General features: G+C 35.9%; 3 protein-coding genes across 4 annotated transcripts; all 3 read left to right on the top strand.

The window, feature by feature from the left end:
* Nucleotides 1–4,945: 4,945 nt before the first annotated feature.
* cd4-2.2 (CD4-2 molecule, tandem duplicate 2) lies at nt 4,946–24,394 on the top strand. Of its 2 annotated transcripts, XM_022674313.2 has the most exons (12): nt 4,946–5,063; nt 10,739–10,790; nt 12,266–12,424; nt 14,179–14,322; nt 15,522–15,767; nt 17,571–17,815; nt 18,526–18,619; nt 20,273–20,535; nt 22,134–22,248; nt 22,913–23,070; nt 23,159–23,224; nt 24,226–24,394. In XM_022674313.2, the coding sequence occupies exons 2-12, from the start codon at nt 10,754–10,756 to the stop codon at nt 24,319–24,321; spliced, it is 1,623 nt and encodes a 540-aa protein (XP_022530034.2). In that variant the 5' UTR covers nt 4,946–5,063; nt 10,739–10,753; the 3' UTR covers nt 24,322–24,394. The 2 variants fall into 2 exon arrangements, with proteins under 2 accessions (XP_022530034.2, XP_049336241.1); XM_049480284.1 differs by lacking the exons at nt 4,946–5,063; nt 10,739–10,790 and adding an exon at nt 11,601–12,109.
* Nucleotides 24,395–31,587: 7,193 nt separating this feature from the next.
* Nucleotides 31,588–48,264, top strand: LOC103042078 (junctional adhesion molecule-like). Its single transcript, XM_049480290.1, has 10 exons — nt 31,588–31,867; nt 35,106–35,160; nt 37,715–37,867; nt 38,779–38,928; nt 39,786–40,022; nt 42,272–42,510; nt 44,439–44,562; nt 46,412–46,506; nt 46,605–46,672; nt 47,553–48,264. Exons 2-10 carry the CDS (start codon nt 35,124–35,126, stop codon nt 47,629–47,631), a joined length of 1,182 nt encoding a protein of 393 aa, XP_049336247.1. The 5' UTR covers nt 31,588–31,867; nt 35,106–35,123; the 3' UTR covers nt 47,632–48,264.
* Nucleotides 48,265–52,426: 4,162 nt separating this feature from the next.
* Nucleotides 52,427–101,215, top strand: cd4-1 (CD4-1 molecule). Its single transcript, XM_007250880.3, has 11 exons — nt 52,427–52,565; nt 81,160–81,305; nt 87,029–87,091; nt 87,997–88,155; nt 91,626–91,775; nt 93,088–93,324; nt 94,632–95,006; nt 97,307–97,564; nt 98,458–98,558; nt 98,648–98,691; nt 100,531–101,215. Exons 3-11 carry the CDS (start codon nt 87,037–87,039, stop codon nt 100,559–100,561), a joined length of 1,410 nt encoding a protein of 469 aa, XP_007250942.3. The 5' UTR covers nt 52,427–52,565; nt 81,160–81,305; nt 87,029–87,036; the 3' UTR covers nt 100,562–101,215.
* The last annotated feature ends 18,943 nt before the right edge of the window (nt 101,216–120,158 follow it).

Genomic DNA, 120,158 nt, shown 5'->3' with positions numbered 1-120,158 from the left:
TTAATTTATTTTCAAATATTGCAATGAAAAATAATAAATAAAATAAATCAGTGTTTAAAGTGAACATTTTGAGCTTTCTTTTTGCTAAGAAAAGCATAAAATAATGTGATCTTAAGGTCAGCACAGTTGGCTGTACAAATCTTCATATTGAACGATAAGTTAGTGATATAATTATCATGACTATATCTTATATAAATAAAATCAAATGATTGATGTGCAAATAAAATAATAAATTAACTACATAGTTAATCTCGCAGTTTGATTGAATCGCTTCCCCCCTTATGAGAAAGTGAGTGACTTACTGAATCTCACTCACTCTCAGACAGTGAGTGAAAGAGACATTGGTTGAGTAAGAGTGAGAGTGGTTGAGAGTGAATGAGATAAACAGTGGGACAGAGTGAGACAGTGAATGAGAGACAGAGTAAGTGACACGGACAGTAAGACTGAATGAGTGAGACGTACAGTAAGACTAAGTGAGTTAGACAGTGTGAGACAGACAGTGAGTGACTGAGACAAACAATAAGACTGAGTGGGACGTTCAGTAAGACTTAGTGGATCAGACTGATTAAGACAGTGAGTAAGTGAGACTGAGTGAGACAGACAGACTCAGTAAGACAGTTGAGTAAGTGAGACTGAGTGAGACAGACAGTAAGATTTAGTGGGTGAGACAGACAGTAAGATTTAGTGGGTGAGAATGAGTGAGTGAGCGACAGTAAGAGTTAGTCGGTGAGACTGAGTGAGTGAGACAGACAGTAAGATTTAGTGGGTGAGACTGAGAGAGTGATACATACAGTAAGACTTAGTGGGTGAGACAGACAGTAAGATACATACAGTAAGACTTAGTGGGTGAGACAGACAGTAAGATTTAGTGGGTGAGAATGAGTGAGTGAGACACAATAAGATTTAGTGGGTGAGAATGAGTGAGACAGACAGTAAGATTTAGTGGGTGAGACTAAGTGAGACAGACAGACTGAGTACGACAACGAGTAAGTGAGACAGACAGTAAGATTTAGTGGGTGAGACTGAGTGAATGAGACAGACAGTACGACTTAGTGGGTGAGACTGAGTGAGACAGTGAGTAAGTGAGACAGACAGTAAGATTTAGTTGGTGAGAATGAGTGAGTGAGGGACAGTAAGAGTTAGTGGGTGAGACTGAGTGAGACAGACAGACTGAGTAAGACAGTGAGTAAGTGAGACAGACAGTAAGATTTAGTGGGTGAGACTGAGTGAATGAGACAGACAGTACGACTTAGTTGGTGAGACTGAGTGATTTTGACGGATAGTAACACTGAGTGAAAGTAAGACTGTGTGGGTGAGACTGACAATATGTGAGAGACTGAATGAGACAGTGAGTGCGTAAGACAATGAAAAAGGAAGACACTGAAGGAGACAGACAATGAGTGAGTCAGTAAGTGAGACAGACAGTAATTGCATGAGACAATGAGTGAGTGGGACTGAGTGAGAAAGTGAATGTGAGCGACTGTGAGACTGAGTAAGAATGTATAATGAACAGTTGAACAGTAAGTGCATGAGACAGTGGGTGAGTGAGACAGTGACATAGTAAGAAAGACAGTTTTTGTAATACTTTGAAGTAGTTTTAATACTTTAACTTCTACAGAAGTATTTTAAACCCTAGTATCTATACCTCTACCTACAGAGTAATAAATGTCAATACTTTCACAGCTATGATTATTACTGATAATCTGATGTGTATGTAATCTGTACGGATCTGGAGTAAAGTGTGGAAGTTCTGTGGTCGAGGCCTCGTGTGTAAAGCCTGCAGTTCTGTAAGAAGCTCAGACAGGAAGCAGAACGCCTCGTTCTGAAGCTGTAGCTTCTGTTCACACAGGTGGAATAAACAGATCATCCGAGCTGCCTCTGAAATGCAGGGCGGCGCTGGTCTGATATGTGGGATTTGGGCTTTGATGTGATTAAAAAGATGGTAAAGGTTATAAAGGGGAATTCTCATCTGTTTTATTATGTAAGATTTCTGCGTAATTCAGTGGTTGAGGTGTAAAGTCGCTCAGAGTGAGGGTTTGGTGTGAAACTGTGGTTCAGCTTTCTTTACACTGGCAGAGAATGAAACAAAGAGCCTTTACAACAACACATAAAAAAAGAGTATATATTTACTTCCAAACTCACCAGTGGAGCTACCACCACCATGTGTTTATTTGAGTTTTGCGTTGTATGGAATGTTGAGAGTAATAAACGTAATATTAAATATTAATTCTAAATATTAATTATTTTTTTTTATTTTGGTAACTATTTTGCTGCACAACGTTCTATATGTATTTCCCAACCGGGAATGTTGTTGAAAAACACATTTTATAATTTTTTTTTTAATCCCCGTCTGAAAAGCTGCCCCTTAGTTGCCTGGAGTTTTATTTGATTTTGGTTAATATTTTATATGATATTTTATATATGTTTTACCTCTAATTTGACTTCACTTTTTTATTAATTATCATATTATTTTAAGTTACTAGTTTAGTGTTCAATATTGAATTTAATTTCATGTTTCCTCTTTTTCATTTATTTATTGTTAATTGTCTTGCTTTTTGACTTTACATTTTTAATATTTATGGTTTGCTCACATTTCTACTCTTTGTTTTGACTATTGTGTTTATATTTATTTGAATTGTGTTTATACATTATACAACTATTTTTAATATCTTATTTTATTATATTACTATTATTTTCATATTACATGTATTAGCTCAGTTCAGTTTTATTGATTGATTGATTATGCAGAAATTTAATGTAATGGTTGTGGAGTATACTTACTATGTGCACCTTTTGCCAGTCCTTTGTTGCCTTGGTTGTATGTCTTGGGTAATTGTCATGCTGAGAGACCCATTCACAACTCACCTTCTAGAGAGAGCCAGTATTTTGAAGATTCTATGTTACATGGATTCGTTCATCATCCCCTCAATGCGGGATTAGTCTTCGGGCGCACTTAGCAGAGAAACAGCCCCAAAGCGTAATGTTTCCACCTCCATGTTTGACAGCAGGGATGGTGTTCTTGGGGTCATATGTGGCATTTATCTGCCTCCAAACACAGCAAGTCGATTTTATGCTAAAAAGCTCCACTTTGGTTTGGTTTTGATCCTTTTTTTAAACATTCAGGTAATCACTGGCAAACTTCAGACTGGCCTGGACATGAGCCCTCTTCAGAAGATAGACTGCAGGATCTCAGTCCATTACAGTGAATTTGGTTACCAATGTTGTTCTTAATGATTCTGCTCCCAGCTTCCTTGAGATCATTAAGAAGTTCCTCCCATGTCATTCTGGACTAATACCTCACCTTTCTTAGAATCATCTTTACCCCACAAGGTGAGATCTTACATGACGCTCCAGAGCATGGGCGATTGATTATCTCTCTTCCAGGTGCGTCTCTTTTTTTTTTTATTCCAGTGTTGTACAATTTAGAACTACAATAAAATACATTAAGGCAAGAATATTAAATATTGATACTTCACACCATGTGTCAATAAAGTTTTACAAATGAAAAAGGGGAACCACTTAAAAAAGGCTCCTTTATAAAAAGGTTTATAAATAGTTTATAAAGGTGTTTCTTGATGGTTATTAATTAGATTCTAAATACTTAAAAAAAACACATTAATAAGCAGTAACAACATGTAAATAGAAGGATCAAAAATGACCTTTTGTTTGTAAAATTGTGATTCTACATTCATCTGTTTTAATAACTTTATTCGTTTAACTTCCCAGATTAATGATTTATTCAGTAATCATTAAGTGGGAAAAACAAACATATTAATGACTAAACTGAATTTCTATATTATTTTATTAGATGTGTTAATAGATGCGACTGATGAAAAAAACAAAATAAGAAAGATTTAAGGTTGGCAGTATAAATGAATGTTTGTCAAATGAATCACTGTTTGACAAATGACAGGTCACTGTAGCTCTTCCTATTTTGTTAATTTTTTTTAAAAAGTATTTACAACCTAATTAATAGCCATTAATAAACCATGTATAAACCCCTTTATAAAGGTGCCTTAATTCATTTATAGCTATGGCCTTGGTTTGTATACTGCTGTCCCATGTCCCGTATTTCTCCTGTGCAAAAGTGGGAATGCACTTCTAAACTGTGTATTACGGTAATTGCTTGCACTGCAGAGCTGCGGGACAAGCTGCTCACACTTCTTTTACAAACACTGAAAATGGAAATTAAGCGAGTTTTACAGCTGAATAAACATAATTTAACCAGGTCAAATGAACAATTATATACAAGAAAGACCAGAACTATCTATCTGTAGAACACTGTAACATTCTAGAAATGCAGACCTTTCTTATATTAGAGATAAAATACATCTGTTTTCAGCTTAAATCCACTAAAGTTTAAACAATGTTATTTATAGACCACAATTTAGGCTTATTAATTCTAAGATCTTGAAAAAACACTTTCCACAGTATTAATCATGTAAGTTTAAAATCATATTACTATAGGACTTAATTAAGGAGTAAATTTAATGGCAAAATTAGAAAAACATTTCCAAAATAGTTTTTCGTTGTATATAGACCAGAATTTAGGCTTATAAAATAAGAAAATCAAAGAATTATCAAATGAATTTACTGAAGTATTGAAGAACACTTGTAATAATATTCAATATATATGTTTTAAGTAATACTAATGTAAGTGCTTTTGAATTCTTAGTTTGGCAAATGTAGATAAATTGTCTGATTATAAGTAGATCAGAGATTTAAAGCCCTATAGAACATAAAAATCAAATGGTTATCATATCATACAACAAAATACATAAAGATCTCATTCTCATTTACGGAAGGAATATGTTTTAAGTTATATAACTTTAGAATTTTGGAGGAATTGGAAATTAAAGATTAATTTCAGTTCAGATGTTCTTGTTCTTCATTGGATGTTTCATAAGTGGGTGTTCTTCACCAGCACTCCTACACTGGGGTTTGCTTGCACTCTTCCTTTCTCTCTCGGTCTCTCTCTCTCTCTCTCTCTGTCTCTCTCTCTCTTTTTCTGCACCAGATCAGCACAGCTGCGTTCACATCTGCAGAGTCCCGCTCTGAGCTCAGTAAGTACTGAAATTTCACACTATTATTACTAAAGCAGTAAAATTACTGGAGTTAAATTCAATTGAGTTTTTAGAACTGAAGTTTTAGTTCTTTACAATTGTATTATATATATATATATATATATATATATATATATATTGGTAATTATTGTTATGTGCAATGTGAGTTTGTCCACTACGTTTAAATTTGGTTTTCCAGGTGATAAAAAAAAAACCCCAATACATTAATGTTTAAAATATGGGATGATCTGCACATTTCAAACAAATTAGCAATTGTTTACTGAAGTTATCATATTAAAAAAAACACATTTCATGCTTTATCTGTTAAAATCAGTAAAAACACACAAATTACATGAAGTGGCATTTTTACCTTTATTAAAACTTCAGTTTAAAACACCATGTTACACCATTTTTAGTTGCGGTGCCCAAACCTTTTATGTTAAAAATCTTTAAATAATTAATAAATACTAAACATTAAATATTACATAATAATATATTTTAATATAGTTTCTACTAGTAAACTTAAGATACACTACGTTTGAATTACGAAAAAAATTAAACTTGTTGCTATTAATTAGGAAATTGGGGGAAAAAAAATCGTTGTTAGCATTGATTTTAATTCTGGCTTTTTTTTTTTTTTAATAAATCATTTATTAACATTTTAGTCCACTTATGAAAGCATCTTGTACAGTGAACAGTGAATTAAATAAAATCGGATTAAATGAGTAACATAAAATTAAAGAACAAAAATTTTAATAAAAATGTTTGTGGCTTAATAATAACGATCATATAAATGATAAAGACAGCAAAGAAATGCACTATGCAAATATTAGCAAAACAAAAAAAAGTTAAATCAGAGGAATCATTAAAATCATCAAGCAATTAACATGCATACATAATTAAGTACTAAAATAATTAAGTAAGTATTAAAATAAGTACTAAAATAATACAAACAAACTGATAAATCATATAAACATAGTAAATAATAATATAATGATAATATACTACACTCTAAAAAACAGAGGTATGATATGAGTACTTTTTGTACTCAAACGTACACTCCTCATAATTGTTCCCTCAAAGGTACAATACTGGTATTTACGGGGTCAGATTTGTTCCCTCTGAAGTACAAAGTAATTTCTAACAGCAATAAGTACAGATTTTTACCATTTAACCTGCAGCCAAAGGGTACATTCAGTATTCTGTATCACTGTACTAATAAACAATATATATTTTAATTGCACATTTTTTATTTGAAAGCCAGACAATTTTCGATCATCAAGTTTTTGAGCCATATTTAGTTGATGATAATGTTTATAATCTTTATAATCTTTTCCGGCACAAAAACCATGGGTGCAAAAAAGGACTTTCACTGAAAGGTACTTTTTTTTTTTACCTCAATATAAGGTACAGCCCCAGGGACAAACTTTGTACTCTTTTAAGTACAAATCTGTACTTACTTTTCTTAGTGTGTATTGTGTAATATTGATTAATGGTTATTAATGCTCATGAATTACAAATACAAAGAGTGACCGTGATCCTTTAGGTTATCAAACAGTGACTCACACTCACTAGTCTGTACTGTTCTCATTTCTCTAACCATCGTTCAGTTTCAGCGGATCTAGTTCAGTTTAACCTCAACCAGAATCAGGCTTTGATGTCAGCCGATGATCTTAATTATTATTTAAGTACAAATTCAGTATCTATGTTCCTGAAAGCAACACCTGTGACCGCCGACTCCTCAGATACACCACAGAAGGGAAACAGGGCCATTTAATCACAATATAATCTTCCCTGAAGAAATGCAATAGATGAAAGTTTGTCTACAATTAAACATGTAATCAAAAGTTCTGATTTCAAAACTACTTAAAGTATAAAAGGTAAAGTCCTATAGTGCACATAAAAAAACAACACTCTTTTTTTATAAAAGCCATAATGACTATAATGTTATATTATTAAAATGTTAATGTAAATTTGGGATGTACTAGGCTCACTATTATTTCAGCTGCATATATGTCTATTAAAAATGAATGTATTTTAGTACAGTGCAAATATATTAAAGATAAACCTTAGTGTGGACATTTTCGATACATACGTCTGCTATGTTTTTGCTGAAGGGGGGGGGGGGGATCACAGTATAAACCAATAGGGTGTCGGAATGGTATACAGTCATATGAAAAAGTTTGGTGTCACTGTGCATCGGTCAACAATACAGCGCACTTTGCACAAGGAGAAGCTGTATGGGAGAGTCATGCGAAAGAAGCCATTTCAAAAATGGCTTGCACATCTGCAAAAGCACACCTCATGTGACTCCTTGTGCAAAGTGCGCTGTATTGTTGAGCGATGCACAGTGACACCATCTGCAGCAAGATGATGCTGCAGCTCTTTGGAGGTGGTCTGTGGATTGTCCTTGACTGTTCTCACCATTCTTCTTCTCTGCCTTTCTGATATTTTTTTTCTTGGCCTGCCACTTCTGGGCTTAACAAGAACTGTCCCTGTGGTCTTCCATTTCCTTACTATGTTCCTCACAGTGGAAACTGACAGGTTCAATCTCTGAGACACATTTTTGTATCCTTCCCCTGAACAACTATGTTGAATAATCTTTGTTTTGAGATCATTTGAGAGTTGTTTTGATGAGCCCATGATGCCACTCTTCAGAGGAGATTCAAATAGGAGAACAACTTGCAATTGGCCACCTTAAATACCTTTTCTCATGATTGGATACACCTGGCTATGAAGTTCAAAGCTCAATGAGGTTACCAAACCAATCTTGTGCTTCAGTAAGTCAGTAAAAAGTAGTTAGGAGTATTCAAATTAATAAAATGATAAGGGTGCCCATACTTTTGCACCGGTCAAATTTTGGTGTAATGCATATTGCACATTTTCTGTTAGTACAATAAACCTCATTTCAATCCTGAAATATTACTGTGTTCATCAGTTATTAGATATATCAAACTGAAATGTCTGTTGCAAATATCCAAATATTAAGAACTAAAAATGATTAAGATTAATAGGGGTGCCCAAACTTTTTCATATGACTGTATGTTTATACTTCTCTACATCCAATCACAATCAGATTCACTCTATCTGGATGGAGAGATTTATCTGGATAGGGGTTTTATTGAATGATGAGAAGCCGGAATGAAAACGAGCTGAAATGAAATAGGAGTAATGAAGCTATTATTGTTTTAAAATGTAATGAGTAGAAGGTTTAGATAACTGTGTAAAAATGGAAGGAGTAGAAGTAAAAAGTCCTCCGATAATTAATTATTTGAGTAACCTTTCCACATTTTGTCACCTTACAACCACAACCTTAAATGTATTTTACTGAGATTTTAAGTGATAAACACAAAGTATTGTCTAATTGTAAAGTGGAATGCAAATAATACATGGATTTCAATTTGTTTTATCAAATAAAAATCTAAAAAATGTGAGATGTGCAAAAGTATTCTAAAACCCCTCAATAAAATCTAGTGCAATCAACTGCCTTCAGATGTCACTTAATTAGTTAGCCCTTGTGTGGTGTTCATATTTTTGTTACTCGTTTACTTTGTTACTTGTATTTAATTCAGCAACATTAAGCAATTTTACATTAAAATGCTTTACACATGCTTGCTTCACCTAAATTGCAAGCAATATAAACAGCTTACATGGTTAATATTTGCCCTTTACCTCTCTTATGTTGCATTTCTTTCAAAAAGTGCTACTCTTCTTTTATTAGTTTTTTAATAAAATGTAAAAGAAAATGAATTAAACTCTAGATATGAGTAGAAAATTTGTTTAGTTTCAAATTTACAAATGAAGCAATGTTTATTAGCCCTTGGCCAAACATACTGTATGTAATATAAATGTGTAGGCGGGGTGTGTTTATCGAAAATGTGTTTTGATATATGTTTCTCACAAAAAAAATGAGCCAATGCCAATGAGTTTGAGTTAGAAAAAATACTTTTTTTCAGTATCATTTGATGAAAAATGAAAACGGGTCCCACAGACCCGAACACCACACAAGGGTTAATAGAGTGCAGCTTTGTGTAATTTTGTCTCAGTATAAAAATAAACACCTGTTCTGTGAAAACCTCAGTGGTTTGTCAGAGATAAAGTTGTGGAGAAGACGTTTAAAGCAGGGTTAGGTTATAAAAACAGATCCCAAGCTTTAAGCGTACCAGGGAGCACTGTTTAATCCACCATTCAAAAATAGAAAAAGTATTCTACAACTGTTTATACAAACCTACTGAGACATGGCCGTGATCCACCCAAACTGACAGATCACGCAAGGAGAGGACTGGTCAGAGAAGCAGACAAGAGGCCCATGGTCACTCTGGAGGAGCTGCAGAAATCCACAGCTCAGGCTGGAGAATCTGTACACAGGACAACTATCATAAGTCATGCGCTCCACAAATCTGGCCCTTTATGGAAGAGGGTCAAGAAGAAATCCATTGCTAAAAAAAAAAAACATATGAATTGTTGTTTGCAGTTGCAGCAAACACATAAAAGAAGAAGGTTCTGTGGTCTGTGGTCAAGGTGCTATATGGGGAGGAAAAGTAAGACTGCTCATCACCCTGAACACACCATCCCCACTGTGAAACATGGTGGTGGCAGCATCATGCTGTAGAGATGCTTTTATTCAGAAGGGACAGAGTTGGGAAGCTGGTCAGAGTTGATGGCAAGATGGATGGAGATAAATAAAGGGCAATCCTGGAAGAGAACCTGTTGGAGTCTGCAAAAGACTTGAGACTGGGAAGGAGATTCACCTTCCAGCAAGACAATGACCTAAACCTAAACATACAGCCAGAGCTTCAGTGAAACGATTTAGATCAAAGAATAAGTCATGTGTTAGAATGACCTAGTCCTAAATCGCATTAAGCTTCCGTGGCAAGATGTGAAAAAAATTGCTGTTTACAGACGCTCTCCTTCCAACTTGGCTGAGCTTGAGCTGTTTTTGTAAAGAAGAATGAGCAAAAATCCCTCAAAAAAAGTCTCTAGATGCGCAAAGCTGGTAGAGACATATTCCAAAGCACCTACAGTTGTAATTGCAGCGAAGGGTGGCTCTACTTAGTGTTGATATGGGGGACTGAATACTTTTGCACATCACACTTTTTTTTTTTTTTAGATTTTTATTTGATAAACTTTTTGAAAACCATGTATCATTTTCGTTTCACTTCACACTTATGCAATACTTTTTGTTGGTCCGTTACTTAAAATCACAATAAAATACATTTAAGTTAACAAAAAAGTGGAAAAGTTTAAGGGGTATGAAGTAAGATAACGAAGTATTTGTATTTTTAAATTTATAATTTGTACACATTACTCACTTTTCAAAAAGACTACACACTGATGGTGAGATCGGAGTAGGGGACAAGCCCACTGTGCAAATAAATAATGTGAAGAACCAATAGGAAAGATGTAGTTTTTATGTAAATGTGTAAATGATATAAAATATGAGTATATAGATGTGAGTAAACTGTGTGAAAGCGTGTAGAGAAGGCGATGTCAGAGGAAATGAAGAAATGAAAGATAAAGCATGAGCGGAAACATTTCTGTGGTTAGGAGCTGCTGGGATTTTTGCACTTTAGATAAAGTAAATCTGACAGAAAGAAAAGCACTTTTAGTAAAAATGAATCCAGTGTGAGTTTATTATCAGCTCTAAAATAATAACACATTTTATTTTTGGGCAGCAATCAAAGGAAGAAATGTCTACATCAAACATCTGCCTTTGGACGACTTTAGGTAAGTAAAATAATGTAAAAAAAAAAAAAAATCTTTAAAAAGACTCTTTACTAGGCCTGTCATGATAATCATTTTTATGTGTATTATATATTGTCCCAGACATAATTGCGATAAACGATATTATTCTTATGTTAACACGTTTTTTTTTTGCCACTAACACAAAGATAATTTAATTTAATCATTGTCTTTAAACAATGCTATTCTTGTTTCTACTCAGGTTTTTGTTTTGAGTCTATTCAAGTCTATAATATATTATATTGAACAATAAGTGGATTATATAACAACTGTGACAGACCTATACAGTATCTTATACAAACAAAATAATCTAAAAAACAAAAAAACAAAACAAAAAAAAAACTGACTCACTGACATTAATAGGTCCTCCTGGATAAGTCATATTATCAGGGATGTGTGTATATATTGTGCGATAAATATTGTTCAATAATAATATAATTATTGTAACAGACCTACTTTCCTCTACTTTTCACCATCCATTTTTGGCTTAAGAATAGACATATATTAAACACATAAAAGCTGGAAGCTTCTAAAATCGAAATATGGAAGGTTTAGGGCATCTGCTCACACTGAGCAATGAAATCCCATCATTTATTTTCACCTTATTCTATATATAAAACATACTCAATATCCATGACTCACTGACTGACTGGTCACACACACACAAACACACACTCACACACATGCCTGTATTTTCATTCTTAAAATTCTGTTTTAAAACCTTTTTACTAAGATTTGATTTTTTAAAGCTCACCTTCCGTCGTTTTTTCTTTCATTTGAAAATGTCTAGTTGCGGTCTCTAGTATGAATGAATGACATGTGAGCCGTTTTTGTAAAAAAAAAAAAAGTGCTCAGGTGTCTCTGTATAGCTCTTTTTTAATGGACTGTTTTAGGGGTGTGTCCAAAATGACCGGATTCCAGCTTTGCTCATGAATATTCATACATGCAAACAGATGCAAATATCTCTCCTCTGATTGGCTAGGAGCACTGCGACGCCCCTCCGCCGCTCTGCCGCTCACTGCCTCCCACCTCCTAACTGATGAGCGGTGATGTTGCGTCGCTTCAGCTCCGCCTCTGGGAGTTTCTCGAGCCAAGGTGGGCTGGTATGTGAGTTTCTGCCTACGTAGGCAGAAAGATCATTCAAAATTCACCCGTTTTTCGGAGGGGGGGAGGGGGGATTTCTTGGCTTAACTCCTGCAGACAATGGGGGCTGCAGAACAGTTTAATGTGCAGGTGTACACATTCAACTCGGAGAGACCTACTGTATTCCACAAAAAACAAGAAAAATCGGATTTTCGCGGAAGGTGAGCTTTAAGTATCAGAGGAACTTCAGTTTAAAAAACAACAAAAAACAACTTTAGCCCTATTTCATTATTTATCTACTTGAAACTTTATAAACTTTATAAACGTCATGCTGAGTTTTATTATTTGTCAAAGCCCTGAATCTCTCCCTCTCTCAGCTCTTTGTGTAGCGCTGGGAGGATGTGACGTTTTCTACAAGCAAGAAGGAGAGGAGGTGATTATGCACTGTGGAGACGCAGACCTAGACCAAGGTTTCAAGTGGAAACACAATGAGGCCCTCCTCGTAGGAGTTTCCAAATCTGGAGTACCCTCCAAAGGTATTTACACCTTAAACCTACAATTTGTTTTAACTTATATTAATAAGATAAATGAAGTTAGTTTGATGTAAAATTTTATAATTCTAAGCATTTGTTCCCTACTTTGAGTTCATTTGGAGAGAATATGGAGGACTAAATCTGGCAAAATTAATAAATAAATAAGTAAAAACATATCTGACCTACTGATTGATCGATGTCTTGCCCCTTTGGCGGCAACTTTGGTAACGTGGAAGATTATTGAATAAAAATCACTGACTTAGATCGTAACACATACTCTGATACATTTGTTTGAGGCGAGCAGCTGAGTGCAGAAATAAATACATCGGGAAATAAATGAATGCTGAAATAAATAGTTATGCAAATAAATAAACAAATGAATTAAAGAAAAAAGGAAACAATGTTTATAAAGAAACCCATAAATAACTACATATTAAGATGTTAATTTTTATGTGTTTATATTTGTTTTTATATTAATTATAAATATTCTTTACCATTTTATTCACCATATTACTTTTTATTTATTTATTTATTTATTTTTTGGCAGTTTTGGTCCTGCATAGCAGAACAATGGCATTGTTAAAAAAAAAAACCCATTGTTTTCTGGCACATTCTATTTATCTGTTACTGTATACTGAGTGTGTCTTCCAGTCACAGACACTCACCTTCAGTATATAGTCATGCCCCCAGGCTGTAAAATCAACGTAAGCTGCTGTCTATGTGCTAAAATGTTCACTCTATAGCAGGGGTGTCCAAACTACGGCCCTACGGAGGTATTTTAGAAATAGAATGAAAGTTGGCCCGCTGTTAAGCAGGTTTTTATAATGTGAAATTCAAAGTTTGAACGCTAGGTGTCAGAAACAGGCCAAAGAGTCTAAAATCGGAGAGGGTGCGCATTTCTAGCACAGGAAAACGGGCCAAAGAGTCTAAAAGCGGAGAGAGTGTGCATTTCTAGCGCAGAAAAACGGGGCAAATAGTCTAAAAGCGGAGAGAGTGTGCATTTCTAGCACAGAAAAACGGGGTAAAAGAGTCTAAGTTGTCGTAATTAAGGAGTTTAATATTAAGACATCATTAAATGAAACATCAATTTGAAAAATCTTAGTTTACACAACACTGTCAAAGATAAAGATAGTTAGTCAAGTAAAATGGTGTGTAAATGAAATAATCAGTAAAAAAGTATTATTTAAAGTGGTATATTTCATTATTTGTTTTATTACAGAGTGTGGCCCGTGACTTCAAATATATTTCTCCTTTTGGCCCCCAACAAAAAAAGTTTGGACACCCCTGTTCTATAGCATTTTATTTCTCCATTAGGCTTAAGAACTTAAGATTTTTAAGTCTGATTAACTCAAGTTTTTTCTAAAGCCCTATTTGGGCGGGATTAGTTTCTTAGGGGGACGTCTGTGAAAAATATTTCACACTTCTACTCAGTGATAAAACTCTTGCATCAAATTACCGGAGGACCACAGAGTTCAGAGTAAAAAAAACTGTAGATAATTCAGCCTGTAATTTTCTCTAAGAACGTCTGAGAAAAACACATACGTGGTTGTTCCAGACAGGAATAAAATAGGAAGATGACCCCAGAACCCCCTGAGGAACTAATCCCATCCAGATAGGGCTTAAAGCAACTACTTTCCTCAAGTTATTCAAGTAAATTCAACTTATCCAAGCTTACAGTGTGATATTACCTTTACCTGGTAATGCTGCTGTTGTGTTATAATGTGGTTGTGAGATCTAAATTTTTTTTTAATTTAAAGGAACATCTGATCTAGCTCAGAGGGCAAAGCTTAACAAAGGCATGCTGAAGATTCCCTCAGTGAAGACCATAGACGCTGGTGTCTACAAATGTACTGGAAATGACAGGAAGACTATACAGGAGCACAGACTTCAAATCGTAACAGGTGATACAAAAATACCAGGATGGATCAGTGACTGTAGACCCTTGACTGTACTTTCAATCAATCAATCAATCAATCAATCAATCTGTCTGTCTGTCTGTCTGTCTGTCTATCTGTCTGTCCATCCTAATTTACCTTTTTTTGGGAAATTACTTAAAATAATTTGCTTTCCATTTCTACTCAACATGTACAAATCTGTCTATCTGTCAATCAATCAATCAATCAATCAATCAATCAATCAATCAATCAATCAATCAGTCAATCAGTCCGTCCGTCCGTCCGTCTGTCTGTCCGTCCATCCTAATTTACCTTTTTTTTTTGGGAAATTACTTAAAATAATTTGCAGTGGGCACTGAATCATTTCTACTCAACATGTACAAATCTGTCTATCTGTCTATCTATCAATCAATCAATCTATCTATCTATCTATCTATCTATCTATCTATCTATCTATCTATCTATCTATCTATCTATCTATCTATCTATCTATCTGTCTATCTATCTATCTGTCTATCTGTCTGTCTGTCTGTCTGTCTTTCTATCTCCAATTACATATGAGAAAAAGATAATGGGCACACAAGAATCCACCACTTACACATGACAAGACAGAAGATGAGCGCTTAAAACCCGAGGAAAATAGCAAAAAACAGTTTTGCAACAGGTTTTTTTTTTTTAAATCAGGCGTTTAAATGGCTATTTAAAAGGTAAATAAGAGCGCATTTCTGGGATTAAAAGCGTAAATTCAGCTTTAACTGGAAATATCTGCTGTGCAAGACTGTGCTGGACTGAGGTGCACAGCTTTCCACATGTGGCCATCGTGCTCCCCCTCCTCCTCGCGCTTCTTAGGCAGCAGCAGCCTGTCACTCACACAGACACAGAGACAGCGCTGTGTATCTACTTCTTCTCAACTTCTACTACTTCTTGTCAAGAATCAAAACATTGTCCATTTTTTCAGCTCCACTGATCAAGTAGAAGTATTTAGGCCGAATGTAGGAGCATATTGTTTTTAAGCTGTAGTCCTGTATCTGTTTCTCTGCATACTTTATTATTTTCCTTCTTTCACCCTGTTCTTCACAATTTGAAGAGAACATTTACAGAGAAAATTTAGGAGACAATTGGGTGAAAAATAAAAAAATATATGTTTATTTTTAAGCCGAACTGAAGTCTCTCCACAGGGAACTCACCAGCTCTCTCTCTCTCAGTCTCTGTAAGCCCTTCAGACACAGTGCTGTCCTCCACTGAAGTGACCCTGAGGTGTGACGTCTCTGATCCCTCATCAGTACAGTTTCAGTGGATGAAGCCTCCTGGTGCTGAATCTTACGGAAGTCCTGGTGAAAATGTCCTGACTCTGAAGTCCGTGACCTCGGCTGATGATGGCATGTGGACCTGCAATATCACAGAAAATGAGAAAGTGGTGAAGACGATAGTCGTGCGTCTCTCTGTTGCAGGTTTGATTTTTAACTGTTAATTTTTAGTCTGTTTTCTACATTTATGGGTTGGTTGAAGTATTTTTCCTGAGTATGTTTGCATGTTATTGTGAGTAATAATTTATATTATCACTCTCTGTCGTGTTCAAAAGTACGGTAAGATTCAAATGTTCACAGAGCAGAATCTGTTCGGCCTGTTGGTGTAGAATGTCGTTTCACTGCCTCTTAATCATTTGCATAAAGTTGAGAAAATGTAAATCCTGTTAGTAACTTGTCACTCTTGAGCTTGCAAAGGAGAGTCAGTGTGGGGAAGTCCCCCGCCCCCCGCTGTGAGTTCAGGCAGCTAGAACCATAACTAGAAAATGTGGAGAGGACCGAAATGGACTGAACTGATCAGGGGTGGAGTGATCAAAAGAAAGAAGTATTAATTAAAAATTATTAATTGTGTAGACCCCTTAGGACTATTTTTTCTGATGGAACATATCTGGTCCATGTCCTTTTAGTAAAAGCTCATGATACTATTTTTAGGTCACCTACAGTCATTTTGCAGAATTTGTGCACTCTTTGTTCAATTTTAAATCCATTAAATAAATAAAAAATATATCATATAAAAGAGCGCATTTATTTACAAAAAACACATGAAATCTTATTTTTTTTTATATATATAGAAAAGGTTTTTTAATTTGGCTGTATTAAAAGAATGACATATGTAGGAATGTCCACAACATTTCAGATTCTGATAATCTAATTGTAGTGTGTAAGTGGTTCACATGTGGTTATTTTAGATTAAACATTCGTTGGGCTGGTGGGACGACTTTAAGCGTACAGAGGAAAATATCCCTTATTTTTAAATCTAAAACTTGACAGGTATGCTCTGTCATTTCATTGCTCAGCGTCTTGTTACTTGTCGCTATGTCACTGGCTGCTACTTGCTAGTTGCTCTGTTGCTTGATGCTCTGTTGTTTTTACAATCTGTAGCTTGTTGGTTGACGCTCTGTCGTTTTTACAGTCTCTCGCTTGTTGGTTGACGCTCTGCTGCTTTTACGATCTGTCGCTTGTTGCTTGATGCTCTGTTGCTTTTACGATCTGTCGCTTGTTGCTTGATGCTCTGTTGCTTTTACGATCTGTCGCTGGTTGGTTGACGCTCTGTCGCTTTTACTATTTGTCACTTGTTGCTTGCCACTCTGTCGCTTTTACAATCTGTAGCTTGTTGGTTAACGCTCTGTCGCTTTTACAATCTGTCGCTTGTTGCTTGCCGTTCTGTCGCTTTTACGATCTGTCGCTTGTTGGTTACCGCTCTGTCGCTTTTACAATCTGTAGCTTGTTGCTTGATGCTCTGTCGCTTTTACGATCTGTCGCTTATTGCTTGCCACTCTGTCGCTTTTACAATCTGTAGCTTGTTGGTTGACGCTCTGTCGCTTGTTGCTTGCTGCTCTGTCGCTTTTACAATCTGTCGCTTGTTGCTTGATGCTCAGTCGCTTTTATGATTTGTCACTTGTTGCTTGCCGCTCTGTCACTTTTACAATCTGCCGCTTGTTGCTTGATGCTCTGTCGCTTTTATGATTTGTCACTTGTATTTTCCCGCTCTGTTGTTTTTACAATCTTGTTGGTTGACGCTCTGTTGCTTGCTTGTCACCCTGTGGCTTGTTGCACTGTCACTTGTCTCTCAGTTGCTTGTTGCTTTGTTGCTCTGTGTCTTGTTGCTTGGGTTAAACTGCTAGTATGACTATTAGTAATTTTGTTGTTATTTATTATTAGTATGACTAACAATAATATTGAACAATAATTTCTTTTTAATCTGACTCTCTCTGCTACTTTCATCAGGTCCTCTAAAATCTCAGGAGGAGGTTACGGCTCCTCCAGGGGGTGCTGTGGAGCTACCGTGTTTCCTCCCCAGTCCTATCCCACTGACTATTGTGGAAGGAGGGTGGAAGCGTGACCCTCACACTGACCTCAAGTTCCCAACCTTAAACCGAGACGACGGTGGTCTACGCTGGAATGGAACCCAGTCTAGGGTTGAATTCAGTAGCGAAACTCTGAGCACCGACTTCAGTGTGAAGCTGAATGATGTGAGAACCATGGATGCTAATCTGATGTCTGCTAGCAGAATATAGCCTGTTTGTGTCTTGTGTGTTATAATACAGAGAAAGTGCATTTAGACCACGCCCATGCCATGGGGGACAAAAACAAGTCCGCTTTTTTACAATTCTTTTTATATTAACTAATTATATTAACATGCCAGGAAGTTGTTGTGTGAAGGGATGCAGAAAAAAATAGGAGTTAAGACCCTGATTTAAAGTTTTCCAAGATTGAAAAACTCAAGGCAGAGCCAAAAAAAAAAAAAGCTAAAAATGACTGAATGCTTCCTCCCTATAACCATGTTATACATGAATGGCGAAACAACTAGCACTTAGCATTGTTTGCGGCTAATGCTAATGCTAATGCTGCTCCAGCAGTTCTAGCCGGGGGTAGCAGCAGGCTACAGTCCGATATACTCACCTCTGAATGGAGAAAGAGATAGTGCTTAGCACGGTTAGCAGCTAATGCTAGTACTGCTCCAGCCTTACTGCTGGAGAAAAATTTCACTGAAACTGCTGTATAACTCTTTGGCTTTACTGCTACTTACAACCTGGTAAAATTCATAAATAAGGCGCACTGACAATTTTTGGGGAAATTAAAGGATTTTAAGTGCACCTTATAGGGTAAAAATTTTAATTGTAATTGTAATGTTATTTTATATATTGTTTACCTGTTAATTTATCAACTGCTTGTTCTTCAGGTGCAGCCGTCCGATGCTGGTGTGTATGTCTGCACTCTGAAGTTTAAAGATGGACAGAGGCTGAATGCTACACTGAATTTGAAGGTTGTTACTGGTAAGCAGAACCTTCTCCCATCTTCAAACTCAAAACCCATAGCTTCAACTTCAGGCTTCATTTGGAGAGCTTCACTATATTGCTAAAGGTCCTCACTCACTCATCCAAATCATTGAATTCAGGTGTTCCAATCACTCCATGGCCACAGGTAAGTGCCCTCAGACTCCACCCACAGCCATTATTGCTGCGGAGCATAGTGTGAAGAGTTCTCTAACTTTCTGCAGCGCCAACTAATAAAGACCATCAGTACAGAACTTTATGTGGTTTTCAGATCAGCTCAAGACCAGCAGAGTGTAGAGAGCTTCATGGAATGGGTTTCCATAGCCAAGCAGCTCCATCTAAGATATACATTGAGCGTAATGTAAAGCGTCCGATGCAGTGGTGTAAAGCACGTGAAAAGCCATGTCCGTCCATCCATCCATCCATCCATCCATCCAATGCTTGAGGTGTAGTAATAAGATCTAAAATTTTTACGTCTGAAGACCAAGTTTTCAAGATGCAGGCAGCCTTGAGCACACAGCCCTTAAACTCCTCATAAAGCAATTGGGTGTGTTAAACTGCATCTCCTGATGGCTCTAACGTGAGGCCATCAGTTCAGTGGGTTTATGTCTTGAACCTTGAACCCCACAATATAGAATCTATACTGATGAGTGGGGTGGTCTGGAAGAGAGGTGTGTTTCTATCTTGGGTGGGAAATACAGGTGCGCCACTGACTGATTTAAATGCTGACAACAGTCAAAAGTCAGCAGCCCAATCCTATTTTAGCTCTTTACATTCACAAAAAAAGCACGCTGCAGCTCTTGCAATTTCAGCTTTTATATAAACAATAAACAGAATAGAGAATGAAATAGCATTGCTGCACAGATTGAACGCGAAGGTCAGTTGCTGAGACACTCAAAAGTGCTGCGCTGTTAAGATACGAACGCGCCAAAGTCAGAGCTCACCTGGCTCTTAAAGTGAATGACAAGTGACACACTGATTGGTTTGTTGGTTCACATTACGCCCATAACACACCCATGAATAATTAAAAGAATTAGTACATGCCTTCTGTGCGTTTCATGGTGCACAAGTTGTTTTTTTTGGCACCTTTTGTTAACCATGTCCAGAAGCGATGTAAAACTTCTCCCTTCTCCCAGGCTTGGAGGAATCTGGGATGGAAATCACACAGTGAAAACATACTGTGTACTGTGATCAGAACAGTATCAATAATTCTGTCCCTGAAGGAACATCAGCTAGATGCTTCCATATTTCTTATCACAATATAATTACAATACCAACTTGTTAGTTGATTGTAGTAACAGGAAACACAACAGTGAGCGGAAGCCCTGCCTACAAATGGAAGCTGATCGTTTTCATGCTGATGCAAACCTGCAGCCTGCGGCGAGACCTGTGCAAGACTGTGTTTTTCAGGCTGCTGATACTTTTCTCCTCAGCAGTGCAGGACAAGCTCTGTGGTGTGTGGTGTCTTGTGGCCTACGCGAGATGTTCTGCTTCAACTGCTGCAAAACTACTGTGTGTTTGTGTTGCGCTGCTGTAAAGCTTTGGGACTTTCCTCTCACTTCCTCTCATTTCCTCTGGCTGGGAGTTCTGCTCTGATCTGCCTCAAGTTTTCTTTTAAATTGAAATAAATTACGAATTAATCGTCTCTTTCAGGCGCTCCTGTTCCTCCTCCGGACCGTCCTGTGGTTACAGCTCCTCTAGGGGGCGCTGCAGATCTACCATGTGTGCACTCTGGCTCCGGCAACCTGCGGGTGGTGGGGGGGAAGTGGTTACGCAAGCCCCCCACTGACACCCCGCTCTTAACCTTGACGACCGCAGGAGACGGCCGACACTGGAACACTACAGATGCCTTAAAATACAAGGTTGAATTCAGTGACCAGCAGCCCAGTTCCAGCTTCACACTGTCTCTGAACAAAGTGAGTGTCTAGTAGGACTTTAGCTCTTTAAGATTAAAATCAAGAGACCACTTCAGGTTCTAAATCAGTTTCTCTGATTTTGCTATTCATAGGTATGTGTTTGAGTAAAATGAACATTGTTCTTTTATTCTATAAACTACAGACAACATTTCTCCAAAATTCCAAATAAAAATATTATCATTTAGATAATGTATTTGCAGAAAATGAGAAATGCCTGAAACAATCAAAAACAAAAATACAGACCTGTTTTTTAATCACAGTTTTTTCATGCATCTTGGCATCATGTTCTCCTCCACCAGTCTTACACGCTGCTTTTGGATAACTGTATGCCTTTACTCCTGGTGCAAAAATTCAAGCAGTTCAGCTTGGTTTGATGGCTAGTTTTTGCAGTGCAAGGAAACTCATAGTCCAATCTGGCACGCCAACTCAAACCTGATTTGACCAATCAGCTCCTCTACATGGGTATAAGATTAATAGAAAATTTAAAAGTAAAACTCAAACTGCACTTTTAATTTACTTATTTAGGCACTTTAGTTGCACTTTTTCCAAAAGCACACTGTATTTATTGTATCTCCTGTTTTTAAGAAACTTGAAGTAAAAAATATATATATTATATAAATATATTGAAGAATTCTTTTTTTTTTTTATGGACTATAAGGCGCTCATAAAATCCTTTAATTTACCAAAAGAAAAATCGTCAGTGAACCTTAAAATCTATTGCGCCTTGTGTATGAATTCTATTAGGCTGGTATTAAGGAGCAGTAAAGCCACTCTGCTGAGGTACAGCGTTATAAGGGTGAGTTTTCAGTGAAGTTTCTCTTCAGCACTAAGGCTGTGTGCAGTATTAGCATTAGCCGCTAACCGCAGCCCTAGCTCCTTCGCTGTTCAGAGGTGAGTAAATTGGACTGTTTTCTTCGTGTTTGCTGTGTTAAAACAAGCTATGTGGGCCAAACCGCTAGCTAATAGTGCCCTGGATTACCAAAACACTCAGAGTTCCTTAGTCTGGCACTATTGGGCAGAATTTACATCCCGCTAGCGCTGCGGTTCATGGCTAGTGCTAATGCTAATGCTGCTGCACCCAGCCTTAGTGCTGGAGAAATATATTGGAAATCTAAGCTCACTGTAAGCAAACTGAAGTGCTTTACTCACCCAAATAACCAGTTTTCAGGAGAGAAATCTGTGTAGATTAACATCCAAAGAAAGAAATATATATATATTTGTATTATTATTACAGTTTTGTCCCATTAGAAGGGGAAACATGGCGACACTCTTGCTCACTTCGATGCAGGCATCCTTTCTAGAGTCGTTTAATGGGCCTTATAATCCGGTGTGCCTTATGCTTGAAAATAGACCAGAAAATAGATGTTCATTGATAGTGTGCTTTATGTCCAAAAAATAAAAAAAGACACATCTGAAACAAAGCTATGCTGCATGTCCCAGATGTTATAAATGTTATACAGGCACTGAATAAAAATGCCTGTATAAAATCTGCAACCTGCAGCTTGGCTTTGTTTCAGATGTGTCTTTTTTATTGTTTACAGACGCATTACTAGAAGATCCCCCCCCATCCAATCTGTCTCTTTCTCTCTCTCTCTCAGGTAGAGCCAGCTGATGCCGGTGTGTACGTCTGCTCTCTTACGTTTAATGATGGGAGTGACTGGAGCAGTGAAGTGGAGCTGAAGGTTGAGGAAGAGGAGGCTAAGGTTTCTAAAGGTCAGAACTGCAGTTACGCAGATTCATTTTTAATTGCTGTCTTCCCCAACTGTGGGCTCTTATCTTATGATGCTGTAAATTTGTGGTTTGTGAGGCTGGTAACTCTGTGAACTCCCGTGTATATGTATTTAATATTAATATGCTCATAAAAATGCACTTTGTGTTTTATGGTAACAAAATGATCATGCATCTCTTTACTGTGCAATATCTTCTATTGGTTTACTGTTAACCTATGTGCATTATTATCACTGGTCACTGGTGACCACAACACTCCAGTACTGGGAAACTATGCTTCCTCTAAATGTATAGTGTTTTAGATTTATAGTTTGTACACTTCTGACCTGTCCTGTAACAATGCAAATTTTCCTTTTGTGGAATTAATGAAGAATTGTCTTGTCTTGTCGTTTCTTGTCTTACCTTACCTTGTCTTGTTTTGTCTACCCATTTGATAAAATACTCATATAGTCATATTGCCCACACCTATTTCCATCTATCCATAAAAAATGAATAATCTGCTTGCGAGGCACGAGCTATTTATGTTGAATAAACTGACAGGAAACAAGATTAATAAATAAGATATTTCCAGCATGACTTTAAGGCAACAGATGTGTGATAGATCTGTGATAATGTTCTGTTCTCCATGTATTTCCTGTCCACTCATCAGGTGTACGACCACCGCCCGAGACGGGAGGATTCTGGGAAAAGCCGTTGTTTCTGGGACTGGCCTTGTGGATCTGGGTTGCAGTAGCAGCAGGATCTCTCCTTCTGGTTGTGCTGGTCATGGTCACTGTGCTGGTTCAGTGCCGGACTAAACGAAAGAGGGTAAGGAAAAAGTGAGAGATATTAAGTGATTGAGAGAGAGAAAGAGATAAAGAGAGTAAAAGACTCAAAAAATGTTTTCCTTCCTCAGAGAAGAGCAGAGAAAAATAAAGTCCATATGCCATCCTCTAGAGAATTAGTGGCGATGCAGACTGAGGTACCTTTTTTTCTTGTTTTTTTGTTGTTATTAATTTTATTAGTTACAAAGCAAAGGCTCAATCCCATTTCACCTCTCAACTCTACCACTTAGGGGTAAAGTGTCTCAATTCTTGTTAGGATATAGAGGCATAGCATGTTTTTTCATTCTTATTGGGATAGAGGGGTGTATCCCACAATTCTGGTTGGGATAGAGTGGTATATCCCACAACTCTCATTGGGATAGAGGGGTATATCCCACGATTCTCATTGGGATAGAGGGGTGTATCCCACAATTCTGGTTGGGATAGAGTGGTATATCCCACAATTCTCATTGGGATAGAGGGGTATATCCCACGATTCTCATTGGGATAGAGGGGTGTATCCCACAATTCTTATTGGGATAGAGAGGTGTATCCCACAATTCTCATTGGGATAGAGGGGTATATCCCACGATTCTCATTGGGATAGAGGGGTGTATCCCACGATTCTCATTGGGATAGAGGGGTGTATCCCACAATTCTTATTGGGATAGAGGGGTAGCATGTTTTATGGTTCTTGTTGTAATAGAGGGGTAGGATCAAGTATTAGGGTTACATGGCCTCCAAATGGAGAAATCACAGATAAGATGCCAGCACAAGTAACTAAAGAAACCCACAAGTGTAATATTTTCTTTGTTAAAAAGTAGAACACATATTTTTTCAGTATATATTGGCTCTTTTTCTCATAACAAGTGTAAAAATTGCTAGTAGTACATTTCAGTAGCTCACAGGATTTTTTCAACACTTGCACTCTGTGACCTTCTGAGACGGCTGAATCATTTAAGGTGGATTGCAAAAATAAAACAAGAAACAAGCAAGAATCTAGTGATCAGCTAACTTCAGCTCACTATCACAGAGAAATAAAGAGACACTCGGAAACAAGGGGTTGAGGTACAAATGAGAAATGGAATTGGGCCTAAGAGTGTTATCAGGTAGTTTTCTGTTTATTAACAGGGCTGTTCTTTTTTTTTTTCTTCAATAGTGTCCAGCACAAAAGACAGGAAGACAGCCTCGTTCAGGAATGAAAGACAGGCCACTTCCTCCAGTTCCCAAACACCAATACAAACAGATAATATGAGCCGGCATAATAGTGAAGAATGGAGTTTCAGAGATGTCAGAAAAAATGATGATTTATAAATGTATATATTTTTTCAGTTCTTCTTCTTTTCTTACAGGTTCAGTTGTATTTCATATATTCATATATGTCATATATGTCCTGCAGATTTTTTATTTTTATTTTTTTTGCTGGATTTGAGTAGGACAACCACCAGACTGGACAGCGATTGCTTAACAAACTGATCTGATTTTACAGCGAAATTCTCACAGTGTAGTTCTGTTTCAATCAAATACAGAACATTGCTGGAAATACAGCACCCTCATGTGAGAGTTCCCTGATTATAGTAGATAACTGAAAGTGGCAATGCATGCTGGGAGATTATCTTTTTAGCTTAGTGTGGGTCTTACTCTTGTTTTTTATATATTTTTTGTACATAATAAGGTAATTTTCATTTAAAATGTACATGATATTGTACATGAGTTGTTTTTCTTAATACTGTATTTTTCACACTATAAGGTGCACTTAAAATCCTTTAATTTTTTCCAAAAATTATCAGTGTGCCTCATAATCTGGTGTGCTTTATGTATGAATTTTACCAGTCAGGTTGTAAGGAGCAGTAAAGCCACTCCGATGAATTACAGCGTTATACAGAAGTTTCAGGTTAGCTCTCCAGCACCAAGGCTGGAGCAGGATTAGCATTAGCTGCTAACCACCCTAAGTGTTAGCTCTTTTTCCATTCAGAGGCGAGTATATCGAATTTTTAGCCTTGTGTGGCATTCACATCTCGTTAGCGCTAGCGGTTAGCCGCTAATACTAATGCTGCTGCACCTAGAATTAGCAGAAATCTGGAGATCTGAGCTTAGTGTAAGTAAACGGAGGTGATTTACTCACCCAAATAAACAGTTTTCAGGAGATAAATCTGTGTAGATTAACATCCAGCACTCATTTGACTTCATTGATTATTTTAGCTGTAGTTTTGTTACTATGTGCTTTGCGTGACTGTTATTACATTAATCTGCCCAGAGAATGTGTTTAAATTAGCCAGTTGTCTAAATCTTGCACATTTAGATTATAAAAAATGGTGTTGATCAATGTCTATTGTCCCTGTTACTTCAATAAATAAAATAATAAAAAAAAACCCATCAAAATCAAATCAGATCAACAATTTAACAGGGTTCCAGGGGGATCTTTCATTATTTGGGAGGGTTTGAGAGGCTTCTCTTGCTCAGTGTTTGTGTCTTTTATCAATAGATACACAAGACAAGTCTGGTTATCCAGAATGATGACAGGATCAATCCTTTAAGGTTATCACAGGGGTCAGTAAACAAAGGACCATTAAAGAGTTCAAGGTCATTGATCATCTATTAGTCTGGAAAAGGTTACACACTCATTTCTAAAGCTTTGCGACTCCAGCAGACCACAGTGAGAGCTATTATTCACTAATGGAGAAAACACAAGAAAACATGGAACACTGGTAAACCTTCCCAGGAGTGACCAGCCTTCCAAAATTACTCCAAGAAGAAGAACTGCAGGTCTCACTTGCCTCAGTTAAGGTCAATGTTAATGACTCAATAATAAGAAAGAGACTGGGGGAAACTAGTCTCCATGGGAGAGTTCCAAGATAAAAAAAACACTGCTGACCAAAAACAACACAACAACCCATCTCACATTTATCAACAAACATTTTGATGATCACCAGGACTTTGGCTAAATATTCTTTGGACTGACGTGACAAAAGTTGATTTTTTTGGAAGGTGTGTGTGTCCTTGTGTTACATCTGGCATAAACTGACACATAATTTTAGAAAAAGAACATCATACTGACCGTCAAACATGGTGGTGGTAGTGTGATGATCTGGGGCTGCTTTTCTGCTTCAGGGTTTGGACAAATTGCTGCAATTAATAGGTGGAGCTACACATCATACCTTTTGGGAGATGTTGAGCTGTCCATGCTGCTTCACAGTCACTGGTTGAACATGAGTGCAGCAATAAGATTACATAATAAGATCTTGATGTGTCACTGGCAAATTTATATCTAAGATTTCTTTTCATTTGGGTTAATTTGGCTCATTTGGCCCCTTATTTAAATATACAAACATGTTTTACTAGTATCTTCCCAAATTCTAATATATATATATATATATATATATATATATATATATATATATATATATATATATATATATATATATATATATATATATATATATGTATCATTTAAAATACAGTTCTCACATGCAAAACAGCTATATACTCCTTTCCTCCCTAGGGGTCAGCAGTGAGTAGAGTTTCAACAAAGTTGACAGTTTCTTTTAATTTCTCTAAGTGCAGCAAAAATTACTATGAATTTGATTGAAAAGTTACTTTATTTCAGTAATTCAGTTAAAAATGTAAAACTCATATATTATTTAGATGTATTACACACAGAGTGATATATTTTAAGCATTCATTTCTTTTATTGTTGTTGATTATGGCTTACAGGCAATGAAAACCCAAAAATCAGTATCTTAGAAAATTTTATTATATAAGCCCGGGTTGGTACATTTGGCAAGTCCTGCTGGAAAATTAAATCTGCATCTTCATATAAAAGTTGTCAGCAGAGGGAAGCATGAAGTGCAACTGACTTTAGACTTGATAATAAAACACAGTGGATCAACACCAGCAGATGACAGTTTGTCCAATCACCTTTAAGACTGGGTGCCACAGGGCATAATTTACCCAGTTAAATTGCTTTTTCCACCGTTTTCCAGCTCAAACTAGCTCCACATCTCCTTGCTAGAATCCAGAGAGCCCTGACTTTTAAAACGAGGCATTAATAACTTAAAAACTGCACAAGAAGCTTATTAAAAACCACTGTTTACATCCTATAACGCTAGCTTCAGCTCTGAGCACCACCATTACTCCTGGCACCGACTGCTATAAAACTGCTATGCATATAAAAGTTGTTATCCTAACAACTCTCAGTGTTGAAATGCTACACTCAAAGTTCATCAGCTGCCACTTTTCTTCGTGATTCAGCCATACCAGCAGGTGTGTCTTTTTTTTGCCCTTAAACCATACCTGTCAAGTTTTAGATTTAAAAATAAGGGATATTTTCCTCTGTCCGCTTAAAGCCGTCCCACCAGCCCAACGAAGGTTCAGTATCTCTTACATTTTAAAACAGGTTTACAAAAAATCTAAAATAACCACATGTGAACCACTTACACACTACAATTAGATTATCAGAATCTGAACATGTTGTGGACATTCCTACATATGTCATTCTTTTAATACAGCCAAATTAAAAACCCTTTTCTATATCTTTTTTATTTATTTAAGATTTCATGTCTTTTTTGTAATAAATGCACTCTTTTATATGATATATTTTTTATTTATTTAATGGATTTAAAATTGAACAAAGAGTGCACAAATTCTGCAAAATGACTGTTGGTGACCTAAAAATGGTATTATGAGCTTTAACTAAAAGGACATGGACCAGATATATTCCATCAGTAAAAATTTGTCCTAAGGGGCCTAAACAATGATTTTTAATTAATACTTCTTCCTTTTGATCACTCCACCCCTGATCAGTTCAGTTAATGTCAGTCCTCTCCACATTTCTAGTTAAACTGAGTCACAAGCTGTAATTTTTTTAATTTTAAAAGGTTTAATCTGTGTGTTTTATTTCGGAGTATTTTTAAGCAGCTATCAGAAAAATCTCATCACAGTTTCCATGATTAGACTACCGTTACCTTTCTTTTAGAAAAATCGCTGCATGTATGTTTTAACATCAGCAGCTCCGACTAGCTGCCTGAACTCACAGCGAGGAGGGCGGGGCTTCCCCACACTGACCCTCCTTGCAAGCTGATTGGCTGTTTCTCCTGAAAGGCGGGACTTTCTCCTTGAACCGGCTCCACGATTGGTTAAGAGACACAGAGCGGTCAGTGCCCTGTATCCTCAATAATATATATTTTTTTATTTTAATAAAATACGGGAAATTTACGGGAAAATACGGTAGTTTCCCGGCCAAAACGGGAGACTTGACAGGTATGCCTTAAACTCTCTTATTTGATAAGTAGTGACTTTAAATATTTTTTTGTATTGGTTTACCATGTAGTGATGGGCAGATGAAGCCTCATTGGGTGTATGGCACATTTCCCAAACTGTATCGACACTGTGTTGAAACTGTGTTGCGAAAGTCATTGCAAGCAACTGCGCGAGGAAATGCATCGGTCACGTGGTTTTCCTTAAAATGATACGCGGTCCGACACAGGGGCTGCGTCCAGAAACCCCAAAAGTGTCTCCTTTTTCCTACCGATCCTCCTCCTCTCCTCCGTGACCCGGAAACTGATTTCGTGACGCCATCTTGCCGCCTGTCCGAATACCGTAGGAGACGAAAGAAGCCGCTTAAAATCCACCTGTAGTAGGCTTCCAACGGAGGTTACATCAGTGTATCCTACTCCGGAAGACTTTTAAGGATTTTCCAATGACATCACTGCATCCACGCCCACAGAGCACACGAAAATGGGGAAGGCAACGCCCAAATATACGTCATAAACATATTAATTAACTAGGTTCCTTATCTAATTAAACAGCCAGTAAAGCAGTAATATAATTTATAGTTTAGATAAACTGTATGCTCAGTAAAACTATATTTATGACCCTATGTGTATCATGTTATACATATAAAAACATATATTATTTATTATATATATATATATATATATATATATATATATATATATATATATATATATATATATATATAATTGTAATTAATTCATTTATTTACTTATTTATTTTAACTTAGGGACTGATGAGGAACTGAATCCCTCATAAGGCTGAGGTCAGACAGGGCTGCCAGAGTCACTGGCCAGAGATGCGGCCAAAAATGCGGCTGGGAGTAAACAGGATTTTATTGGAATATCTGAATTTTTAGCTGTGTGTGATAGTAATGTTCTGAAACGTGCTGAAAGTGAACGTTGTGATTGGCTCAGTTCATCGGTAGTCAACATCCTATCTAAAAGGGATCAGCTGTCCCATTTCCCCAATTACAGCTCCTTCCCTCCATTCCTCCTCCTCCTCTCCTCTCCTCGATTCCTCCACCTTCTTCCGGGGTAGGAGAGGAGGAGTAGGAAAGGAGGAGTAGGAGAGGAGGAGTAGCAAAAGTTTCTGGACGCAGCCAGGGGCTCGCCTTGTTTGCTCGGTGCATGCGCTGAAGTTTCAGTGTCGTCAGACCCATCGCTACCAAACGATACAGGCAGTGTATCGGTCACGTGGTTTTCCTTAACTTGATACGCGCACCGACACGGGTTTCGCCTTGACAGCTCGGCGCATGTGTCGAGGTTTCAGGGTCGTCAGACCCATCACTATTACCATGTATTAAATGTGTTTTTTAATTTTAAATATCGTTTAAACATTGTTAATGATTTGTTCTAATACAGAGTTTTAGAATGCCCTTTTGTTAGTAAGTTAGCTAGTTAGCTAGCTAGCTAGCCTAACAAACGCTAGCTGAGGTAAAACTGGAAATTTCTCACAATAAACTGGCTAGCTAAGCTAGCTGAAGAGAAGAATTAACCTCTCTTAATCTTAATCTTCTCTTAAACAACTAAACTTGCTCAGCTAGCTGATGTGAAACAGGGACTTCTTAAAAAGAAACAGCTAATCTAGCTGGTTAGCTAGCTGACGTGAGGCGGAAGTCTTCTCAAAAGTTAAACAAAAAGTATAGCATTAGCTAGCTTTAACTTGGGTTAAATGGGGAACCTCTTGCCAGAAAAAGTCTAGTTAGCTAACCTAGCTAGCTAGCTAGCCTTAGCGTACGTGAAACGGGCAACTTATCACAAGAAACAACCTAAAGTTACGTATCTAGCTAGCTAGCTTATGTATCTACCAACGCAAGCTATCTAAATAAATGGCACAGCCATTAAATTCTGTCATTTGCAGTCCCAGCATTTAGGCTAGCTAGATAACTTCTTTAGCTACAATTTAAGGTGGATTTTTTTCTGGTCCACCTTAAACTACGCAATAGGTAAGTTTTGCGCTGTGTTCAAAATTACTCCTTGTGGCACCTATACTTCAGATTGATTCATATCTATGAAAGTGTTTAAATGTTATATATTTAAAATAAAAATACCAAGAACCTAAACAATAAAATAGTATATGTTTTCGTCTTTATTTTATTTCATTTTCACTATTCAATGTCATTAATACTAAGTTTAACACTTTAATATAAATTAATAATATTTATTTTTTGTTGTGTGGAACCATATATACACCAAACAATGTAAAATGAACCCTTTAGGTGTTGCTATAACACTAATAAACAACACTAGCATGAGTTAGAATTAGTACACTGCACAGTGTCATATTAACATTGAACATTTAATGCTGCTATCAGTGTAGTTTTTACTCTCTGTACAGTGGGACCATATATGCTCCGAAGGAGTGTTAAAGTAAACACTTAGCACTGCTAATTTTACTGTGTTTGTTATTTTCAGGACAATGATGGCGGCGCACGGAGCTGAAGCTAGTACTATAGGATGTAAACAGTGTTTTTAATAAGCTTCTAGTGCACTTTAATTTGTACTTAATGCCTCGTTTTAAATGTCAGGGCTCTCCGGATTCTAGCAAGGAGGTGTGGAGCGACTTTGAGCTGGATAATGGTAGAAAAAGTGATTTATCTGGGCAAAATATAACTTACCCCGTGTCACCCAGTCTGAAGGGTGTTCGGACAAACTTTTAAAATTTCTGGATCTCGGGATGCTGTGGGAGAGCGGAGGTGTGCTATTCATCAAAGTACTTTTCATTATGTTTTACTACAAAAAAAGTCAATTTTAAAACACCAGAGTTCTTATTTAAGATACTTTTGCTTTTATACTTTGCTTTTATACTTTTAATCAAAGTGTAAAAGTGAGCTTAAGTTGATAACTTACTTCAACTTCTACAGAAGTATTTTAAACTCTAGTATCTGTACTTCTATCTACAGAGTAATGAATGTGAATTTTGTTTTATTTTAGACACCTTTGCAGAAAACAACATTCCCTTTTTTTTCTTCTTTTTTCAGATTAATGTAAAATAATTCAGGTCTGAAAGGAAGGTTAAATCCTTCAGTTTTACAGAGTTTGCTCTGAAAGTGTTTGGTCTCCATCTTGTGGGTGCTGTGTGTTAAACACTGTTCGGGTCTGTTTTTACGCATGCGCAGACTGAAACATCCCAGAATACTCTGGTCAAACGTTTAACATGCACTGAGATATATCAGTACTGTGCTAAAATTCAGCTCTTTTTTTATCAGATTTGTTTTTTATCAGATTTTTCCATCTTACTCTTGATATAAAAAATCAGACTATGCTGTTTCTATCACTACTCGAATAATCAAATAACTGCTGTAATCTGATTATGAAGGAGCAATCATGCTTAAAAATACAGCAACAGCGATTACCTCCACAATAAGCTGTGTACTGCTCTCTTCCGCTCTCTAAGGAAACACCCTCTCTCTCTCTCTCTCTCTCTCTCTCTCTATTTTTCTTTCTCTGTATGAGATCAGTGTTCTCAGCTCTTTGATAGGAGACTCTTTTCAGCTCAGCTCTAAAGTAAGTACTAAAAATAATCCGATTCTACTTTTACCTTGTTTTTATGTCCAATAACAACATTTAAACATTTTAAAACATTAAAAAAGAAGCAAATTTTAGTGTTGTATTTTTAGATTGATAGCAATATTTGTATTTAATCATTTTAAAAAAGGTTATTTAAAGATGTGCAATAAACAATTGTATCCAGCTTAGTTTAGTCATGTTTTTATACTGTACACAAAAAAAATCTGTATATTTTAGGTGCTTTGAAGGACATAATATTATATATATAAAAAATAACCTGGGATTGTAAAGCCCATAAAATGTAATTGGTAGCTGAGCCAATGCTGTATTAATTGAACTGAAGCATAAAATATGTAAAATTCAATGTTTTTTGTTGTTAAGTTGTTAATTAATAAAAAAAAGGTAGCCAGCTTTGTTCAGTTTTTATACTACATATATATTTTTTATAAATATTAAATATTTTAAGTACTTTAAGGAAAATTTTAAGCCTGTGATTTTAAAACCGATAAAGTTAATATTGTATTTGAGCACATGCAGCATTTACTGAGTATCCTGGATTAATTAAACTGAGAAAAAAAATGATAAAAGAGGTAAAATTCAGTTTTATTGTTAAGTTGGTAATGAAAGGAAATCATAATGTTGTGTAGAACCATACCATATAACCATATACACTATTTTATCCAGTGTTTGTGCAGCTTGTTTTCCATTATGTATATTTTAAAGTGATTTAAAAAATTTAAAAGGACATTTAAACATGTTTTTATTTAGTCAAGGTTTCATTAGTACATTTTTAGGGGTATTAAGGAAATATTACAGCAAAAAATTGTCCACCTGTGATTGTAAAACCAATAAAGTAAATGTTGTAGGTGAGATTATACAGCATATATCTGAGCATTCTGGATTAACTGAACAGAAAGGAGTAATTAATAAAAGATGTGAATTTCAGTGTTTTATTGTTTAGTTATTAATGAAAAAAAATGCAAAAAAAAAAAAACAATTATAAAATTTTAAAATACAGTTTGATTCGTATTAATAGGTATAGACCCATTCAAAGAAAGTTTATTTCTTAAACATGTTATCTAGTTTAAATGAGTGTTTTCATGTTTTTAAACTTTACTCTTTAATAAATAGCTTTTCAAATATTTTTGAAAAAAACTTTGAGGAACATATTTAAGCAAAAAATGGTCCATCTCTAATTTTAAAACCGATAAAGTTAATGTTGTAGCTGAGAATATGCAATATGCAATATCTGAGTATTTTGTTGTAATTGAACTGGAAAATAAATAATTAATAAAACAAAAAGTGAATTACAGTTATTAATTAAAGAAAATGTTAAAAATATATATATATATTAGCAAACATTTTATTATAGTTTGATTTTTTTTATAATAGCAGGATCATTGTTTACTACTTTATAGAACCATTTAAAAAACTTTTCCTGCTTTATTCGGTCATGTGTTCAAACTGTACATAACAGTTACTACTAAAGAGCCTTTACACATATTTCTAAGCACTTTATAGAACAGTTTTAAGCAAAAAAATGGTACATTTGTGATTTTAATATTGATAAAAATTAAATGTCATAGCTGAGCTTATGCAGCGTATATCTGAGTATTCTACATTAATTGAACTGAAGAGTCATTTATTTATTTTTTTTATGTTAATTTGTTTATTTAATACATATTTAATTCCACTTTAATTTTGACAGAATTTTAGTAAATAAATTTATGCAGATTATAGGAGAAGCTGTTGTGCATCAGTGTGGTTGTTTAAGGGTTCACCTGTAGAACTGTGGCCTTTTCACTAGAATCACTAAAATACTATTATTTACGTAATATGTTTTACTAAATGATTGTGGTTTCTTTTATAGAAAAGTTTCACTAATTTAATTTAAGGTTTTTTACACATTTTACGAAATTATTTCTCGGAGGTTAATTTAGCACAAAAAAGTAAATCGCATTTTTACATAAAAAAAATAAATATAACGTATTTAAAACAAAATAAATATATTAAATTATAATATTTGCAAAATAATTGATATATATTATAAAAGATAAAATAACCATAACTGTAAAATATGAAATAAATGCACGAACAAAGCAGAAATTAATGTAGAAATCAGGGGTTTATTGAAAGTTCTAATAAATTGCTTATATACATTTTGTAAAAACTAGTTAATTTAGATCAGAGTAGAAAGTGCTATTGAATAAACAGTGGTGCGCAAAACGATAAATTCTGTATTAATTTAAAATAAACTCAACGCATCACTGCTCTTTAATTCCGGCACATTTTTGTATTTTATGTATATTAATATGCATAATAATAATAATAATAATAATAATAATTATTATTATTATTATTATTATTATTATTATTATAACAGCATTAATAATAATAACAATAACAATAATAATAATAATAATAATAATAATAATAATAATAATAATAATAATACAAGTAAAATGGCTCTGTTTTATACTGCTTTTTTTGCATGAATTTTGTGCGTATAAGGCCAAAGGTCACCCAAAGCAGTGTGTAAGACTGGTGGAGAGCATTCCAAGATGCATGAAATCTGTTATTCCTTCAATTTTTTTTTTTATCTAAACATTAAATGAGATATTGTCTTTTAGGGCATTTATTAGCAGAAAAAATGCAGAGCTTTCAGAACTCAAATAATGCAAAGAAAATAAGTTTATATCCAAAAAGTTTTAAGAGTTCAGAAATCAATATTTGGTGGAATAACCCTGTTTTTAATCACAGTTTTCATGCATCTTGGAATGTTCTCCTCCACCAGTCTTACACACTGCTTTTGGATAACTTTATGCCTTTACTCCTGGTGCAAACATTCAAGCAGTTCAGTTTGGTTTGATGGTTTGTGATCATCCATCGTCCTCTTGATTATATTCCAGAGCTTTTCAATTTGTTAAAATCAAAGAAACTAATCATTATATTTTTCCAGAGTATTATATATATAAATGTCCTATTTGTCCTACAAAAGTACATTTAAACTGCTCAAATTAACCTTGTTGATGCACATGTTGAACATTTCTCTGCTGTGTTTTAAGAGCACAGCACCTTGTTCTTGGTGTAAGAACCCCCTAAAACCACAGAGATGATCAAGACGACGATCTAAATGCAGGCAACCTAGCATAACAACATCCTGTAGACCTTAAACCAAGACGAGATGCATAAAAAAAAAAAAAGTAGAGTCATTTCTTTCTTCTTCTTATTTCAGAAGCTGAACAGAACTTCAATGGCTCTATCAAAACCCTACCTTTGGATCTGTTTGGGTGAGTGGAGTTTCAGCAATTCAGTTCAAATTGTGAAACTCATATATTATAGAGATGTATTTCACACAGAGTGATCTATTTTAGGCGATTATTACTTTTATTGTTGATGATTATTTTATGGCTTACAGCCAATGAAAACCCAAAAATCAGTATCTCAGAAAATGAGAATATTATATAAGACCAATTGGTACTTTTGGCAGTGTGAGCAGTGTGCCAAGTCCTGCTGGAAAATGAAATCCACATCTCCATAAAAGTTGTCAGCAGAGGGAAGCATGAAGTGCTGTAAGATTTTGTGGGAAAACAAAACTGCACTGACTTTAGACTTGATAATAAAACACAGTGGATCAACACCAGCAGATGACAGACATGTTACTCCAAACCATCACTGATTGGTGGAAACTTCACACTAGACCTCAAGCAGTTGGACTGTGTGTCTCTCCACTCTTCCTCCAGACTCTGCTCCCATGATTTACAAATGAAATGCAAAATTAACTGTTGATCAATGATGATTTGGATGATGAATCCATGATGTGGATTTTATTTTCCAGCAGGATTTGGCTCACTTCCCACACTGTCAAAAGTACCAATTAGTCTTATGTAATACTCTAATTTTATGAGACGCTGATTTTCAGGGTTCTTTCTGGTCACCTCATGTAGCATTAGCTCCAGTAAGCACTACACAGCATTATTTTTTTATCTATAATCTATGTACTGTACAGCATTTGTGAACTGGTATACCGAGGAGTTGACTTTTTTTAACGTCTTGAATAAAATAAATAAAATTTGGTTCTACAATGACTAAAATACTCAAAAAACACTAAACATGGAGAGAGACCTGCTTTACCATAGACCACTGCAGTCGTGTCGTCATTTTGTAGTTGGTGTTTGTTGTTTATGCCAATATTTCGGGTTCCGTATCTAAGCTGAATTTCTTTTTCTTTTTTTATTTTGTACTGCTTGAATTTTTGCATATAAGGCATAAGGTCACCCAAAAGCAGTGTGTAAGACTGGTGGAGAGCATTTCCAAGATGCATGAAAGCTGTTATTCCTTCAAATTTTCTTAACTAAACATTAAATGTGATATTGTCTTTTAGGGCATTTATCAGCAGAAAAATATGCAGAGCTTTCAGAACTCAAATAATTCAAAGAAAACATAAAATGGATATTCATTAAGTTTTAAGAGTTCAGAAATCAATATTTGGTGTAATAACCCTGATTTTTAAATCACAGTTTTCATGCATCTTGGCATTTTCCCTCCACCAGTCTTACAAACTGCTTTTGGATAACTTTATGCTACTCACTGCTGGTGCAAAAATTCGAGCAGTTCAGCTTGTTTTGATGGCTTGTGATCATCCATTTTCCTCTTGATTATATTCCAGAAGGAGTAATATATTTGAAGTCACAATCTTTATCTTTGACAGTGTTGTGTAAACTAAGATTTTTCAAATTTATGTTTCATTTCATGATGTCTCTTAATATTAAACTCCTTAATTACGGCAACTTTTAGACTCTTTTGCCCTTTTTTGCACTACAACTGAACATTCTTGCCACTTTTAGACTCTTTGGCCCATTTTTCGCGCTAAAACTGAACTCTCTCGCCACTTTTAGACTCTTTGGCCTGTTTTTCTGCGCTAAAACTGAACTTTCTCGCCACTTTTAGACTCTTTGGCCCGTTTTTCTACACTAAAACTGAACTCTCTCGCCACTTTTAGACTCTTTGGCCTGTTTTTCTGCGCTAAAACTGAACTTTCTCACCACTTTTAGACTCTTTGGCCCGTTTTTCTACACTAAAACTGAACACTCTCCCCACTTTTAGACTCTTTGGCCCGTTTTCTGCGCTACAACTGAACACTCTCTCTGCTTTTAGACTCTTTGGCCAGTTTTCTGTGCTACAACTGAACACTCTCTCTGCTTTTAGACTCTTTGGCCCGTTTCTGACACCTAGCGTTCAAACTTTGAATCTCATATTATAAAAAACAACTTTCATTCTATTTCTAAAATACCTCGCGGGCCGCTCCAAAAAAGGAAACGGGCAGCAAATGGACCGCAGGCTGTAGTTTGGACACCCCTGGTCTAAGATATTCAGGGGCAAGACTGGCTGACTAGAACAGTCACAGTTAGTTAAACACTGGTTGAATGTGCTAGAAACTCTTTCCTCTTTCTCGCTCTGTGGTGGAGCTTCAAACAAGCGCCCTAATTAAGAGGAAAATTAAGTGGTTTGTAACAGCAACAAAACCCTTTTTGGGACAACTTAGAACCATTAAAAAAATAATTAAACTGAATGATATAATACCATGTTTTTTCTGTACTTGTTGCCATGGAAGTGATTGAAACACATGAATTCATTCAGTGATTTGGATCAATAAAATGCAAAATAGTGGAACCTTTTCACTAAACAAAGAGCAATTTAAGCAGTTAAGAATGTTTTTTGGAGTGTTCACTGTTCTTTGTATAACCAAAAGCTTTACCAAAGGTTAATTAACGATAGAGGTAAAGAGACTGTGCACAGACTGCAATAAACACTGCAATAAACTTTTTCTTCTCTCTTTTTCAGCTCTTTGTGTAGCCATGGGAGGATGTCATGTGTTCTATAATAAAACTGGAGATGTTGTGAGTATGGACTGTGGAACAGCAGACTCCAACAAGGCGCTGACGTGGTATCACAATAATGAACAGGTTATAAGTGTCAAGATTGGTACAACCAGAGGTATCTGATATTGTCTTTAGCCTTTCTGCTTCTTTAGCATCAAAGATAAATACAATTCAAAGCTTGGGATTTTAAGAAACATGGCTGCCAACAACATGCTCATGTAGGGCTTGCATAGGTGGAACATGAGCTAGATAACCTGAGTAAATACAAAAAGCAGTTTTTAATTGATTGATTTAAGTAATTAAGGGAAACAATCTATCCAAACCATTTTCCAGCATAAACATCCTGTTTAAGATCATCCACAGCATCTCAATCAGACTTTAACTAGGTCACTACAAAACTTTCATATTATTTTTTTTAAAGCCACTTGCCTTGAGGGACTGCTTTGGATAATTGTCCTGCTGCAGAAGTACGCCTGAGCGTAAGGTCACAAACAGATGGGCTGAATTCCTGGTTCCATCAGTTACAGCAAGCAGCAAAGCAGCCCCAGACCATCACACTACCACCACCATGTTTTACATTCAGTAGGATGTTCTTTTTCTGAAATTGTGTTAGTTTTACGCCAGATGTATTGCTAAACACCTTTCAAAACCGTCCACGTCTCGAGGATCATCAAAATGTTTTTTTTTTTTATGGTAAATGTGAGATGGGCTGTTGTGTTATTTTTGGTCAACAGTGTTTTAGCCTTGGAACTCTCCCATAAAGACAGTTTCAGAAGTGTGGGTAATCAGTTAAAATCGTTCATTAAAAACTGCTTTTTGTATTTAGGAAAAGAAAGTATGACAAAAAAAAAGCAAAAGCAAAAGAAATCTGTAAGGGGGAAGTTCTTTTTCACATCACTGTATAACCTGATGACAAAATGTTCTGTTTAGTTGGGAGTTGCCCATACAGCCTCCACATGAGTGTGTGATTAGAGATCATGTTCTGTAAACTGTTCTGTGTGTAATCTGAATGCTTTTATTTTAAAGCGAAAACTGAACTTGGTAAAAAAGTGAAGTTAATCGAAAGTACGCTGAAGGTCCCTTCACTGAAAACAGCTGATTCTGGAACGTACAAATGTACTGGACAAGATGGGAATAGAAGAGTCACACGGGAGCACACAGTGTATGTTATGTCAGGTGAGAGAACTAAGCTTTTAGAAGTTGGGCTTATGAGCCTCTATGAAGGGGGTTTACAAGCTTTTTCATCTTTTTTGTTTTTATTTCTATTATGCTTTTTTCTTTCATAGGTGAATATTAAAACTATTATCTAAATATATCACCAGTCAGTGTGGTGATAAGGCATGCAAGGCATGCTTTTCCCGCTGTTACGATAGCAAAGGCACACTGACACGCCCTAAATCAAGCTGGGCTGTACATTCAGCTCGATTCAGTTCGGTCTTTAATATCAGTTAAGTTTCAGATAAGAGTAGACATAAGAATGGTCTTGTTTTAATCATCTATCACATCTAGAAACTGTCTCTATAGAATGCTTCTCACAAAATTACTGGTTTTACCTGCCATCACTCTATCTTACACCCATTTCAAGGGGTGTCATGATGCTCATTGCCATCTTAGACCCAGTGCCATTTCAAGGCATTTGGTGGCCCACTGACCAACAACCCTGGACCACAGCAAAAAACCCTACGCCTTGCGCAGTGGGCAGATTTCCCAACTAGACTGGGTGAACACCCACCAGAATCATTTGTGGTGGGCAGTGGTGCAGCTCCACCAGTCAGCGGGTCCCACATTATCTTGTGAATCTTGTTCACGCCCTGTTGCGCGATATATAGCAGGATGTATTTTCTATAAAAAGAAGCATAAAACACTTACTGTTCGAAGATTAGTAGAACAACTCAGTGCTGACCTGAATGTTCTGATTCAACTATGGGTTGAATACAATATTTGTACAATATATTTGAGTTTATTTTTCTTTTTTGATGTATTTTATCTTAAACTCTACGAATCAGTACTTTCTTTTCTAATTCTTTTCTCAGCCTCTGCGAGTCCTTCAGAAACAGTGCTGCACTCCACTGACCTGACCCTGACCTGCGACATTAATAACAGCCCAACTGCACAGATTCGGTGGATGAATAAGAATAAGAATACTTATGAAAGTCCTGGTAAATCCATCAGCCTGAAATCCGTAAAATCCACTGATTCCGGTCGCTGGACCTGTCAGATCGAAGACAACAAGAGAGTGGAGACTTTGGTTGTGGACATCGCAGTTCTAGGTTTGTTTTAAATAGACACTTTTTACTTTTTAATCTGGTCATTAGTATCTCTACCTATAGTGTCTTGAAAAAGTATCCATAACCCTTGAACTTTTCCAAATTTAACACAAATTTAAACAACTTAAATATACAGTATTTTATTAGGTTTTCATGTAACAGACCAACACAAAGTAGCACATAATTGTGAAAGTGAAGTGAAAAGCAAATGATTGATGATTGATGCTGTTCAAAATGTTTAAACAAATAAAAGTCTGGAAAGTGTGGCATGCATTTTAGGACACAGATGCTCAATGGGTTTAATGTCATTAACCCTTGTGTGGTGTTCGGGTCTGTGGGACCCGTTTTCATTTTTCATCAAATGATACTAAAAAATATGTTTTTCTAACTCAAACTCATTGGCATTGCCTCATTATTTGTGAAAAACATATATCAAAACACATTTTCGATAAACACACACTGTACACCCCCCCCACACACATTTATATTACATACAGTATGTTTGGCCAAGGGATAATAAACATTGCTTCATTTGTAAATTTGAAACTAAACAAATTTTCTACTCATATCTTGAGTTTAATTCATCTTCTTTTAAAAACTAATAAAAAAAAGAGTAGCACTTTTTAAAAGAAATGTAACATAAGAAAGGTAAAGGGCAAATATTAACCATGTAAGCTGTTTATATTGCTTGCAATGTAGGTGAAGCAAGCATGTGTAAAGCATTTTAATGTAGAATTGCTTAATGTTGCTGAATTAAATACAAGTAACAAAGTAAACGAGTAACAAAAATATGAACACCACACAAGGGTTAAAATTCTAACACATGAATATTCTTTGATAGCGTTTTGCATTTAGGCCAAAAAGTTAAAATTTGTTCTCTCCTGAGCAGAGCACCTTTTTCCACATTTGCACATTGCTGTGTCCCCTACATCGTATGGCTTGCTTTCAAAAAATGTTTTTTTTTCTTGTTTACCACTCTTTAATAAATGCCAGATTTGTAAAGTACACAATCGTTTTTCTGTGGACAGATTCTTCCACCTAAGCTGCGGATTTCCTTACTGAATTAGCTGGCAAGTTAGCTTAGCTTACCTGTTCAGGAGAAGGGTAGCAGCTCTGGGTTGGTCTTGTTGGTCTTTTTAAGCTCTAAGTCTCCACCACCTTTCGAACTCACTGCCAATATTCACTCTTGTTTTATTCCTTTTTTTTGGTCACTGAGCTTTTTTGAGACATTCTGAGGCTTTTAACCTGTTTAGCAGCTTACGTTTAATCCCTTAACATGCCAGCATTTTTGTCAAATTTCTGCCTGATATTACACAGCTGTATCTTGAAGATTTCTCTTTTAGCATTACACAAAAATGAAAAAGGTTTCACGTTTGAGAAAAATACATTACTGAAATTCTTAACTGTAGTTGTAATAGAAAATATTGCAAAATATTGAAGTAAATTTGCAACTGTCAAAATATAATGAATAAAATTTCACTTTCCTGAACTTTTAACATTTTTAAATCAACGTTTTCCTAAATACAAAGTATAATAAAAATGTCTTGTCCTCTTTTATGTCTTTTTTCAATACTGAATTTGGGGTTAATTTCTGATCTAAAATTATTAAGTAGAGAGTAAACATGCGGCTTCTCCAACTGTTCTATAGAAGCTTTTTTCAAAGTTTTATAATATAAATAACTCTTTTTACTGGTAAGATAAAGGATTTTGTGATATATCACTTACACCTGTAGCCCGTATATGGGCCAAGGTCTCTTAAGAGGTTAACGGAACCAGCCCTGCTTGCTAGCTTCCTTGCTGTAAGGCCGATCGTTCACTGTAGTGTATGTGCTGGCTACCTCGGGGGTGGAGTTAGTGTCGGGGAATAGCTGCAGGTGGAGTAATATATATAATTAGGAACAAGAGCTGCTGACAAGAGCTGCCAGTGCCTTAACTCGGCACGTTTTCTTAATATCTGATAATACATCCTAATCATTTTATCATTTACTACTGAAAATAAATTACATATTGGTCCTTTAAGGGTTTCAGAGTAAACAAAGCTGAATACAAATGCACACAACACTATTCAGACTATTATTAAACAGCATTTTCTTTTTACTTCCCAATTAATTGCTACTTTGTGTTGAGTTTATCATGTAAAATAAGTTTATCCAATAAAATACATTTACATGCAAGTTTGTGGTAGCAACGTGAGAAATTGTGGAAAGGTTTAAGTGGAGGAACTGTGTTAATCACTCTGTCTTACTCCTCAGGTCCGCTGACCTCCCCTGCGGAAGTCACTGTACCTGCAGGAGGCTCTGCAGACCTGACGTGTTCCCTCCCTACCGTGAGTCTTCCGCATGTAGAAACGGGAGGATGGTCACATGATTCCCCCAGTGGCCTCAAATTCCCAACTTTAAAAGGAGGCCAAGAATGGAAAGGAGAGAATAATTCTAGAGTCATGTTTAATAAAGAAATCCTCAAAAACGACTTCAAAGTGACGCTGAATAAAGTAAGAATGCTGTTTTTTTTTCACATTTGTAGTGTACAGCTGACCCAAACATCACTAACAGTACCAGTCACAAGTTTGGACACACCTCTTCTCATTTAATTTGTATGTTTAATTTTGTCTTTATTTTTATGATTTTTTTACTCGTATATTTAATATTGAACACTATATTATAGCTATACAGGAACACATGCAGAACTGTTTAGTCAGCAAACAAACAAAAAAAACAGTGTTTACCCAATTAGAACATGTTGTATACATTAGATTCTAGAGTTCTAGAGTACCATATTTATCTTTGAGGACAGATCTCAGTGAGGACAGCCTATGTGAATTCAGCTTAACTTTGATGTCATTTTTTATTTAGATATTTTATTGGTGCTTGTTGAATTTAGAATGTTTGGCGACAAAAACAACTACAATACGAATACGTTGAGTGAGAACAACTTAATATAATCAGTGCAATAAACTTGTAAGACAAGTAAGATGGTGAGTGGTCGTGCGATAGTTATTTTAACTTAAAAATCAGGTACACCACATTTTGAGTGTTAAGTACTTGTGGTTTGTCTGTTGAACTTGAACAGCGAACGTTTGTTTAAATCTATTCAGTATTCTGAATTACTAAAAAAAAAAAAATGAGTTTTGTAAATGTAGTTTATTTGAGGCAACGAATTACCTCAAATGATTTGAGTAGAATTAATTTATTAGGGATTACAGTGTGTAAGGTGACAAAATGTGAAAAAGTTTAAGGGGAACAAATATTTTTGCAAGGCACTGTGTTCTTGAGACGGTTTAACCAATGTTCCAGGGGTGTCCAAACTTTTTTTGTTGGGGGCCAGAAGGAGAAATATATTTGAAGTCCCGGGCCACAGACTCTGTAATAAAACAAATAATGAAATATTCCACTTTTTTCCTGTTAATTTTATTTACATACCATTTTACTTGACTAATTATCTTTATCTTTGACAGTGTTGTGTAAACTAAGATTTTTCAAATTGATGTCTAATTTTATGATATCTCTTAATATAAAACTCCTTAATTACTGCAACTTTTAGACTCTTTTACCCCGTGTTTCTGCGCTAGAAATGCGCACTCTCTCCGCTTTTAGACTCTTTGGTCAGTTTTTCTGCGCTAGAAATGCGCACCCTCTCCGCTTTTAGACTCTTTGGTCTGTTTTACTGCGCTAGAAATGTGCACTCTCTCTACTTTTAGACTCTTTGGCCCGTTTTTCTGCGCTAGAAATGCGCACCCTCTCCGCTTTTAGACAGTTTGCCCCGGTTTTCTGCGCTAGAAATGCGCACCCTCTCTGACTCTTGGGCCGTTTCTGACACCTAGCGTTCCAACTTTGAATCTCACATTATAAAAACCTGCTTAACAGCGGGCCAACTTTCATTCTATTTCTAAAATACCTCGCGGGCCGCTCCAAAAAAGGAAACGGGCCGCAAATGGCCCGCGGGCCGTAGTTTGGACACCCCTGCAATGTTCCCTCAGTTCCACCTATGTTTACTCACTAATCACCAGGGATGTCGCCTGGCCTGGGCTTCCGGGGTTTTATCCCCGAATAATTTTCCAGTAGCCCCGAAACGTTTCAGTCAGCTTAGCTGTATTATTAATAAGGAGACAGACCACAGACCACTGTGTGAACGGAAAGTCTCTAAACGCTAATCACGGAGCCAGTTCAAGTTCAAGTTCAGCCTTTTAGGAGAAACAACCAATCAGTTTGCTGGTTTTGCAGCGCGCGGTGGGCTAGTAGGAAAACCTCATCTTTACATACCCAGGTAACGCCCCTGCTAATCACTAATGTTACTAATGTTTTCAGGTATCCAGTGATGTTTAGGGGAGTGGCTTATTCAGTCAGCTGTGTTTCTGTTCTTTTCTATGTCTGTAAAATATTGGTTTTACTGAAAGATGTGTCCCTCTGTCTTCTCTCTCAGGTGAGGCATACTGATAAGGGAAATTATACCTGTACTGTGACCTTTAAGAATGGACAGAGTTTGAACACTTCTGTAATGCTGAAGGTTGAGGTTGTGAAGACAACTGAAGGCCCAAAAATGAATTGTAAGCATGAACAATCTTTAAAACTAATCCATTTCTATAAGCATCTGTGTTGTGTTTAGATGTTGAGTCACAACCTTTTGACTTGGGCAAAACCTGGCTATGTCCAACACTACTTAATAATGTACTGTACATACTGAGGCGATTAGCACACTGCTAATGCTAATCAACCTGCAAATTTGATCAACTGGTAATATGTATATATATATTTTTTATTTCCATTTTTTTTTTTTTTTCAATTTTCTCTCCCCAATTTACACAAACAATTACCCAAGCCACTCATTAGGACTCTCCCTATCACTTGTAATTCCCCAACACCAAGAGGGTGAAGACTAACACATGCCTTCTCCGACACAGTCAGACTCCGCCTCTTTTTGAACTGCTGCTAATGTAGCATTGCTGAGTAGCATCACAGCCCTAACGCTCAGAGGAAAGCGCAGCAACTCGATTCTGATACATCAGCTCACAGACGTCTTGTGCTGATCGACATCACCCTAGGAGTGATGAGCGGAAAGAGCGCCATCTACTGTACCCACCCAGAGAGAGCAAGGCCAATTTACTTGTGTTGTCATTGACTAACAGTGTGTCCCAATTCAGGGGCTGCATCCTTTGAAGGACTCATTTGAAGAGCGATTACGTCACAGCGGTGCGACTAGACTGTCCAATTTCAAAGACTCCTTCTAATGTGGCCGACTAATGCGGCCTTCTTTTCCTCGGAAAAGAAGGATCCACCGGGTGCATACTTCACAGCCTACAGTATCCCAAGATTCATTGCGTGTCGGCTTATTTCAGCTAAAAAAGGGCGGTGTCAGCAGAGGAGTCGGCTGTATTATGTAGTATATGTAGTATTATGTAGTTTATAGATATTATAAATATTATATATTATATCATTTGATTAAACTTATTTAGTTTATATATATATATATATATATATGTATTATTTAGTCTATTATTTATGTATATGTGTAGTATCATGTTTATTTTGTTATATATGGTAGTTTATAGATATATAAATATTTATATATGTATTTACATAAGCTAAATAATATAAATTTTATAAACTAAATAATACTTTTTCAACTTAATTTCAAACGCCCTTTTATTTGTTTATGTTCAGTCCCACCCGTTCACATTTGAAATATTTAAGTAATTGCACAGTTAATTAACCTGGACTTAATTAATTTGGTATTTTGTGGTCTGAAGCAAAACCAGAATCAAAATCTCTGGCTCATTTCTCAGCTCTGACTTTAGTTGTGGCAGGTAGAATCTCAAACAGGAAACAGGAAATACTCCGTAGGGTAGACTGTCCCATTTCAGTACTGCCATTGCAGCCTACCCATCCTTCAAAGGACACACCTTCGTAGACCTCGTCCTTCGTAGGATGCATGCAGCCCCTGAATTAGGACACACTATAATATTTATAATTTTTAACAATTTTTTTTTGATGATCTGAAGCATTTAGGAGTGACAAACATGCAAAAAGAAATCATGAAGGGGCAAACACTTTTTCACTTCAATGTCGTGAACTTGACCCAGGCATCTTCTTTTGTTTCCTTGTCCAATATGCAAATCAGAACTAAAATGCAATGAGTGTAAAGTTTTAAAATTTGGTTCAGACTGAGGTTCAACCTACCTTAAGTATCAGAAGACAAACTGTTCAGTCTTTTGGCTTGACCTCTTTTTTGTCTGTGTGACACCTGGGCGTAATTTTGAAAGTGAATCTGAAAAAAACTCCAAACCCATTTGACAAACTAAGCGTGTCTAACAACTGTGTGTACTGTGTGTGTGTGTGTGTGTGTGTGTGCATGCTGTATTCTTAATTTCTCCTAATTTCTGCTCAATCTTCTGAAAGTGTGGATCTGGGTCGGAGCAGCAGCAGCCCTCGTCCTTCTGATCGGCCTGATCATCATCATTGTACTGATTCATCGTAGGAACAAGCGAATGAGGGTAAGAGATAAAAAAAGAGATAAAGAGAGAGAGAGAGAGAGAGAGAGAGAGAGAGAGAGATAAAGAGAGAGACTAATAACATATTCTTTCTTCCACAGAGAAAGGTACGAAAGCTGAGGTCTGTGCGCCAAGGTCTAACACCCAAAAACTACTGCCAGTGTGACAGGTACTTTTTTTCATCGTTAATACAAATTAAGAGACCTCTTTAAAATGATGAGTTTCTTTGATTTTACCAAATTGAAAACCTCTGGAATATAATCAAGAGGAAGATGGATGATCACAAGCTGATCATCAAACCAAACTGAACTGCTTGAATGTTTGCACCGGGAGTAAAGGCATAAAGTTATCCAAAAGCAGTGTGTAAGACTGGTGGAGGAGAACATGATGCCAAGATGCATGAAAACTGTTTTAAAAATTTTAATCCAGGGTTATTTCAACAAATATTGATTTCTGAACTCAAAAACTTAAAACTTTATGAATATGAACTTCTTTTGCATTATTTGAGGTCTAAATGTTCTGCATCTTTTTTTGTTATTTCAGCCATTTCTCATTTTTTGCAAATAAATGCTCTAAATGACAACATTTTTATTTGAAATTTTATTTGGGAGAAATCCGTAGTCCGTAGTTTATAGAATAAAACAACACTGTTTATTTTACTCAAACATAAACCTATAAATAGCAAAATCAGAGAAACTGATTCAGAAACTAAAGTGTTTTTTTCCCCAGAGCTCTATATTATTACATCAGAACATCAAACAAAAATATTTTAGTATCTTACATTAGTGTGGATTCTTGCCCACCAGGAATCCCTTCCATAAAGGATTCAGTTACATTTTATGTAATGGTTCTCAGCCTGGCCACAGTGTTGTAGGTCATACGAGCAATTTACCCTTTTTTTATAAAGCAGTAATTTGGGTTACATTTTTGTAGCACAATGTTAATTTATTTTAATATTTACAAGAAACCTTTTACATCATTTAAATTATGCATAAAACAACAATCAAGTTATTTATTTACATGCATTCCTTTTTATTTTCTCCTAAAAGGACTGACAGACAGCCTCATGCAGGGAAACGAGAGAGACCACCCCCACTTCCCAGATATCAGTACGACATCATGGATTGAGAACGTGAGACAGTATAATGGAATGGTAATGGAGAAAGATAATTGTGTAAAAATTGTGTAAAAAAATTATTTTCAGAAAAAAAAAAAAAAAAAACAATCCGGAAAAATGCTGGGTAACAAAATCATACTTTTTTATTTTCTTTTTTTCTGTTTTCTATATTAGCTACAGTATGATGCTATCACGATTATATACAGCTGTAATTAATGTTTCACCTAAAAAATCATTGATTTATAGATTGATTTATATTATGGTAAAAAAATCATAAATTTATATCTATATAAATTCCTGTTTGAAAAATTAGCAAATGTAGCTACAGTGCTAACATATTAACCTAGCATGTTTTCAGAAAGCCACAACAATGTAAATATGAGGAGCTTTATTTGTTCAGATTTATGTCAAAATATTTTTTTGGTACATAGCTACTATAGCTAGCTATATTTCTATATTTCTATACATTCATATAATTTTGCTGCCTGATGAAAATATGCTTGGTTTCAGAGGATTTATATTTTTCAAATTTTTAGCTTAGCAGCTAACCTTCGTTCCCTTTGAACAGATAACAAATGTTTCTTTTTAATGTCTAATTTCTGTTTTCTACTGTAATTAAACCTTAAATAAACATTTCATGTGTGCGCATGTCTTTAAATGTGTGTGTGTGTTTTCTTACATCTGCACCAGCTTTAGATTAGCAGCGCTTCCCGCTAGCGCTGTTAGCTATACAGATAAGGGGCTGTTAGATCTTCACAGGTGGCCAAACTTTTTACCTACAGCTGAGAGGAAGAGTTTAAAAAAAACTCTTCACAGCAAAAGATAGATTTGTGGGTTAGCAAGTCAAAAGATAACTTTTCTCTTTAATCTATGCACAAGTTAGCCAGCATGCTATCAGTGCTATCAGTTAAACTCTTAACAAGCCAGGATTTTTGTCAATTGCCTTTTTTTTTGACATTACACCACTGAATCTTGAGGATTTGTATTTAAACATTACATAAAAAAGCTTTCATGTTTGATAAGGAACATTAATGAAAAGCATAGTTGTAATTGTAATAGAAAATATAAAAAAAAATATTTAAATAAATCTCAATGTCAAAATGAATAATGAATAAAATCATAAAATTTGCTCTTTCCTGAACTTAATTTTAAAGCCAATATTTTCCTGGATACAAATCAAACAGTTCATGTCTCTCAAACCTAGTTCTTAGGTCTAATTTCAAACCTGCAGAATGTGCGTTTAATTCCTGTTACTGATCTGGAATTATTAAGTAAAGTAGAGAGAAAACAGGCAGCTTCTGTAAGTGTTAGGTAGGAGATTCCAAAACCCTCAGATTTTCAGGCTGTAAATAAGTTATTTTACTGCAGAAAAAAAGGGTTGTGTATCACCTACACCTGTAGCGTTATACAGACAAGGCATTTTAAATGTTTTTTAAGTCTACTGTATTTTCAGTATGAAAAAGTAAATGTGATTATTGACTGCTGATTATTTTGTTAAAAATGAACTTGGTTCATTTATGTATTTCTTTTTAATTTAAAAGTAAATAAGTTACTTTTAAGGTGGGCTACTTCTATTGCCAACCCCTAAACCTTCCCTTCCACCTTTTCTATGGTAAAACCCAAACTTTGGTTAATTTCCAGCGAAAATATAAGCAGAAACTGTGTTAAAGCCAAGTGCTGGCCATTTATTGTAGCATGTTTTTTGTCATGAAATAATAATAATAAAAAAAAGATGGTTGCCTATAAAGGCTTTGGGCCCTATTTTAGCGATCTATAGGCGAGTTTTCAGCTGTGCATTGTGGGCATTAACTAATTCTCATAATTAATCATGTGTGTGTGTTTGGGCGTAATGTGAAATAAACCAAGCAGTGCTTTATTCATTCCCTTTAAGAGGCGGGTGTGCTCTGACGCGTTTGTATGTTAACTAGGGTGACAATATTGTCATGTGTGAAAACCAGAACACACGGTCGGCGGTCGGATGAAGGGTGTCTGGCGATGTTACACGCAGCGCCATGCGCAGTGCCCTAGTGCCTGTAAATTTAATGGTCCAATGAAGGTAATTTAAAACCAGGACATTTCCTCACTTAAAAAAAAAAACGGGACATAATAAGGACGTTTGGTCACCCTATCTTAACAGCACAGGAGCTTTGCGCTTTCCAGCAAAAGATACTGACGCCAGCAGGAAATTTAAGGGAAGAGCAATGTTGTGTTATTCTTTTATTCTGTTTTTTTGTTGATGTTAAACCTGGATTTGCATGATGCAGTGAGTTTTTTTTGTGTGTGTGTGTGTGTGTGGGTGTGTGTGTGGGGGGGGTGCTCAGGGTGTGCCTCACGCATGACACAACAGAGTAGCTAATATAGGTATGGACGTGTAATTATTTACTGTTGTTTATACAGCTCTGTTCCAATTATGTAAATATTTGGGCTCTTGTGAGTTAAAAAGAAACCTAAAAAAGGAAGCAAATTTAGGAACTGGACCGTTTCGGCTTAAACAGCTAAGCAAAAATGGACCACAGTTTTCAGCTGAGTGAGCCAAAAACAGTATTTACTCAGCAATTGAGTGTGAAAAACAAATGAATAGGTCTAGATACAGTGGTATGAAAAAGTTTGAGCACAGCAGATAATTTTCATGATTTTCCATTATAAATCATTAGTTGATGAGATCAGCAATTTCAGTTAGATATATCATATAGCAGAAGATCACAGTGATGATTGAGAAGTGAAATAAAGTTTATAGGATTTGCAGAAATTGTGCGATAATTCTTTAAACTAAATTAGGCAGGTGCATCAATTTGGGCACCCAAACAGAAAAACGACATGAATATTTTGTAGATCCTCCTTTTGCCGAAATAACAGCATCTAAACGCTTCCTGTAGCTTTCAATAAGACTCAAGCTCATGGTTGAAGGTTTTTCGGACCACAAAATTTTACTGTGGGGAGCAGTAAAGTGTTTGTCATGGAATGCTGTCTTCTTTGTCCTCCTATATAATTTTAGTTTCATCAGTCCACAGCACCTTATTCCAAAATGAAGCTGGCTTGTTCAAATGTGCTTTAGCTTTAGCAAACCTCAAGTGACTCTGTTTGTGGCGTGTGCACAGAACACACAGTACCTTCAGGTTGTTTTTTTTAAAAGCAGTCATGATAAGGCAATTGTCGAGCACACGTAAATAGGCAGGATAGAGGAACAGATTGAAAAATTCAGTGTAAAAGCATGAATTTTAGCTTCTTCCTGCATTTCCACTGAATTAATTTTAGCGCTCTGCAGAACTACTAATGTAGGGTTTGCAACAGCACCTCAGATAAGAGAACCTAAATGCATCACAGAGTATTTTGTAAAAGAGTATCCTCAGGAATACGAGTTGATCAGAGAGACTTTAGGGTGTCTACGTCAACCAGTGACTTCTTGGCCTCGCCCACAGAGCTAGTTAGCGTTAGCTATTTTGTGTAAGTAACTATAGGTTTAAATCAGATCTCCGGATGATTCTACGTTTTACCGAGACCTTAAATAAACACTAGAGGAGCACAGTTTGACAAGCTAGCACAACTCGACAAAACACCGGTCAAAGCAGGCTCTGTTCGCGCCAGGTTTTATGATATAGAGCAGACTCTGGAGCTTCGACGTGGTGAAACTGCCCAAGCTCTGAATCACCAAGTCTGAGGTAAGAATTTAGTAGCGTTAGTTTAGCTGAAGGAAATGCTGTTAATGAGTTAACTTTATTAAAGGTTGCATGTATGAATATTCATGAGCAAGAGCCAAAACCTGTCTTTTCTCAGAGACCACTAATTCAGAGATCTAAAGCAGGGATACATAGAGACAACAGAGCACTTTTTTTTCCACAAAAAAACATGGCATCACATGGCATTCATTCATACTAGAGTCATCACCTAGAATGTTTAAAATGAAAAAAAAAAAAAAAAAATGGAATGAGACCTTTAAATAATGAACATACGCTGAATTTAAAGAAAAACTCTGGTGTAAAATAGACTTTTGTTCTAATAAAACATGATACAAAGTACTTACCTTTGATGAATAGCACTCTTTTCTCTTACAGTGTTCCAAGATCTAGAAATTTTAACAGTTTGTCCAAACACCCTTCAGACAGGCTCAAAGTAGCTCCACACTTCCTTACTAAAATCTGAAGAGCTCGGACATTTAAAACGAGGCATTAATACCTTAAAAAGTGCACAAGAAGCTTATTAAAAACCTCTGTTTACATCCCATAATGCTAGCTTTAGCTCTGTGCGCCGCCATCACTGTGCTGATAATTACATAGACATATGTATCTTGTGCACTTTTTAAGTTATTAATGTCTCGTTTTAAATGTCAGGGCTCTTTAGATTCTAGCAAGGAGGTGTGGAGCTACTTTGAGCTGGATAACGGTGGAAAAAAACAATTTATTGGGGGGAAACTATGCCCCTTATCAACCAGTCTGAAGGGTGTTTGGACAAACTGTTCAAATTTGTGGATCTCGGAATGCTGTGATAGAACGGAGGTGTGCTATTATGTTTTACTACAGCAAAAGTCCATTTTACACTAAAGTTCTCCAAACCTTTTTACTGGTATTGGAATATATGTGTATATTTAGATTTTACTGGCTCTTTATTATTTGGGGGCGTATTTGGAAAGTAAGCTTTCAAGCAAGGAAAGTTGAAGGTTGTCATTGTGCAAAGTGCTGATGCTTGGTGGTCCAGGGGGGAGGGAAGGAGGGAGGTGGGCTGATGTTGAGATAAAATTCTTAAGAAATAAGTAAACCTCAAATAAGCCAACAGCAGTGAGGTAGATAGGGGAGCATAGAGAGCGACACTGTTTCCTGTGTGTGTGTCAGTGTGTGTGTGTGTGTGTGTGTGTGTGTGCGGTTCTGTGAGTTATAGGCTGCTACTGGCACTGTAGGTCGCTCAGCATCAACACAGGGAGTCTTATCACTTTCTGCACTTTCTGAGCGCTGTAAGTACTGCTGATTATTACTCTATTACACACTGCATTATAGGTACTTATAGGTATTTGTATTTTTGTATTGTCTATATATTCTGATATATTCAGTAGTTGAGATTTGGGTTGTGGCTAATCATTATTGATACCATTGACTAAGAGCCAGTGGCAAAAAGTGACAGGAGGTGCCGATTCACGTATATTTTAATTGTGCAAAGTTTTACGCTAATTTTATAATACTGTTATTATGTTTAGATACACTTCTCAAACTGAAGTGCATTGGTGCTGTTCATTTTTTAAAAATTAACGCAAACTTCAGTTGCGTTGTGTTCTCCAGTTCTCCATGTTTGCGATGACACTTGTGATTGGGTCTCATCGAGCTCGAGAACTGATAGCAAATGAGAAACTAATTAAAAGACTGTACAGTTATATGTAATTATATATGTGTGTACATATATATATATATATATATATATATATATATATATATATATATACTGTCATTAAAATCAGTATTTTGAGATAGTATGGTCCAGTACAGTATAGTATATAGAAGCTACAGAACCAATATGTAGGCCTCAACAGACCTTAGTATATAAACACTCACCTTCGATTGATCGTATAATTCATTTTTAAATATTGAACACTGCAGTTATATGTTACTCTAAACCCCTAAAAACACTAATTTTTAAAATTCCCTTTAGAATGTGTTAAAATTGCAAAAATCTGGCTACTTTGACATAAATTAAAAGGTTTTTTTACCTCATAATTTGTGGGCAGAGACAATATGTAGCATTTTTAAAGCAGTACTTATATACTGTAATTATATACTGATTTACTGCAGTTTTATTTAAAATTCCTTTTACACGTTTGTATCAAAATCAATGTAAATAAATGAACAATCTATTTATAGAATACATTTTTAAAATTCTAATTATTTCAAGGTCAGATTATTTTATTTTTTAACAATTGGCTCATTGATTATGTTTATACCAATGGCATTTTTAAATGGCATTAAACAGCGTCATGTATCATATAAAACGTTTTTAAAACCGATTATTCCAATAGTGTGCATTTCAACTTACAGGCCAAGCTGTAAGCTAATATTACACATATTACACCTCGTTAAACTCATTCCCTCATTAGCAAAGGCTTCACACATTGAATTACAAATATTAAAAGAATGAAAACTCAACTTTACACCTAATTTTCTAGAATTAGCCATAATCCAGAGGATAGAATTAATGAATAGATCTGTTTTAACGGTTGATCAGTTACACACTGGAGCAATTTCACAGAAAGCCCGGTTTTACTTTAGAATAAGTGTCTCTCTCAGTGTAATAACTGTGTAGTTACACATTAATAACAGTGTAATAACAGTGTAACTACTGGAGAAGTGCACATAGTTACAGTTATGATTACAGTTGTACAGGTTTATATGATTACACATGTGTATAAAGGTCTGTTGGACATATCAGATCAATCACAGCCCCTAATTACATACCACACAAAATCTTTTGGACAAAAAATAAACATTTATACACTTATATAACTTTAAATGTGTACATACACTGTTATATATAAAAATGCACATACACATACTATGCTGGATTATACATCTATTAAAAACTGATGCTGTAACAATGCGCATACTTCGCCAGTTTAATATTTACAATGTTGTTATTTCATGGATTTTTAATGTGTTACTACACAGTTATTATAGAGATTTATATATTATAAAGTGGGACTGAAAACCAACTTAAACAACATTTTAAGTTAGAATCTTCTAAAAATATATATATATTTTTTATAAATGGGAAATACAAGCGTAAAGAATCAAGTCAACATATTGGATCTACACCAAACATCACACAAAATTGTAAATACTAATCAATCAGAATCTAAATTTAATCATCTAAGTATAGTTAATGAACAATATTTCTGAAGAATTAAAATGCTTATTAAAGCTTTGATAGTCAGATTGTGCATATTGTAATATTATGTATATTATGTACTAAGAGAGAGTAGCATTATAGCTAAATTATCACATCTTATTGGCTGAATATTAGCCTATAAAAGCTTTAGCCTACAAATATACTGAATTCCAGATGTTTGAATTTTAAGGATTATGCAGAATACCTGATTATTAGTCCAGAGGGTTTTCACTGTTGGGTGACAGAAGCCCAACAGCAATTTATACTTAAAATTAATTCTAAAGTTAAAAAATGTGCACTAAAAAACTTGTTATCGATTCTTTATTAAATGTGTATTAATTATTAAGTTTTAGTGCATCAGTCAGTTCAAGCACATCCTGAAAGGCCATGCTATGCAATAAGTTTAGCATTATAGCTAGTGGTTAGTTGGTTTTAGTCCAAAAACTCAAAAATGATTTGCACTAAAATGTTAGAAATGGCTAGAAACACATGCTAATAACCTTCTAATGATACTAATGATTCTAAATAACATTCGAAATAACATCACAATCATAGAGCATTAGCAATTGAAATCATGCTGCTGTTGTAATAAGCAATATATTATATTGTTGAGCATTAGTGTTAGACTTAAAATAGTCTTAGTTTTAGTTTTAAAATTATTTGAAATGTATTGTTAGATCTATGGCGCTTGCAAGTTTTTAGCTGAAACTGTATGTCCAGGAACTTATTATCACTTATAGCTTATAACTTACTATTAATAGATTTATTTTTAAAGATAATTAATATTCTACAAATATTTAAAAATCTATTCCAATGAAAGTATTACAGTAAAAGTCAGGCTGATACTGAAATAAACAAACGATCACATCTTTAAGATCACATCTTGCTTGTTTAGGGCCTATAGATATCAGCATTTAGCGTTTAGCCTCATCGCTAATCATAACAACAGAGCAGTGTTGAGTCTAAATCTAAGGAGAGTTTTTACTGTTGAGTGGCAGAAGTTCTACTATTGATTTTTAATAGATAAACAGATAAACAGATTTAACCAGTACATATCAACTGGTGCTGTAATATATATACAATATATTGTTTCAGTTCTGTATCAAGGACATTTTAAAAGGGTTATGCAATGAGTTTAGCATTATAGCTAATAGTAGAGCATTAGTCTTAATCTTAGTCTTAGTCTTAGTTGTAAAATAATTGAATGAATCTTTATGTTGGCTTTATGAGACTTTCTGTTTTTTAGCTAAAATTGTAAGTCCAGGATCTTTATTAATTACCCCTTTTTTAAGATTATTAACTTCTAAAAATCTAAAAAAAATATATATATTAAAACTAAAGTATTAAAATTAAAGTCTGGCTGGTTCTTTAATAAATAAAAGATCACATCAGTCCATAAGTCTTATGCTTGTTTAGAGTCTATAGGCATCAGGTTTAGCATTATCGCTAATCATATAAACAGAGCAGCACTGAGTCTTGATTTAAGGCTGGAAGAGCTGAGAGTTTTCACTGTTGAGTAACTGAAGTTCTATTATTGGTATTTCATAGATTCAGATTTTGCTATTTTTTTAATAATCAGAAACTGTGTTTTGGTTCTGTGGTACTTTAGCAAGAACTACATGTCCTGTATGAACTGCTGAATATAAATATATATTACTAATTAAAGCAAATGTCATGCAGATGCTGTAATATATATACAATATATTGTTTCAGTCCCTTATCAAGGACATTTTGACAGGCTTATGCAATGAGTAGTAGAGCATTAATCTTAGTCTTAGTTTTAGTTGTAAAATTGTTGAATGAAATGTTGAGTTGGTTTTATGGCACTTGCTGGTTTTTAGCTAAAACTGACTTTACTCATTTTAAGTTAATAAATATAAAAAATATATATTTTAAACACTATTTAAATGAAGGTGTTAAAGTAAATGTCCAAAGAGATGCTTGTTTAGAGTCTATATGCATCAGGTTTAGCATTATCGCTAATCATAACATTAGAGCAGTGTTGAGTCTAAATCTAAGGCTGGAAGTGGTGAGAGTTTTCATTGTTGGGTTACAGAAGTTCCACTATTGGTATTTAACAGATTTAAACAGATTTTTTAATAATCTATAACTTGGTTCTGTGGTACTTTAGCAATTTTTTTTTTTTTTAGCAAGAACTGAATGTCCTGTATATACGTCTGTATATATATATATATATTGTACTAATTAAAGCAAATGTCATGCTGTTACTTTAATATATATATATGCAATTTATTGTATCAGTCCCATAACAAGGACAAGGATTTTGCAATGAGTTCAGCATTATAGCTAATAGTAGAGCATTAGACTTAGTTCTAGTTTTTAGCTAAAACTAGCATGCATGTCCAGGAACTTTTAAAGATAATAACTATTGTAAAAATATTTAAACATATATTTAAAAATAAATAATTAAAGTATTAAAGTAAAAGTCCAAAGAGATGCTTGTTTAGAGTCTACATGCATCAGGTTTAGCATTGCCGCTAATCATAACATTAGAGCAGTGTTGAGTCTAAATCTAAGGCTGGAAGTGGTGAGAGTTTTCATTGTTGAGTTACAGAAGTTCCACTACTGGTATTTAACAGATTTAAACAGATTTAGCTATTTTTTATGTTGGTTGTAAAAGTATTGAATAAAAAAATTGTGTTGGTTTATTGCACTTGCTGTTTTTTTTTTATCTAAAACTGCATGTTCAGGGTCTTTATTAATTGATTTTTTAAGATAATGAGTATTTTAAAAATATTTTATAATCTGTTCAAATTAAAATATTAAGGTAAAATTTAATGAAGTGCTTGTTTAGAGTCAATATGCATCAGGTTTAGCATTATCGCTAATCATAACAACAGAGCAGTGTTTGGGTCTAGATCTAAGGCTGGAAGAGCTGAGAGTTTTCACTGCTGAGTAACTGAAGTTCCACTATTGGTATTTTTTACAGATTTGTCCATTTTTAAATAATCCGTAAGGTTTTTTTTTTTCTATGGCACTTGTAGGTTTTTAGCTAAAATCATATGTCTAGCAACTTTATTCATTGATTTTTAATGATAATAAAAATTCTAAAAATAAAAACATTAATACAAATTAAAGTATTAGAAAGGTCAGGTAAAGGTTAGGTTGGTGCTGTAATAAACGAATTATTGCATCAGTCTAAGCCTCTAAGGATGTTCTGGAAAAGTCTATGAATCAGGATAAGCATCATCGCTAATAGACTAGAGCAGGCTTAGAGAGTCTTAATCTTGTGGCTGGAAATGCTTTAGATATGTTTTTGTTCAACTTTTAATTTTAAATGATTTTTAAAAAAATAATCAGATACATGTCGTTGCTTCTGTGGGAGTCCAGGAACCATAATTGGATTTGTATTAATAACATCCATAAATAAAGCAAAAAAGATATATTACTAATTAAAGTAAAAATCATACAGGTGCTGTAATAAACAATATATTGCGTAATATATGTTGTTTCAGTCAGTTAAAGGAGGTCCTCTGGGTGGCCTCTGCCTCAAAAACGGGTCCAGCATTATAGCTAATAGTAGGGCTTAGGTTTAAAAAAAAGGGCTGGAAATGTGGCAGATGTTTATATAGAAATTATATTACTGGTTCAGAATATATTAGATAATGTAAAATGTGCATTTCTACTGACGCTTCTTCTAAACACGTCCTGACCTCACCGTTAGATGTGAGGATTTTAATCTGAAGATTTTACGATGCATCCGATGCACCAACAGCTTCAGACATCTCCAATATATATATCAAATATCAATAATCTTGATATTAATTATATTAAACGAACATATCTGTATATATAATGCTGGCTCAGGCTAGTATGTGGCTCGAGTAGGTTTCAGTTATATACAGCACAACTAAGTATTGTGTGTAGATTTGAATAAGGTCAATTTATATTCTCCAGATATACCAGATACTGACCAATTATTAAAGAAAGGAATGATTAAAGAAATTATTAAAGAAAGAAAACACATTAACTGAGAAGAGGTGTGTCCACACATTTGACCTGTACTGTGCGTATATAGAGCTCTGGAAGAAATTAAGAGACCACTTCAGCTTCTGAATCAGTTTACATTTGAGTAAAATGAACATTGTTGTTTTATTCTATAAACTACAGACAACATTCCTCCCAAATTCCAAATAAACTATCGTCATTTAGAGCTTTTATTTACAGGAAATGAGAAATGGCTGAAAAAACAAAAAAGATTCAGAGCTTTCAGACCTCAAATAATGCAAAGAAAACAAGTTCATATTCATAAAGTTTTAAGAGTTCAGAAATAATCAATATTTGGTGGAATAACCCTGGTTTTTAATCACAGTTTTCCTGCATCTTGGCATCATGTTCTCCTCCACCAGTCTTACACACTGCTTTTGGATAACGTTACGCCTTTACTCCTCTCTTTTTTCAGAGCTGTATATATATAAAAACCTTTTATCTCATTTTTACGGCCTAACTCAAAGAACACGTTGTATCTTCTGCTATTTTATACGTTAAATATGTTCTACTCTTGTATTATATGTAAATGTACTAATCGGTCGGTATCTGGTATATGTGGAACTCCATCCACAAATATGCGAATATTTAAATTTACTGTTGGTGTGATCAATAATACAATAATATAATATAACAACTATAATGTAAGAAAATAATTCCAATCTACACACAGTACTCAGGTGTGCTGTATATAACTGAAACCTACTCAAGCCAGATATTAGCCTGGGTCTGCATTATATATTCTTATATGATGATTTAATATAATTAATATCAATGCCATTGATATTTGATATAGTGGAGATGTCTAAAGCTGCTGGTGCATTTTAAAATCTTCAGGTTAAAATCCTCAGACCTAACGGCGAGGTCAGAACGTGTTTAGAAGGTGCGTCAGTAGAAATGCGCATCTAATTCACACATCTAATACATTCTGATTAAAATACCAAGAGTGTGCATTAAATTTGGGACTTAAAGGCCTGTTTTTCTAATATAAAAAACACACTGAATTAGAAGATGTGTCCAAATATTTGACTGGTACTATACTATTACACTATACTATACTATACTACTTTTATGGAGGTGCGGATTTCATTTTCCAGCAGGACTTGGCACACTGCCCACACTGTAAAAAGTACCAATTGGTCTTATATAATATTCACATTTTCTGAGACACTGATTTTTGTGTTTTTATTGGCTGTAAGCCACAATCAATGATAAAAGAGACAAACTCTTAAAATAGATCACTATTTAATAATCTAATAATAATCTATATAATATATGAGTTTCACATTTTTAACTAAATTACTGAAATAAAGTAACTTTTCAATGGTATTCAAATGTTTTGAGATGCACTTTGTAGATGTTTATACTTTATAATATATTTATAAGTTCGTCTTGTTGTTCAGACGTTGGTAATCTGTGATTACACTGCTGAACAGAGTACAGTAAATGGTGTAAACAGTATATCAGTGTATCAGGACAGGTATCCTGAATGGTGCTTCAGTACAGACGGTGTTTTCCTGCTGATTCTGATTGAGTATAAATATGAACAGTTTTCATACTGAGACTAGGATTCCCTTTCTCACTCGGTGTGTCATACACACACTTCTCTCCATTTCACTCTTTCACTCCTACATCACTCCCCCTACACACTCTGCTCAGGTGTGTTCCTACACCCACATACACAGGTTTATACCTGGAGTTTAAAAGGTTTTAAAAATGTGTCACACACATACACACAATTAATTTGGAATCAGTAATACGTTTTTTATGCAATTTATTACCCCAAGTTAAACCCCAACTTCCCAGCTATTAAATATATTTATATTTAATGGAGCTTACTACAACATACAACATCAGATAAAATAAAAAAGGTACCATGGATGACCCTATAAAAAAGCAGAAAAATTATTGTAAAAGTAATTGTGTAATTCTAAGCAGATAATGTCCTAACAAAAAAAATGATGCTGCTGGGAACTTGGTCTTTGGTCCACCCATTCCTGAGACATGTGAACGCCTGATTTAAACACACAATCACTAACATCAGGTAAATTACTATCACTAACGTCGGATGGAAATCACCTGAACGCATGCCTCTTGAAAAAACAATAGACGAACATTAATGACATCCAGTGTTGTGCGTGAACGAGTTCAAAAGAACGCCTTCATTGAACACGCTTATTTTTTCGTGAACGTTGAACTGAACGCAACACATTTTTTAATAAAGAACTTGAACTGAATTAGTTCACAGTTCACACGGTAGACATCCCTGTAAATGAACGTTGGCTAGAGAGTGCGGAGTGCGAGGGTGAGAGAGAGAGAGAGAGAGAGAGAAAGAGAGAGAGAGAGAGAGAGACCAACGACGAGAGCGCAGAGCGCAAGGGCGAGAGAGAGAGAGAGAGAGAGAGAGAGACCAACGACGAGAGCGCAGAGCGCAAGGGTGAGAGAGAGAGAGAGAGATACAGAGAGAGAGAGAGAGAGACCAACGACGAGAGCGCAGAAAGCAAGGGCGAGAGAGAGAGAGACCAACGACGAGAGCGCAGAGCACAAGAGCGAGAGAGAGAGAGAGAGAGAGAGAGAGAGAGACCAACGACGAGAGCGCAGAGCGCAAGGGCGAGAGAGAGAGAGAGAGAGAGAGAGAGAGAGAGACCAACGACGAGAGCGCAGAGCGCAAGGGCGAGAGAGAGAGAGAGAGATACAGAGAGAGAGAGAGACCAATGACAGGAGTGAGAGAAAGCGCTGCAATAAAAAAAAAAATGGCTATGAACATTTTCATCACCTGGTTAGCGTTCTAGCTTTAAAAACACTGTTTTCCATTTTCTTCTAAGTAGCACATTTATCTTTAAGGACAGATCTGCTCACTCTTGGTGAGATTTTAATCTCAGTGTCTTCATGAGGGAGAGTCACCTGGAATAGTTTTCTCAGCATCTTGAAGGAATGAAGGAGTTCCTGGAGGTGCTGAACAATAGCTGCTGCTTTTCCTTCACGCTGTGAGGCTCCAGCTCATCTTAAATCATTTTAAATCACCTCAAATCACCGTCTCAGTTGATTGTGTAGGATAAACAATGTTTTTTTACTGTTTACTACTAAATTCCATGTGTTACTTCATAGTTTATAAGTCTTTAATATTAATCTACAATGTAGAAAAAACGTTGAATAAGGAGGTGTGTCCAAGCTTTTGACTGCTACTGTACATTTAAAAAGGGTAATGTTCAGAATTTTCACGAAACCTACCACTTAACCAATCGTTTCCAGCTGTGATATTGACCAATCTGCTGGTGGAGGGTTGCTGAGCTGTGTTTGAGGTGGTTCAGGTGTTTTTAGCTAAAGGTGAGGCTGGTTTTAAGTAGCTGCAGTGGTTTCCCGGTCTGTGTCTGATGGTGGAAGCTATGACCTCTGACTTTCGTCTGTAGACTGCAGGGATGAGCTCTGGGGTTTCTGTAGCTCCATTGATGACTGGTTCTGTGCTGGAAAACACTCGCTCAGACTGTAACTACTGCCAGACCTGCGATTTTTATTATGATTTTTTATTTATTCTTTATTTAACCAGGAAAGACATTAAGCACACTCTTATTTACAGTGGCAGCTTGGCAAGAGGCAAAAAGTCTCTTGGAACACAAATACAAAAAGTACAACAGACGATAGATAGATAGATAGATAGATGGATGGATGGATGGATGGATGGATGGATAGAGGTATAATACACAAAGTTAAAAAATACATATAAATACAATCAAATAAAAAATAGAATGTACAATGTAAAAGTGTAGTCTTTAGTGTGTGTGTAATGTAGAATGGAGGTACTGCAGTTGAACAATAGACAGTGAACACCAGTTAATGTGCATAAAGTGAGGATAACTGATGTCAGCCATACAGAAAGTGCAAATACACAGTTATATAACAATTTAAATGTAGCAGTGCAAAAGATCTTTAGTTTTAGTTTTAGTTTTTTGCAGAGAATTCCAGTCTTGCAGCAGCTTAAAATGCGGACAAACCAAGTACTCTATTCATCTTGGGAACCTGCAGCATGATACGCTGAGCAGAACGGGTGTTTTTAAGGTATTTTCTAACCAGATACCCAGGAACTTATATTCTGTGACCTGATTTATTTTATCACCTTCTACAGTAACGATATCCTGGTAGGGCTGGGCTACAAAACGCTTTTTGTGAAATCACAATGCCTTAGTCTTAGCGGAGTTTATTTGAAGATTTAAAGTGAAAAAGCTTGTTGAGGCTTAAAGAAGTTATTTTGAGGTAAGTTAGTTACTGCGTTCTGGAGCAGCTGAGAGCTGAAGGGATTTTATTGTTTTATTGTGACGGTTTCAGTGTTCTGAGCTTCTGGAGGAAGAGAAGTTTGAGAAGGTTCTATGAGCTGCAGAATGCTCAAAGATGAGCAGTAAATAAAAGTTTGATTTGTTTAAAAAATTTAAGAACTGTGAAAGTATCCTCAAGCGCAGCCGCAAAGACCATCAGGGGTGGGTTTCCTGAAAACTTTTTTACGCTAAGAATTTTGTTAAATCGTACTTAAGATTGATCGTTAATTAAAGAAAGCAACAAACGAATTAACATGCAACCCGACCCAGTCATCATTCTAAAAGATTACTTTAAGCGGATTCTGCTTGCACTTTAGCACCATAAACACAGGGGATCACCAATTTTGAGGGAGAAAAATGATTATTTCCGTGGTTGAATCTATATTATATTATATTATATTATAATATATTATATTATATTATATTATATTATATTATATTATACAACTGTTCAGCTGTGCAAACTCTAAAAAGTCTAAAAAACTCAAAAAGTTGAGGTGTGTCAACTAGCAAATGTATATAGTCAAAAGTTTGGACATCTCATTCAACATTAATATTAGAGACATGAAAACAGTTAAGTGACACATATAAAATTATCCAGCAAAAAAAAAATTGCATGTCCTCCACAATCCCCCGAACTAAAGCCAACTTGGGATGAGCTGTATATATATATATATATATATATATATATATATATATATATATAGTACGCTGTTTCAGGGAAGGAAGTCAACAGAGACACTCTTTAAACTCATTCGTTAATTTTTGCTTTGCGAAGCTCTTTGGGAATCTGCCTCGTTATTTTCTCACGTTGTTTGTTAGTTCATTCGTTATTTGCTAAGATTGATCATTTACGGGAAACCCACCGCAGAAACGTTATGATGAAACTGGCTCTCATTAGGAATCAAGTTTCTACATTGTCTGGATGACGTCAGTATTCATTTACAATGTAGGAAAAAAAAAAAAAAGCCAATTCTGCTAGACCTGCATTCTGGAGCAGCTGAGACTGAAGGGGTTTTATTGTGACTGTTTTAGTGTTTTGCATGTCTGGAGGAAGAGAAGGTTGAGAAGGTTCCATGAGCTGCAGAATGATCAAAGATGGGCAGTAAATAGTTTAATTTGTTTAAAAAGTTTCTGTGAAAGTAACTTCAAATTTAGTCACAAACACTATGATGAAACTGACTCTCATCATAAATCAAATCGATACATGATTCCTTAAGTGTTCCTTTATAGTCTAGATGACAGTGTAGGAAAACTATTAAAAAAAAAACAAAATTCAAAATTTAAAAAAGCTCAAAAGCATCCTCAAGTTGAGTCAGAAAATGTTGTGATGAAACTGGCTCTCATCAGGAATCAAGTCTATACATGCTTCCTTATGTGTTCCTTCATAGTCTGGATGACTTCAGTATACATTTACAATGTAGACAAATATAAAATTAAATAAAAACATTTCATGAAGAGGTGCGGAAGCTTTGATCTTCCAGATCGTAACGTCTGACAGACCTGCGATCTGAAGCAGCTGAGAACTGAAGGGGTTTTAGTGTTTTATTGTGACTGTTTTAGTGTTTTGAGCTTCTGGAGGACGAGAAGGTTGAGAAGATTCTATGAGCTGCAGAATGATCAAAGACAGGCAGTAAATATAAGAAATTTGTATTAAATTTGTATTTTTTGTCTTTTAGACCTGCTGTAGCTCCACCACAGATCTTTAGCATTTCATTTCAGACCAGAACAAGAAGATCACAGTCTGACAGACTTCATTTCCTGTGTTTGCTCTCGTATCCAAAATCGTGTTACGTGCTATTTTCATTAGTATTTATTCTACAAATACTAGTTTTACCCTTTTTATTCTTCATTATTAAAGAAAAAATAGTTTTACTGTGTTAAATTAAATATTTATTACAATTTATAAAAAAATAGAAATGTAATTACAATTTCAATATATTCATTATAGATTAACCTTCATACAAACACAAACAACACATTTTTAAGATTTATTCTAAATAAACTCTAAATGGTAGATTTATACTCCAAAAGTGTACATATTATTTAATAAACAAAAACTGTTAAACAAACCCGAATATGTTTTATATTTTAGATTCTTCAAAAAAGCACCTCTTGCTTAGTTAGACACAGTTTTGCACATCTTGGCTTTAGATTTTCTCAGTCAGCTTTATGACGTAGAGTCTCCTGAAATTCAGGCTTTCAGTTAACAGCTGTGCTGAACTCATCAAGAGGTAATTACTTGAACTTCTTGTCTCTTAATAAAGTGTTTGAGAGCATCAGTTGTAAAGTAGTGAAGAGGTAGAGTTACAGGTAAACAGTGAATAGTGAATATTTGAATAATGTTCTTATCCAGATAATGAGAAGCAACATCTACTCAAGTAATTAAAGAAAAAAATATTTTAATAAAAAATGATGGTCAGTGAACCTGAAACATTTAAAAAACTTTGAAAGTATCCTCAAGTGCAGTCGCAAAAAACATCACAAATGTTATGGTGAAACTGGTACTCATCAGGACTGCCTCCTCAAGGTAGCAAGTTAATTACTTGAATTTCTTGTCTCTTAATAAAGTGTTTGAGAGCATCAGTTGTAAAGTTGTGAAGAGGTAGAGTTACAGGTATACAGTGAATAGCTCTATTTGAATAATGTTCTTATCCAGATTATGAGACGCAAGAACTACTCAACTAAATACATATAAGAAAAAAATATTTTAATAAAAAATGATGGTCAGTGAATCTGAAACATTTAAAAAACTTTGAAAGTATCCTTAAGTGCAGTCGCAAAAAACATCAAAAATATTATGCTGAAACTGGCACTCATCAGGACTGCCTCCTCAAGGTAGCAAGTTCATCAGAGTTACTAGCTTCATAAATCGCTAGTTATGAGTATTTATTTCTTTGTTTTTGGTTTGTTTAATACTTTTAAATTTACTACATGATGCCGTATATGTTCCTTTGTATATTAAAACACTGTGGGGTTAATTCTAGTCATGTCCATTCTAAGAAAAATCCTTGTCTAAGAAACTGACCTGTTTTTATAATTTCCTTAAAAACTTATAACAACTTATAAAATTGCTTTTTTTTCTTGTGAAGGATAAAAGAGGTTTAACCATTTAATTCTGTACAAAATTAGAAGAATTAGTCACATACATTTGCTGTTGATTTATTATAATGCCCTTATTTCCATTTAATGTCTTAATTTAATGGGTTTTTTTGTAGTTATTGTCATTGTTTTTGTTATTGGGGTGAACATGTTCAATTATGAGAAAGCCGCAATATACAGGAAGAAAAGCGATCTAGACATAAATAGAAAGAAACACATACAAATATATATATAGAGAGAGAGAGATAAATGCGTGGATGTAGAATTAAACAGCTATATGGCTTTAGCTGTGTCATAAAAAAAAAACACCAAGGACAAAAAAAGATGCGTCTTATAATGTTTTAATGGAAAAATCTCGTAATATTCCTTTAATAATGGAGGTCATTTACCGAAACTGCACAGCAGAATGGGGGAGGAGAGAGAGTGAGAGACAGAGAGAGAGAGAAAAAGAGAGAGATAGAGATAGATAGAGGTTTGTAATGGAAGATATTCACTTACATTTCACAACCATTCAACCAAATGTCACTCAGACATCTTCTTTCCATTGACATTATTTCCACTGTGCGTTCACTTTAAAGCCTACAGGACTTACATCACTGAGGGGAACAGGGCTGAAACTGAAATTACTAAAACAGCAGAAATAAATCTTCTCTAGAAACCGGCTCTCGTCGTGTTTTCAAACAAAGCTTCTGCTGTCCATAAAGGTCAGGTCCTCTCAAGTCTTCTACAGACTCGTCTTCGAAAAAGTCAGGGAAGTTCCTGCAATGTCTTGAGACAGTTTCTGAATCAGTTTCTCTGATTTTGCTATTCATAGGTTTATGTTTGAGTAAAATGAACATTGTTGTTTTATTCTATAAACTACAAACTACAAACATTTCTCTCAAATTTTAAATAAAAATATTGACATTTAGAGCATTTATTTGCAGTTCAGAAATCAATATTTGAAATCTATAACACAGTTTTTATATATCTAGACATGTTCTCCTCCACCAGTCTTACACACTACTTTTGGATAACTTTATGCTGCGTTACCCCTGGTGCAAAAATTCAAGCAGTTCAGTTTGGTGGTTTCATGGCTTGTGATCATCCATCTTCCTCTTGATTATATTCCAGAGGTTTTCAATTTGGTAAAATCAAAGAAACTCATCATTTTTAAGTTGCCTCTTATTTTTTTCCAAAGCTGTACTTTCCTTAGGTAACTTTTAGGGGTTCTTCATGTTAAAACTGTGGAGGTCATGCACCCTAAAGTGCATAAAGTGCTTTGTGGAACCTTCAAGAAGAAGAAAATTGTTTTTTTAGTTGCTCCTCACAGCTTTATCTAAGAAATGTAAAGTAGGTATTGTATTATAAAGAACAATAAATTAGGCTGTTACTTATAGTAAGAACATCTCTAGCAAAGTCAATCAATCTTTTTTTATTTCTGAATATAGAAGTTCTGAATATATATGTTTTGTTTTAAATATTGATTAAAATACAATAATCAAAAAAATACTGTAAATGTAATAGTGGTGTCTTACTTTTTTGAGTCTTTTAAGTCTTAAAAAGTCTTATTTTTAAGTTTTTTAAGTTTCTGTAGAACTGCCTGCTCATATATATGAGCAACTAATTCCACACTACTAAAGCCAACAGAATATAAAGCTTGTAGTTTCATGTTTACATTTTTAATTCCACCTCAAAATGATGCACAAATGAAGTGCTTAAGTGTAGGTGGAGAAATTGGCTACAGGTCTTAAAGGGTGCCTCTTTAAAAAAATAAATATATATATATAGCACACGCCCTTGTAGAAGTCTCGCCCAATAGCACTGCATGTTGTTGACGTCACCGGAGGGTAGACTCTTTAGGAGCAGTACATGCTGCTCCTAAAAAGGACATTAGTACATCTTTGCATACTCAAGTCCTTATCTCTCTGTCCTCCACAGCATCTAACTGATGAACCCCTAAAAATCCTACTTATAATTGGAACTTAATAAATAAAGAATTTAATCAGTACACAGAGGAGTAACTTACCTTCTTATAAACTTACCTTATTCTCCCAATATAACAGAACCCTGTGGAGGTTCTGCAGGCCTGAGTCTCTGTGTTGTAGAAGTGTTGTGGAGTTGAGATGTTGAGGAGTTAGCTGTAGGCCCGGGTGCTGATGAGCAGCAGGGTGAGAATAGAGAAAGTGTGGGAATGTCTGAAAGTGTCTGATGAATAATGCTCGAGTGTGAGGGATCCCCTTGTTTTGAGAGAACGCTGGCCGAACAGTCATTACTGAAACAGATCTGGATCACATGGTGGAGATAGGTGGTAAGGAGTGGGCGATGCTCATCTTCCACACAACCTGCAGAGCTAATTTAGGCATTCAGAAAATCGAAGCTCTGAGCCAAACGGCCAACAACGGGAACTTTGATTTTCTCATTAATTTACAGTTTTTCTCAATTGGTTTGGCTCATTTCTTGAAACTGAGATGACATTCCTATAACTATAAGGTAAATTGGCCAAACAGACTTACAGTTCTTCACAACACTTCAGATAACCAGCAAAATGTCATATGTCTCCCAAAACGTTCATTCTTGCTTCAAAATGAAGTCTTTCTCCCATATAAATAGTCAGTACCATAAAAATGGCATAGATCCTTCTCAATTGCTTTGGCACATTTTCATTAATTTTGTCCATCTGTCAAAATAAACTGGACGGTGCAGCAAAACTACATGGATCCTCATCACTGCTCATATCGCTCCAAAAACAGTTTACCCACGTGTCAAAACTGATTTCCTTTCTCACACAAATCATCAGTGCCCCCAAAATGCATTGTCCCTTTGGCATTGTGTAAGTACTGCAAGTCAAAATGCTTAGATGTTTTGTCTTTATGGCAGAGGTCTAGCTGAAGGAATACAATTTTCACACCACACACACTGCACTCATTCTGCTGAGAAAATTATAACTATTTTTATTTACAAGTACATCTTTACACATTACTGTAGGTAGAAAGAAAAGAAAATACTAAGGAAAATGTATCAAATATACTATGTATACAAATTACAAAAACCTGCAAAAACAAAACAAAATACATTACAGTAGGTAAAAAAATAGTCAAGCATCACAAATGCAATACAGTAACATTCTGACTACTCTGTGTCACTCCCCTCTCTCCATCACCTTCCTGGCCATCCATCCGCTGCAGTCTGTTTGGCCATAAATTCTCATCAACATTGCATCTGATATGTTCTTTAGCAATGCACTGTGGGAAGAATGCCTGAGCCATCCTCTACACTGATCGCCACAGGACTATATAATCATTATATCATCACAGGACTATATCATCGTTATATAATCACAGGACTAGCATCAAAGAACTAGCACCAGGCCAAGATGTATACAGTGGATAGAAAAAGTCTACACACCCCTGTTCAAATGGTAGGTTTTTGTGATGTAAAAAAAATTACAATAAGACAAATAATTTCTACCTATAATGTGACCTATAACCTGTACAATGCATTTGAAAAACAAACAGAAATCTTTCAGGGAGGTGAAGTAAAAATAAACAACTGAGATATTGAGGTTGCATAAGTGTGCACACCCTTTTATAACTAGGGGTGTTGCTGTGTTCAAATTTAACCAATAACCTTCGAACTCACTTTAAATTGGAGTCAGCACACACCTGTCAACAATTAAAGTGCCTCTGATCAACTCCAAATAAAGTTTAACTGTTCTAGTAGGCTTGTCCTGATATTTTTGTAGCCACATCTTTCAGCACAAGCCATGGTCCACAAAGAGATGCCAGAGCATCAGAGGTATCTCATTATTCATAGATATCAGTCAAGTGAAGGCTACAAAAGTCATTAAATATACCAGGGAACACTTTGAAGACTGTCATCATCAAGTGGAGAAAACATGGCACAACAAGACATTACCAAGAACAAGACATTTGACAAAAATTGATGATAAGACAAGAAGAAAATTGGTCAAGGAGGCTGCCAAGAGGCCGACAGCAGCACTGAAGGAGCTGCAAGAATTTCTGGCAAGTACTGGCTGTGTAGTACATGTGACAACAATCTGCCGACTTCTTCATATGTCTGTGAAAAACAAACATCCAGAAAACATCTAAGCTCTACTTAATTTTCCAAAAATTCATCTGATATCTACCAAACGCATGTGGGAAAATGTGTTATGGTTTAATGAAACCAAGGTTAAACGTTTTGGACATAATTCCAAAAGGTATATTAGGCGCAAAAGCAACACTGCTCGTCACCAAAAGAACAGCATACCTACAGTGAAGCATGGTGGTGGCAGCATCATACTTTGGGGCTGTTTTTCTTCAGCTGGAACTGGGGCTTTATTCAGGGTGGACGGAATTTTGAACAGTTCCAAATACCAGTCAGTATTGGCAAAAACCTTCGGCCTCTGGTAGAAAACTGAAGATGAAAAGGAACTTCATCTTTCAGCACAACAATGACACAAAGGACACATCTAAATCAACAAAAGAATGGCTTCAGCGGTATAAGATTAAGGCTTTGGAATGGCCCAGCCTGAATCCAGACCTGAATCCCATTGAACATCTGTGGGGTAATCTGAAGAGGGCTGGGCACAGAAGATGCCCTCACATTTGGTCAGATTTTGAGCAGTTATGCAAAGAAGAGTGGGCAAATTTTGCCACATCAAGATGTGTCACGCTGATAGGTTCCTACCCAAAAAGACTGAGTGCTGTAATAAATGCAAAAGATGTTGCAACAAAGTATTAGTTATATGTATTTAACCAGGTGATTTTAAGTTTTTTGTTTTATATTTTTTCGCTGTAAAGATTTATGTTTGTTTTTCAATTGCATTGTACAGGTTATAGGTCACATTAAATGTGAAAAAAGTTATGAAATTATTTGTCTTGCTTTATTTATTTTTTTTTTTTTTTTACAACACAAAAACCTGGCATTTGAACAGGGGTGTGTAGACTTTTTATATCCACTGTATATAGAGCAATGCCAGCATTCAAAATAATAGACAACAAACTGATGGATTGGTCACCAGTAATGTGGGACACTCATTTTCGTCAAAACCTGCTTTCACCTGTTACCTACTCACCTGATTGTAATGAATTTATGAAATGTTCCAAAATATGTGTTCTGTATTGTATTACAATTTCTTAACTCATTTTGAGAATTGAGCAGACTATTCTGCAGATGATGACTTATATGATGAAATTGTGCTGACATGTTTTGAAGAGAACAACCATTACACTGAGAACTAACCAATTAAGATAGATCAACTAGATGCATTCTTTTGGAAAATGTACTAAATGTAGGATGATTGTGTTAAGTGTAGGCTACTTGTACAAAACCATTTGCAAAGATGTACTAAGTGCTTGAGACATGTACAAAGCATTTGAAATGTGATGAAAGCAATGAGAAATGCCATTCTGTTATGAGAAACTGCAAGTTAGTTTGGGAATTTGTCCATGTTATTTTGAGAATGTCATCTCAGTTTCAAGAAATGAGCCAAACCAATGGAGAAAAACTGTAAAAAAGACAAAATATATAAATACACTGCAACAAACTAATGTCACTTAAAAGGGAAATTTAGGGAAAGACTACAAACTGATGGTGAGTTAGGGATGGGGGTGGACACCACCATTATCCAAAATATGATGCCATCCAATAGGGAAGAACTTTTAAAATGTTTTGTGTACATTAAGTATTTTTCATTAAATTATTCAGTATCCCCAAAAGAATGGATGGATGGATGGATAGATAGATAGATAGATAGATAGATAGATAGATAGATAGATAGATAGATAGATAGATAGATTTGTACATATGGAGTAGATAGATAGATAGATAGATAGATAGATAGATAGATAGATAGATAGATAGATAGATAGATAGATAGATAGATAGATAGATAGATAGATAGGCATGGATTGATAGATAGACAGACAGACAGAAAGACAGACAGATAGATAGATAGATAGATAGATAGATAGATAGATAGATAGATAGATAGATAGATAGATAGATAGATAGATAGGCATGGATTGATAGATAGACAGACAGACAGAAAGACAGACAGACAGACAGACAGACAGACAGACAGACAGACAGATAGATAGATAGATAGATAGATAGATAGATAGATAGATAGATAGATAGATAGATAGATAGATAGATAGATAGATAGATAGATAGATTTGTACATATGGAGTAGACAGCTACATAGATAGGCGTGGATTGACAGACAGACAGACAGACAGACAGACAGACAGATAGATAGATAAATAGATAGATAGATAGATAGATAGATAGATAGATAGATAGATAGATAGATAGATAGATAGATAGAAACCAGAGGCTGCAAAATATTTAGATGCAAATATCCACTGTTAACTCTTAAGAAGAACAAGTGCTATTATTAATGATTAGTCACAGAATATTTTTGCGATAATCTGATCGACATACACCATTAGTGAAAAACATTGAAATAAATATCTATATTTATATATAAATATATTTTTCTGTAGAAACTAGAGAAGAATCTTGTGAAATTTGCAATGTGGGTGTATGATTATGTGTCCAGGCAGTCAATAATAATAAATGATCATCACTGGAATGATGACTATATATATATAAATGCAGAGTTAATAAAGAAGCTGAACGTGCTGCTGTACATTATCTTCACCCCGGTGTTCTGAGAGATGACTAACTGAAGGGAAACACAGACAGAACCAGAACAGGCGTCTCGAAAAACCCTCAGCAGCTTCCTCCTCCTCTCCTCTCTCTCTTTCACTGTTTCAGTAACGGTTGCGTTTTCAGTCTGAATGCCTCTCAGTGTGCGTGAGTAATGAGGGATCCCTCAGAAAATGGGTCTTTCCTCTCAAAACAACCTAAATTTAACAATCCCTCAGCCATGAATCAGCCTGTGGGTCCCCCAGATCCTCCTCAGCTTCAGTCTTTAACCATCTGCCTCTCCAATTACTCCCTACACCTCCAAATACAAACACCACCAAATATCTGCTTACTTTACACTAAATACAAAATTCTAAATACTAGATTCTAAATACAAAATTCATACTGGTTACTTCTGAAAATATGTCTTATTATTAATAAATAAATAATCAAAGTTGTTTAAGTGGTTTAATATGTACTACTTTAAGTAATCAATAGTATGTGATAATATAGTATGATATAGTATAATTATTTTTTATTGGTTACAGAATATTTCATAGTGGATTATAAATGATGAACGCCTCAATATATATATAATACAGTGGAAATAGTTATAATCAGTTTCAAAGTAGTTACTGAATAATTCATTGTAGATAGTGACTCATATTAGAAGATACTGTAGTAGGTATTAATGAATTCCTAATGGATACTTCCTAATTTAACTAATTAAACTGTATGTCATAATTCCTAATCGTTGCTGAGTAAATTATAGTGGATGCTAACAATTTTGTAGAAAATATGGAAAACTTCAAAGTGAATTCTAAATAATTTATAGTAAAACAAATAAAAACTGCATGACATGCAGATAAATAATAAAATAATAATTTGAATAAACATTAAATAAAAATGAGTGTTGTTAGGGGTTAAAATATAAATAACACACGAATTAAAAAAAGTAATTAATCTGGAAACTTGAATGTAACATTACTTAAACGCACCTGTGTTTTCCATTGCCAAGATAGCAATACATCAGAAATGGTGCTACTTGAACACATTTCACTTCTAGACCAGCACACCCATCAGTGTAGGTATATTCAGAAGCACTGTTGCTATTTAAACACACTATTTTAAGAAACACAATTTAGGCGCTTTTTAACGTCTTATTACTTGCTTAATAAAGCCTTAATTAGACATTTGTAAATGATTTATTAACTATGTATTAGGCTTTATTCTGTGTAAGTGTTATTGGTGCTTAGTTAGAAGTCTATTATGTGGAAATGATTAATAATGGCTGTATTAGTTTTTATAGTGCACAATAAACAGTTATGTTCATCCTGTTAAGCAGATGATTAAGCATTAACTATTAGCTAATTGTACATGTTATTAGTGTATAATTTGCAGCAGTTTGATCTATGTGAGTTTGGCAAGGTTATGGCTGTGTTCAAGTTTATTAAGAGTTAATAAGGGGTTAATAAGTCACTAATAGTCCAAGATGTGCACCATATTCTAAAGTGAGGTTTTTATTCATCACTAATTAGACACTGAAAAGAACAAATAAATATTTAATCAATCACAGACCCCTAATTAAGCACCAATAACAATACTAATAAGTAGTGAATAAATCATTTACAAATGTCTAATTAAGGCTTTCTTAAGCAAATAATAAAACATTAATAAGCGCCTCATTTGTGTTCCTTAAAATAAAGTGTTACCCAGAAATGATACTGATACAGATAATGAACACACCTTAGTTCACCATGACCATCTAGATACACTGTAGATACATTCACATGCACTGTAGCTACTTGAACGATGCAACTGCAAGGCATGAAAATAGACTGTTGACAAGGTGTAAGATAGAGCGCTTGGTCTCGTATCAGAGCCTCGGTTTCAGAGTGTTATATGGAGGGTAAATCTGTAGTTGTAGGCTGTAGTTTTATGGGGTTGAGCAGGAGGAGGACTGCTGAACGCTGAGGTGTGAGCAGGGTGAGGGAGCGTCGCTGTTTTTGAAGACGAGTTTAAGCGCGGCAGGAAGAGAAGAATGAAAGGAGGGAGAAACCTCAGAGACAGATGTGAGGCAGGCGACATGTTTGTTTCGACCTTCATGTGGTTCCCCTGAGCAAACCACCCCTGCCCTACAGCAGCTCACGGTTCCTTTCTCAGTTAGGCTACCTGTCGCTCTTCTTCTATCTGTCTGTCTGTCTGTATTTCTGTCCTACAGAGCATACAGTATATCTGTGCAGGCCGGTGGATGAGCTCACAGCAAATTCTGGCTTTTGGAATAAACTTACTGTGAGTTTAATCAACTCTAGACCTGAGTTAATGAAACAATGGTACTATATCTATTAGCGGTATGCCTACTGGACTCTATAAACATACTCATAACACGTCATTACTACATTCATGAAGCCTTATGAATATGGTTATACATACTTATAAAAATGTATAGAACATTATAGCCCGATTATTATGCGTTATGAATTATGGTCTTTACTGCTTCACTGTTTTAACTCCCAGAAATGTATTACTTTAAAGGAGAAATCCGATGGGAAATTGACTTGGGTTGTATTGAAACATAATAATGAATACAAACTTTTCTTGAATAGCCCACCTCTGTTTACCTCCAGCATTCTGAAATACAGAGCCTTTAGACAATACTCCCAAAAGGCTTATATTGCTAGCGATAGGGGCATAGAGTACCCATGCTAAAAAAAAAAAAATCAATATTTTAGTATCTCCATAATTTATTGGTTGAATTCTGAGAGCCCTCAGTTTATCACAAACACTGAACTCAGTGCCTCGGTTTGAATGCTTCTTTGTAAGTGCTACCTTGTTAATGGTGTAAAAATAGCCATTTCTTTGTATGGGCAACTATATGCCCCTATCACTAGCATGGTAAACCTATTAGGAGCATCCCCTTAAAGTGCTGTTTTTGGAATACTGGGGCCAAATGAAGGTGGGCTGTTTGATTAAAGTTTGTATTCATTATCATGTTTCACTACAACCCAAGTCCATTTCACACTGGATTTCTCCTTTAACTCGATGGGTCTTTCTCCAACTGGTATAAATAAAACTCTTAAAAAAGTACAATTCCACAGTTTAAGAACCTGCACTTTATGTAAATTGTCTAAACTGGACAAAAATAGTTTTTGTTACTGTTACAAACATTTTTTTTTTTAAGTTGATCTGAGGAACAATCTTCCTTTATCAAGACTGGAAATATGGAAAACTACAAAATGTACAAAACAAAAAAAAAGAGCAATATTCAATCTGATTTGTTCTATTTTTTTAAGTTATTTACATTTACTTTTAGGGAATTTAGCAGAACTCCTTATATACTTACACAAGCTTTGTTAAATACTTTAAAATTACAATTAAAAATACAACTTCAAAATTGTACAATTCGAAAGTTCTTCACGGTGTATCAAAATGTATAGAAACACTTCTAAAAATAAGATCAAAAGTTTAAGAACCTCAGCACAATGTAAAGCCCGGCAGATTCTCCAATCCAAGAACCAAGAGCTGGGTTATGGAACCATTATTATTTTATTGTATTGAAAATAAGGGTCACTTTTTACCATGAATATAAAGTAATGAATTTAGTTTTCTATAGGCAGACTAAAATAAAGAGCATTCCAAAAGATAAAGGATGTTTAGGGTGTAAAAAAAAATGGGCAATTTGGCAATACTTCACAATTCTATAAAAAATGTATCAGAATTCCTTAAATACTTGCAAAAGTGCTTTGTTGATTATTTTAAAATTAACCATATAGTCAATCCATATAGTTTTTAGAGACTAGAATCAAAAAGATACATCAAGCTTTGGTCATTTTTAAACACTTAGGAGAAAATTGTCAAGAGTTTAGGAACTCTTTGAAACGATGAGTCTTCAGTCGCCGTTTGAAGATCACAAGTGACTCCGCTGTTCTGACTCCCAGAGGAAGTATTAATTTATTGTATTGATATTAAGGGTCTCTTTTTACCATGAATAGAAATAAAAATAAAATAAGGAGCAATCCAAATGATAAAGGATGTTTAGGGTATTAAAAAAACCTGCAATTTGGCAATACTTCACAATTCTACAAAAAGTATAGCAGAATTCCTTAAATACTTACAAAAGTGCTTTGTTGATTATCTTACAATTATCAATATAGTTTTTAGAGACTAAAATCAAAAAGATACATCAAGCTTTGGTCATCTTTAAGCACTTTTTGTCAAGAGTTTAGGAACTCTTTGAAACGATGAGTCTTCAGTTGGCGTTTGAAGATCACAAGTGACTCCGCTGTTCTGACTCCCAGAGGAAGTATTAATTTATTGTATTGATATTAAGGGTCTCTTTTTACCATGAATAGAAATAAAAATAAAATAAAGAACATTCCAAAAGATAAAGGATGTTTAGGGTATTGAAAAATGGCAATTTGGCAATACTTTACAACTCTATAAAAAGTGTAGCAGAATTCATTATATATACTTACAGAAGTGCTTTGTTGATTACTTTAAACTTATCCATATAGTCAATCCATATAGTTTTTAGAGATTAAAATAAGAAGGATATTTCAAGTTTTGATAATTTTTAAACACTTAGGAGAAAATTGTTAGTTTAAGAACTCTTTAAAACAATGAGTCTTCAGTTGGCGTTGTGACTCTGCTGTTCTGACTACCAGAGGAAGTATTATTTTAATATATTGATATTAATGGTCTGTTTTTACCAGAAATAGAAATAAAAATAAAATAAAGAGCATTCCAAATGATAAAGGATGTTTAGGGTATTAAAAAAATCGGACAATTTGGCAATACTTTGCAATTCTACAAAAAGTGTAGCAGAATTCCTTATATACTTACAAAAGTACTTTGTTGATTACTTTAAAATTTATCCATATCTAGTTTCTAGAGGCTAGAATTAGAAAGATACATCAAGAAATATCAGTAATGTTTAAACTTTAAGGATAAAACTGTTAGATTAGGAACTCTTTAAAACTCCTTAGGAGTCTTCAGTCGGCGTTTGAAGATCACAAGTGACTCCGCTGTTCTGACTCCCAGTGAAAGTTTGTTCCACCACCTTGATCATAGCACAGAAAACAATTTCAGCTTTCCAATACCATCTAAAACTTTCACAGAATGTAATAACTGAGCACTAAACCCTGTAATGAACCTGTGATTTCAGTTCCTATAAGGACATTGTTTTAAATGTGGTGTAAATATCTACTGTAAGTGCTGTAGTGTGACTGTTGAGTCCGATTTAAGACAAGGGAATGTTGTTTAGAAAGTAAAAAGCATTTTAGAAAATTAAGAACATTTGGGGTACCAAGATGTTTTATTACAAGAAAATAAAGAAAGAAAGCTCTTCCTTTTAGTCCTGTAGGGAATTCAGGGGATGAACTATACTGAGAGCTGAGGAAAATGTTTGATTTACTGTGATTGAATCTCTTTAGTTTATATCTGTTTAAAAATCTTTTTATTTTATTTTAGTAAACACTAAAAAAGGATTATTCCTGGATTTTTAAAAAAGTTTATATTCTGAACTTCCGAACTTCATAAACAGTTAAGCTGCCTGCTGCTTCAGTGTTTTAACTCCCAGAAACATTAAACTTTAAAGAAGAAATCCGGTGAAAAGTGGATCTGACATCTGAGAAAAAAGTCTTTTATTCTGATGGAACCTGTTTAATTTTTATGTGTTTAAAAACCTTTTTTATAGGAAACACTGAGGATTGTTCCTGGATTTTTAAAAAGTTTACATTCTTAACTTCTGAACTTCACTAACAGTTTAGCTGCCAAAATACAGCTCTTTACAAGATACCACAGAAGAACTTTCAAAGAAGTGTTTTTTTGTGTTTAAAGGTTAAAAAAAATATCTTAAAACTGAGAGCTGAGTTACTTTAAAGGAGAAAAAAAAGGAGAAAGGAGTACACAGTTTTGTTGAATAACCCACCTTCTTTCACCTCCAGTATTCCCAAATACAGCGTTTTTAATCGATACTTCCAACAGGCTTGCAGTGTTAGGGCATAGAGTTACCCATGAAAAGAAATGGCTATTTTAACACCATTAATAAGCTCAAAGTACCTCTACACTTCACTGATAAAATTCTGAGGCTCTGACATTAAAAACAAGGCACTGTGAACTTTAAAAGTGTACAGATGGTTTGTAATTCAAATCTCCTGCTGCTTTAGTGGTTTAACTCCCAGAAACATTTTACTTTAAAGAAGGAATTCAGTGAAAAGTGGATTGGCAGATAAGCTGCCATAATGCGTTCTTTACAAGATACCACAGAAGAACTTTTAACGAAAGGTGGGTTGATTAAAAACCTACTCAAAACTTAATGAACCTCCATATTCTTATTTTATTGCTGCATTGCTTAGAAATAGGAATTTATGTTTTTTTTTTAACTGAAATGTTGAGAGCTTTTACTCACAGATTATTTCCTTTTTTGGAGCTAAACGATGAAGCCAATGGTCTGTTACGGTGATCTACAGAGATCTGCTACAGTGGCACATTTTAATCGCCATATTCAATGCTTTAGTAGTATAAAAATCTGTTTGAGTACATGATTTTGATTTTGATATATGAGCAGTTCACATGCAATCAAAATGAATACAGTCGTGCATAAACCTTGTACAATTAGACAGTTCTTCATATTGCATCAAAAATTCCTAGAAACACTTCTAAAAGTAGGATTAAGAGTTTAAAACAACTCAACACAATGTGAAAGCCCTGTAAGTTATCCAAACCAAGAACAAGTTCGAAACCATTATTATTTTATCAGTATTGATAGTAAGAGTCTCTTCTTACCTTGTTGTCTAGGTCGACTGAAATAACGAGCATTCCAAATGATGAAGGATGTTTAGGGTATTAAAAATCAGCAAGTTGGCAATACTTTGCAATTCTACAAAAAGTGTATGTTAATGAATGTTACTGACAAAAGAAAGTCTCAATTATTTAATAATTTACACTAGTAAAGAGATATTACCAATCATAATTTTTTTAACTAATGTGAAGGAAGAAAATAAATGGAAAGGACAAGTTAATACAGACCTTGATCCAGATCAGTTAAAATGTGTTTCTTTAGAGAAATACTTGAAACAAATCCAATGTCTTTTATTAAAACCTTAAAAAAACTCTTATTCTCTAAAAATGAGATTAAGAATATAAAGATTTTTTATAAAAAAATGAAAGAACCTCCAAACAAAGTGAAAGCCCTGTAAATTCTTTAAAAAACAGACCTCTAAACCCTAACTGGTTAGAATCCATTATTATTTATATATAATGTTGATATTAAGCGTCTCTTTTTACCATGCATAGAAAGTAATTAAGTTTTGTTTTTTTATAGTCAGTTAATTTATCTTAAACATTCTTAGTTTGTGTTTGTTTAAAGGCATGCTTCAGAAGATCCAGTGTTTTTATGTACTGTATTTATAACCTTGATTAAACTCTTCTATCTATGAAAATGAGATTAAGATTATAAAGAACTTTTATAAAAAGCTGAAAGAACCACAAAACAAAGTGAAATCTCTGTAGATCCTCCAGGAACCAATACTCCAAACCAAGAAGTGGTTAGAAACCATTATTATTTTAAGAGAGCTGAGGGTGATGGGCTCTTCTATCATACATAAAAAGATTAGAAAGTAGTGAAGTTTTTTTTAAGGCACGGTAAAGCAAAAATGAGACATCGTAAGATTATATGTCGCCTTATCTGAAGATCAACTTCTTGATTTCTAGTTACTTTTAAGGGTACGTTAGTTGAAAAAACTCACTGTATTTTTTAAGTAAGCAGACATTTGTGTAGTTTTACAAGAATTGTAAAAAAAAATGTGTTTTATTTCATTATTATTGGAAAATGTAATGAAACTTTAATGATGACTGCGGTTGACACGCTGTGTGGACAGAACCAACTGGCGGATTTGTATAAAGAGTAGAGATCTGTCACTTTACACAATTATTGTCAAAATAAAGACAAAAGTCAAAGTCAAATTTATTTCTAAAGCACATTTAAAACAACTCTGTTGACCAAAGTGCTGTCCAGTAGAAATTAAAACAAAAAGAAAACAGAACAACAATCAAATTATATTAAAAGCTAAGGAATAAAAACGACTTTAAGACGATCACCTCTTTGTTTTAATCTAAATTTAGGGACGACAAGAAAAAGCTGTTTAGCAGATCCATTGAAAAGAAACAACCAATTGCAGGCCACAAAATTTAGCTTTTAACATTTTTAAGATATATTTTACTTTACATGTAAAATGTAGATAGATAGCAGATTGCTAGTTCTTGTTTTCGCACACATGTCCTTCGATCAAACATGTAAAGCTTACTTTGTGTAAAACGTTTAGGAAAACGTGAAATCTGTAAAAAAATTGTAAGCAGATTTTATTGTCTCAATATTACATCATTTCAACTGTAAAATTTTTCAGTGTTCTATATTTATTCAATTTCATTTTTCGCATCATTTATTTATTTACTTATTATAATTATTTCTTTTTGCGAATTGCGTACACGGCCATCCGTAACCATCGTTCGTTGAAGTTCAATTGGCCAATCAGAAATTAAAGATGAGAAAATTGTGGCATTCTGGAGCTCTCAACCAATAAGTGGACATGTTGTCTCCCCCGTTGTTTCCCCTATTAGGCCAATCAGGTGGAAGGGAGGGGTCAAAAACGTCGTTTTTAGAACAACAAGACATTTCACGCTGCTCGTCTGTGCATCCGGAGAGAGGACGGCTGAAGAGAAGCGGCACGCCATCCGATCGTGCGATCAGAGAGCAAATAATTCAGGTACGGTCTCATTTCTTCGCTTTTATGAAGCTTTGCATTATTTATCGCTGTAATTTAGTGTTATTACATGTTATTACTATGTTATTACTATGTTATTACATTGTCGTATGTATGTAATAATGTTTTAATAAGCTGCTCGAGCATATAAATATGATCAAACATGATTCAAACAGCATTTATGAATTTGTTAGTTATTATTATTATTATTATTATTATAGTTGCCAAGTATGTTTTAAAGGATTACATAGGCAATGAAAGGTTAATGCGACTTAAATTAGAATTGTAAAAAATCCTATAAAATATATGACCAGCACTGCAAACAATTTTAGAGTTTTATCTTACAGACCAAGCAATTCTGGGTTGAAATATAAGCAGAACACACGCAGCATACTAACTGGCAACACAATGACATTTTAGTAGAGAAAATGGATTTGACATGAATTTGCAGCATTTTTTGGAGGTAATGTCATTCAGAAACATCCACACATGCCCTCAATCTGCTCCTCCGACTGTTCGCCTGCATCTGAGCTGTCTGTTTAACCTCCGCCCTGACCACAGCCCTGATCATCTGTCTTTCTGGGTTAGCTCCTCAGGTGCAGCCTCCTGCTCTCGCTCTATCTCTACATCTTCCCTTCTTTTGTTTTTCGTCTCTGCGCTTTCTTTCGCTTCACCTTCATCACATTTCGCCTCAGCTGTTCAGGCTGTATAACCTACAGCATATAGCTATGTACTGGCGCCTCATTTTTGCTTTGCTTTTATGCTTCGAACGGCTTCAGAATAAGGGCAGGTGAGAGCGTAAATATATCAGAATACTAAAAATAATAAAAACAATGCGATACTCAAACTGGTAAAGCCTGGTAATATATGGCATAGCTTTTGAGAAGTGAGTTGATGTCAGGATATGGTGCAATCCATTATTTATAAAGTAATGTATTTGTTATATAGTGTAGACATTGACACTAGTTTGTTGCTGGTGAGTCGGACAATTTTAGGCCCATTCTTACGAATAAATCCATTCTGAAACCCCACCTACTAATGGTCATTTTGCTGTAATTTAGTGTTACAACATGTTGTAACTGTATTACTACATTGTCGTATGTATGTAATAATGCTTTAATAAGCTGGTCAAGAATATAAATGTTTTTTGTTTTTTTTTCAACGTTTTTATTATTATCAAAGATTTTTGTTATTAAGGGAGAAAAAAAATCCAAACCTTCATCACCCTCTGTGCAAAAGTGTTTGCCCCTCCAGTTAAAACATAACTGTTTTATCACACCTGAGTTCAGTTTCTTTAGCCACACCCAGACCTGATTACTGCCTCACCCGTTCTCAATCAAGAAATCAATTAAATAGAACCTGCCTGACAAAGTGAAGTAGACCAAAAGATACTCAAAACTACACATTGTGCCAATATCCAAAGCAATTCAATCAAATCAGGAACAATTGAGAAAGAAAGTAATTGAGATCTATCAGTCTGGAAAAGGTTATAAAGCCATTTCTAAAGTTTAGGGACTCCAGCAAACCACAGTGAGAACCATTATCCACAAATGGGAAAATATGGAACAGTTGTGAACCCATCATTGAATTTGTTTTCTCCACCGGTCATCAGGACCCTGTGTGGCGCGGCTGTGTTTCGACCACTGCTCAATAATAACGTTAATTACAAATAAATTCCCTATTCATCAGTCTTTGACATTTTCGGTTTGTTTTTAGCAACAGTCAAACTGAGGCATCAGTCAGAAACGGTGGTCTGTCGGAACCAGAGTATCCATTAGAAATGGGATCATTGTCCTGCTGCAGAACCCAAGTATGCCTGAACTTAAACTCACAAACTGATGGCCTGATGTTCTCCTTTAGAATTTTCTAGTAGAGATCAGAATTTGCTTTGTTTAAGACCCTTTTATCAAATGAGCTGGGCTTTTTATAAAAAAAAGCTTACTTCTTGAAGAACTTGAAGAACCAATCACGATTAGAGGAGGCAGCGCATGGTTCAAGATCATTTCCATTTATTAGCAAAAAATTATAAATACCTAATATCAAGGGTTAGACTACCAAGACCAATGTTGATTTACTGTATATGAACTTATCGTGGAGCCAATGTTGTGCCGAATTCAACACGCCTGCCAGGAAAAGCACCGCACACATAGGAAATGATAATAGCCAAGATACTGTTCTAAACTACGCTGACTCATAAAAACGAATGAAAAATAATCATGTCAAAATTCCGTCACAGTTTTTGTTTTACAGTTTTAATTATTATTTATTTTTCGTCTTGTTTTTGCCATAGTTTTGTTTTGTCTGAGCGTGTCTCTCATTGTGTCTGTAAGAAATGGGGCAACTGTCAAAAACACAGGTTCTATCAGAAGCAGTTGGTCCATTGGAAGCAGGGCATCCGTCAAAAACAGGGCATCATGAATGATGTTGGTAAGAAACAGGGTGTCCATCAGAGCAAAGCAACAGTCAAACTGAGGCATCAGTCAGAAATGGTGGTCCGTCGGAACCAGAATATCCATTAGAAATGGGAAAAATGTATTGAAACAGGGTAAATAAAAAGTAACAGTACTGTAAAAAAACAGTAAATGTGTTTTTAAGTCAAAATATCAACAAAATATCATGAATTGTACCATAAACTATAGCAGACAATAGTTTTTTCCCTTAATAAATAAAATTATCATGTAAAAAAAGAAGCTTTTAGTATTTACTCAGGTTATCTTCATATGATATTAAAGTTAGTTTGATAATCAGAAAAATCTAAATGGGCAAATACTTTTTCACAGCACTGTAAATATTACCTTATTTTTAGCATGTTTCAACTGTTCTACAAAGAATGGAAAGTAGCCAAAACCATAAACAGTGGTGCTTGAAAGTTTGTGAACCCCTTAGAAGTTTCTATATTTCTGTATAAATGTGACCTAAAATATCATCAGGTTTTCAGACAAGCCATCAGTACACAGACTTTTTTTCCTGCCAAACTCCTAGGGATCATCAAGACGTTAGTTGGCAAATGTGAGATCAGCCGTTGTGTTTTTTATTTTTATCAGAAGTGGATTTCACATTGGGATCCTCCAATTTAGACCATTTTCACCCATTCTCTTTTTTATTATTGAATCATTAACACTGACCTTAACTGAGGAGAGTGAGACCTGCAGTTCTTTAAATGTTGTTCTGGGTTCTTTTGTTTGGGACCTCCTGGATGAGTTGTTCATGCCCTTTTGGAGTAATTTCTGTAGACCAGTCACTCCATGGACGGTTCACCAGTGTTCCATGTTTTTTTTTTTTTTTCAATTCGTGAATTTATCTCTCACTGTGATTCGCTGGAGTCCCAAAGCTTTAGAAATGACTTTTTGTGTAACCTTTTTTTAGATGGATAGATGATTAATGACTCATCTATTCTTGGATTTTTTTCAGATTGGGGCATTATGTGTTGGTTTTTGAAATTTTTTATCTGCTTCATGTTGTCAGGCAGGTTCTATTTAAGTGCTTTTTTGATTCTACAGGTCTGGCAGTAAACAGGTCTGGTTGTGGTTAGTAGTGAAATTGAACTTAGCTTTCCAAAAAAATGCTTTATTACAGTTAATGAAATGGGGAGCAATTACTTTTACACAATTTCACATAGGACCAGATTGATTTGGATTGTTTTTTTTTTTTCGTTTAATAAGTAAAATTATAATTTAAAAAACAGCCTTTTGTTTTTACACAGGTTATCTTTATCTGATATTAAAGTTTGTTTGACAATCTGAAAAATCTAAGGGGCAAATACAATTTTTTTTATTTTTACTTATTTTTTAGTGTGTCTCAACTGTTATCTAAGGAATGGAAATGGAACTACTTAGAATTTTCTATATTTCTGTATAAATATGACCTTAAATATCATCATGTTTAGACAAGCCCTAAAATTAACACAAAAATAGTATATTTTATCATTTATTTATTGAGGAAAATTATGCAAAATGTGTAAATTTCTTCAGAGTTAGACAGAATGTGTTGCTTTTTATCTGCCTTATGTTCTCAGACAGGTTCTATTTAACTGATTTCTTGTGAAGTGCTTGTGGTTAGTAGTGAAATTTAAGTCAGCTTTTCAAATTTCTTGGAAGTTACTGTTAAACAGATATTTAGTTTATAATTAGTTACAGTATGTTTTCTTTACAAAAAAAATGTTTTACACAAAAAATACAATTTGAATGGCTGTGTACATTTCAAACACTGAAATTAATACAGAATTTATCTTTAAATATACAGCAAAATGACAGTAAAAAGTTGAGATATGTACACAGTAAAGCATTCTACACTGCAGATGTGAACAGAGGCACTTCAGAGGGGCACAAATCTCAAATCTCACACTGCAGAAAGCTCGGTATAGAGACCGCAGTGAGCAGTACGCCGCACTCCCGGCTTAGCCTAGCGCTAACAGCGGCGTGCGGTGCGTTTTGTTCTCCCCTCGCGAGCGTGGAGAGATCCGTCTTTCGTGGAACAGGGGAGGAAGAGGGGGTGTGTGGGAGGTGAGGAGGTTAAGAAGAGAGGGATTGAAATCTAGTCCCGGCACAATCTCGGCCCACCACAGCCTCATATCTCTCCACCGCTCTCTCTCTCTCTCTCTCTTTCTTTCTATCTCTCTCGACGCTCTTCCCTCTTTGAAGTCCCCCGCTTGACGCCCCTCTTCCTTTTGTGTCTGCGAACCAAAGCCCACCGCAGAGCTCCCTCGCTCTTCCTCCTCTTCTCTCAGTCTTCAGACTTTCCCCCATCAATCACCTCACAGAAATCTGAGCCCACCACAAGCCCCTTCCTTCCCCTCTACTGTACTACACCTCTACTAATATAGTAGTGCATCCCCAAAAAATTAAATATCATTAAAAGTTTACAGGGGTTGGACAATGAAACTGAAACACCTGTCATTTTAGTGTGGGAGTGGGAGTACTGTTTCATGGCTAAATTGAAGCAGCCTGGTGGCCAATCTTTAATCATTAATTGCACATTGCACCAGTAAGAGCAGAGTGTGAAGGTTCAATTAGCAGCGTAAGAGCACAGTTCTGCTCTAAATATTACAATGCACACAAAATTATGGGTGACATACCAGAGTTCAAAAGAGGACAAATTGTTGGTGCACGTCTTGCTGGCGCATCTGTGGCCAAGACAGCAAGTCTTTGTGATGTATCAAGAGCCACGGTATCCAGGGTAATGTCAGCATACCACCAAGAAGGACGAACTACATCCAACAGGATTAACTGTGGACGCTGTAAGAGGAAGCTGTCTGAAAGGGATGTTCAGGTGCTAACCCGGATTGTATCCAAAAAACGTAAAACCACGACTGATCAAATCACGGCAGAATTCAATGTGCACCTCAACTCTCCTGTTTCCACCAGAACTGTCCGTCACCACAATAAATTATTGTGCTCTAAAACCAGGTGTTTCAGTTTCACTGTCCAACCCCTGTACTTTATTTCAGTAATTCATTTCAAAAACTCACACAGAGTGATCTTTTTTAAGTTTTTATTTATTTTATTGTTGATGATTATGGCTTACAGCCAATGAAATCCCAATAATCAGTGTCTCAGAAAATTACAACATTATATAAGACCCATTGGTGCTTTTCGCAGTGTGGGCATTGTGCCAAGTCCTGTTGTCTTGTAAAAGACATCCTATTTCCATTAGAAGAAATGTTTTTTAATGTATGTCACATAAACGTCTACTAAAAGAGAGCTTGCTTATATGATCTCTTATATCAGGAGGCAGAATGCTAATCTTATGGATGCTGTTCCTCCAGTTGGTCTTGGCTCGCTCCACCACAGGTAAGAGATCTCCAAAGAATGAGAAAGAACCCAAATTATCTTTTTTAGTAACCACATACAGTACAATGGTGCTTGAAAGCTTGTGAACCCCTTAGAACAGGGGTTGGAACTTAAGTTGCATGAAGTGTAATGGGACAAGTATATCTCCAGCCCAGAGGGTTCTTCAACCCAATTGCAGAACAGTTGATCTCAAAGCAGCTAAACCCAAGAAGAAAGAAGAGGAAAGGAAAAAAATAAATAAATAAGCACATCGCTCCTCATTTGGGATTGAACCCGTATAATCATGGTCGCTGTCCAATACCCTACCGCTGCCCAGGCTAGTAATTTGGGACACGGGCCGGGGAAAAAACTCCCCTATAAGGAGATAGTTAGCCCAAGAACGAGCTGAAAAACAAGAATGGCTGGAAACTAAAGTCACGCACAGTGTGACAGAGAAAGACAGGGGAGGGATGTAAACAAAAGCTCTCCAGAGAAGCATTTTATTTATTTATATATATATTTTTTTTCATTATCATTGATTATAGTTCAAACAACCTCACAAGCCAGATGTTTCATGCTTGCTTGTGGGCCACATCTGGCCAGCGGGCTACCTATTGCTGACCCCTGTTCTAGAGGTTCACAACCTTTTGCCACTTACAAATATGAACTATTGGATAATTTTCCTCAATAAATAAATGATCAAGTTTAATATTTTGGTCACATTTGTTTAATTTGGTTCTCTTTATCTGCTTTTACACCTTGTGAGAAAATCTGGTGATGTTTTATTATGTTTTAATGCAGAAATATAGAAAAATTAAAGAGTTTACAAACTTTCAAGCACCACTTTAGCAAAAAATAGTGACATAGATTTCCTATGGATTTTTAATCTTTTTCTCTTTCTCTCTCTCTCTCTCTCTCTCTTTCAGGACAGAAGATTTTCGCTCAGGTTGGAGGATCTGCAACCCTTCCCAAAGGGCAATTTGCAGAAACGGAGAACGTATATGTGAGGTGGTACTTCTCCGTTACAGGGGCAAATAACTTTACTTTACTGATTTGGAGGAAACATAAGGACCCCCCAAAGCCAGGTGATAACTATTTTCATTTAACTTACTGATTTCATTTTACAGGGAAATTCTACCAGTAAAGTTCTGTTTCATTTAACCCTTGTGTAATGTTCATATTTTTGTTACTCGTTTACTTTGTTACTTGTATTTAATTCAGCAAAATTAAGCAATTTTACATTAAAATGCTTTACACATGCTTGCTTCACCTAAATTGCAAACAATATAAACAGCTTACATGGTTAATATTTGCCCTTTACCTTTCTTATGTTACATTTCTTTCAAAAAGTGCTACTCTTTTTTTATTATTTTTTTAATAAAATGTAAAAGAAAATGAATTAAACTCAAGATATGAGTAGAAAATTTGTTTAGTTTCAAATTTACAAATGAAGCAATGTTTATTAGCCCTTGGCCAAACCGACTGTGTGTAATATAAATGTGTAGGGGGGGGGGGGGGTGAGTGTACAGTGTGTGTTTATTGAAAATGTGTTTTGATATATGTTTTTCACAAAAAAATGAGCCAATGCCAATGAGTTTGAGTTAGAAAAAATATTTTTTTAGTATCATTTGATGAAAAATGAAAACGGGCCCCACAGACCCGAACACCACACAAGGGTTAAACACAGAACATTGCTGTAATTACAGCGCCCCCGTGTGAGATTTTGCTAAATACAGAATGCTGGGAGATCAGCAGCTTAGTAAGGACTGAAGAGTGAAGAGCTGCCTTACTTTTTGCATCTTGTGTTATTTTTGTTAAAAAAAAAAAAGTTTATCCCTTGTTCATAACCAAGATTTGTTTTTTATTTTACATGCATATCAAAAGAGTTTCAGAAGTTTCAGTACATTTTAATATTTTCTAGTAAATTATTCAAAAAGTACATCTTTCCAGTTGGCTCCTCGCATCATTTGTTTTTATCATGAGTGTATCCCCCAAACTTAAGTCACCATCAGTGTGTAGCCTTGCCCATGAGAGTTTGACTGATATAGCTGCACAATATACAGTGCCTTGCAAAAATACTCAACCCCCTTTAACTATTTTTTTGTAAAGAAACAACAGCAAGTGGGACACAATTGTGAAGTGGAACGAAATGTATTGGATATTTAAAACGTTTTTTAGAAATAAAAAGCTAAAAAGTGGGGTGTTCAGTATTATTCGGCCCCCTTGCGTTAATACTTTGTAGCGCCACCATTTGCTGTGATTACAGCTGCAAGTCGCTTGGGGTTTGCCCATTCTTCCCTGCAAAGCAGCTGGAGCTCAGTGAGGTTGGATGGAGAGTGTGGGTTTGTGAACAGCAGATTTTTTAAGCTCTTTTCACAGATTCTTTATTGGATTCATGTCTGGACTTTGACTTGGCCATTGTAACACCTGGATATGTTTATTTGTGAACAGCTCCATTGCAGATTTTGCTTTATTTTTTGGGTCATTGTCTTGTTGGAAGATAAATCTCAGTCCCAGTCTCAGGTCTTTAGCAGACCCCAACAGGTTTTCTTCCAGAATGGTCCTGTATTTGGCTTCATCCATCTTCCCATCAATTTAAAACATCTTCCCAAGCAGGCCCAAACCATGACGCTGCCACCACCCTGTTTGACAGTGGGGATGTTGTGTTCAGGGTTTCATCTGACCTGACCAGAGCACCTTCTTCCACATGTTTGGTACGTCTCCCAGGTGGCTTGTGGCAAACTTTAAACAAGACTTTTTATGGACATCGTTGAGAAATGGCTTTCTCATTGCCACTCTTCCATAAAGGTCAGATTTGTGCGGTGTACGACTGATTGTTGTCCTATGGACAGAGTCTCCCACCTCCACCGCTATAGATCTCTGCAGTTCATGTGATCATGAGTGATCATGGGCCTCTTGGCTGCATCTCTGATCAGTCTTCTCCTTGTTTGAGTTAAAAGTTTAGAGGGACGGCCGGGTCTTGGTAGACGGGTCTTGCAGGGGTCTGATCCTCATTCCATTTCAAAATGATCTCTTGCACAGTGCTCCTTGAGATGTTTAAAAAGCTTAGGAAATCTTCCTTTCCAATTCCGGCTTTAAGTCATATCGCAGGACGTGTTATGTCACCTAAGCCAATTAACACGTTGCATAATCATGTTGCATGTTGCAATGCTGCTGCTGCCTGAGTAGCGTGACAGGGAGGGGGAGGGGAAGAGGGAGGGGGCGTAAACGTGAGGTAACCGCATGGCTTTCACATGGTTGGGCAAGTGCTTGTAAATGCAGAGGCTGACAGCTCAGTTTGGCACAGTTTTGGCGCAGATATTTCCAGTTGCTGCTGAAATCACGCTTTTATTCCCAGAGTAACGCTCTTATTTAAATGGCCAATTAAACGGCCGATTATTGTTGTTTTGCTGTTTTCACCAGGGAGCTGTTTTTGAGTGCTCCTCTGACTCTAAAGCACTAACTCAGCCCTTGATCGGTTCGGATCTCTGAAGTGAGACAGCAGGCGGGTGGGGGCCTACATTGTTTAAAATCGTCGAAAAAAAGTCGAAAAAAACATTGCAAAGTCAATTTTTTTCAATATTGTGCAGCCCTATTGCTATGACTGATATGCCTCAGTGTTGTAGGCTGTAAGAGCAAGTTTCAGTGAACATATAACCTATTTACTCTATAGATTGTTATCAACAGTGTTGTAGCCATTTTAGAGAACAGATAATAACTATATATATTAATATATTGTGGAGACACTGTAAAAATAGCAGTAAAACATTGGAAAGATTGCTGCCAATCATGTCACGAAATGACCCAGGCAGGGAGGCGAGGAGGCGGACGCAAGTGCAGGTAGGGCGAAATGAATAATTTAATAAATAAATATAAATAAACAAAGAAACGAGAAACAAGTAAACACTTAAACATAAAACAGGGAGATATATATAAGGAACTGGGGAACAAACTAAATAACTGAAAATAGATAAACAGATAACCAAAAACCAAAACAAACGAGAGAAACTAAAGAACATAAACTAAACCAACTAGGGATAATAATAATAAACAAACTAAAGAGGCAGGGAAATATATACAAGAAATAAACTAAGAAATAAACAAGGAAATAAACTAAATATATAAACAAGGCAAAAACAGAGAAAAACACAGAGCAAGGAACTAGGGAACGAGGAGAATAAACAAGAGTAACGAGGAGCGACAAAACAACAGAGGAAGGTGCAAAGACCGACGAAGGACAAGAGACAAAGGAAGGCTTTATAGCACACAAGGGAAGTGGAAACACCTGGGGCTAGGGGGCGGAGCTACAAATTGACACAGGTGGAAAAGTACTGAGACAGAACACAGGGGCACAGAGGAGCAGGGGTCACGTGGGAACAACACACAGGCACAAGAACAGACAAAACAGGGCGAGGACGTGACAAATCAATTACTGTAATTTTACAGGAATATTTTTTATATTTTTAATATTTATATTAAGTGTACCCTAGCAGCATTTTCAGTTTTTTAAAGTGGTTTTTAAATTAAGTTTTTAATTTACTTTTTCTGTCTTTAGAAAACAAAGACTGGCAGAGTCGAGTGTCTCTTTCAGAAGACTCCTCTCTTATCATCTCACACATCCTGGAAAGTGACTTTAATGGAGTCTTCAAATGTGAGCAGGACAACTTCAGAAACTCAGCTGAGGCGCGGTACTCACTGACCCGTGGTAAGATGAGCCCAGAGAGACCAAATCACCACAACACTGAAGGGGTTAAACCTGGGCTGGAGGGCATCGCTGCTCCAGTGTGCTTTAAATATTATATTTTTAAAAATTCTATCATAGTGCATATCCATAGAAATATCCAGAGAGGGGACAAAGTTACTAACTTGTAACAAGTAACAAGTAAGCGCTGATTCACACTACATTAGTTTTTTAGTGTTTTTTAGTCTGCGAGAGTTTTTTATTTGGCATGCTAAACATCTGATCCAGTAGGCGACTGGGAGTCAGGAGCAGTGGCTACCTACAGCCAATGGAATCATGTAAAAAGAAGAGAGAGAGAACCATGGGTCCAAAACGTACCTCCTGCATGACCAGAGCTATTTATAAAGAGTCTGACCACTTTCTCTTTCTCTCTTATATCAGAAAAGTACTACTAAACTCAAGAGGGAGCTCAGGAGTGAGTCCTCTAGGAATGGAGGTGAATGGAGCTACAAGCTAAACATTTGATTAAAAATAGTAACTAACTACTTGTTTTGAGTATTCCTTTAAATTTAGAAAGTAAACATATTAAATATAACATCCTCCTAACTCTTAGTTCATTGAACCCTTACCCTTAGGATAAGGTTTAGGTTGAGCAAGAACTATTTACACCTTTTACACCTTCCTTTAATCAGCAATATTAAAAAACAAAGCTTTGAATGTTGCTATAAGGGTAGGGGATGTTTGGTAATGATCTGTGTACATTAAGCGCACATCACCTTGTGTCCTGTAAGAGTACAGCAGAGCAAAAACCTCTGTCTCATCTGTGTGTTTGAGTTTCTAGCAATCTATCTATAGTACCTACAGTGCATACTGCCTCCAACAGTGTTTGTAAGAAAGCCATTTGTGCTCTCTCAGGGCTCCGGTAGCTGATGGCAAGCTGCATGATCAGGATTCGAACCAGTGACCTCCTGATCATGGCGACAGTGGCTTAGTCTGCTGGTCCATCATTTATAAATCATTGGTTGTTCGAATCAGCGATTTCAGATAAATATATCATATAGCAGATGAACACAGTGATATTTGGCAAATGAAATTAAGTTTATAGGATTAACAGAAAGTGTGCAATAATTTGCCCAAATTTATACCACTGTAATTAAGAATATCCATTATATTTCAAGCAATTGGAGCATTTTTATATATAGAGCATTTTACTTATTTGTATTTAGAACATTAGATGCACAATGTAGTGAAGTATACTTGCAATAATAGACATGATCAATTACTCTTTCTCTGTCTCACTTCCCCCCTTCTCTCTCTCTCTCTCTCTCTCTCTCAGTGCAAATGCCTATGAATCTTCTTCTCCTGGAAGGTGAGGAGCTCTCTTTGGATTGTAAGATGGAGACGCCTGTAAAATGGACAGCACCCAACGGCACCTCGTATATCAATAGACTGTCTGGAAACAAGAACATCCTGAAAGTGCCGAACACCTTAATCCAAGACAGCGGAGTCTGGGCGTGTGAAGCGAGTGCAGGCCTTAGAAAATTCAGAGCCGCGACTGCTGTGACCATCCTCGGTAAGCTAGGAGATGATCCACATGCACAGTTCTTCAGAAGAACCCTATTTACGCAATTATCCAAGTCCTTTCCTCTTCAAATCTGGGTTCTTAAAAGGTTCATTACTAAAAGCAATGGTTCAATATTTGGACCATGAAAAGTTCTTTGCCTGGCAAAAAGGTTCTTCATATACATAGAATGGTTCCATATACAGTGTCTTTTTTCCCAATTACCCAACCCACTCATTAGGCCTCACCCCCTATCACCAGTAATGCCCCAACAGACCAGGAGAGTGAAGACTAGCACATGCCTCCTCTGATACATGTAAAGTCAGCCACCGCCTCTTTTTATAAACTGCTGCTGATGCTGTAGCATTGCCGAGTAGCATCACAGCACTAATCCCCTTGTGCTGATCCCCATCACCCTAGGAGTGATGAGGGGAGAGAGCCCCATCATCTACTCACCCAGAGAGAGCAAGAGAGAGCCATTTGTGCTCTCTCAGGGCTCCTGCAGCTGATGGCAAGCTGCATGACCAGGATTCGAACCAGTGACTTCCTGATTATAGCGACAGTGGCTTAGTCTGCTGGTCTGTCGGCGCTGGTCCACCCTTAAGTGATGGAGCAACACAAAGTAGCATAAAACTGTTTAAAAATATTTCATTTTATGGATCTAAAAATAAAAATTAAATGTTTTCCTGGTTTTTACCATATTTTGACCATTACATGTTCAATTAAATAATTAAATAATTAAGTGTTTTCAATAAAGGCTTCTAAGTAATATTAATTGATAAAATTGCCTCTGAATTATTTAAAATTAGAGTGAAAAGCCTTAAAATTTGGGTATGTAATTTCAAGCGGAAATTGATCAAATTAGGCCTGGAGTTGAAGAGGAAAACCCTGCTTTAGTTCACTGGATTAGTGGTCACTGAAGAAAGACAGGATTTTGGCTCTTGCTCATGAATATTCATACATGCAAATATATCGCCTCTGATTGGCTAACAGCACTGCAGCAGAGAAAGCATACTTGCCTTCCCCCACAGTAATTTTTACAGCTCTAAAACTCAAAAGACAACATATTTTTTAGAGCTACAGCCTTAGTTATAAATATACAGCATTGAGTGCTGGGTAAATTTAACCCTTAAACTTCACTTACTGTCAGATTTTCAGCATAATGAGGTGAGTGGCCCTGCGGCCGAAAGAAATATTATCAATGCCACAGGGAGATTACTTCCCCTCCATCCACAAAGAACAAGAAAAAGTGGATTTTAGCGGAAGGAGACCTTTAATAAGTCCTGACTCTTACTTTTTCTCCCGTTTTCTCTCTCCAGGTCTCTCCCCCCCTCCATCAGACACCGTCTACACCTCCCTCTCTTCTTCCATCACTCTCCCCTGTTCCCTCTCCACTGATGTTCCTTGGTCTCAGTTACGAGAGAAAGGTCTGCAGGGCGGCAGCTGGAGCTTCTCCCCGCCGAACCAGTCCCTCCAGCAGGGTCACCAGCTCCTCACACTGGGGCCCAACCAAACCCAAGCCTGGAGAGCACAGAGCACCACCAGCTGCCTCACTGAGCGTGAGTTCAAGAACCGCGACCTGTCTGCTCAGACCCAGAAAGTGTCCACAGACTGCAGGGGGACGTACCAGTGCAGCCTGGAGTTCAGGAACAAGAGACCAATGAGAAGAACGGTGAAGCTGGAGGTGCTGGAAGGTGGGTGAGATCAGATCAGAACTAGTGCTGAGTGATAAGAACAAAATTTATATCACAATAAATATTCCTTACTCTTTCTTTGGATAGGAACAGTTGTGTAAAACAAATAAAAACGGATAATACGATGAACTGCAAATCCGTTTTTGTAAGGTTCAAACTAATAACATTTATAGTTTTTTTGCAAATATTCACTCATTTTGAATGTGATGCTGCAACACATTCCAAAGAATGGATATAGTCAACAACAAAAGACTCTGAAAGTTGTAAAATGCTCAAAAAACACCAGTTTTGAACATTCCACAGGTGAATAGGTTAATTAATCCCTTAACAAGCCAGGATTTTGTCAATTCTCTGCAATTCCCTGACATTACACCACTAATTGCTTGTATAAATAGTGTGTTTTGTTACTGAATTTGAATTACTGGACTAGGCAATATGTCACAATTTTAGAACAAACCAGATGCTTGCAGATGTAAAACCAGCAAACTGGTTTAGTATTTGAAGAGTAATCTAAAAGAGTGGTTGAAAAGCCAGGCTAGCAAAAACATGCACATAGGAATCAGGCAGAGACAAGGTCAAAAATCCAGCCATCACAGAAAAAGGGTCAAAAATACAAAAAAGCCAAGCACATTAAGAAAAACTTAAGCCCTATCCGGAAAGAGATTACTTTCTCAGAAGGACATTTGTGAAAAAAAATTCACACTTCCTCACACTGATAAATCTCTTGCGTCCAGACTGAAATGGAAAAAAACAGGAGGACCAGTGAGTTTTTTGGCTTTCTCAGTCACGTGAGATAACGTTAGTAGCTCCCCCACCATTTCCACTCGCTGTTGTGTTTACATGGATCTTTGTGGAAACATGCGCCCAAAGTGTAATTACGGTGCGTGGCAGTGGACAAATAGCAATTTTATTAAACTCATAGATAAGTGTTAAAATTACTGGAATAAAATCACAGAGGACCCTCCATAAAACAGAAAACTACCCCAGGAAACCCTGAGAAATGAATCCCATCCGGATAGGGCAATTCATCCATATAAATATTTCATTTTATGGATCTAAAAATAAGAAAGAACTTATTTTGACCATTACATGTTCAATTGAATAATTTTAAGTGTTTTCAATAAAGGCTTCTAAGTAATATTAATTGATACAATTGCCTCTGAATTATTTAATATTAGAGTGAAAAGTCTTAAAATTGGTAAAATTAGGCCTAAAGTTTAGGAGGAAAACCCTGCTTTACTTCACTGGATTAGTGGTCACTGAAGAAAGACAGGATTTTGGCTCTTGCTCATGAATATTTATACATGCAAATATATCACCTTTGATTGGCTTAAAGCATTGTGTCAGAGAACGCCTACCTGCCTTTGCCCATAGTCCATTTTACAGCTCTAAAACTCAAAAGACAACATATTTTTTAGAGATACAGCTTTAGTTATAAATATACAGCATTGAGTGCTGGGTAAATTTAACCCTTAAACTTCACTTACTGTCAGATTTTCAGCATAATGAGGTGAGTGGCCCTGCCAGCGAAAGAAATATTATCAATGCCACAGGGAGATTACTTCCCCTCCATCCACAAAGAACAAGAAAAAGTGGATTTTTAGCGTTTTATGCTTAACAGAAGTTTTATCAAAACCTCGCAAAGTGCAAGTGCATCAAACAAGCCTTATATACATACACAAACAGTTAGGCACAGGTGAAAGGAATCACTAATTAGTCACAGCTGCAGGGAATTAGAATTCAGGTGACAATGAGCTCGGAGCTGTCCATGATTGGTTGAAGATGAGCATGTGACTGTGGCGATGTGGTGGTGTGAGAGTGAGTGGGATTCTGGGTAATCGAGTCCATAGTGGAAGAAACAGGTCCAGGAAGTGTGACAGTATAACACACATATCATATTGGAATTCCTAATTGAATAAATATTTGGAATTATTACACAAAATGTAACTTTTTTTGGGGGGGAGTTGGTTAGTTTGGAATGTGCTCTTAATTCTACCTCATTAATCTGACTGAGAAAATCCAACCAAGATGTGCAAAACTGTCAACTAAGCAAGAGATGCTACTTTGAAGAATTTAAAATGCGAAAACACATTCTGGTTTGTTTAACAATTTTTTTGGTTTAGTAAATAATTAGATATGTTTTTCTTCATCATTTCATCATGACTTTAGTATTGATCTAAAATACTGAACATATAAAAATATTTTTAAAAACACACTAAAGTTAACTGGTTCTGTGGAAAATATTTATTACAAATTTACACATTTATCCTCTTCACCACACTGTTCTCCTCTTCCTGTAGCCCTCTCCTCTGCTCCTGCGGGGGCACCGTTGCTGGAGGGTGATAAAGTGAGCCTGAACTGCAGTCTAGGGGTCCCGCTGCCCTCTGACCTGGGGGTGAAATGGACGCCCCCGAAGTCTTCAGCTTTCTCTCTGCCTAAAGCTCATGGGGTCCACCTGTTCCTCCCTGCGGTCAGTGTAAAGGACAGCGGGGTGTGGAGGTGTGAACTGATGAAAAATTCAGTGGTTCTGACGTCGGCTTCAGTCGCTCTGAAAATAGGTAAGAAAACAGAGAGAGAGACTAAGGTTTAATCCCATTTCAGCCCTTGATCCCTACCATTTACCCCTAGCCCTTCTTTTCGAGTGAAATTCTCCACTTAGGAATTGGGACAAGCCTTCAAGCACCGAAACGTCATCAGGAGCGATAAAGTTCAGTAACCTAGCTGCTGCTGGTTAACACTAGTTTATAATGCTAATCATCACTTTTAACAATGAATATACTTACATTTGAGGGCTGCTTTGTTTTTTTCCGCCATTTTACCAGTGATTCTCATACCCCCCCCCCCCCCCCTTATCTATCTCAGTTTGAAGGGCTAACAAGCCCCATCCCTTCCACCATTCCTTCAGCTTAACAAGAATCAGGACACCCCTACCCCTTGGCGCCCTATTTTATATTTTTAAGGTGCAATAGAATGGTCATTGCTATCTTACACCCCGCCAACAGTGCTTGGGAATATATCTACACTGATGGGTGTAGTGGTCTGAAAGTGAGGTGTGTTCAGGTCAATTTCTGGCAGGTTTTTTGTGCACACACTATACCAAAGACACACTCATTTGCTCTAAATCAAGCTGCGTGATCTGCAATTGACCAGTGCACTAAAAATCGCTAAAATAGGGCCCTAAGTCTCATATTTATCTTTGATGTTTTAAATCTACAGTAGAAATAAAGGTACTGGCCTCTGTTCTAATACTTTTAGAGGGAACTGTATGTACTGTGGGGTTAAATATAGTTCTGATATCTGAATAACCACTAAGACAGACCCACTTCACCAGAGCCTTTCTCCAGAGGTTTCTTAGAATCATGTTACCAAAAAAAGCAGAGATTATATATTCTTTTAACATCTCACCATCTAACCATACCTTTCCCACTGTACCGATCTTCCTATTTCACAGAGAAACTAGTGAAGACCTGGGTGATCGTGACCATTTGCAGTGCTTCCATCTTCATCCTCCTTCTTATCATCACTCTTATCATCATTCATAGGCGCAGACAGGTTAGTAGAACTGTGATACTATAAATTAAAACTCACTCTTAGTAAATTATAGACATTACAGTTTGTGTTGTATGATTTTTCTTTTTCAGGTTGTTATTACCAGGCGAAAGACCAGATTCTGCTGCTGCAAGAAGTGAGTTTTACAACATACACACTCATACGCAAACACATATAGGACTCATCTCCTGTTTTAAAGCGCTAGTGCTCATCTAAGCTGTGTATTACGGTAGCTGCGTGCACAGCGGAGCTGGGGAAGGAAGCTGCTTGCACTTCTCCTATAGAGACTGAAAATGGAAAAGAAAATAGTTTTAAAGCTCAATTAACATAATTTAACCAGATCTAATCAACAAATCTACACCAGAAACTCTAGAACTATCAATCTGTAGATCAGTGTGACATTCTGGAAATGAATATCTTTCTTTTACTAAAAATAAAAATCTGTTTTCAGGTTAAATCCACTATATTTCAAACATTACGTTATGTACAGACTACAGTTTAAAGTATTATAAAAAAATTAAAGAAGAAAATCAAGGTGATATCAAATCTCACTACTGATCTCTTGAATAATGTAAGGTTCAAATTATAGTACTGTGGGAAATTTGCAGTAATTTAATGACAAAAGTAGAAAAATGCTTGTTGGGTTGAATATAGACCAGAATTAAGACTCATATAAAATAATATATAATATATAATTAAACAAGTGCCATGATTCCCTTACGAGAAATCACATTCATACTATGGTCAGTGTCCTGTCTCCTCAATAATATAAGGTCTCTGGCCTAGGGCACATCAGGGGGATGTACATTCTTTACATCAGGGGGTGTGGCCAAAACAATTGGGAAAAAACACTTGATAGTAAAAGATGAGTAAGTTTAAGAATGAAAATGAGCTTTTAAAGCTTGTAAACAATTTTCTCTCTCTTTTACTCATTAAATATGCTATCAAACATGTCCCCTAAAAAAATTAGATTAAACATTTTAATTCACTATTTCTTTGTTTTAATAGCTAGTCGATTCAAGGTGATTGGTTCAGTTGCCTGTCAGTCAAAAGCCTAAATAGTGGGCGGGGATAGGAGCTGTGTTGGGAGCAGTGGAGAAAAGAGAGAGAGAGAATGAGAGAGTGGGATGAGAAGAACGAGAGGACAAGAAATAACAAGAGAGACAAAATGAAAGAGAGAGAACGAGAGAAAACGAGAGAGAGAGAGAGACCAAGAGAACAAGAAATAACAAGAGAGACAAAATAAAAGAGAATGAGAGAAAAAGAGAGAGACCAAGAGAACAAGAAATAACAAGAGAGACAAAATGAACGAGAGAAAAAGAGAGAGACAGGAGATTTTTGTTGGAATTTTTTTGTTTGGAATTTGGGAGTTGTCTGTAGTTTATAGACTAAAACAACAATGTTCATTTCAATCAAACATATACATATAAATAGCAAAATCAGAGAAACTGATTCAGAAACTGAAGTGGTCTCTTAAATTTTCCAGACCTGTATATATATATTTATACAGCTCTGGAAAAAATAAGAGATTACGATAAGAGATCGAAAATGGTGGCACAAGGCTAGAGCTGCTGACAAGGGAGCTGTTCCTGAATTTAAACTATTCACTAAATGAAGTCCCTTTGACAGCTTTAACATCCTGTTTAAAATACAGCAGAATGCTTAAAATGGCATGTAATTCTTTAGACACCCACTAGGGTGTACCCTCCACACTAAAAATGATTCTAATGCCTTTGCTTTTATGATCAGATATCATGTATCCCACTGTGAACACAAACCTCATTTTATACGTCTGATGATTTATTACAATAAAATTCTCCTGAAGCCACCAGTCTGGTTTATACTACAATATATATATATATTATAATTATATTAAATCATAATCCATCCATAAATTGAAAGGTAGTGAACTAATTTAACTTAAATAGCCCATAAATAAACCTGTATTAATCCTGTCTCTCTCTCTGTGTCTCAGTCCTCAGCCCAAAGGTTTCTACAAATCCTGAGGACAGATCCTTCCCATCATGACCAGCAGGGCTCCAGTCAGACTGGAGTCTGAAGGATGCTGGTCTCCTGTCTGAGCAGAAGCTGTGCTGAGCTGAGCTTATTGGACTGATAATAAGTGTTTCTCCTGCTGTTGTGTAAATATGAACTCCCAATTCTGCTGGAAAACATGGTTCTATAGTATGTTAAATATTTGAAAGATAATAAAGGTGATAATGTTGATTCAACCTTTATATGACATGGATTCAACTGTGGATAAACATTGAAATGTTAGCTGGGCTGAATGCAATCAAATCCTTCACAGCAACTAAGCGACATCAAGTTTAAAGCCTTTCCGGAAGAGTAGAGGCTTCTGTTTGTAAATATATTTTGATTTGAGAAGCTATGCCTTGTCTGCTTGTCTGTTAACTGTTTAAATGTATCATTAAATAAATATGTACAACAGAATATATAATACATTAAATAATCTTAGTGCATCTTAACAAATAAGAAGAATATCATTGAAAAGGTACTTTATTTCAGTAATTCAGTTGAAAATGAGAAACTCATATATTATATAGATGTATTAAACACAGAGTGATCTATCTTAAGCTTTCTTTTCCTTTATTGTTGTTATAATAATTATGAATTACAGTCAATAAAAACCCTAAAATCCATGTTTCAGAAAATGTTAATAATATATAAGACCGATCGGTTCTTTTAGACAGTGTTGGCAGTGGGCCAAGTCCTGCTGGAAAATGAAATCCTCATCTCCATAAAAGTTGTCAGTAGCAGAGGGAAGCATGAAGTGCTGTAAGATTTTCCGGGAAAACAAAACTGCACTGACTTTAGACTTGATAATAAAACACAGTGGATCAACACCAGCAGATGACAGACATGTTACTCCAAACCATCACTGATCATCAGTAGATTTTCATTATATTTCATTTGTAAATCAAGGGAGCAGAGTCTGGAGGAAGAGAGGAGAGACACACAGTCCAAACTGCTTGAGGTCTAGTGTGAAGTTTCCACCAATCAGTGATGGTTTGGAGAGACATGTCTGTCATCTGCTGGTGTTGATCCACTGTGTTTTATTATCAAGTTTAAAGTCAGTGCAGTTTTGTTTGCCCTCTGCTACTGACAACTTTTACGGCAATGTGGATTTTATTTTCCAGCAGGACTTGGACACCACGTTTAGCTTTGAGGACAGATCTGCACACTCTTGCTATTTTCAAACACTTTTTTACTGTTTAATATGTAATTCCATATGTGTTCCTTCATTGATTTTGTGTCTGTAATATTAATCTACTTAATGTAGAAAATAAATAACATAAAAAAAAAAAAAAACATTGAATGAGAAGGTGTGTCCAAACGTTTGACTGGTTCTATATATGCTACCACGTTTATTTTACTTTTTGGGAAACGGATTCCCTTGCAAAAGTAATTTTCAAGTTAGGTTTATGTAACGCTGCGAGAAAGGACGGACAAGGAGAGCGGACGCACACGCAAGTAATAATTTATTAACAGAAAACAAACCATAAACCAAACAAGAACTCTGGAAACAAACTGAAAACAAACAGAACAGAAACGCAGCCGTGACAGGCGTATACACGCACAAGAACCGAGAAACTAGCACTGACCACAAAGGAGCTTAAATACACACACAAGGCGGGGAAAGGGAACAGGTAACACCTGGGGACTGATTAATGAGGGGCGGAGCTACAAATGAACACAGGTGAGTGGAAAATTACTGGGGAACACACAAGGAAACGAGAAACACAGGGAAAACAGGGCAAGGGCATGACAGTTTACTTAATGTCTACTGTTCAAGTTTAATTTTTTACTCATTTTAGTTGAGTTGTACTAAATTTGAATAGCATTTAAATAGGGTTAACCACTCATATTATTAGTATATTCCAGAAACTTGCACCTACAGCCTATAAGTCTGTAGCCAAACAAATGACCTATTGAACTATCCGACATTCAGGGTTAGTTTAATATAGATGTTTTTGTATTTTTAATGAACAAAAATGGACACTATGTGCTCTGGACCAACGATAAAAGGACCAAGATGTTGCTCCATTTAAAATGGAAATAAACAGGCTTTCCAACAGTATAAGATTTATTGCCAAGAAGAATTTATACACCCAGTGCATCGCCTGGCCTGGGCTTCCGGGGCTTTAGCCCCGAATAATTATGCAGTAGCCCCGAACCAATTTGCTCAGCTCAGCTGTATTATTAATGAGGACGCAGGCCACTGACCGCTGTGTAAATGGAAAATCTTTTAACGACAATCATGGAGCCAGATCAAGGATAAAGTTCTGCCTTTTAGGAGAAACAGCCAATGAGCTTGCTGGTTTTGCGAAGTGCGGTGGGCTAGGAAGGATATATATATATATATTTATATATACATATATATATATATATACATATATATATATATTTATATATATATATGTATATATATATATATGCAGACATAGACATCTCTGCCCTTTATCAACCAAAGTGCCCTTTTGAAACTTCATTAAAAAAAATATATATTATTATTACTGGCCTACGTTCATATATATATAAATATATTAACTGGTCTGAGCCCCGCACCTTTACATACCCAGGCAACACCCCTGGATACAACAAAGAAATACCTGTTATCTACCAAACACATATTTCTCAACTTTTTGTGCTATTTCCTTGTTTCTTACACTTCATCCTCTTGTCTACTGTTAGATCCTTAAGTTCCAGTCATACCAAGCCTTTAGTTCTGAGGTGCAGTTTCAGGCTGTTCCCGGTAGATGTCAGCACTGTATTAAAAATATATTCAAAATTCAGCATAGTATGTGTAAATGCTGTGGAGACCCTTTCTGGTGGAGTATGTTCAAGCTAGTCATGCTGCTCACCCAAATCAACCAGTTGTTGGTTGTGGTGGTCATAATGGACATCCCATTCATACAAACAAATCATGCTACAGTGAAGAAAAAGGTTTTGATTGGCTGGAGGTTTTGCATAAAGAGATTATGTTATGGCCATTTTGTTACATTTTGCGTCTAAACAAGAATCCATAGAATGTTATTTTTTTATTATTTCTTCAAACCTTTGCACACAAGGTATGATCTGGCATGGCCACGCCCACAACTAATTTCATTGGCCAATAACAGTTTGAGACTTGAAAGCGCCTTTTCAGGATATGAAGGATATGAAGCTCATTCGGGTATTGTGTGAGAGATGCTTGCTGAAAGCATATTGTTGCTGTCCAATTAAAAAACACTATTCCAAAAAAAAAAACACTATGACTTCAGGAGTGAGCGTAGGCCAAAATAACAAATAAAAACAACTAACAAACAAAGAAAACTAACTGAACCTGCAAAATACAGAAAACAAAATACACAAACTACCCTGAATCCCTGTCACCAAAACAGGAGAAAAAGGTAGCAAAACAAAATGGCCCTCACCCCCTATTTTACCCAAAGACTAATGTATATCGAAGCAAAAACTAAAGCAACACAAAGAAAACAAAATGGAGGTGCCGGGTTGGTCTGAGCAAGAAGTTGTTCCAGGTCAGGAAAGGGGAGGAGCCCTGAACGTCTCTCCCAGGTCAGGTTTCCTCTCGCCCTTTTGTAGAGTGCGCCCCTGGTGGCCAATCATGGTCCTACAACCAAAAACTAAATACAAACAGCACAGAAGGCACACAAAGAAAAACCAATATGACCAAGGGTTGTAACACTTATTTTTTTTCGAATTTTAGTTTACTACGTAATTTAAACAGACAAACTGTCCCTTACACTGTGCCAAAATTAATAGAAACTCTTCAAAATGACCTGAAGTAAACTCTTTTTACATTGACTTCCATTGAAAGTTTACAAGGTTTTTTCTCTCTCCTGTAAAGATGCTGTCTCCTGTAAAGCTTTGCACAAATGCTGGAGCAATTTGGAGAAAAAAACAAGTTTGTAAGAAAGTAGCAGATAGTTCGACATGCAGCATGTTAGCATACTATCCACCCATGCTGATACACCCCCTTAAGCAGTTTGTTGCCTGCCAGTGTGAATGGAGAGTAAGGCTATGTAGCTACTGAACCCTTAAAGTATTAAAGCATACAAAAGAAGACTAAAACACAAAATCACTCTTTACAGTGTACAGAAATGATCATGAAAACTAAGTAGAGTGGTTACAAACAGGTGATGTAAGCACAGACTGTGGTAATAAGGTCAGTGCTATATGTGCTAAACGCAGTAAGGGTTTGAGGTAATGTTGGTTTCTATGCACTGAAAACAGTTTAACGCAGATGTTTATGCAACGTTGCTTTGAGTTAAATCAGTTGTTGCTTGATTTAAATCAGCCCTATTGGCTTTTGGGACAATCTGTTTGCATACTGGATGTGACCAAGGTTTCTGACACTCACCACTACACAGTGTGTAGTCATTCCCTTCATGCTACACACTAAGAAAAGTAAGTACAGATTTGTATTTAAAAGGGTACAAAGTTTGTCCCTGGGGCTGTACCTTATATTGAGGTACAAAAAAGTACCTTTCAGTGAAAGTCCATTTTTGTACCCATGGTTTTTGTGCCAGTAAAGATTATAAACATTATCATCAACTGAATATGGCTCAAAAACTTGATGATCGAAAATTGTCTGGCTTTCAAATAAAAAATGTGCAATTAAAATATATATTGTTTATTAGTACAGTGATACAGAATACTGAATGTACCCTTTGGCTGCAGGTTAAATGGTACAAATTTGTACTTATTGCTGTTAGAAATGACTTTGTACTTCAGAGGGAACAAATCTGACCCCGTAAAGACCAGTATTGTACCTTTGAGGGTACAATTATGAAGAGTGTACCTTTGAGTACGAAAAAGTACTCAATATCGTACCTCTGTTTTTTAGAGTGTAGCTTAGAAACATTTGAGCATCATACGGTATGATTCACAGCCTAGGATCCAGTGTTGTGCCAGTTCACAGCATTTCTGAACTAGTTCAAGTTCAGTTCATACATGCTCAAAGTGAACAGTTCAAACGTTCAAAGTTCACAATTTTAATTCTGAACTAGTTCAAATTTCAGTTCATTTGACTTTTTTTCGTGAGATATTCAAATAAATACTTTTTTCACACTACAAGCTAGAAATCACTATACGTTCTTTGAAACGGCTCTTTGTAGACATTTGCTCATGACACTGCAATTGTGGGTTTCTTACCAGGTGATGAAAATTTTCATAAGGAGAATCGGTGTCTGTCTCCGTGCATCACTTCCACTAGACATTTTTTTTTAAATTGCAGCGCTTTCTCTCACTCCCGTCATTGGTCTCTCTCTCGTATTAACTAGCCAACGTTCATTTACAGGGATGTCTGCCGTTCATGACACATACTGTGAACTAATTCACGTTCAAGTTCTTTTTTAAAAAATGTGTTGCGTTCAGTTCAACGTTCACGAAACCATCTGCATCTCACCGCTATCAGTTCTCTCTATGTAAATAGACAAGTAAACAGAGTTTACAGAGTTGGTAGGCAGTTTCCTGCTATTTTTAGGCAGTTCTTCATTTTAGCCATTAACAGATTCGGTCGTGATGATTCACGCTGAGGCTACAGTGCAAAACCATGAGATCAGGAATAGCAAGAGTGGAAAAACCCTGTGAAATAGTGGCAGATCTGAAGAGAAAGTACCGTCTTGTTTGTACTGCAAAACCTAAATGTCAGAGCAGAGATCTTAACAATTTACTCAATAAGAGTGGTGTGCAGTGAGGCCCTTCTAACCCTTCAGAGTAGGGGTGACAATAGGTGCATGTAAATCATTACATAATATTTAATCAGGAAATATGTATTATAGTTATTGTAAACTATAAGCATATATATTATAAATGAACTAAAATAAAAAATAGCAACTAATTTAAAGCATTAGTCTCTGTTTATCAGTTGCTATAGGACTCTTATCTGTTTTTAAAGGGTGTAGCAAGGAGTATATTAGCAAAGTCACAGGACAGTCTAACCAATCAGATTCATGATTTTCACTCCGGGGGTGGGGCCATGACTGTCTGCTGGATTAGTTCAGTAGTTAGCTCACTATAATGGAATTGCGACGGTAAATGAGACAGATATTGTGTTAAAAACATCATATTAAAAAGCTTTTTAAACTCTAAAACCCTTCAATGTGAAACTAATTCACAATGATAGGGCGTCTGACTGGTGAGTTTTTGTGTGTACTTAATGTTTTGGCTGACCTGGCGTCCTGTAGGCATACAAATAAGTGATATTTGTTGGCCGGCTGAACTTGTAGGAAAATGAAGCATTGATTTGGTTATTTGTAGCTGTTGTATTTTTGGGCTGTTAATGTGCATTACGCTCTTATAACTAAGCCGAGACAGAGAATATGTAGTTCTAATATAAATCTATGTGTAGGTCGGTTGATGGCGTTGGGGGGTGGGGGGGGTGGGGGGGGATGGGGTTGGGGGGGGGGGGATGGGGTTGGGGGGGGGGATGGGGTTGGGGGGTGGGTGATATGGGTCGGGTTGTTGCAGAAGGGGTACCCACTATATTAACTGCACAACATAGTAATTAAGTATTAAGTATTGTTTTTTAAATATTTTTTTCTTTCTAATTCTTATCCAATTTTCTTCCCAATTTACAAGGCCAATTACCCAACCCACTCATTAGGTGAGGGGAAAGACCCAGCAAAGCCAATAGTGCTCTCTCGGGCTCTGGCAGCTGATGCAAGCTACATGACCAGGATTCAAACCAGAGTGTTAAGTATTGTTGGTTCACATTTGATATATTTGATATATCTCACAACACTGAGGTGAGTTCATTTTTTTGTGTGTTAATAAAAAGTCTCTATAAACTAGCGATTTATCCACTGGGTGATGTATGGGTTTAGGGGCTGGGCTAGGGTTTAGGGAGAGCTGATTGGGCTGAGCAGTTTGCCTCTGATAGATATGAGATGCAGATAGTTGGATGTCACCAGGTCCCCCTATTTTTGATGATTTTGATTGATTTGCAAATTATGGGTATCCACATACCAAAGTACACAGACACATCTTCCTCCCCTATAGCACAGAATAAATTACAAATAAATAAATGAATAAATAAGTAGATTTACATACATAAAAACTGAATAAGTTGATTTTTTTTACAGTGCAGTAGAAGCCTCGCAACTCCAGCTGAGCAACCATCAGCATTTCTTTCAGGAAATGCTCTTTTTCTAGTTGCATTGCTATCTTGAAGGTTAGTCTGATTAGGAAATTAGATTTAAATATAAAGAAAACGATTCAGTTCCTGTGGTGAGGCTCCAGAACATCCAGCCAGTCATCCTGCTACAGGAGCTAATTGCAAAGTGTGAGCTCTGCCCACACGGAAATGCAATACATGACATATACAGCGAGTTTCTGTTTCAAGAGTGGGGTTTTCATATACCTATAAGGTGATATATTGCTATCACATACATACAGTACGTACATCCTCTGGATATATGCAAATACAAGTTTGTAACATGTAACATAAAACGTCTATAAAATGGTCTATAAATGTACATATATTATAAATACCTATATGATTTATTCACATGTAGTATTATATGTTAAATGTATATATGTTAGACATATATACAGTGACATGGAAAAGTATTTGCTCCTCAACATATTTATTTTGTTCTTGTATTTTTTAGCTTATCATACAAACTTTAATATCGGATAAAATATAACCTGAGTAAATAGAAAAAGCCATTTTTAAACGATGATTTTGACCACTTCAGTTTCTGAATCAGTTTCTCTGATTTTGCTATTAATAGGTTTATGTTTGAGTAAAATGAACATTGTTGTTTAATTCTATAAACTACAGACAACATCCAAAATTACAGATTTAAATTCTGTCAGAATTTATTTGCAGAAAATGAGAAATGGCTGAAATAACAGAAAAGATGCAGAGCTTTCAGATCTCAATTAATGCAAAGAAAACAAATTCATATTCATATATATATATATATATATATATATATATTTGGTGGAATAACCCTGCTTTTTTGCATCATAGCATAGTTCTCCTCCACCACTCCTCCACCACCTCCACACACTGCTTTTGGATAACCTTATGCTGCTTTACTCCTGGTGCAAAAATTCAAGCAGTTTAGCTTAGTTTGATGGCTTGTGATGATTTGTCTTCCTCTTGATTATATTCCAGAGGTTTTTAATTTGGTAAAATCAAAGACTCTCATCATTTTTAAGTGTTTTTTTTTTTTTTTTTTACTTGACATGTGCATATAAATAGCTGAACTGTACCAGTAGGGCGTGGTTGGACGTCTGAAGCTGTGGCGCTTTCCTGGCTGGGTCTGAGGGACATCCAGACATGTTGAAGACAGAGTTAAAGCAAAAGTCACATTTCCTCTCACAGAGGGGCCAGGTAGAGTGAAGGGGTGACTGAAACCTTGCCTGTTCTGCAATGTCAATGCTTTGCACCGTAACGGAAAACCGCAGGTGGCAGGGTTCAGCTTCAGGCCCCATGCTAGCTATAGCCAAGCCTATACTCATCTGAGGAGCTTCAGAAAGCAGTGCATACACACACAAACACACACACACACACACACACACCACTTCTCCTACAGGTGTGAAATACAGATGAAAGCACAGCCAATCAGAAAAGTAACGCTCAGTGTACTCTGGCGTTTAATGTTGTGCGTTTTTGTTGTTTTGTTACTGGGTGGGATGGGTTAAATCTATATACAGGATGCTCTGTGTGTTGCCTTGACATTTTTGCTTCAGTGCTAAGCTCAGTATAATCTCAGCCCCTCTGGCTTGGTGGGGAACCTTAACCCTGTAACCCTTGTGTGGTTTTCATATTTTTGTTACTCGTTTACTTTGTTTGCTGTAATTCAGCAAATTTAAGCAATTTTACATTAAAATGCTTTACACATGCTTGCTTCACCTAAATTGCAACCAATATAAACAGCTTACATGGTTAATATTTGCCCTTTACCTTTCTTATGTTACATTTCTTTCAAAAAGTGCTACTCTTTTTTTTATTAGTTTTTTTAATAAAATGTAAAAGAAAATACATTTTTAAATAAACATTTGTTTAGTTTCAAATTTACAAATGAAGCAATGTTTATTAGCCCTTGGCCAAACATACTGTATGTAATATAAATGTGTAGGGGGTGGGGGGTGTACAGTGTGTGTTTATCGAAAATGTGTTTTGATATATGTTGAGCCAATGCCAATGAGTTTAGAAAAAATACTTTTTTAGTATCATTTGATGAAAAATGAAAACGGGTCCCACAGACCCGAACACCACACAAGGGTTAAACCCTAGCCTGTTTTAATGTGTATTTTCTCTGATTTTTCTCTGGTTTCTCCTTCAGGTCTTATAACACAGTAATTATATCAGACAGACACATGCCCTGATCTCTTTTACTCCAGAAGCCATACGGCTGGTCACAAATATAATCATTTAAATATATTCACAATTAGATATCTTTTCAAAAATGGTTAGACTAGAGTGTTTATGAGTTGAAAGCATAAGAATATTAATGATATTGAGTTCATTACATGGCTTATTAATTATTACTTTGACGAAAGCCCTTAAGTTACTGATCCTGCCTGTCTCTGACTACTCTTACAAATTTAACCTCCAGACTTCCCGAGTGTCTCGGAAGCCACGGGAGTCTGCCGCATAACAATAAAGTCGCTCCCTTTGTGTGCATATTCATGAAGTTCATGCAAAACTGAAAGGGGTATGTTCAATTTTTTTTTATTATCTTGTTTTGGGGCAGGGGATTGTAAACCCTAAATACTATATATTTTTTATTAATAGCTGAAATGTGTTCCTTAAACATATGAATGAAACATATTAGTCATGCCTAAAATTTGAATAAACCTTTCCTAACCTTTAAAAAAAACGCTTTTATTGTGGTAATTTTCACCTCTGCAGCGCTCTCTCAGGTTTAATAATCCATAATACTGCCCTCCTGCTGACGTCCAACCATCCGCGTCTCACCACTATCAAAGGCACACTGCTGCTGCCGCAGCTCAGCGAATCAGCACTCTCGCCTGCTTTACCTCTAAACCCATACATCACCTAGTGCCCCTCCCAAACTACTCCTGCTATTTTTGAGCTCAGGGGGTTTAATGCCCTTTAAAAGTACTCTTTCATATAATTTGTGCACTTTCACATTCTCACCAGAGAGGTCACTAAATCCTCAAAACTCACAGACTGTCGCTTTAAGCTCTGTTATCTTAATAATTCAATAATTATGACAGTTTTTGCACTAATTTTACTCTGTGTTACAACTGATTAATGTAATAAATAGTCTTATTTAGATTTTCAGTAAGTGGGACCAGTTTTTCTTAGAAAGACTTCTCTCTAGATATTGCAGAGGTTCTAAATAAGTTACTGGTGTGAACACTGGTGTGAACACTGTGACCGCTGGTGTGAGCAGGGTTCAGTCAGTTTCGGGAAATGAAGGGCAATTCATGGCCCAGTTCTGACAGTCAGAGTTCACCACTGCCAGAAATGTCACCACAGGCCTTCCAGTCTGTCAGTGTTGGTTTTTCAGCAGGTACAGCCCACTGCCCCGTTTATCTGGTCTCATTCGAAGTATGAAGGAAGTGAGGCTTTTGTAAACCACTGAGCTGTGGTCACTTCATTACTAGGAATTTACTGTCAGTGATGTCATCAGACAGATCAAAACTTTGTAATACTTTATTATTTTAAATGCTATTTAAGAACCTTTATAGAAATTGGTACTTCAGTAGAATATGGAAGTGAAGCTAAAATGCTAAAGCTAACACAATAATAACATAGTTAATATCCCATGCTTTAACATAAACAACCAATCAGCTTGTTACTTACAATACTACACTGTAAAAAAACAAAACTTAAAATTGTTCTCCTTAATGTGATTTTTAAATCAGCTAAACAAAAATATTGAATTGCACTGAAAACTATAGCAAAGTAGTTGCCTCGACTACAGTGTATCACAAAAGTAGTACACCCCTCACATTTCTGCAGATATTTATACTTTAACACAATGAAAAGTAGTCTGTGCGCACCTTATATAACAGTGTAAATCTATACTTCCCTCAAAATAACTCAATATACAGCCATTAATATCTAAACCACCAGTAATAAAAGTGACTACACCCCTAAATGTCCAAATTGAGCACTGCTTGTCATTTTCCCTCCAAAATGTCATGTGACTCGTTAGTGTTACTAGGTCTCAGGTGTGCACAGGGAGCAGGTGTGTTCAACTTTGTAGTTCAGCTCTCACACTCTCGCATACTGGTCCAACATGGCACCTCATGGCAAAGAACTCTCTGGGGGTTTGGTCTGCATGGCAAAAGCAAACCGCCTGGCCTTTTTTTTCCCCTCCTCTATCTGAGCATGAATTTTAGACCAGCTGTCCAGCTAGAGTACTCTCCACTCCAGTAAAAGATGCTCCACATATGAGCTGCTAACTCATCCATTTCCCTTTATAAAGCTATGAGTTGTCTCTAAAGTATGAGTTTTTTTGATGGTGGTGAAGAAGGAGACGTTTATAGGAGGAGTTTTAGGGACAGATTCGTTCACATTGCACACATATACAGATCTGCAATTCAGAAACGATCCTAAACTATTTTATGCTAACTTCGGAGTTTTAAACTAAAAAATATATAACCCTTAACCCTTGTGTGGTGTTCGGGTCTGTGGGACCCGTTTTCATTTTTCATCAAATGATACAAAACAAATATTTTTTCTAACTCGAACTCATTGGCATTGGCTCATTTTTTGTGAAAAACATATATCAAAACACATTTTCAATAAACACACACTGTACACCCCCCCCTAACCATTTATATTACATAAAGTATGTTTGGCCAAGGGCTAATAAACATTGCTTCATTTGTAAATTTGAAACTAAACAAATGTTCTACTCATATCTTGAGTTTAATTCATTTTCTTTTACATTTTATTAAAAAAAACTAATAAAAAAAAGAGTAGCACTTTTTTAAAGAAATGTAACATAAGAAAGGTAAAGGGCAAATATTAACCATGTAAGCTGTTTATATTGCTTGCAATTTAGGTGAAGCAAGCATGTGTAAAGCATTTTAATGTAAAATTGCTTAATTTTGCTGAATTAAATACAAGTAACAAAGTAAACGAGTAACAAAAATATGAACACCACACAAGGGTTAACAACGGACAGGAACAACACTTCCTCTCAGCTACAGACAAACCCCCTCTTGGGCTTCCAACCAAAGACCCCTTGGTACAGTGGAGCCCCCCGTCAGATAAGCGTGCAGAGATACACTATATAGCAGGTGTTTGCGGTTGTCATGCGCCTGTTTTCATTCACTTCCCATTCCATATTAGTGAATGCGGAACTGAGAACTCCAGATATGTCTCATCCTGAACACGGCTGAGCAAACTATAAAACAACTACAAAAAAAAAATAATCACGAGTTTCCATACACAGCAGTGTTGCCACATACACACACAGCAGATACAATATACTTTCACTGGTGTGAGTAAACCATAGATCTCAGAAACCGTAACCAAAAAAGACACAAATAAAACAGCTCTCACATGATGCAACCAGCTCTGCAATGCGATTGGTTAAATAAGCTTCACTAGGCAACAGTGTGCAGCAGTTAAGGGCCTCAAAACATAAACCACTCTGTCAGAAATGTTCTGTATAATGACGATATTTTACTGTATTTATAATTTCATTAGCATTTTATCATTATTTTAACAGATTTTACTCTATACTGAATATAGTACATCAGTGTATAGTCTTGCCCACCAGGGCTACTGTTCATGCTATGTTTTAAAGGGGCACTTAAACTGATTTTAGTTGACTCCACCCTCAGCTCAAAAAGGCTAAACACTGGGTGATGTATGGGTTTAGGGGCGGGGCAGGAGGGAGAGCTGATAGGGATGAGCACTGTGCTTCTGATAGCGGTAAGGCACAGATGGTTGGACGTCACCATGAGGGCCGTATTATTGAATGATTGATTTGAGTGATATTCTGAGTGTCTGCATACACAAATTACACCAAATTTGAACCTTTGAGAGCATTACAGAGGCAGAAATGACCAAAATAAAAGCGTTTTTTAAAGAAAATATTAAATTTTTAGATTTTTATTACAGGCACCTTTAAAAAAAAAGTATCAGATGTAAATGAAAATAATGCAGGTTTTGGAATTTTGAAAAGTAATTACGCAAATATCGCAAGTTGTATAGGTTCATTACACAATTACTCTAATATAACATTTTGTCTAATTCTGATATGCAATTATACTAATATGACATATGTTGTAATTCTGATATTCAATTATTCCAATTTAACATGTAACTTATATGGATCAATAATGACGCTAAATAGATCCAAACAAGTTTAGAGTTCTTATGTAAAATTCTTCTAAAGTATCATATTTCGGAATTCCATTATGTAGTTAAATAAATGCAACAAGTTTAGATTTTTTATAAACAACTACTATAATGTAACATATTCACTAATTCTAATATGCAATTACTCTAAAGTAACCTAATTTGTACTTCTGATATGTAATTACTGTAATGTAACATATTTTCTAATTCTCATATGCAATTACTGTAATGTAACATATTTTGGAATTCTGATATGCAATTACACTAATGTAACATGTAACTAGTGTGGAATTCCATTATGTAGTTAAATAAATGTAACACGTTTAGAGTTCTTATATGCAATTATTCTAATGTAACATATTCTCCAAATCTGCTATGCAATTACTTTAAGGTAACATATTTTCTTATTCCGATATGTAATTACCCTAAAGTAACATATTTTGGAATTCTGATAAGCAATGACTTTAATGTAGTATGTAAGTAATGTGTAATTAAATTATGTAGTTAAACAAATGTAATAAGTTTAGAATTCTTATATGCAATTACTCTTATGTAACATATTTTGGAATTCCATTATGTAATTAAATAAATGTAACCAGTTTAGAGTTCTTATAAACAATTACACTTATGTAACACATTGTGTAATTCTGATTTGTATAAATTACAATATGTGTATATTTTATCTAATAGGTCTTGTTACTATATCTGAAATTGTGTATCCACTGTAACTGTGTAAATCTATGTCTGTATCTATATATATATATAGCCGTACAGAATGACGCAGCTGCTCTGCTGGGCACATCAGTTCTGTAACCACATGTTCTTTACCTGAAACAGTGCGAGGCCTGTGGTGAGCAAACTGGAAGCTTATTTAAATGTGCCTTTACACAAGCGTAACTCCAGCCTGAGTATAACACAGACTGCGCGACACAGTTACGAAACACTGCCTTTAAAGTACCACCAAACTACACACTGCTGCAGCTGTGAGAGTGTGGTCACTGTGGGGGCATCAGTGGTGAGGGTATGCCTGGGTACACCAACAGACCTAAAACTACACTTTTACTCTGTAAATAAAACAAATCTGTGTAACTTACAGTAAATACCAGCAGCAAGGGAGGAATTTCACTCCAAAATCATAATTTATGGGTCAGTTTATAAGACAGTTTTTATGAAAGTTTTATTGTAGAACTGTTTTGTTCACAGTGCATTACCGTTAAAAAGATCCATACATTGTTGCTGTCCAATGAGAAACAACTATCTCACATTGTTGTTAATAGAAATCCTTCAAAATCACCAGAAATAAACTCTTTTTCCATTAACTTAATTTATTGCTTTATTGCAAATATAAGCTATTTTTTGTTGGGAGAAAACACAGGAGCTCCACCGACTGAAATTAACCTAGACAACAGTCAGTCGTCAGAGTCCGTTCCTATTGGTGCACCCAATGCCCTGTTTAGCATCCCCACTCGTTAAACACACACACACAGATGCACTGCAGAGCCCAAACCTGACTTACTCTTGACTACTCAACAACTTACTCAACAGAATGAAGAATAAAATAACATTGCTTTTCCCTTAAATGAACTGTTGGTGTATCTTCACAGCGTGAACACGCAGGTCAGTATCTCTCTCTGCTGAGACGCACAAAGCGCCACACTGTTAAGATACGAACCTGCCAAAGTCAGAGCTCACCTGGTTCTTAAAGGGAATGAAGGCAACTGACACACTGATTGGTTTATTTCATGTTACGCCCAAAACACACCCATGATTAATAATGAGAATTAGCACATGCATTTTACACGCTTTCAGCCATGCAAGGTGTATTTTTTGCACATTTAGTCAGCTGCCTATTTTCGAACTGTTGCTGATATTTAGCATTGCCGCTCGGAGGAAAGCGCAGCGACTCAGTTCTGATACATCAGCTCACAGACGCCTTATGCTGATCAACATCACCGTAGGACTGATGAGAGGAAAGAGCACCATCTACCCACCCAGAGAGAGCAAGGCCAGTTGTGCTCTCTCAGGGCTCCGGCAGCTGGTGGCGAGCTGCATGGCCGGGATTCGAACCAGCGATCTCCTGATCATAGTGGGCTAGGTGTATTTTTGCAGTTAAATTTTTGTCATGTTTTTAAAGTACATATTATTGTAAAGGATACTTACAGCATTATAGATTATTTATGATTTATAGCTAAATCATACAATAAAAAGCTGTAAATTAAATTACTTGTATTTTGTATTATACAGTAATATACTCTAATCTGTACAGTATAATACTGTATAATAGTAATATACTGTACAGTAATATATCTGTACTGCCATATAAACACTGTAGCAGTTAACCAACGAATGTGTAGATATTCACAGTAACACTATAGTGGTATGCCACTACTGTAGAAATCACAGTAACACTAACACTACTCTAGAAAGGTAATGGCTTTCAACTCCTACTCTTCTTTACCTGTGGACACCAATCACACCTCTGCTGTTAGACAGAACAGTGTCAGAGGTTAACTGGTTTCAGGTATGAACATGTTTACCAACCCAATACGCTTTACTTACCTATGGCACCATCGTTTACTCAATCAAGGCTGTGGTGGACAGAAGTAGCATTGGACCACTGGGTTTTAGCAATACCACCTCACTGTGTTGTGGATCAGTGGTAGCTGGAGCCTATTTAACACAGGCAAGAAATAAAAGTGGAGAACCATCAATACTCGGCAATGAGTGAGTGAGATAAAGGTGTATTTAGAGTGAGTGGAACAGGTGTAGTCAATATCCTGGTGATAAGCTTCCTGGTAGTGCCGTGTGCAGTCTCATGTGATCGTGAGCGGAAGTGATGTCAGTGTGCAGTGCATTATGTGTATCAGCTTGTGTAACAGCTTTAACTCAACATTACTGTGTAGTCGATCCCCTTAGACTACCTTCCTTTAAGACAGGGGTGTCCAAACTACGGCGCGCGGGACACTTGTGGCCGTTTCCTTTTTTGGAGCGGCCCGCGAGGTATTTTAGAAATAGAATGAAAGTTGTTAACCCGCTGTTAAGCAGGTTTTTATAATGTGAGATTCAAAGTTTGAACGCTAGGTGTCAGAAACAGGCCAAAGCGCCTAAAAGCAGAGAGAGTGCGCATTTCTAGCGGAGAAAAACGGGCCAAAGAGTCTAAAAGCGGAGAGAGTGCGCATTTCTAGCGCAGAAAAACGGGCCAAAGAGTCTAAAAGCGGAGAGGGTGCGCATTTCTAGCGGAGAAAAACGGGCCAAAGAGTCTAAAAGCGGAGACAGTGCGCATTTCTAGTGCAGAAAAACAGGCCAAAGAGTCTAAAAGCGGAGAGGGTGCGCATTTCTAGCGGAGAAAAACGGGCCAAAGAGTCTAAAAGCGGAGAGAGTGCGCATTTCTAGCGCAGAAAAACGGGGCAAAAGAGTCTAAAAGCGGAGAGAGTGCGCATTTCTAGCACAGAAAAACGGGGCAAAGAGTCTAAAAGCGGAGAGGGTGCGCATTTCAAGCATAGAAAAACAGGGCAAAGAGTCTAAAAGCAGAGAGGGTGCGCATTTCTAGCTCAGAAAAACGGGCCAAACAGTCTAAAAGTGGAGAGAGTGCGCATTTCTAGCACAGAAAAACGGGCAAAAGAGTCTAAAAGCGAAGAGAGTGCGCACTTCTAGTACAGAAAAACGGGCCAAAGAGTCTAAAAGCGGAGAGGGTGCGCATTTCAAGCATAGAAAAACGGGCCAAACAGTCTAAAAGTGGAGAGAGTGCGCATTTCTAGCACAGAAAAACGGGCAAAAGAGTCTCAAAGCGAAGAGAGTGCGCATTTCTAGTACAGAAAAACGGGCCAAAGAGTCTAAAAGCGGAGAGGGTGCGCATTTCAAGCATAGAAAAACAGGGCAAAGAGTCTAAAAGTTGCCGTAATAAAGGAATTTAATATTAGGAGACATCATGAAATGAAACATCAATTTGAAAAATCTTAGTTTACACAACACAGTCAAAGATAAAGAGAGTAAGTCAAGTAAAATGGTGTGTAAATGAAATAATCAGGAAAAAAGTATTATTTAAAGTGGTATATTTCATTATTTGTTTTATTACAGAGTCTGTGGCCCGTGACTTCAAATATATTTCTCCTTCTGTCCCCCAACAAAAAAAGTTTGGACACCACTGCTTTAAAAGATGCCATCTTTGTCTAGATGAGCTGGAACACAGTGTTCAGATGTGTACTGTTCTGTTGCTGCTGCTGCTGCTGGAATATTTGTAGCAGTCTATTATTCTTTTGTAAACAGTTACTGTGCTTTGAATATTTTTTTGGACCTGCTGACTCTGTGTTTAGGCACAGAAAGCTGTTACCCAGGAAAACAAAACCAGAACGCATTATTTCTGTCTTATTCAGTCAAGCCCTGACTTCCTGTTAGGTTTCACTCTAACTACAATTTCACGCTTATGACATTTAAAGCTCTTGATGGTCGAGTTCTATATGAGTTACTGATGTTCTGCAGGGGCCCCGTTCAAAGAACTTAAATAGAAACGCTGCATTTGACGTATCTTAAATTATACAGAGTTTTAAACACCCAACGTTTTTTTTTTTATCACAAATTAAGAGACACAAGAAAAAGTACGAGAACTCTTCTGAATGTAAGTTTTTTTTTTTTTTTGCATAAATTTCATCCAAATTAAATGTATTGATCAATCTAATGTGGAAAAACTCAAAAATAAACTAAAAATAACATAAATTAAAATATGATAATTCATGTCTTCATTAAGAACAACCATAAACACATCATAATGCTAGTGGATAAAATACATGAACTAGGGGTGGACGATATGGCCCTAAAATAATATCACAATATTTCATGGTATTTTTTGCGATAACGATACTCTTGGCGATACAACAAAACACTAAATTGAAAAAATATATATATATATATGTATATATATTTCAAGAACACACCACTGCAACAAAATTTAAATAAAATTTTATTATTGCATATGATATGATATGGTACACCCCTAACTAAGATAAAAAAAATATTTTATCAGATTTATAACAAAAATTAATGATCCAAAAAGTGATGATACTAATAATACACTCCAAATGTCTCCATATATTCAGGATTAAAGTAAAATAAATGATACTGGACAGATATAATCTCTAGTCTCTAGTAGATATATAGTGGGAAATGAGAACAGTGTGATTTTTTCTTTCGCTAAAAACATTAAAAAAGTAGCACCCTGATGTGATAATTAGGAATGTGTGATATGGCACCATATTTCAAGGTATAATATCGTTCACGATATTGAAAAATGTTGCAGATATTATTGTGTACAATACGACATGGCGCACCCCTAATGTGAACCCTTGTGTTAATGGCCTCAAAAAATGATGAAACTGGCTCTCATCAGGACCGGAAAGGAAGATCAAGAGTTTCCTCTGTTGTACAGGATAGGTTCATCAACTAATAAGTTACCAACCTCAGAAATCACAGCACCCCAGATAAGATACAGTTAAATGGGCTACAATTCACAGAGTGTTTTGTTTTTTTTCACCTTTTTTTTTTAAATTACTACATGATTCTTGTGTGTTCCTTTATAGTCTGGATGATTTTAGCATTTATTTACAATGTAGGAAAAATCTACTAAAATCACTGAATGAGGTGTGTCCAAACTTTTGACTGGTACTGTACATAATTACACAAATTGTACAGTTTTAAAATTTCCAAAATATGTATCACAGGCTTTTCAAGGTTTCACACTTTTTGATGGGGTCCCACATTTCTTTTCACATATAAATGAATTCTGTGAAATCTCTCACACACACACACACACACCTGTGTGTATGCATGCGTACCCCCCATACACAGATAATTTATGCATGCGTTCTTTTGGAGTCTTTTACCACAGTAGAACAGGACGTGGTGTAAAGGTGTGAAAAAAACAAGGTCACGTGACCTGAGAGCAGTCAGGCTAGAGCAGAATGAAGTCTCCAGCACTTCCATTGTCCTCATCTTTATCTAGTCTTCATCTAATGTTTCCTCATTGGAACTCCAGGCACACAGGAAACATCACTGTTGCACACACACCTCAGATTCCCAATATTTCCACTTTTCAGCAGAAGCAGAAAAAACTTCTTAAAGAATATGTAAAACAGTGGCATAGTTTTCAGCTGTTTACTGTAATTACAGTTACAGTTTCTAACCTTTTATTTAAAGTACTTGCTAAAAGTTAACTTGCTCTTACAGCCTTCAACATTTAGCCAAGCAACAAACCATTTCATGAGATATACTTGTAAACCCAA

The sequence above is a fragment of the Astyanax mexicanus genome, chromosome 6 (genome assembly GCF_023375975.1).
Source record: "Astyanax mexicanus isolate ESR-SI-001 chromosome 6, AstMex3_surface, whole genome shotgun sequence".
Taxonomy (NCBI): Eukaryota; Metazoa; Chordata; class Actinopteri; order Characiformes; family Acestrorhamphidae; genus Astyanax; species Astyanax mexicanus.
This window is presented reverse-complemented; position numbering and strand designations above follow the sequence as displayed.

Coding starts and splice junctions, on each gene's coding strand:
- LOC103042078 (XM_049480290.1), top strand. CDS start 35,124: ATGGCTCTATCAAAACCCTACCTTTGGATCTGTTTGG. Junction 37,868..38,778: donor CAAGATTGGTACAACCAGAG/GTATCTGATATT, acceptor TTTATTTTAAAG/CGAAAACTGAACTTGGTAAA. Junction 46,673..47,552: donor AACTACTGCCAGTGTGACAG/GTACTTTTTTTC, acceptor TTCTCCTAAAAG/GACTGACAGACAGCCTCATG.
- cd4-2.2 (XM_049480284.1), top strand. CDS start 12,031: ATGTGCAGGTGTACACATTCAACTCGGAGAGACCTACTGTATTCCACA. Junction 15,768..17,570: donor CGTGCGTCTCTCTGTTGCAG/GTTTGATTTTTA, acceptor TACTTTCATCAG/GTCCTCTAAAATCTCAGGAG. Junction 23,071..23,158: donor GCCGGACTAAACGAAAGAGG/GTAAGGAAAAAG, acceptor TTCCTTCCTCAG/AGAAGAGCAGAGAAAAATAA.
- cd4-1 (XM_007250880.3), top strand. CDS start 87,037: ATGCTAATCTTATGGATGCTGTTCCTCCAGTTGGTCTTGGCTCGCTCC. Junction 91,776..93,087: donor GCGGTACTCACTGACCCGTG/GTAAGATGAGCC, acceptor TCTCTCTCTCAG/TGCAAATGCCTATGAATCTT. Junction 98,692..100,530: donor AGATTCTGCTGCTGCAAGAA/GTGAGTTTTACA, acceptor TCTGTGTCTCAG/TCCTCAGCCCAAAGGTTTCT.